Below are 144,179 nucleotides of genomic sequence, written 5' to 3'. Positions count from 1 at the left end.
CTATGGTGTTTAAGCCCCGCCTGTTTTGGCGCGAAACAGTCCGCCATAAAAACAGGTGCACAGACACCATTTCCTCAGAATTTCTTCCTTCAAGACAGCAATCATCTCTTGTCTAGAAGCCTTCTACCTTCGCCGTCGATATACATGAGTCAGCGGGCGGAATCTTCGCGGGAAAACTTTCCGCTCCCCTGCAGTGTTCCAGCAAACATCACACCGCCTCGCCGACTGACGCTTCACTGGTGAATGGGCCACAGCATCCTGATTCCCCGCAGTGCTTCGGCAGGGTTTGTGTATCCTTACAAAGCAATTGTATATTGTGTATTGTATACTGTGTGATATAAATATAAATATATATTAATTTATATATTTATATATCTAAAAGAGTCACTTATGTGTTCGCGTCTTTTTAAAGATGTCGTTCCGTAAGTGTTCCTTGTGCGAGAGGCACATCCCACCGTCAGATCAGCATGAGAGCTGCGTTTACTGTCTGGGCCGCACCTCACTGTGAGGGCATGAGTCTCAAGATGCTTCGCTCGTGAATCACCCTTGTTCTGAGGGATGATTCATCCTCAGTTGCCCTCCCACCCGCCTCTTCTCTGATACCCGAGGATTCACACGAGGAGGCATGGCGGGGCCGTGAGGTCGAGCAGGATGACTTTGAAGTGGTCCTTGTGGCGGCATACACCCCACGAGCCCCTCAATCTCTCCGAATCGCATGTTTTCCGATACGCTATGTGCGAGACGAGCTCCGGCCTTCTGAAAGAGCGGGCGGCCTCGTCTCGTGCAGCGGTTCTGACACTGGGGATAATAATAACAATGTCATTATGTCTCTCGCTGCATCAGGCGAGTGGTCAGTGGATGAGGCTGCCGCCCCTCCCCCCAGCGAGGGTGAGGAACGTGCACGCGTCAATGACAGGGAGATGTGCCACGTCCTTACAAGGGCGGTCGAAGAGCTTCACCTTGAGTGGTCTCCCCCAGAGGAACCTGAACAGTCTCGCCTTGATGAATGATTCCGGCAGTCCGGACACCTTCAAATGGCAGCATCCTGCAAATCTGCCCCAATTCATCCCCGAAGTTCATAACGAACTATCCAAATCCTGGTGCATGACCTTATATGGCGCGCTCGCGCAGTGACGCCTTCCTCTTTAATGTGGATCATGGGGAAGAAAACGGTTATTAAAGCGGCACACCTCTGCCCAGCGAGTAACAGGGCATGGAAGTCACGCCACATACATCCTTCCAAACCGTGTCGACAAACGTCTGCACTGGCGGGAAAAGCATACTCAGCAGCAGAACAAGCTGGTTCAGCACTCCACACAATGGCGGTGCGCCAGGTATTTCAAGCCAAGCTCCTCAGGCAAATGGACGAGCACGGCTTCGATCCAGAGATATTCAAAGAGCTCTGCACCGCAACAGATTTAACGCTGCATACCACGAAAGTCACTGCGCAGGCCATCGGCAAGTCCATGGTCAACCTGGCAGTTCTGGATCGACGTATATGGCTGACCCTCACAGAAATGAGTGATAAGGAAAAAGCCACTCTTTTGGATGCTCCAGTGTCTCCAGCCGGCCTCTTTGGCAGCTCTGTGAATAAGTTTGCTGAGCATTACGTTGCGATTCAGCAGCAGTCACAGGCTATGAGGCACTTTATGCCCAAACGGAGTATGTCACAGCCAGTTTGCCCTTGCTCTGTTTCGAGCCAGCGCCCGACTAAAAGCCCCATTCCTGCTGCCTCACCGGCACCTGCGTATCAGCACGCGCAGCAAAAGCGCTCCTGATGGGAACAACCCTTTGAAGCAGAAAGCAGAGCCTGCGGTTCCCTCCGGGTCTGCTCCAAAAAAGGCTTGATTGGAGACACAAAACACTGTTCCCCATCTCCCCACTATTGTTTGTCGGGAAAGGAATATTGTTATTCACAATATTGTTCAAAATGTTGTTTCTGTGTCTTGCACTCAAATAAATGCAATAAAAAAAATGCAATAAGTGCAAAAAAGAATACAGCATTCGTTGCAAATGCACGAGATGCTCACACATTCTCAATAAAGAGCCCCTTTTTCCTGTTCAAAGCACACACATGAGCGTCGCATCATATCATATAGTGAGCAAACCAAATTGCCCTCTGCGCGGATGCATGGCGAGCCCTAACGGGTATTTCAGAATGGGTGCAAAAATGATCTAACATGGTTATACGATCCAATTTTGCACACTGGCCACCCTGTTTCAACGGCGTTCTGTCTTCCACAGTTTCGTCCGAAGATGCACCAGTGTTACGAGCCGAAATACAGTCTCATCATGAAATACACGACAGAGATTGTGCCAAATTGTCAAGCACAAAAAGGGTTTTACAGCCGTTATTTTCTTGTTCCAAAGAAAGACGGCGGGCTTTGGCCAATCCTGGATCTGAGACATTTAAATCACGCACTCATAAAGCACCCATTCAAAATGATTATTCAGAAACGGATCTTATCGCATATACACCCACACGATTGGTTTGCTTCGATAGATCTGAAGGATGCGCACTTTCATGTCTAAATTGTACGACATCACAGGATGTTTTTGAGATTCGTGTTCGAGGGAACAGCGTATCAATTCAAAGTCCTGCCCTTTGGACTGTCTCTGGCTCCTCGCACATTCACAAAGTGCATTGATGCGGTTCTCACCCCTCTGAGACTGAGCGGCGTACGCATCTTGAACTACCTTGACGATTGGCTGTTACTGGCGCAATCAGAGGCTTTGTTATGCCAGCACAGAGACTTACTGCTTCAGCCATTCTACATTGTCCATCTCAGTTCAAACTGGGGAGAACACTTCCTCTGAAACTGTTTCAGAAAGCATTGGGATTTATGGCGGCGGCATTCCATTAGGTCTCTTACACATGAGACCTCTTCAGTGCTGGCTGAAGCGCCAAGGGCGCATGCGCATCACTATATCCAGCCGCTGTATAGTTGCTTTAGCACCACAGACAGCTCCTGCATTTTACCAACGAGGTGTCGCACTGGGGCAAGTTGTCATGCAGCGCCTAAAGCAATCGGTTGTATTTATAGCCTTAAAGGCTTTTCAATCAGAAATATAAAACTGTCATGTCCTGGTTCACTCAGACAACATGACAGTTGTGGCATATATAAACCGCCAAGGCGGAATTCAGGAGACTTCACCCTCAAACTGTATTGAGGATTTGGGAAATATCGGGCAAAGCAGAAATCAATCTGTTTGCCTCAGTGGAGAATACCCACTGTCCCCTCTGGTACTCGAAGTCCCAAGTTGTCAGGCGGAAAGTGGTGACCACGGATGGGCGGTGTGTGATGGACGCCCGACTTTCGGCACCTGGACAGGTGTGAGGAGGGCGTGGCACATCAACTGCTTAGAGCTATCGGCTGTAATTCTAGCCTTAAAGGCTTTCAGTCAGAAATAGCGAGCTGTCATGTCCTGGTCTGCTCAGACAGCATGACAGTTGTGGAATATATAAACAGCCAAGGCGCAATTCATTCACCGCCACTGTTGAGATACCGGGCGAATGGAGACTTCATCCTACTTCATGTACTGAGGATTTAGGAAATATTCGGCAAAGCAGAAATTGATCTATTTCCCTCAGTGGAGAATGCCCACTGTCAACTCTGTTATTCGAAGTCCCAAGCCCCGCTGGGAATGGATGCAATGGCACACAAACGCAAATATACATTTCCCCCGGTATGCCTTATTCACTCTGTCATATGCAAAGTCCGAGAAGACAAGGAAACGGTTCTATTAGTTGCGCCGAAATGGCCCAACCAACCATGGTTTCTGGAAATGATGGAGATGCTGTATAGCTTTTTACAGGCCAGAGCACCGTCCATGAGACGCCTCTACACACTAAAATGGAAGGTGTTCACTGATTTGTGTCTCTTACATGGCAAGGACCCAGTAAACTGCCCCATACATGAAATTCTAATATTTCTTCAAGAGCGATTAGACGTAGGACTCACCCTGTCAATGCTCAAAGTGCATGTGGCAACTATATCTGCGTAGCATGCACATGAAGCCGGCGCCTCTATAGGCAAGCATGATTTAATCATAAAGTTCCTTAAAGGAGCAAGACGATTAAACCCAACTCGGCCGGCTACAGTCCCAACTTGGGACTTAACTTTAGTCCTAAAAGCTCTTGCAGGGCTCCCCTCGAGCCTTTGGACTCTGTAGAACTGCGCATGCTCTCCATTAAGACCGCACTACTGCTGGCTATGGCCTCAGTAAAACGGGTCTGTGACCTGCATTTACTATCAGTCTACAATTCATGTCTGGAGTTTGGCCCCGGTCTTTCAAGAGCCACTGTCAAACCCAGGAAAGGCTATGTACCCAAGGTCCTAACCACGCCCATCAAAGCGCAGGTGGTTCACCTTCAGGCCTTCTTCCCTCCTCCTATTAATTCGGATGAGGAACAATCATTGCAATGTTATGCCCTGTACGGGCACTACATGCATATGTTGAGCATACTTGCCTGTTCAGACTGTCTGATCAGCTCTTTATATGCTATGGAGGACGCACAAAAGGAAACAAAGGCTCTCTCACTGGATTGTCGATGCAATTACTCTGGCTTATGAGTCGCAGGGTAAGACTTGCCCAATTAGCGTTAAAGCACACTCAACTAGAGGCATGGCCTCCTCATGGGCATGGACGAATGGTGTGTCCTTACAAGACATGTGTTTTGCAGCAGGATGGTCCTCTCAAAACACATTCGCAAGGTTTTACAACCTAGACGTAACGTTTCTTTTTTCACAAGTCCTCTCTGTTTAGAGCACTTGTTATTCATTAGCCAAATATGTATATATATATATATATATATATATATATATATATATATATATATATATATATATATATATATATATATATATATATACTTATGCCCTTCCCTTTAAGAATGGGCTCCACATCATTTGCACAACCGCCTGCATCAGGCCGTTATAATTTACCATAAAGATGCAAGCTCTTTCATTATAAATATACACCCTTCCCGACTGGGTTCATAAGGAGTTAATTCATACTATATGACTAGTTCATATATTCATTATGAGTGCTCTCCTCCTGGCCATCATGAGGATCACTCACTGCGGCATGCTCATGTCGGTCGCCATCCCACAAGACTGCACCGTCATGTTTCTTCTCTGGGAAGTTATGTCGTGTAGTGCGGCATGATGGGATTCTGTTCCCCATATGCGTAACTACGCAATGTCAAGTGTACTGAGTCGTAAGGGAACGTCTTGGTTACGTACGTAACCTCGGTTCCCTGAGATGAAGGGAATGAGACATTGCGAACGCTAGCCGCACTACAAGACTCAGAGTTCTTGAGGTACGAGCGATGCGCTCCTTGTTCTCAGTCAAAAAATGGTGGAATGGTGTCTGTGCGCCTGTTATTATAGCGGACAGTTTCACGGCAAAACAGGCAGGGCTCAAACACCATAGCCAATATTAGAATATTGGCATTATTGTAGAGAGGTTTCAACTAGGTCATGTATGAAGGCACTCCCCATATGCGTAACTACGCAATGTCTTGTTCCCTTCATCTCAGAGAACCGAGGTTACATACGTAACCGAGACGTTCTACACACAAAAGTGTTTTATGAGTGAAACCCCGGATTATTTTTTAGTTAAAAACTCTCATCATAGCAATATCTTACCTTCTGTTCTCTCTCTCTCTCTCTTCGAAAACTTGCATTACCTTCAGTGGTGTAACTTTCATGTGAACACTAGGAAGGACAAATCAACCCATCGCTAAACTCTGACATATCTGCCAGTGTTTTCAGAAAACCGCCGTCTTTTCGCAGTTGAGAGAGAGCTCACGTGCTCATGGTTGCCAGACTGTGTGTCTAAAGTGTCACCCTGCAGAATATTTCCTAACTGTTCAAATGACAAGATTTGATAGGGTGATTTCACCTATAGAAATCTGGCAACATTACACATGTCGAAATCTAATTCTGACCGGCAAATCACCGTTATTTAAAGTCTGTTATTTATCAAACTTAGAAAATTAAATATTTTACTTGCATTATTAGTTCTAAGTAATACATGACACAATTAATCTAAATGGGATGGTAAGGGGGGACAGTGGTTTTACAAGGGGGATGATTTTTTGTTATTTCTTGCAACAAGGGGGATGCCATCCCCTCACATCCACCCTCAACCCGAGCTATGCTTATGAGGACTCTCCGTAGACATAATGATTTTTATACTGTATGAACTATAGATTCTATCCCCTAACCCTACCCCTAAACCTAACCCTCACAAAAAACTTTCTGCATTTTTACATTTTCAAAAAAAAAAAAAAAAAACATAATTTAGTATGTTTTTTAAGTGATTTGAATTATGGGGACACTAGAAATGTACTCATAAACCACATTTATAGCACAATACCCTTGTAATTACCAGTTTGTAACCTAAAAAAAGTCCTCATTAACCACTTAAACCTGACCACACATACACACACACACACACACACACAGACACTCACACACACACACACATGTTGGTGCAGCTATCATTATGAGGACTCTCCATAGACATAATGATTTTTGTACTGTACAAACTATAGATTCTATCCCCTAACCCTAACCCAACCCCTAAACCTAACTCTCTCAAAAAACTTTATGCATTTTTACATTTTCAATAAAACATCGTTTAGTATATTTTTTAAGCGATTTTAATTATGGACACACACACACACACACACACACACACAGACACACACACACACACACACACACACACAGACCCACACACACAGACTCACACACACACGCACGCACGCACACACACCTGAGCATTTTAATGGTTCTGTTGTAGGCTATTACACAACACAGAGCAAATAATAAGAGCAGAGCAGAGTTTATATTATCTTTTCATTTATTTAGTCACCAAATGATGATAAACATTCTCTTAACAAAAACAAACAAACAAACAAAAAAGGAATTAAATAAATAAACTTCTAAACTTCACATAAATTCTTAAAAACTATAATACAATATTTTTAATATATGTTTAATTTGTACAAAATAAGAGCCAGAGCACAGTAAGAAAACATGATTTGATTTTAAACACAGAAACCAGTGGAAAGAGAGTCACACAGAGTCAAAAAGAGTATTTTTGATGCATAACTTTCATAGACTGTCTTAATTTATTTCTCGTTTTATAGTTCATAGTAGAATTGAGCAACCTCATAGTTTCCCTGTATCATAATGTAATACAGTATAAGCTATTTAGAGTGACACTCCAGTTATAAAAACAGTCAAATAATAAATCAACAGGAGGTGGTCTATATGTGTGGGAGTATTAACTGACACAAAATGCTGCCACAACACCTAAGCAGAGGAATGATGTTGAAACAGGGAGATGTTTGATGGAGTAAGATGCACTTGATCTTTTGGAATAATTGTAGACACCATTTCAATCCTATCTGCTTTACTCCAGGGGCAAAAGCAAAGAGCTTGGGAGTGAAGTATGAGAGGTAGTTATGGAAACCACTCTCTTTCTCTCTCTCTCTCTCTCTCTCTATATATATATATATATGTATATATATATATATATATATATATATATATATATATATATATATATATATATATATATATATCACACACACACAGACACACACACACACACACACACACGGCTGAGCACTGTATAGCACCCAGGAGAAATTGTGTATTTACTAAACCTGGTATTGAAATGTCACTGAACCATCAGTTCAGCCTATAATCTTTCTTAGAAATACAGGATAAAACAGGGTAATAAAAAAGAGGTCAGATTTTAATGTCAACTTGATTTCTGAACAAAATGAGTGTTGCTTGCCCATGCAAAAGTCACCTCAATGATACTAGGGTGATGTGGGTTGCCAGAGAATTGCTAGGTGGCTCTGGATGGTTACTAAGCATTTGCTTACTTAGAGGCTGTCCCAAATCAAGAGAGCCCACCTCTAGGTCTCTATGATATTCTGGTCTCTAGATAGGAGGGCTGCATTCAGTTTGCAATAATGATGCATCACTTCAGCATCAATTTGGAGATTAAAAACAACACACTGAATTTCACTCAAGCTGCTGTCAATAGAAAATTGAGGGATGGAGGGGGGAGTTTAAGTAATATGTGATGAGAATTTAACAAGTTACTGAGGCCCACTTAAGACAAAGAATATACATTTCTTATGGTTCAGTTACTGATGAAATGAAACAAAATCTAATAACTTCATTAGGAACATCACAAGGTCAGATGTCTGATGAGTTGGCAGCTCTAGGCAATATGATAAATAATGCTACATTTCATTTGTTTGTCCTTCCATGTTATTTGCTGCCCTCGTTTATTAAAAACATGGATTTGCTTGATGCGGTTAAAGTGCTCATAGTTCAGTGTTAGATTTTAACTGAAGAAAAAATATTAATGTTGAGCAACATATCACAGATTGTCATCACAGTTCAGTCAATGATATTGAAGGGGGTTGAGACAAAGAGAAAATATAAGAGACAGAGCAGGTTTCAATGCATGAACACACAACATGGAAATCCAAAGACAGATTTTCACAAACAGACAGATATCATCTTGATTTGATGAGTGTCAGCACAGTGTAATCACCCTGAATAGGGCTGTGGGTGGGACCCCACGTTTGTTGAAAAGTACAGCTGTGCTTGTTCCCAGCATGAGAAGCTGGTGTCCCTACCAGGCTTCTTAACTAGCTTAATCAGCAAGCCTGCCTTGGTCTAACAGAATGTTGGTTGACCAGCACTTTTTGCTGGTGTACAACATGGCTGATGCAACAGACAGACCAGAACCAAACCTGCATAAACCCGCTTGAACCAGCCAGGAGATTATTACTGGTTCAAACTGGTCTTTTCATTAGGGAATGCTGGTTGGTGTCTAGATTGTAGTGCCTCTAGTAATATTCAAGTAATTTACAAGGGGTATTGTGTTTATCCGGGAACCCAGCTCTGTTTGTTGTGGTTCTGCTGCGTACCTGTGAATCCAAAGCCCATGCCCATTCCCTGTGCCAATGAGGAGTCAAAATTGCAGTCATTCTCCCCTCCTGAGTCTAGAATGCCATGGAGGAGGATGGACTCCATGTCACAATCCAGGCTTCTGTGAAACATGTCCATTTCAGGGTCAGCTGGCAGCCACTCATGAGGATAGAGCTGATGGGGTTGTTGGTACTGGTACCCTTCCCCTGCCCCCTGAGATTGATGGTATGGTCCTTCAGGCATACTGTGCTGATGTGGACTGGAGTAAATGTTGAGGAGGGGGAGTGGATACGGGGCTGTTTCAAGGTGGCAGGTGTCCTGTAGGATTTCCTGCATGCCTGCAAGGTTTTGGGGTAGCATGGTGGATGCTGAGAGATGTGCTTGGGCTTGAGGGCTGTATAGGTAAGGGGATTTATGAATGTATGACTGCATGTGTCCATCACTGGGTTGAGAATGCACTGCTGCATGGTGATGGTCTTGGCTCAATCTTTGAATGATGTTGTGGCTGTGAGATGGTTTGGAGGAAGAGTCAGGAGCAGGAGCATTATTGTGACCATGCTGACTACTGCTGGATCTTGCCCTATTGCCTTGAGCAACCATCATGGAGTGGACCACATTCTCCTTCCCCAGTATCTTGTCCTTGACATTGAACTGGGGTCCTCTGGTCAGCAGACTCTGCAAGGTACTGGAGCTCGTGTAGGCCTGCATACTACCAGAGAAGCATGTGCTCTCCTCAAAAGTCTGCATGGAGGGATGAGGGAGAAGCATGCCCACACTTGGCTGGCCATAAGCTGAGTCGCAGCTGGAGCCCTGGCTTTTTGAATCACTGTTGTAGTGGTAAGAAGGGTGTTGATGGCCCATTGGCTGGTGCTGTTGGTAGGTAATGGTCGCCCTGAGATCTGCATTGCAGTGGGATGCAGGTGAGTGGGCACTAGAGGGACTGGGGTAGAGGTGTGGAGACGTGGAGCAAGATAACCTTACCTCCTCAGGCTCTCCCAGTTCCACCTCAGCTAGGATGGGTGACAGGCAACCACTAAGAGTTGAAGCTGAAGAGCTGGCATGTGAATGGAGATCCTTCCAGGTGTGAAAGTCCTCCCTAACCACTGGCCCACCAGTCCCAGACATTGTAGTGGGACTACAATGCTCTGGAGAGCTACAGAATCCCACCGGTGGCTCTGCAACCTGCTTGGCTTTCCCAGGATTCCTCTTACGGCTCACTCGCCTTTTGCTCTTTAAGTACTTGGTGCTGTTGTCCATGGAGATGGCTCGGCGGCGGGGGGCTTTTCCCAACTTGCCTCCCTCAGGATTAAGCATCCACCAGGAACTCTTGCCCGTTCCCTCATTCTGCACACGGATGAAGCGTGTGTGCAGGGACAGATTGTGACGGATGGAGTTCTAGAATTAAGAGAGGAAAAGGAAATGAACTCAGTGTTAGAACAGTATTCTTATGGTAGGAAGACCATTCATTAAAAATCTTGACCTCAACTCGATTGAGATGCTTTGGCATGACCTCGAGAGCACTTCATATCAGACATCCCAAGAATATTGCTAAATTGAAAGAATTTTGTCAAAAGGAATGGTGCAAAATTCCTCCTGACTGTTGTGCAGGTCTGATCAGCAATTACACGAAACATTTGGTAGAGGTTATGGCTGCCAAAAGAGGGGTAAACCAATTATTTAATCCAAGGGTTCACATGCTTTTTCTGCCCTGCACTGTGAATGTTTCAATAAAGACATGAACAGTAGATAAAAACATAATTTAAGTAAATTAAGGCAAATTACTGTGTTCAATGAACCATAGGAATAAAGGCAACAAATCCGATTTCCCATGAGTGTATTGGAAAGAAGTGGAAACCCAGACACTATGGGACAGCATCTGGTGTAATCGCCAACACTGGGCAGCAGCGTTGCTACAAGTATTTGCTTAACTACAGTATTTTTCTCAGTAGCATGGCAGGTTGCTGTTTTTAAAAGCTTTTCAATAGCTAAGCTAATTTATTGATTAACTGATTGATTTATTTAGGTAGCATAGTCAAACACTGCACCGTTACATTTTCCTTGACAATATTTTAGCAATCAAGTCCTGTACAGTATTCTCTGTTATCTCTTTAGAATCAGAATTAGCAATGTTCAATTCGAGAAGGAACTACTCTTTTGAGGAGCTTCTTTTCAATAAATCGGTCACACTGGTTAGCAAAATGGACTGAATCAGTTCGCAAACTGGACTGAATCAGCTGAACAACTAACTTGCTCACTGAATCAGTTGGAGCAGTTTCTCACTCAGTAAAACTGTAATAGGTTGATACTAGGAATGTAAATTTTCAGAAATGTTCATAATCGATTGTCATGAAAATTAACAATCAATTAATAAATGTATCATTAATAATACCTCAAAGAGCATGTGGAGGACTTGAAATAATATGTGCATGTAGCCTATTGTTTAAATATCATTTAAATAAATATGCTTAAGGAATACGAGTATTGGTATCTGTGAATACAGCACAAAACATAGCGCTACTCTGGTGATGTTATGATGGTATATCTACATGCTCTCCCAGGAAGTGGCATCTCAGGCTCATTATTTCTGCTGGGGCACAAACAATCACTTAAACCCACATGCCAGGGGTTGCGTTAACAGAAAATTCTCAGTCATGTCATTTACCTTGATGGATAATTCCAAATGCTGTCCGTAATTTTGACAGATAAAAAAGAAGCAAGAAAATCAGTTTAACCTAGTGCATCAGTTTTGACTTAACCCTCTCTCAGACACACACTCCCTCTGTGTGTGTGTGTGCCCTGTTTATTCCCTGGTATTAAGATGCATTAAGATGCGTACTAACAGTCACCATCGCCATTTACACCTGGTAATATGCATCTCTTTTGACCAGTTGTGTTCGGATTTCAAGTAGGGGGTCTCTGACTTCATGACTGCACACATCAATCATTACGTCAGTGTGTTAATGCTTGATAATAAAGCGCAAAAATATATAATAACAAAAAGAAAGCACCAAATAAGCAGTGCATCATTTCTGCCAATTATACATGCATTTAATAGAAGTGCAAACATTGCGTTTAGAGCAGAATTCTCTTTTTTTTAGAGTTATAAATGTATTAAATGAGCTTCACAGATGTATGTGCTTTTCATCTGTGACACTTTATGTTGATATCAGGAACACTGACAAAAGTTCTGTGATCTTTTGCATGTACAGTTTGTATGAGCTTTAAAAAAAAAAATTGAAAGGTAGAACTTTCACCCTAGAACTCAAGCATGAGTTAAAATATATCATATAGGCCTATCTACTGTCATGTATATATAATGGATGCTAAGCCCTGATTGTAGCCCTAGTACTTATAAAATGAAAACAAGTATGATGGATAAAAATAGATCATAACAGAAATTTTACAACTCAGTCTGTTAGAGTGACAGATAAAGATTTTTTTCTAGTGCAACCTCTGAACATGTTGCCTCACACAAACATCCCTAACAATTTCATCTCAGCACAAAACACCACTAAAACGTGAACATCCACATCAAAAAGCTCAAGTTGCCATTAAGGCAAATAATCAAAAACTATGCACATTATTTCACTTACTCGCATGAACAGTATTACAAAACTATTTAAAACAAAAGACTCTCAATATTTTGCAGTTATTGTAATCTAATACAAACCAATGCATCAACAACACCTCAAAGCAATGGCATACAATTAATTGAAAGGGTGTGTGGTGCGCTTTAACCCTTTTATGCTTGGATGGACCCATGAGAAAAAAACTACGGTCTTGACAAACACAAAATCGGTATCGTTTGAAAGATTAGAAGATCAACTTTACAATGCATGTAGACATTATGACCAAAACTGAACAATTACTTTGAAATTTGCAAGCAAATCAGAAGTGTTCCATTTTGATAATTTTTTTTTTAAATCACTGTACATACAGTATTATTGCAATTAGTAAAAATATCAAACTGATCACATAGCCATGTGTCATATGTTGTTGGAAAGCTCTCAAAGAGTAGAATACAACCAGCCTATTTCTTTTACTCACAGACAAAAATATAGCGAGTAATAGCTAAGTATATTTCTTTGACAATTATATTGGTGTTGCTTATATGCCGCATTTTCGCTTATAACTTTACGAAAAATAAATGGAACATAAAATATAAAATACCATTATTTACATTATTTAGAGGAGGTGATTATCTTTCAAACAAGCCTACACACAAGGTAATCGGATGCATAGATTATGAGCTAATTTACACAAAGCACAACATTACAAATGGCCACAATGAGATGGCGCAATGTAAATGACACAAACTCGATGCAGACTCATTGAGTTAAAAGGCACTCATTCTGTGAAATCTCATTACTAAAATCATGTCTGCGTGCTATGCAAACCTTTAGTCATTGTTGTATTTGCATGTGTAATAAGTTTTTTTATGTACAAAGGACTCTAGTTTGACCGCACTGCTCTCACGCAGTGTTTATTTACCTGTCTGTATTTGCTCTTGATCTTCAACGATATCTGTTTAGTGCTTACCCTGTTGTTTCGCCTGTTACCTCTTCTTCAGTTTGTGAAGCTTCTCTTCAGTGTGATATCACCTGTACCATTGATCTCATTGTGTAAACCCTGAAAATCCAGTGAATCTCAGTAAAGCTCTCGCACTTGGTTTCACTAACTACAACTTGTGTGGCTTGAATTCCTGACAGTCATATAGCCTATATATTTCTGCTAAAGAAAAAGCACAAGTAGATAACGCAACGGCATTGCTCCAAAATAAAGGATGGTTATTTACTGCAGTAACGGGTTTTTAAAAAAAATTATTATTATTTGGAAATGATTTTTATTTTATTTTATATTGTTTTGAAATTGTTTTGGAATGTTTTGGTTTGTGAACGGCGCTTGGTCTGTGGTCTGTGCAAGTTTCTCTTGTATACAATGACATGCTTCCTGCCTCCTCCTCCACATGACGCGTGACCTTACCAATGAGCTTACATCACCCTCTCATGAGCGCGCGTCACAGAGATGTACGGAAGTGAACATTTGTATTTAAAAACTATATAAGTATTGTTTTGTTCTAAAAATAATCAATCTTTTGGGTTCAGAAGAACTTTATTTTTCGACTGGAGTCATGTGGATTATTTTGATGCACCCTAAATATGCATTTTGGACCGTCAAAAAAATGGAGTACATTCACTTGCATTGTTTAAAGGAGGAGGCCTGAAATGAAATCCTAAAAATCTTAAATTATGTTTCGATGAAGAAAGAAACTCAGATACATCTTGGATGGCCTGAGGGTGAGTAAATTATCAGCAAATTTTCATTTTTGGGTGAACTATTTCTTTGAAAAATGGTGGTTAAAAGTCAGTTATGACATATGCTGAATGTTCATTAAGAATAAATGGATGCAGAGGTGAATCTCAGACATCATTCAATGTCTCTTTTGGATGTTTTACTGTATATTTTGTATACTTTCTTACAGTCCACCATTTTCCTGTCCAGTAGGGAAGAGCCACTTGGTAAGCTAACTGACACTGACACTGTGCCTGGTCCTGTGAGACAAGTTAAGAGAAGCTGAGTCAAAGACTATAAAGCCAACATCTCCACTTTCTGCTGCTCAACTAAAAAACTTCCAGAGACTTTTAATTAACCACAAACTCCAGTCAGCTCACGCTCCAGCCTGACGACACAAATGAACAAATCACTTCCACTTTTGCAAAGAAAATTTACATTTGGACATTTCAGAGGCTCAGCTAGAGCACTCATTAGACACTAAAATAAAAAATTAATAGTTCTATTGGCCTTCCATAATCACATTTACACCTCCTCACCAGAGTCTTCTCTAATAATGAATTTAAATCCTTCAAAAATGCTTTGACAAGTTTAGTTTCTGACGTCTTAGCTTTACTGTCCAGGACAAAACAACTGTACATTAACCATTATCACATCCAAAGTTGAAGAGCTGCAGTGGGTGCCTAAGACAGAATATTTGGTAAACTTAGATGTCGGTACTGCCAACACCCCAATTACTCGTGCTTCCTCACTTTTGTCGATGATGTGAGGGCAGATTGCAGGTAACAAACATGTTTAGGTTGCCTTTCTTCTTCCATTTAGGTAGGTTGCCATAGCTAAGTCAGTTGGATTTCCCATGGTTTACTACCAGAGCTAACTTCTACAGTTTTGTTTACTGATGCATCTTTGTTTCTGCTCCTCCACCCTTCACTCTAGGGAATGTGTCCCAAAGGTACACACAAGCACCATGAGACTCATCATGACACCATTTGCCTTCCATCTGTTTGCTCAAACTACACCCAACCTGCTTGTTTGTATATGCTGGAACCCATTACATTGACCTGTTCACTAGCCATCTCCACCATAGTCCACCTTCTGACTAAACAGCCTTTGACCTTACCATTTCAATCATGTACAGACCATGTTCCACCCTGGACACGTTCATTTTAATTGAGACGATATCTTAAGAGCTATACACTTACTCTGTTGAGCATTAATTTCACCTGGTTGGCCAGAAGAGGACTACTCCTCAAGTCATGACTTTTTCCATGGTTTCTTTCACACATTTTTTTCTTGCTACTGGGCCTCATTCATGAAAGTAAATTTGAGTAAATTTCAAGTAATTTACTTGTAAAATGGAGCTTCATGAAAATTTTCCTCAGGATTTACGAACGCTTCGTATCCCCCAGATTTGTTAGTAAAAACATGTGTATGTTAGTGTATTCCAAACACATAAATAGAACGTGTGTGCACGTTCATTCAAAATTATCATAATCCACACCCATGAAAATGCCATATTAGGAAGGCTTCAGACTCACTAGTAAATGAGAATAGGAAGCTTTTAACATATATGCGAGCAGTAATCATTTATTTTTTATTTTTTATGGAGTGCATTCACACCATAAAATATTGATTTAGCAAACACTCGCATGTTCTTTCTAAAAAGAAAGTGAGGAACTTACTGACATTGTATGCTTTTGCTGTCATTAAAGGTTCTTTTATTAATTAAACAGTCCAAGATGCTTAATAAAAATAGTTTGACATTAAGTTTTAGTGTAAAAATGTTAAGTTCATGCCGATAGGAGGATTTCCACCACCATTATCCTTCTCTGGCTCAGTTGAGCACATCGCTAGCATCATTGGAGAAACTTCTCAAGTAAATCAAGACTGCAACAGTAATATTCTTCCCTTGCAACTGGAAGAATCTTCAAAGAAATTGATAGAATGCCTGAAAAATGACTTTGACCGAAACGCTGTAAGCTATGACAGCTTTTTCTATTTTTTTTCTGTTGTATTGTGTGTGCACCTGCCAGCTATATGTGTTTATAGCTTAAAGAGCTATAATTGATGATATATTGATGCTTATACAAAATGAGTGAAACCTAAATTATAGAGTTCAAACTCTCCAACCAGTCATTTTAGGGCATTAATTTTGTTTTTAGAGAAATTCTTTCCACAAACCTTTTGCCCCATGCAAAGCAATTCTGCTGGAAAAACTATACACAATTTATGAAGCAGAATTGGGAAACTCTATACTTTGAAGAAATAAATGCAAACACCAAAGAAATGCTGTAAATTAAAGGAATGTTCCGGGTTCAATACAAGTTGAGCTCAATCGACAGCATTTGTGGCATAATATTAATTATCGTCATTCCTTTTCTTTAAAAAAAGCACAAATCTGTGTTACAGTGAGACACTTAAAAATGGAAGTGAATGAGACCAATTTTTGAATGTTAAAATACTCACAGTTTCAAAAGTATAGACACAAGACATAAAGGATATGTGAGTAAATATGATTTTAGTGTGATAAAATCACTCACAACCTTTTCTGTGTAAAGTTGTAGCCAGTTTTACAACTTCAATACCATGACGATGTAATGTCAAACACTTAAACCCTAAAACGACTGTAAAAATGACTATTTAAACAACTTTACAGCTCAAATAATACACACGTTTCAACAGAAGAATTAATGCAAGTGCTTTTATAAAATTATAATCTTCACATTTCTGCCTTTATACTCTCCAGAAATTGACCCCATTAAAAAAGATTTCTGTTTTTTTAAAGAAAAGGAGGAACAAGTCGAAATAAACTTTTGTGGTAATCAACATTATGCCACTAAGGCTACGTTCACACCATAGCTTAACGTGGCCCAGATCTGATTTTCTGCTCAAATCTGATTATTTTGTAAGGTTGTTCACACAACATTTTAAATGTAGCCCATATCAGACACACGTATGAACAGCCGACACTCTTAAACTGACCCGCATGCGTATAACAAAGACATAAAAAAAAATGAACTTATTAAAGTTGTTATTAGCAGTTATTATTATTATTTTTTAACCCGAATAGGACACTTAATGACTATCTAAAGAAATCTCAGCAGGTGATGGAAGACCGGATGGATAAAGTCATTTGAAATGAAGTCATTTGCAGTCGTATGGTGGAATTTAATTACCACTGAAGCGAGACCTCGTAAAATCGATAATTTAAGTGCGCAATTGAGGAATGTTCAGTTAGATTGATGTAAAAAATCACATTAAATCTGACCTGGCTGTTCAGACTGAAGACACATTGGAAAACTTCAAATACGTATCCGATTTATTTCCACATATGAAAGTGGCCCAGATCGGATTTGAAAATGTCAGATTTAAAGTGCTTTGGGCTGTTCACACTGTCATCTTATTAACAGGTCTGTGTCACATGTGAGTGAAAATATCTGATTTGGGCCATATTCAGCTGTGGTGTGAACATAGCCAAATGATGTTGATTGAGCTTAACTTGTATTGAACCGGAACATTCCTTTAAGTATATGGTTAAAACATTTTTGCCTTAATCTATGTTATTTTTTAAGGTTAATTTCACTCATTTAATTATTAGTTATTTTTTCATTACTTGTTTAATTTCACTTCTATCTAAATGTTATCATGGCAGTTTGTCTGAAAGAACACAAAACATTTGGATGTCTTATGCATGATTTACATGTGGTCGGTAGCAGGTAGAGGTGTAAATCGCAAGTTTTCATCACGATACATTATATCGATTCTCTTAGACAGTGATCCGATGTTTGCCGACAGCTCAAAGTCTGCTGCGATGTGATTTCAATTCGATTCAGGGGCCTGCGATCGATATTACGATATTATGTGCCTATTTTACACAATTAATTACATTTATCATCTCATAAATGCAACCAAAAGTAATTTGAATATTTTATTGAGCTCTCTGAAAAGTTCAAATCCAGTATCTATCCACATTGGGAGATCCAGAACAAAATAAGGTACTTCAGTTGTTGAATAAAATAATACAGAAAAATAAATCATATAAAAAATAAAGTCACACACATGTGATCATCAGTCGTTTGAGCTCATTGCCTTGTGGCAATCTGTCATCCCTACAACCATCAAGAAAGTCTTTTGATCCAAAATACTTACATACCCATGACAGGATTCATGGGTATGAGGACAGGATTCAAATTCTTGGGCCCAGTACAAAACGTATTCAGTGGGCCCCCTCCAGTTGTCTGAAGGGGGGGTGATGCGGTGGCGCAACTTCAGGCTTCAATCATTCCGCGCACATCCTTGTGGCCATATGAGAAGCATATTTAGTGCTTATAAAGCAAGATAAATATCATATGTTTGCTGCATCACCTGACATAAATGCATACGGACGTGGCTGGCAAAAGAACTTCAAAATAAAGGTGTGTCATAAAAATATATATATACATTGATGTTTACGAGTTGAATCGATACATCGATCCAGATTGATGGATCGTTACACCCCTAGTAGCAGGTGTACATATTTTTCGTACCAATTAATGTTTTGAACATACAAAAACTTCCATGAATCAGAGAATATATGTCAGAACGGCTTTACGAAGGATTAATACAAAAATTAGTTCTGCTCGTGTTTCATGAATGAGGGCCATTGTCACCATGTGCTCGCTCACTGAAGGTTTTAATCATGCATCTTGTAAAGCTTTGAGACAATCTGTGTTTTTTTATTTGAAGCTCAGCTTGTCATTAGATAATTTTTTTGTTTGTCTTTACCAATTGTCACAGATTGCTACAGAACCATTTTTACAACAAAACATGTACAGGTCAGAAGAAACATATGACAAATATATGGCATGGCATGGCACAATGTTCTGAACTGCCCCACTGGTTGGCAAAGCAGAAAATAGGTGTAAGACAGCAAGTGTGGGTGGCAAATGATGCACCATTGCCACAAATAAATTACTGACCACAGAAAAATATTGTTGAGATTAGAAGTCAGCCAATATTGGATTTTGCAGATACTGATAAATAGGGTAGTGGGAAAAGCTGATAACTGATTAATCAGTCAATAGCTTTTAAAATCAATTTTATTAAATGTGTGTTTTTTTTATTATTATTATTATTTAACTTCGCTGCCACATGGGTAAAAAACTCTTTGGGGAAGTATCGGCATTAATTTCTGCTGATAATGATAGTTTCAAAAGTAGCTTTTGGCACCGATTAATCGGCAAAACCAATGGTAAACCTCTAGTTGAGATATGTGGACTTTAGTAATAATATGGCTGTGAAAAGCGGGGAGTGCCATGTCAAAAAAGATGATAAACAAATGTGGTTTAGATCAGTGTTTAAATTGTGTACATAATGCACACAATACAACCACATGAAGCCCACAAACCTTGTAAAATCCCTTCTCAGAATTGCATGGATCCATAATGGCATTAACACACCTAAGACAAGAAAACCTTTCCTGGTTCAGAGTCTGTTTAAATTGTAATGGAAGAGCCGGATGATTCTTGGCAGGCTGTGTGTTGATTGTGAATGGATTGTGTTTCTCGCAGGAACTGTGGCGAGTAAGAGGCTGCAAGTGGGTGTGGGTGCTAGCCAGCGTGGTGTAGACAGTTATAAATAGTTTTACCAGATTAGCCGAGCATCTGAGAGGCAGATAGGAGATCAGAAAATCCAGAGCCCTGTGCCAGTTTGGCTCGACCTTATTTGCAGAACAGACGTGGGTTAGTCCTGGGATCCCCCTTTCAACGGCCCACCCAAAATCTGCTCAGAACACGTCACAATCCTGTCATGAGAATCTCTCCGGAAAAAGGTCTCCAGATATCTCCACTCATCCAGGGGCGGAACTAGGGGGTGGCCACCAAAGCCTGGCCACCCCATTGGCCACCCCTCTCGCAATTGCCATTTTGGTCATTTTTTGTTTTGGGCACAATTTCGTTTACTAGAGGTGGAACCATCTCTGTACAACCGCAACACACAGGAGACTTAACATGTGCGCACACCAAGGTCGCCGCACCTCTCCGTCCCAGGTGTCACTGTATCCACTCCCCTCCATTTTTGTATCCACGCGGCTCCGCTTTACAATAAATAAATAAATAAATCATAAAAAAAAGCCTAAATTGCAAAAAAAAAAATTTCTATATATATATATATATATATATATATATATATATATATATATATATATATATATTTTTTTTTTTTTTTTTTTTTTTTCATTTATTTTTATTTTTTTTTTATTATAGTTTCAGTACCAAAAGTGTATGGCGTCATTAGAGACCCTAAGCATGTAATAGTTTTTTTCACTTCCATAAATTATACTTTAATGATTATTACATATCTGTAAAAGTTTACTATCACAGGACATCTATTTATTTGTTTATTACAAAATAAATTAGTACTATATTCATACAAATAAATACTATATCACATTGATTTTCTGTGCAACAATTGTGAATTATCAGTATTACTTATGTATGTACACATACATAATATACATACTATTTCTTACTTAAGGTGGCGATAATGTTTCAGTGATTGACTTGATTTACATTTGACATTGCTATTTGATGAAGAAACAACATGGAAGTAAACTATAGCAAGTTCAACACATGAGCAGTATGATATGACTATTGTTTTTTTGGGTGTACTACAGAAATTATGGAAGTTGTGTGTCTATTTAGACTCAACAAGTGCCTGAGAAAATACTTATGTGTAACTTATCTGTAGCTTCTGTATAGCTTATGTGTATTTTATGTGTTATGTGTAGCTCAATATGTGTTTGACAGCCATTTGCATCTCAAGTAATTTCAGTGTATTAAAGTAATGAATCCTGTTCTAGATTTGTCCTGATTTGTTGCATTTTCTCTTTGATATCTGAAAATAAAACATCAAAATATATCAAATATGTCTTGAAAGTCTTTTGAAAATTTGACACTATCTGGGCATTTTGTAGATCCATTTTTTTATAGATAAACGTGCCGGGTCTCTAAAGACCCGAATATGTAAGAGTGTTTGGTGAAATTCCCATGCATTTAAGGGTTAAACATATTTAATTAATCTTTTTTATACAATAAAATCAACCAATGAATTCCATAAATTCAATATTCTATTAAACTCAAATGATTCGTAAACTTTTGAACGTCTCTGAAGTTTATCATACGTAAAAGGGATGCTGCCAATACATTAATATTGTAAATTTCAGTGCCTACAACATACAAAAATGTATGTGTACAAGAACCAAACTTTATGTAGAAATACGTGCAAATACTGTACCTATAAAATACTAATAAGATCACATTGTATGCTCCCTATCAGAGACTGTTTTTCTACATAGGTGGAGGTGGATTTGATTAAATTGCAACCCTCATTCCCTTTACATACAAAAGGAGACAAGAAACAATAAGACAAATGGAGGCGGCATTTTGCATAATCTCATTCACAGCAATAAAAATCTAATTTCCTGTATGCTAAAGGTCACTGCACATCTCTAATCACAATTTAATACATTCACTGTTCAATTAATTCCACAATAAAAAAAAAAAAAAAATTAAAAAAAATGAGATGCATGTTCGGCATGCAAAATTGACAGAATCATCTTTTAAATTGTTCTCCAGAATGTGATATTGCTGAATTTAAACATGTAGACATCCATTTGTAGACATGCCAACATTGTCATGTATGTGCTGTACTCTGTATATCAGTGCAAAAATCCTTGCATGTTGTGCACATACTGTAACCATGTTCATGATGACAAAGTCAGAGCTTTTAAATTCAGCTGCCCATAAATAAATCAAGCTCATATGCTTTCAAGGCCATATTCAGGCCTGGACACACATGTATGACATGCCCCAGTCACGCTATGTTGAGTAGTAACTTATACACACACATTTGCCCACTTGGCACACTGGGCACATTGTACTAAGCGACCAGTTGCTAAGGAGACCCATGGGAAAGCGAGGACTCTTGTTGCCATAGCAGCCATTTTTTACTCTCAACCAGCTTCCCTTTCCCATGGAGGTGGCACGGGTGAGTTTAGTGGGGGGGAGGGGCTGGGATTTACTCAAGAAAACAGCGAGAGATAGGGATTGCCAAAAACAATGGAATCTGGATAGATCACTAAACAATTACTAAACTAGATAGAGAAAAGAACAGATTTTGAAACACACTGTTCATTAAATACAGACAACAATGTGTCAGAGTCACCTCATTAAAAGTGCTGTAATAGATATTTATAATAGATGGTTAGAAAGAAAGAGATCATTTTAATGTTGTACATTAACAGGTCCAGTTGTGTCAGGGATCGGCAAATGCCTCAAATATGGGGCTGACAAAATTTATTATAAGGCTCTTTAATAAACGATTAATGATTCTTTTTTTTTTCTTTGTTGCATATAACTATCTCCGTTCCAGAACCTAGTGAGCTTTCACTGCACTGTGGCCTGATTTTAACTTTTCTTTCTATTATTATATCTCTTTTTGTTGTTGTACTTTAACAAGCTTGTAAATGTAGTTGGTTATGTAATGCAAACATTAAAATGTATCACCTTATAAGCCATGTGTTATAGTAAAAGTGTTTAGATGTCATAAGATAGAATTGTGTGAGGAACAGGGTGAAAAGTGTTTATGAACAAATAATCTGTAATTTTCCTCATGATTTGTGAGAGAGTGAATAAAAAAGTAATTGTTGTTGTAGCGCCTCTAGTGTTAATTTCACCAGGTAATTGCCGCATTGCATACAATGAGCCATGTAAAATAATTTCACAAAAATGTAGGTATAGTAACGTGATTTTATGAGACCAGGTTGCTGATTTCAGGAGTAAAGAATGGATATGAAGAATCGGGTGAGGATCGCCCCTTCTGAAGACCAATGTTTAGAAAACAATCCCGCAAGCCATTTCCAGAAACAAAAGACCCCAATTAAGTCACATTGAGTTAAATCTGATAGTGAACTTGTACAAGGGAGAATCAGTAAGAAACAGAGAGAGTTGGGAGTGTTGGGGGAGTGAGTAGGGAAAGACTGAGAGCAGAGGCTTTCAGAGATGGAGGACAGAAAGAGATGCATTCAGCTCTGAAATCCTGGACACAAGATACTGAAATATTAATGTGTACTCCAGCTCAGACAGCTGAGTCCAATGTCTGGAGTAAAAGCTCTAATGAGATACTGCTTGAGTGGCTGATGGATGTCTCGAGCTGGAGGTGATTTAAGTGGTTCACTGAGATATCACTGAAATACAGTAGTGGCCAAAAAATATTGGCACCCTTGGTAAATATGAGTGAAGAAGGCTGTGAAAAAAAATCTGCATTGTTTATCCTTTTGATCTTTCATTCAAAAAATTCTAAATCCTTTAATTGATGTAAAACAATTGAAACAGGGGAAATATCTCATTATTAAATACATATTTTTCTCCAAAATGTATTGGCCATCACAGCTCTGAGTCTTCTCTTATAATGCCTAATGAGGTTGGAGAACACATGGCAAGGGATCTGAGACAATTCCTCCATACAGAATCTCTCCAGAACTTCAAATTCAGAGGTCCATGTTGGTGTGACTCTCCTCTTCAGTTCACCCCACAAATTTTCTATGGGGTTCAGGTCAGGGGACTGGGATGGCCATGGCAGAACCTTGATTTTGTGGTCAGTGAACCATTTTTATGTTGATTCTGATGTGTGTTTGTTTCATCTGACCATAAATCCCGGTCCCATTTGAAGTTCCAGTAGTGTCTGGCAAACTGAGGACACTTGAATTTGTTGTTGGATGAGAACAACTTGTGGTGATGTAGGTGATGTCTGATATATTTTTTGAGACTTTCTGACCCCAAGACCCAATTAATTTCTGCAATTCTCCAGCTGTGATCCTTGGAGATTCTTTGGCCACTTGAACTATCCTCCTCACTGTGCGTGGAGACAATATAGACACGCGTCCTTTTCTAGACCTGCCCCGCTCTCTTTCTCAGTGGGACCCTGGAACTGCCAGTCAGCTGTGAACAAAGCTGACTTCATTCCAGCCTTTGCCACGCAGTCCACCCTCAGCATCCTGGCACTGACAGAAACATGGATACGCCCACAGGATACAGCAACACCTGCTGCTCTCTCCAACAACTTCTCCTTCTCTCACACCCCTCGACACACCGGTAGGGGTGGAATTTTTTACCACACTCTTCACTATGTAACAATACTAGTTTTGAATTCCATGTTAATACTACAATGCAACCCACAAAAATACATGTTGTTGCCATCTATCACCCTCCAGGTCAGCTGACAAACTTTCTTGAGGAGTTGGATGTCCTGCTGTCCTCCTTCCTGGAGGATGGTAGGCCACTTGTGGATTTTGGTGATTTCAACATACACCAAGACAAGCCCCAGGCCACTGAACTTAATGCTCTTCTGGCCTCATTCGACTTGGAAAGACTAAGCACTACAGCAACTCACAAATCGGGCAACCAGCTGGACCTCATTTTTACACGTAACTGTACCAACTCAAATATTCTTTTTACTCATTTACATGTCTCTGATCACTACTTTGTTCAATTCAACATGACTCTTCCATCTACATTAAAACAGACTCCACCTTTGGTTTCCTTTCGCCGTAACCTCCGTTCTCTTTCACAGTCACGCTTTTCCACTGCTGTCTCTATCTTCCCACACATAATGTATTTTCCACCCTGGATGTAAACACTGCCACAGACACACTAAGCTCTACTTTAAAAACCTGTCTAGACAGCATCTGTCCTCTCTCCTCTAGGCCAGCACGTACTACACCACCCAGCCCCTAGCTCACTGACGTCCTTCGTGAACACCGGACTGACCTGAGGGCAGCTGAGAGGAGATGGCGGAAATCTAAAGATCCAGCAGATCTAGGTAAGTATCAATCTGAAAAAAACTTCCTATTACCAGAACAAGATCAACAGCACTACAGACACTCGCAGCTTGTTTAGAACATTCAACACACTTCTCTGCCCTCCCCCTCCACCACCAGACACATCACTGACAGCAGATGTCTTCGCCACATTTTTTACTAATAAGGTTACAACCATCAGCAATACATTCTCAGCACCACACCCTGTCAAACACCTGTCTCCTGTATGCAACTCTTCTGTCTCTATGTTCTCTCCTCTGACTGACACTGAGGTCTCTGAACTCCTCCTCTCCAACCACCCCACCACCTGTTCCCTTGACCCCATTCCTTCTCACCTTCTCCAGGCCATTTCTCTGTCCATCCTACCTGCACTCACACACATAATTAACACATCTCTACTTACAGGCACTTTTCCCACTACATTTAAGCAGGTTCAAGTAACCCCACTGCTGAAGAAACCCGCACTTAATCCCACACAAATAGAACACTACAGACCAGTCTCTCTCATCCCATTCATGGCAAAAAGACTTGAAAGGGCAGTTTTCAATCAAATCTCTGCCTATCTCTCACAGAACATGCTGCTGGATGACAATCAGTCAGGCTTCAAAAGTGGACACTCCACTGAGACTTCCCTGCTGTCTGTCACTGAGTCCCTGAGATGGGCGAAAGCTGAATCCAGATCATCCGTCCTGATTCTGCTGGACCTTTCTGCAGCCTTTGAGACAGTCAACCATCAGATCTTACTCTCTACCCTCTCCTCACTGGGCATCACAGGAACTGTGCTTGACAGGTTTAATTCCTATCTCTCAGGTAGGTCCTTCAAGTTAGCCTGGAGAGGTGAGGTATCCAAGCCACATCAGCTACTTACTGGGGTACCTCAGGGATCAGTGCTTGGGCCACTTCTCTTCTCTATATACACAACATCACTGGGACCCATCATTCAGGCACATGGTTTCTCTTACCACTGCTACGCTGATGACACGCAACTCTACTTGTCTTTCTAGCCCAACGACACCACAGTGACTGCTCAAATTTCTACCTGCCTGGCGGACATCTCAGCCTGGATGAAGGAGCACCACCTGCAACTCAACCCAGCCAAGACTGAACTCCTTGTCTTTCCAGCCAACCCTGCTGTTGAACACAACATCACCATGCAGCTGGGTGCAACTACAGTAACGCCTTCCAAATCAGTCAGAAATCTAGGGGTAACCATCGACAACAGACTAGATTTCACAGACCACATCTCAAAGACTGCAAGATCATGTAGATTTACACTCTACAATATCAGGAAGATAAGACCCTTCCTCTCTGAACATGCCACACAACTGCTTGTCCAGTCACTTGTCACAAATAGACCCCTGCAAATGATCCAGAATGCAGCAGCACGTCTGGTCTTTAATGAACCTAAGAGAGCACATGTTACACCATTCCTTGTCTCCACTGACTGCCGGTTGATGCACGTATCAAATTCAAGGCTCTGATGCTGGCATACAGAACAGTCACTGGGTCTGCTCCAGCATATCTAAAATCATTTATGCAGAGCTACGCACCCACTAGAAGCCTGCGGTCAGCTAAGGAACGTCGCCTTGTTGTACCTACACAAAGAGGCACCAAAACACTTTCCCGGACTTTCAGCTTCATCGTACCACATTGGTGGAACGACCTTCCCAACTCCATCCGTGAAGCTGACTCACTCTCTGTCTTCAAAAAACGACTAAAAACACATATTTTCCACGAGCACTTAACCAGTCATTAAAAAAATAAAATAAAAATAAATAAAATAAAAAAAAATTCCTGTTGCACTTTATTCTGTTTTGAATACTATTATGATTCAAGTGAAACTTTGTAATACAGCACTTTTCATACCACTGTCTCCTTAAGATGATTCGCTTATGTTTTCCTCTTTTGTAAGTCACTTTGGATAAAAGCGTCTGCCAAATGAATAAATGTAAATGTAAAATGTAAATGTAGACCGATTCTTAAGATCTCCAGTTGATTGGAACTTGTGCTTTGGCTAATTCCTTATAGCCACTTCCTATTTTGTGAAGCTCAACAACCTTTTGCTGCACATCAGAACTATATTCTTTAGTCTAACCCACTGTGATTGATGATTAAGGGAATTTGACCTGTGTGTTACCTCATATTTATACCCCTGTGAAACAGGAAGTCATAGCTGAACAATTTAATGTTCCTTGTCACCCGGGTGTACTAAAATGTTTTAAATATGAATGGGAATATACTTCAAATATATTTTACTCATAAGAATTTCTAAAGGTGCCAATAATTGTGGCCAACATGTTTTGGAGAAAAATATTTATTTAATAATGAGATATTTCCTCTGTTTCAATTGTTTTACTTCAATTAAAGGTTAGATTTTTGTGCATTTTTTTGATCAAAAGATCAAAAGGATAAACAATGCAGATTTTTTCACAGCCTTCTTTGCTCGTTTTTACCAAGGGTGCCAATATTTTTGGCAACAACTGTAGGTGTTGTGAGAAATCACAGGAAGGGCATGTGACTGAAGTTATCAAAATGGCAGAAGTAAGCAAAACAGCTGAAACTTCTTACAGCACCTTTAATGCAAAACATTCAAATGACAAAGAACAGGGACAATGACTTCAAAGTGTACATTTCAGGGTTGGGCAAAATTCAGAATTTTAGAATTGGCTTGCTTTGAATTCATGAGTTGAAATTTGAATTTAATTGGCCACACCCCTAAGAAAATGTAATTGGAATAAAAAATAAATAAATAAATAAAGTGAATATTGTAATACATAATTTGCATGGAGATGCATTACTTAAGTTCTTAAAAGTTGTTAGTGCCCCCCACCAAAAAAAAAAAAAAAAAAAAAAAAAAACAATAATCAGGACTTCAGTTTTTGACAGTGCAATGTTTTTGGAAATACCCCATATCTTAAGTGTATGATAACATATTTCATGTTAAAATGAAAAGTCGAATTAATTTATACATACGGTATATATATATATATATATATATATATATATATATATATATATATATATATATATATATATATATATATATATATATTAATTCCTTAAATTCAAATTTGACTGAATCTAGAACAAATATGATTAAAAAAGAAAATGGCAGAGATAAAGGGCATCTAATCAAAAAATGATTTTCAAGACAAGTATTTTTGTCTTGTTTTCCAGTTAAAATATCTAAACATTCTTAAAACAGGATTTATTTACTTGACAAGCAAACTGGCATAAGATTTTAAGTCTTGTTTTGAGAGAAATCTAATCAAATTTATTGTGATTTATGCTTAAAACAAGAAAAATCTGTTTGCCAATGGGGTAAAAAAAAAAAAAGAAAAAGAAAAAAAACTTAATTCAAAGGAAAAACAAGTTTATTTTGCTTAAACCATTGGCAGATTTTTTTTTCCTTGTTTTAAGTCTAAAGTTCACTAAATTTTGTCAGATTTATCCTAAAACAATATTTAATATCTTATCCCATTTTGCTTGACAAGTAAATAAATCATGTTTTAAGAATGTTTAGATAGCAGGGGCCTAGATAGCTCAGCGAGTATTGACGCTGACTACCACCCCTGGAGTCATGAAGTCGAATCCAGGGCGTGCTGAGTGACTCCAGCCAGGTCTCCTAAACAACCAAATTGGCCTGATTGCTAGGCAGGGTAGAGTCACACGAGGTAACCTCCTCGTGGTCACTATAATGTGTGGTTCTCACAATCGGTGGGGCGCGTGGTGAGTTGTGCATGGATGCCACGGAGAATAGTGTGGGCCTCCACGTGCGCTACGTCTCCGCGGTAATGCGCTCAACGACCGTTACTGACACTCCTGTCTACAAGAGCGATCTCATCATGGTGATCTTCACCTATGCCTAGACCTGCCCTGACTATAAGTACGCCATTCATGGGTTTACATCCCCTAAAAGTGTAAACGCTTAGCCTCCCATGAACTATCAAAAAAATGTATGTTTATATTTTGAGTGGTCCTCTCAGCTCTACCCATCCCTTTCTAGCTTAACCTATAGCATGAGTTTGGGACATGGCTACTTGTTCAGCCGGGGGAATATGAACATCCATGTTAGACATGAACACAGGAAAATAAATTTTGCTTCGCCAAAATTTGAAGACTTGCTAAAAGACACAGGACAGAGAACGGAGTAAAACGAGAGTGAGCATTGACACTGAATTTACAAGGGGCAGGACTTTAAGGAATTTTTGGGGTTCGATGGAGATGTCAAACTTGTGTAGTTGCTTCTCGACAGGTAAGCTACATTCAAGGTATTGCCACACATGTTAGCTAATTACTTTCGAGCTCCAGATAAATTGGCACGATACTCGGAATATGTATCATTACGCTTACTAGTTACCAGAAGAACTATAGTGTAGTAAGCTATAGTGGTCTTGTTTATTACAACGTTTATCACCTTTTATTAAGTATGACCTATTTTTTCATAGGATATCAGAGAGGGTGAAAGGGCATGATAATTCTAAGGGGTTTTAGCAAAGGTTGTTTGAAAACATACTTTATTTTTGTAATTTCGTTTGGTGCCACTAGTAGCACAGAAATTACATATTTCACCTTTAAGTATGCAAAGGACAGGGCCTTTGGAACATGAAGTGTATGTGAACAGCTGAATGAGCCAATACAGAAACCAGTTCAGCACTGCTTTCCCAGGAATCATAATGAGGCTGGACCTTGGATAACCCCACCAGTCTGAACAGTGTGTCAGCTCACTAGCAGTCACTGTGAGTGGTATGAGATACAGCCCTGTCCCAGAGATCCATCACCACAGACTGCTCATAACCCAGCCACAGTCACTGTTCAGACTTTTAAATTAATCTGTGGCCACTTTAGTATGCTCTCCAATCACTACCCCAACCCACACTTTTATACATATCAACAGACCAATAGCGATGAAATTGTTGGAGGTTGCCAAGTTGCTGTATGGTTGCTTGCTAGCAGGCGATCCTACTCACCTACAGTATCCAGTTTTATCAGGCAACAGATTGCCTGAGCTTCACTGTTAGTCTGCATTCTCATTGGTAGTCGCTGCTCAACTTTGTTGCATCACCAATGGTCATTGTCTCTCCCATTGCTTCCAAGTGCCACATCTCAATGAAAAGGAATGACTTCCTGTTGCTTCATTGCTGCAAATCATTTAGTGTGAACGGTCCTTAAGCAAACCACAGATTGACTTCCTGAGGAGTGTCAACTTCCGGCTCTATCAACAGAGTAAGTTTGCCGTCGGACTACCTGTCTGACAAATGGCAGATGGATGCAGTGTTTGAGAAATTTGTTTGGAAACAGTCATTATATTTGCAGTTCCATTTAGATTTCTACAAGTGCCGCAAATATTACACAATTCACCTTTAAAGACATGAGTGTGAATGAGTGTGAAAGATTACATTTCACCAAATTGGACAATGACTTGTGATTTGTCTGACTGATTAACATCTTATGAAAGTCAAGAGGCACGAAAATGAGTTTTATCAGTTTGTCTCTGAGAGGTTTTTAGTTTTTTTTATACTACCTCTGACAGGTTCATGAAGATTTGGAGGCTGTTTCAAGTGTGTGTGGAGTTGAGAATTACATACACACATGAGGGGGAGTTAGCGTGCTGTCACTGACAGACTGCCTGATCAGAACAGACTGCCTGCAATTAAGATGAAACCTGCACTTCCTTCATAATAAGCCACGTCTGAATTATTAACAGGAGCTGTTCCCTCAGGACGCAGTCTCCCACTGAGCTCATTAGCACACGCGCGCACGCACACGCGCACACACACACACACTGTGCACACTAATACTCAGATGAGACTAGACACATAGTATAAAGAACCACCAAATACAAGACAAGTAAACATGTAGACAAGTATACATTAAAAATGTGTACATAGATTCATGGGTATGAAAGTGCACTGCAAAAAAATTATTTTTGTCTGATCTTTAAAACAAGAAAAAAATCCTTGAGAAGTACTAAGATATTTAGTCTTTTTTTTTTTTTTTTTTTAGAGAAATCATACAAAATTTGGTGGGGTTTCTGCTTAAAACAAGAAAAAAAATAAGCTTGTTTTTGCTTTATATATAGTCATTGTCTATATTTATAATAATTTTTTCCTTACCTCATTAGCTCATTGTTTTTACTTGTGATAAGCATAAACATTACAACATTCTGTTAGATTTCTTTGAAAACAGGACAAAATATCACAATAAGAAAATTATTTCTTTGCTAAGGTTCTGCTGTACCCGTGATAACTTTCTGACCTTCAAAATGGACATTCAGTGAAAAACAAACAAGGGTGTCACTTATGTTTCTGACACTCTCTTTCCTCATCACATATGGTTCATTAATTCACTATGACTCATAAGCAGGTCTCTGTGGGCATGTGTTAACCACTGGTCAACAGGTTGAGAGGGAATTTAGTCAGAAGACAGGCTCACTGGTTATAATATCTGCCTCAGTAAAGTTTTGGGAGGCATAATGCTCTGTTGGGTGTTGTCAATTAATGCCTTTAGTTGTCTCACAGGACTCAAAGCATAATAGGTGAGCCAAAGAATGTTTAAAATGTCAAATGTAAAAAAAACAAATGGGCCTCTGGATACTAGGGATGTGCACGGATAGTCGTTACTTGGTTTAATGTTCAATGTGCCTGTATTTGAACACTAAAATCACTTTTTGGTTATTCTACACATGCAATTCAGGTCTCCAAACTGTTTGGGTCAGTGTTTCATGTTTAGGGTGAGAGGGACTGTTTAAATGTGTTTTTGCGTGTAAACATGCTCTGAATGGACATCTTTTACCGTTGGTATTCACATATCTTCATTCCAAGAAGATCAAACAAGTTAAAAAGTGATGTCTCTGGACTAGAAAGTGTTATACTAACACATCATCAGCTTATAAAGAAATTTTGCTCTGCATCATTTATAAATATCCCATTTATTTTCTTGTCTTGTCTGATTGCCTGGGCAAGAGGCTCTATGAAAATTGCAAACAATAAGGTGGAAAAGGGGACACCTCTGCTGAGTCCCCCTTTCTAGTGTTATCCTTTTTGTAAGGCATCCATTTATTTGAATTCTAGCCATAGGATTGAAATATAAAGACCGAATAATATTGACGGGCTTTTCTGAAAATCCAAACCTCTCAAGAATCTGAAATAAATATTCCCAATTCACACAATCGAATGCCTGTTCTGCATCTAAACTTACTAAGGTGGCTTTAGTGTGCTCTTTTTTAAAAATTTGCTGTATTATGTGAAGTATTCATCAAATATTGTCTTTAAATTAGTTTTAACAATATGTAAAAATATATGTAGGTAAATATTTCTTTTTTTTATCACTGTATTGTGGAAAAACTGGAAAACATGCATTAATTATCTTTAACTAGATTTTTATTTCATTAAACATTTTGAATGTACTTGGCTACAATGGCTGATAAAATGAATTTAAAATTATGATTTAAAATCAATTTTATGTAATATTTTAAGAAAACATTTTCTAAATGGGGCACCGGGTTGGTTGCTTGGGGCCTCAGAAATCGTCAGAAAATCATAATATTGGAGGACTCACTTCTTCTTATTTTCCATTTGATCAGTCCATAGACAAATCAGTTTACCCATAAACTGAAGACCAACTGTATACCTCTTCGGAGCACAGGTCAACGGAACATACCCTAATCCGATACTGGCGAATGCCTCTGGAAACTCTGTAACTTTTCCTGTATACGGTCATGTTTGCTTCTGCCCGCTCTCTGCCACTGGGTGTGTTGCGTTAATCTTTCTTCACACGGGGACCGATCCAATGTTTCAATTGATTCCACTGCATATCCTCTCTTGTTCAAATCCTTCGCCACTTCGGTCACATTGTCATAAAGCTGAGGGCCTGAGTCCTAATGGATTTGCATCTTGGTAGGGTAGGGAGTCTGGAATTGAATTTTGTCCTCCTTAAGGATTTTTTAATTTCCTTGTATTCTTTGAGCTTTGCGTTTACTTCCACAGGATAGTCAAGTGCAAAGAAAATGGGTCTGCCATGCCAACTGCGAGACCAGTTCTTTAGTACTGTACTGCAAGAAGTTGACTATGACAGATCTCGGTGTGGCATTATTTTGAGGTTTGGGTCCCAGTGACCTGTGTGCTCTCTGGATTTGTAGATCCAAGCTGTCATCCAGTGCGAACTCCATCTTTAAGAGAGCGTTGATGAATTTGAGCATGGATTCACCCTCCGCTCCCTCTCTGATACCGTAAATACGAATGTTATTTCGCTGTGAACGGCCTTCGAGATCCATGATTTTACTGTGGGCTACCTTTTGCTGTTTCAAGACGTGAAGTAACGCATCCTTCAATTCCAGCATGTCCTTGCTAAGAGCTTGCACTGCACACAAAGTTTCGACGCCATGCTCTTTCTCAGGTAGAGTCATCAGCCATTTTTTAGACTCCTCATGTTTCATTAATCCTTTCTTTGGTTTCACCCCACTAATTTTCCAACCATATCACATTATTTAGACAAAGATTACTTGAACTTTTGAGGGCTTTTACACTAAATGACCAGGAGCAATAGTTCTTTGCTGCCATCTCACGCCTCGTGCAACCGGAAGTCCTCAAGAACTTACATTTTTATAAACACATCTCGAGACTCCTGCATTCTGTTTAATTTGTTTGTGTGTTTTTTTTTTAGTGCAGGTGTCACAAAGATTCTACGTTCTAAAGAAGTTCAAATTGAATGTTACATTGTTACACATGTTTCCACATTTATTTTTCACCCCCGGCAAAGTTTCAGCGCTTTCTTTATTCCAGACTCCTGACGAATAACTGAATAACTGTTTGTGAACCCTCACGGTTATCTGAATAGTACAAACTGTTACCGTGCACAACCCTACTGTGCACAACCCACCCTAAGGGATGCATTTAAAATAGACATACACAAACATGTACTATGAATCAGTCAATACCTGGGATGCAATCTCCCATACTTAAATCTACCTCAAATATAAAATGACTCAGTGTTTCTGTCCTTAAAGTGCCTATAGACTGAGCCTGCATACTATGAATGCAGTTCACAATACCTTTATGATCTGCCTTTAGAAAAAGACACTAACAATAACCCTAAGACATATACACCACTGCTCCAACCACTGAAACAAGAAAGATGCTGGTGGCAGATTCACATGTCAAGATCATTCCCAGGGAAGCTCATGCAGGAGAAATCGATGGCACAAAGTGAAGACAAACCTGCAAGAGACTTTCAGCAGGTCAGTGATCCAAAACATGCAGATAAAGTCACAGTTGAGTGTTTTATATTCAACAGACTCAGCGCAAAGTTACTCAGTCAAAGTCTAGACCTCAATCGAGTTAAATCTATTCACAAACAGTCTCCATCCACAAACAGTCTCCATCCACCTGAACAAGCCTGAGAAATTTTGTCAAGATGACTGGAAAACAATCCCAGTGTGACAGCAGGAATTACTACACATAGTCCTGCCACCTATTAACTTGTAGGATGAATAATTTGGCATTTATTTATGAAAGTTAAATTACTGTAAATTAAAGAGTAAATCAAAGCTATACATCATTATAAAAATAAAAATAAAATAAAAAATCAGTTAAATGTCTGCTTTCAGAATACCCAGTATACAGTATTTCCTTTTAATGAATTAAAAAAAATTCTATTAAACACCGTTGGTTTTGTTGGAGTGGAATGATACATGGTAGTGCACATGCTTTTACATAATATGTGGCAATGTTCATGTGGTCTCCTATATATTCCTGGCTACTCTCACACTATTGGTAAAGTTAGGCTACTATTAAAAAAAAAAAAAAAAAAAAAAAACTTTTGGTGGAGGCACTTTTGTTTTTAGCACCCCAGAAAAGAACTGCTTTCAATAGGCGCATCATTCAAATTTTTCTAGATCCACCAAATGGGGATTATTTGTTTGTCTATTTGAGCAGCAGCATGCGACACATGCTTGATGCAGCATGTCTTGCATTTGGTCTTATTGTGCAGCAGCATAACTCAGTATGTCTGTGTATTTTCTAGCAGTAGCGAGTCTCCATACTTGCTCTGCAGCAAGCAGCAGCGTAGCAGATCTAGTCTGCCAAGACCAATATCCTATCAATATGTCATACCCATAATAACATGCTGAAGTTTTCAAAGAGTTGTCATGTCTTAACTATTGATATATAAAAAAATAAATAATAAAAAGAAACGCATTCCGTAGTTTCGTACCATGAGTAAAGGACATTATATTAAAGGCATTGTGTTTTATAATTCTTTTTTCACCCAAGCATAGAGAATTGATGAGTAAATAAAGAACTGATCTTTGGTCTTATGAAGTTAATCAGACTCATTGAATCAGTATTACATTTACACTATCATTCACAAACATGCTGTTAGGAGCAGAGCATGTGCCAGTCTACCATTTTGCCCTTTGAGATATCTCAAGTAAATATCAGATGGTATAAATTTGAAAGTAAAATAGATAAAAAAAAAATTAATTAAAAAAATGTTCAGCTCATTTTTGACCTTTTATACATAAACTGTTGTTTTAATCAATTTACCAACTAACATACATAATCAGATGCCATATATATTTATAATTTTTCTTTCATGCATGGTAGCCCAGGTGAGTTTTAATCACTGTCTGAAACGGTATGAATTCCAGAGGAGACTGACGCCATAAAGCCTACTCTCATTAGTAAACTGACCAATCAAAATGGATATTTAAATGACACAACGTCATCTGCTTCCATCCGAAATGCGGACAAAAAAAGCAAAACGGAGGCAAAATGAAATTTGCCTCCTCCTGTATTCATAAAAAATAATTATCAGAGGTAATCATTGAAGCCAATCACCTTTCGGTATCAGATTATTGTGTCATAAAGCCTGCTTGATGTTAACGTGACAGGTAAAGTGAAACTTTCAAACAGGGATGGGCAGTATTTCAGGTACATGTATTTGAAATATGTATTTGAAATACAAAATACTGTTTTTCCTAGAAAACCAATTGATAAACAATGCTGCAATGCTAGCATTTGTGCTGCAGGTGTACGGTTATTAAAAGAGAGTATTATACCATGTTTTATACACCTGTTTCAGCAGGCGTTTCTAAACAAGTTTTAATATCATGTAATGTAGGAACTTTGACTCACTCATTTGTTGATATTACTTAATAAAAGTGAATGTTTATAACTTTGTATATCTCAGAGACTATATATCTCCCCTGGTGCCGACATGTTTGTGTGACTTCTCGCACCTGCATCTCGAAATCGGATGCCACCTTCAAGTGCAGAGGAAGCTCATACCTCCAAGTTGGGCATTCGTTACAACGACATGTAATGCATTCATGTGGGAAACAAAATATGGAAGAAGCCAAACTTAAACAATCACCCAATGTACGATGGCAAAAGCCCTTTTTCTGTTGTACCGGTGAATAAACATTAGTGAATAAAACTGCATCACTTATAAACGACATATATAATTTATTAATGCATGGTATCTAACATATTTATTAATTAATTTGCTTAAAACAAACCATGAAGGGTGAGTCATTGGTTGACTGTCATATATATAACAAATTAATATTATTGAAATTACAGAAGTTAAAATAATTTTGGAAAATCATTGCTTTTCATCATCTTTCATATCGAAATTCCCCTTCCAACGTCCCAACTCAGAAACTCGTGTATCATCTAGAATTCTGAGTTTTCCACTCGTTAATGCGACTTCGCGGGGTCATTCATGTGCACGTAATTACGATATTATATTATATAGGGAACATGTGTTGAAACTTTCCACATAAGTTTCCCAGTTGGAATTCCTATTTGAAGTGGCATTTCATTGCACTTTTTCTAGTTGGAAGTAGGAAAATCTGACTTTCCGAGTTGAATGGAACGCAGCATATGATAAGGTGAGAATGTGATGGTCAATTCTACTTGTTGCAAAAAAAACAATAATTGCTGGCAACTGTTATTTAATTTCCATTAAAATATTAAGGTTGCTATGATACTTCTCGCCAGCCAATGCAATGCATTGGAAACAGTGAGGAAATCAAAACTAGTCAGCAGCCAGCTAGGGAGCTAGTCTATTGTTAGCTAGATCACTAGCTAGCAAGTTAAAATGGAACATCATTCAGATTTGCCTTCAGTTAACATGAAGGAATAAAAGAGCACTGACAAGGGGAAAATAGTGTTAGCATTAGCACTGGACATTAGCGCTAACTAGTCAGTCTTGCAAGCTAATTGGTTGTTGGTGTTAGCAACTGCTTGTGTATATACTAGCTAGTCAAGTGTGTAAAACATTACTCCTTGCTAGATAGCAAGAAAAGTATCCACTGTTTTACACATGATTTATTTAATAGGGTTCGCCACAAGTAATAGGAGACTGCAGTGTAACCTGGACAGAAATATGTATAGAAATGGCTGCTATTTGGCATTTTGCACTACATAAGTTTGTAATAATGTACCTATTTATATATAATTGTCTTTAATTGATTGAAGAGGTAGGTGGAATGAAAGCAAATATTTCTAAGCAGTTGTACACCAAAATGTTCTTTGCATTAAGAATAGGTCCATGAAATGAAAATTATTGGCGGATCTAAAAACACGTGAAAGACTGAACGACAGGATCATATATAAATTCGACTCAGTGAAGCAGTCGAGGATGGAGTTCCTCTACACAGGGGCAGATTTAGACATAGGCATCTTGCCGGGGGTGGCATGGAGCGCCTTATTGGCTTGATCTTTCAATACTGATTTACATATTTGCCTCCCTGGAAAATATCCTCACGGACCGCCACTGGTTCATTCTGTCATGCTTTCTCTCTCTCTCTTCCCTGCTCCATTAAAGACCTTAAAGACATGTTATAAATAACACTCTAGTCACTTCACATTACAGTCTGAATGACTGCCTGACACCAGCGCTGACCCACCACACAATCCCCTGCCAGCACATTACCAGCCATCACACACACGCATGCAAACACAGGTTAAATAGTGTGTGTTGCCACCGTATGAAATCGTGAGGGAAGGCAGCCATACTTAAATGGCCAAGTTATAACCAGGATGATGTACAGTCAGTCGGTCATTGTTGCAAAATAAACATTTACTTTGTAATAATGACCAACTAAATGTACATTATCCCTTACATAGCTGTGACAAAGTTCTGTAACTCTCTCTGAAGGAGGAAGCAGGAGCCGGATAACAATCCGTCTCTTTATTTTTTACAATACTTTGCAGTATCACACACTGTTTGCTTTTCAGCAACACACACCCCAGACTCTACTGCTTGTTTCTCTCTCTCTACAGATGTCGCTTGGCCATGCCCACATCACCACAATAGCGCTCTTGTTTTTAGATGTTTTAGAAGAGTTTCTTGTCCAGAAAATCACAGTATACTCATGGTGGCATAGTGACTCGCCTCAATCCGGGTGGTCGGAGGACCAATCTCAGTTGCCTCCGCGACCGCCAATCCGCGCATCTTATCACGTGGCTTGTTGAGCATTACCGCGGAGACGTAGCGTGTGTGGAGGCTTCACACTATTCTCCACAGCATCCACACACAACTCACCACGCGTCCCACCGAGAGGGAGAACCACACATTATAGTGACCACGAGGAGGTTACCCCATGTGACTCTACCCTCCCTAGCAACCGGGCCAATTTGGTTGCTTAGGAGGCCTGGCTGGAGTCACTCATTTAGACACCGGCCACACTGCAGTTGGAGGCGTTTAGAGGAGCATTTAAAATATGAGGATGCACATGACTACTTGTAAAACCTTAACTAATGTGACATTAAAATGAGTTATCAATGGCTTCATGTCTCAATCTATGAGTAGAATTCACACAAGATCAGTAAAAGATGATGATTTAAAGTAATATATACTGTATGCTGTAGATAATGTGTAATTTATCATGTTTACATTCTGCATTCATGGCACCAATGCGCTAACACACTATACACAGCACCAACTACACTCTGTTATTGTATTTTATGATGACTTTGACACTACCGCAAAGATGGGTGTATAAAAGAGTGGTAATGGGGAGAATACAGACAAAAGAATGATGATAGGTACATCTTACTTTGGGCAGATGTGTGAATAGCTTTCGGCTGCAGACACCACTGAAACAAACTTGCCATCACACCCATTTGTTCTTCGATTTATGAAGTGTGCAGGGGCCTTAAGACAGCATTTTACATTCTTCTTATATATATTAATTTGGGTTTTAGGATGACAATACCTCATCTTTTCACCAGACATGTCCGTTTAATGCATTTAAAACATTAATTTAATTAATATACATTAATATACCTGTTTGCATTTCTGTGACAGATGTAATAATACACATATACACTGTGACAGATGTATAATTTGTCAACATTATTACAATTTTTGGACAGTAGACTATATAGCAAATGTGAACGAATGTAAGCAAAGGGAGGCATGACATTAACAAGTCAATGAACAAGGAAGAAATATAGACATTATTTTGAATTCGTTGAGCAGAAGAAAAAGCATTTCCATGAAGTGTTTTAGAAAATAACTTAAAAGTAATTATTAATGTGATTACCTTTTTTAAGTAACTTACCTAACACTGTTCCTGACCTTAAAAAAGCACGCGTCCTGGATTTCTAAATTGCCCTGAATGCTTTGTTTTCATATTAAAGTGCTTTTTACAGTTGTCATACATTGTGTATCTGATACTGCACATCACTTTTCCTTTTAACCATCTTTTCATGGCTTCTCTGTATCTCTCCCCGCACAAGAATATGCCTACTTTCTTACTATACAGTATGCCAAAAGCATTATGTCAAATGAGCAGGGTGTCAGAATCCTCAGTTTTCATAAAAAATGTATTTAAGTGAAAAATTCCTGGATAAGCTATTGCATCCAATGTGATTCTGAAGTGTGCATTCCCTGGACATTTTACTAGCCCATAATATCACAAAAGCTGAACAGCCATCAAAATTAAAACAATGAATAACAATAAGATGTCAGAGAATTGCGAGTCAGGTGTCTCTTTTTAACTGTAAGTGCTATATGTACCAAGAAACATGTTCCTTGTGGTTAAATTGAACTTGTTTAACGGAACCAGAGTAAATAATTTTTACAGCTGTTGTTACTACGTCATACTTTTGAGTCACGGGACAATGCCCATATTCCCATATGAAGTATGTCCAAGAATGTATTACTACTCAACTGCATACCTAAATACTTTATTTAACAGCCAAGAGGTAGGTTCTACTCTGACTGAACACAAATTCAGACACGGCTCCTCTCTCTCTGCACACGCACACTGTGTGTGTGTGTGTGTGTGTGTACGAGAGAGAGAAAGCTGAAATGGTCAAAACATGTCATCGTTTTGTGAATAAACTGTTTCCATGACCTTAATGCGTTATTTGACTTATGCAAAACTCCACCTCTGTCTAGCGCATACACTTTTAAGTGAATTTTGAGAGTTTATGTTAGGGATGTCCCGATACCATTTTTTTTGGAAACTGAGTACAGCGTGTTTATTGTGTTTTAGCGACTGTTACTCAAAATACATCATCAAAAAGTCATTTTTAGCTGTTACAAAACTAACAAATATTACGTTTTATATTTATTTATTTTTTTGTTTTATTTTTTCTGAATACCATATTTTACAGTTTAACCCTCAATGACCTGTTGCCAACAACACGGCCGTTAATCCCAGGCAAAACCTGTGTTGTAGCTTCAAAGAACGAGAAGGCAGCAAATCCAAAAACCTTGCTGCTTCCCCTCTCCATCATCACCTTGCAACTTATGACAAGTCCAAAAAATGAAAACAGTCTGAGAAGCTGCTCAGTGTCCAAGCTGTATGGCAGATTGGACACATAGGCTAAACGTCAAGTCGTCATTTTTATTTGTATAGAGCTTTTCACAACAAACATTGTTTCAAAGCAGCTTTACAGAAAATGAAACTGTTATATCTATAAAGTCTTAGAGTCATCATTGTGTAATTGTAAATTGTGCATAAAAACAAATAATTCAACAGTTAAATAATAATTGTATTTAGAACCCCACTGAGCAAGCCGAAGGCAACTGTGGCAGGGAACACAAAACTCCATAAGATGTTGGTTAATGGAGAAAAATAACTTTGGGAGAAACCAGGCTCACTGTGGGGGCCAGTTCCCCTCTGACTTAACAGTATAAATATAATGCCAATATTAGTTATTTATGTGCAGTGCAGGTCATGGTTTAAAATGAGTTTACTAAAGTAAGTGTTAAGGGTCAGTGTTTAAACTAAGATTTTGTATGAACTGTAAGATTTATGACTGATGTCTTTGAAGTTCATCCTGAATTAACTGCAGAAGTTCACATAGATGCATTGTCCTTTGTTAGTTGGCTGATGAAGGGTTTTTTGGCAATTAATTGATAGTCTATGTATTCCATTTCAAGAGTGTAGTCCATCAATAAACAAAGGTGATGCAGGCAGAGATCAATGAGGTGCATCGCAGTTCAACCGGCAGCTGATTTCAATGAGGTCCATCCTAAGTCCAAGGTTCAGACAGTGGCATATGAAGTATCTACTGTCTTACAGTTGGAGTTGGCATTAGTTCATCCTTTGAAGTCCATCATAAAAGACTGAAGTGATGTCTTGCTAGCACGGGCTGTAGTTTATCATCATCACTCAGCGACACGTAGCAGTGGAGTCCGACACCAAGCAGGAATGGCGCTGGATCTGGCCAGTTCTGGTAACCTTGGGATATGAATCCTGAGGTTGAGACAGGGAAACAAATAGAATAATATTAGCGTAGATGCCATTCAATTTATTGCAGAGTTATAGATTATGAGAAATGTTTCTGAGAAATGTTTCTGGTTCCGGCATACCTAACTAAAGCAGCCTAATTGTGAGTTGAAGGATAAATTAGGTGTATGCCTGGCTAAATAGATGAGTCTTTAGTCTAGACTTAAACTGAGTGAGTGTGTCTGCATCCCAAACAGTGTTAGGGAGACTATTCCATAGTTTTGGAGCCAAATAAGAAAAAGATCTCCCTCCTTTTGTGGATTTTGATATTCTAGGAACTATTAACAGGCCAGTATTTTGTGGTTGTAAAGAACACGATGGAATATAGCATGGTAGAAGGTCACTTAAGTACTGTAGAGCTAGACCATTCAAGCTTTGTATGTAGTTAACAGAATATTAAAATTAATACTAAATTTAACAGGTAGCCAATGTAACGAGGATAAAATTGGGCTAATATGACCATATTTCTTGGTTCTAGTCAGCAATCTGGCCACTGCATTTTGAACTAATTGAATTTTATTTATTGAACTTGCAGTACATCCTTCCAGTAATGCATTACAATAATCTAGTCTTGAGGTCATGAACGCATGAATTAGTTTTTCGACATCAGCAACAGAGAGCATGTGTCGTAACTTAGCAATTTTTCTGAGGTGGAAGAATTCTGTTCTACAAACATTGTAAATTTGATTTTCAAAGGACAGATTGGTATCAAATATAATACCTAAGTTCTTCGCTGTAGAAGACGATGTAAGAGTACATCCATCGAGAGTGAAATTATATTTTAGCGGCTTATTTTTAGAGGTTTTTGGTCCAATAATTAGTACCTCTGTTTTGTCGGAATTGAGTAGAAGGAAATTTCTGTCCATTCAGTCTCTGATTTCATTGATACACTCTGCTAATTTGGAGAATTGTGAAAATTTCATCGGGTTTCAAAGAAATATAAAGTTGGGTATCGTCAACATAACAGTGGAAACTTATTCCACGATTCCTGATAATATCTCCTAGGGGAAGCATATATAAGGAGAAAGGCCTTAAACTGATCCCTGTGGCACTCCATACTTAACTTTTGTTTGATTTGACAATTCCTCGTTTACACAGACAAAGTGGTAGCAGTCTGATAAATAGGATCTGAACCATGCTAATGCAAGTCCACTAATGCCAACATAATTCTCCAGCCTATTCAAGAGAATGTCATGATCTATGGTGTCAAAAACAGCACTAAGATCTAAAAGTACTAGAAGAGAAATGCAGCCACGATCAGATGATAAGAGCAAGTCATTTGTAACTCTGATAAGTGCAGTCTCTGTACTGTGATGGGGCCTAAATCCTGACAAAATTGTTCATATATACCATTTCTCTGTAGAAATGAACATAGTTGGGAGGACACTACCTTTTCTAGTATTTACATCATAAATGGGAGATTTGAAATCGGTCTATAATTAGTCAGTTCACCAGGATCAAGTTGTGGCTTCTTAATAAGCGGTTTGATAACTGCCATTTCAAAGTTTCTTGGGACATGTCCTAAGGATAGTGAGGAGTTACTAATATTAAGAAGAGGTTCTGAGAATACCTCTTTTAAGAGCTTAGTTGGTATTGGATCTAACATACATGTTGTGGCTTTTGATTTTTTGATAAGTTTTGTTAGCTCTTCGTGACCTATGACAGCGAAGGATTGAAGTTGTTCATAAGGAAAATTATGAGACACTGTTTTCTAAAGGTGCTGTGACAGTTGATTGCATAATTCCAGTTGCAATTCTATTTTATCAGTAAAGAAATTCATGAAGGCATTACTTTTGTGCTGCGGTGGAATATCTGGTTCAGTCGAGGCTTTATTCCTAACCAATTTAGCCACAGTACTGAATAAACACCTAGGATTGTTGTGGTTATTTTCTATATATTTTAGTGCCTGTCTGTAGCTACAGACACTATCCTTCCATGTCCCACGAAATACCTCTAATTTTGTATTCTTCCACTTGCGCTCCATTTTCCAAACTGCTCTCTTGAGAGCATGAGTGTGATCATTGTACCATGGTGTGGGGCTTTTTTCTTTAATTTTCTTTCATCGAAGGGGGCGACAGTATAAAGAGTGCTAGAGAAGACTGTATTTATATTTTCTTTTATTACATCAAGTTCTTCTAGACTTTTTGGCTTACTGAGTATGTGAGAAAATTCTGGAAGATTATTAGTGAAGCTGTCTTTAGTGGTCGAAAGAATAGTTCTACCAGAACTTGCGTGGTGTAGACTGAGTGACATTCACTGATCGCAGCAAACAAGAGATGAGGTAATGATCTGAGATGTCATCGCTCTGCGGTAGAATTTCTATAGTATCAACATCAACTCCATATTACAGAATTAAATCTAGCGTATGATTATAGCAATGAGTTGGTCCTGTCACATTTTTTCTGACTGCAAGAGAGCTGTAGCTCTGTAGCAAGGGCAAAAGTTTTTTATAAAAAATATTTATTTTTGTATAAAAAGATATTTTATTTATATCTGACAGTGTCACATTAAGCAGTATTACTTCAAAAGACTTAAACTTATATCCTGTCCTCTGAGTATCAACAAAAACTTCACTGTAAATTGTAGCAACACATCCTCCTCGACCCTTCAGACGAGGCTTATGTTTATAACAATAATCTGGGGGAGTAGGTTCATTTAATCTAATACTGTATATTCATCCGGTTTAAGTCAGGTTTCAGTCAAACAGAGCACATCCAAAATATGATCTGTAATAATTTCATTTACAATTAGTGCTTTGTTTGAAAGAGATCTTATGTTTAGTAGCCCTAGCTTTATATGATATTTATTTTAATTTTTTTAGTTTTTTTCAAGTTTGACCTTAATCAAATTTTGATTCAATTATTTAGTGAGGGGTTTGTGTTTGGTAGTTCAGGGAACAGACACAGTCTCTATATGATATCTAGGTGATACAGTCTCTATGTGTTGTAGTTTATGTTACCTGTGTGACGTCTCAAGGCAGCTAGCAGACGTTTGGATTAACCAGTTTGTCTGCTTCCTGACCTGGGCCCCATTTAGTTAAACACTATCACTGTTAAGACTATGAGCCAAATTACTAGAGAGGAGAGCGACACCTTCCCTGGAAGGATGGAATTCGTCTCTCTTTAGCAGGTCAGGTCTACCCCAAAAACTCTATCAATTGTCTATAAATCCTATGCTATTCTCCGGACACCACTCAGACATCCAGCCATTCAGTGACACTAATCTACTATAAACCTCATCACCATAACAAGCAGGAGGGGGCCAGAGCATATTACAGTGTCTGACATCATTTTGCAAGTTCACACACCTCTTTAACATTATCTTTAGTGATCTCCGACTGGCGAAGCCAGACATCGTTAATGCTGACATGAATAACAATTTTAGAAAATCTTTGTTTAGCATTAGCCAGCACTTGTAAATTTGATCTGATGTTTGATCTGATGTCAGATGCCCAAGCCCATGAAATGCAATTATTAATAGTGGCTGGAGTCTCTATTTCCATGTTCCTTACAGTAGAATCACCTATTACTAAGGCTCTTTCAACATGATTCCCAGTGGATGCATCACTGATTGTGGAGAATTGATTGGAAACCCTAAAAGAAACAGGAGAGTGGTGTCACTCTGCTGAGCGAGTATGCCGCCGAGACGTCACCCAAACGCCCTGCTGCGGGGGCTCTACAGCCGGAACCAAATTGTGTATGTGTTGCTCGCTGTACTCCCCGCATCCAAAACAGTATCGACCTGCTTCTCTCTCACTGACCTCCACTAGCGTTCGGATGCGTGTCTCTAACTCATTAACCTTCTCCGTCAGCCTGACTAATTCCTTACATTTATCACATGTGAATCCCTCACTGCTGACGGAAAAACTATAGTAAACATGTGGCATACAATGCAGGAAGAAATAACATGAGCAGATGTCATGACTTACCGCAATTGTTTGTTGTTGTTATGGTTGTTCTTGAGCGGCGAGGGTTTGAGATCGATGTGGTTTGATTTAGTTCCTGATCAGTAGATGATTGAGATTGATGCAATAATCCATGTAAAACACAGAGGAGAAAAGGAATCCACGCAGTCGAGACGCGAGATGTAGATAAGCGGAAAAAAGAAAAGAAAAAGAGAGAATACAGTAGAAAAGCGGAAAAAACCAAAGCACGCGGTAAAATGGCAAAGAATAAAACAATGAACATACAAGAATAAGCAATGCTAAGCAGGCTAGCAAGCTTCAAACACAGACTTGTGCAGCGTCCCGGCAGCAACCGGAACAGGAATCATTTGTCTCGGTTTCAGTGCTTCAGTAAACGCAGGAAAACAGCTCTTGTGGTCTTTCTTACCAACCTTTCTTTTAGCCTGACAATCCTCATAGCTCTTGAAATGGCATATGGACACTAGCTCATCATTCAGCATCATGCCATCCAGTTTTTTGATGGCCCTCTTGGCAGCCTCAAAGGTAGTATAGTGGACAAATCCATAGCACTTAGACCCATTCTTGTCGCCAATGACTGCAGGACAGGAGGTCCCTGAAGACATAGAATAAGTCATAAAGGGCTATGCTGTCAATGTCATCTGCCAGACCCCTTATATAGATGATGCCGATTCCACTTCTCCACAAAGTGGAATCGGGCTGGGCCCACAGCAGTCTCATGGGCTGAAACATCATCATAGCCAGTGCATGCTCAACATTGGCATGGTGTACGAAGTTGACATATCCGTACCCCGGAGAGCATTTGGTCACTCTGTCTCTGCAAAGCCGCACAGAGCAGATGGGACCAAAAAGATGAAGCATGTCTTCGGTCACCTCTGGCCGGAGGTCTCCCACAAAGAAAGATCGGGTCTGGTCTGTTGGTTGACAAGAACTACCTCCAGAATGCTGTTGACAGGACGAGGCCATTGTACTGTAGCTGTCCATGTACAAAGATGTGCATCATCACCAAAACACGATTAGGGTGCTACACATGATGCTATACAGTAAAACCATAAATCCCTTCAGCTCATGGAAAATAAGTTTCCAGTACTGTGTAGTGGGTATTATTGTGCTCATTATTATGTTCAGTACAAACCGTAATTGCTATTAACAAGATATGCAAAATATATTTAGCATTTTTTTTAAAGACCCTTTTACCACCTGATTAAATAAAATTAAAACTCTATGTCCATTCTGAAACAAACAAACACAATCTCAAAATAAATCATGTATCACTGATTTTTTATATATTTATTTAATAATAAACATGCATATTGTAGTTATATTACATCATTTTAAACTTGGTTTAAGAATAACAACAATATCTACCTTAATTACTCTAAATTATTAAAAATGAATGTAAAATGCCATGCAGGGACATCCATGAACACTTGATGGTTTAAAGAAGTTTTAGATTGTATGTTATATTTTTGTCATATAACACTAAATTGTTATAAAAAAATAATGCACACCCGAGATGTCCACTGCACATCGTGGCCGCATTACATCGGGGTCAGCTTTATTTTTCAATAATTAAACGATTTGTTTTCATTTATTTCCTAAATAATCCATCTCGTTCACTACAGTCACAAAATTCCGGCCTGTTGATACTACCTAGAATATCAAAATCCACAAAAGTAGGCAGACCCTTTTCCCATTTGGCCCCAAAATTCTGGAATAGCTTTCTTAGTTTTGTTCGAGACTCAGACACACTTTCTCATTTTAAGTGTAGACTAAAGAGCCAGGCATACATCTCATAATACATGCTGCATTAGTCAGGTCTGCTGGAACCTAAAACGCTTCTTATATTCTATAACTCTGCTTTAAAATTAAGTGAGTAGCATCTACGCTAATATTATTCCTTTTGTTTCCCTGTCTATCCTGAGGTTACCAGTGCCTGCCAGATCAAGCTTCGGTCCAGCCTGATGTTCGACTACCACCTAGGCCTATTGCGATTATTAAATAATCGTCTGATTGCGGTTATTTGATCTAACTGTAGTGATTTGAGATAACCGTGATTATTGTGCATTCAATCACAATTTACTGTCCAAAAAAGGGAATTAACGGCATGTTTGAGCGTCTCATTTAGTTTAATTCCGACCGTCTCACTGAGCTGCACCATTTCTGAACCGGACTTGAAGACGTGATGCACACGCCACCTGCGGAGGTTCGCACCAAACTCCCACAAAAATATAGAATCTCAAAGGTCTTCCTTCATGTGAAATAAGGGCTCGTGGGTTTAATCGGAGAGCCTTAAAGTAATGTGTGAAAGTGAAGAATTTTGTATAGAAATATTTTACTACTGCATACTTAATATAATATAATATAATATACTATAATATCAGATCAGGTTGGCTGGGTTTCAACAACAACAGACTAAAGACTAGACAAGACTAAAGTTGACTAAAAAGATAACAGATATTTTAAGAATTTGAAATATTTTTATATTTGAAATATAATTTTTAATGTCATTCATAAGTTTTTAAAGCCTTAAAGAAAACATATAAAAGTTAAATATGAATAAATGACTTCTTAAGGTTTATGAAGCAACAAAAGCATGACAATTTGTATGACAATTAATCATCATAATCGTGAAAGCCCTAAAACGGACAATTAATAGTCATAATTGCCACAAACATTGAGAGCCCTGAAACAGACAATTAATCGTCATAATTGCAGTTATTTGTTTGACAATTAATCGTTAGCCAGATTTCATAATCTTGAAAGCCCTACTCCCACCACTAGATGTTGCTAAGCGATGACTACTAACTGCAGGCTGTGCCAGCCAGACAGCGAGGGGTGCTTCGATGATTACTGTCTGCTTCACTTCAGATGATTATGATGGACTTTACAGTGGATGAACTGCTGCCAACTCCAGCCAAACAACAAGGGATTCTTCACTGGCCACTGCCTGCCCCTCGGACTTCGGATGGACTTCACTGAAATAAACTGCTTCCAGCTAGACTCCAATGCACACCTCACTGACAACTGCCTGCATCATCTCGATCTTAGGATGGATTCCACAGAGATCAAACTGCTATCAACCCCAATCCAACGAACAGCAAGTAACACTTTCATTGACCACTGCTTGCTTCACTTCTCTTAAAATTAAATACATAGACAATAAATTACTGCCAATTAAAGTCTTTACCAGCCAAACAGCGATGCCTGCTGCATCTACCAACACTTCCACAGTCCATTCAGGATGGACATTTAAAGACAATTAATAATTATTATAATTACAGTTTAATCAATATCCTTCAGATATAAACATTGCCCACCAAATATCTACTCAGTTTACTCAATTAATACATGACTTAATAGGGTCTGCTCAGTGGGGACTATAATACATTGCATTACAACATGATTTTCTGTAAAGCTGCTTTGAAACGATGTGCATGGTAAAAAACATTGGTAACCTATGTTGTTGCCTTAAAATGTAACGTCATAGAAAATGGATGAAAACCTGTGACACATTTATTAACATTACAAACCTGTACTTAAAGTTCAGTATGATTTAATGGTCATCAGGCTTTATTATATTATATATGCTGTGAATGAGCATGACGAACTGACAAGTGTTTTTGCTGAGGACTTAGGTTACTTGTACTAGTAAATTGGCACAGCACTCGGAGTAGCACAATTCTTTTGACATCAACGTGACAAGAAAAGTAACAACACAAGTGAGTCAAGACAGTAATGAATATAAACAATAGCTGACTGTAGAAAAATGACATAATCCCTCCTTTTCATCTCACTAATAATCTATTTTTTCTGCATTGTGACATAAATCACGAATTAGGGCATTTTATGGTTTTGAAGTATGAATGAGTATATTTATTTAGCATTTATAACCTTTATAAATTTGGCAAAAATAGAATGAAATTAGCTAATTATGCATGTTGCTATAACTGCATATAAAGGATTTATAATGCATTTGTAATTGACTCATTAGTCATTAATGAACCCTTTTATAAACCCTTAACAAAGGGAACACTAATTTAAAGTGTTACCCAAACTTTTCACAAGCCTAAACCCCAACTGTAATTGTTTCAGATGGTAGGATATGTATTTTGAGCAGTGGCACATTTGTTCACGTGTCATTTAGGACTGAGGTTAGAAGTATGACAAAGTGAAAAATCACCTTCCTTATAGGACATGTCTGAACGGGCTCCATACCACGTCAGCAGGATAGTTGCGGTTTTAGGGTGATGATGTTGTTTTACTAAAATAATACACCTAATTCCCCTTCAGACGCACCCTTGAACTGCTCATGACATGCTTACAGAGAGGCCCTGAACAATTTGAGCTGAACAATTTTCTTTAACAATTCAAGTGGCAAACCACAATACTGACACTTCAGTGTGTCCTTTGTCTACAGTCAAACTGTGCATTTTGTTATATGTAGGATTTGTGGTTCTTGTCTACCTGTTTCATATACTGAATGCACTATAAGTCACTTTAGATAAATGCAGGAATGTAAATGTTGTTCACTCCAAAATTAATAAAACTTTATATTAATGTTCCTTTTTTAAGGTTTTCATAAAGGGGTTCATTTATGACAAATAAGCCATTTTCAAATGCATTATTAATCACTGATATGCAGTTATAACATCATGAATAAAAATGGAGACTATGCAATACTTGCCAATTAGTAAGCCATTTTATCACGTTTTAAAATCTTAATAAGACTTATTCAACATTAATAACCTATAAATTATGAAAATGTACCTTAATGTGTAATGCACACATATGAAGTATTTATTCAGGAGTTGCCAATATTAGAAACCTATGCACATAAAGTTCAGTATGGTTTAATGGTCATCAGGCTTTTTATTATGCTACATTTTTTGACTATTTGTCTTTATTATATGCTATAATAGTCTATTTGTGCTGCACTGTGACATGCATCATGAATTAGGGCATTTTAATGTGTCATATTAATATAAGTATGAATAAGTGTGTTAATTAAGCATTTAAAACATAAAAATTCTTACTATTTGGCAAGTATTGCATGGAAGTCACCCTTTATATTCATATTATTATAAATGCTGTATAACTTTTAAGTAACTCTCTAAAGTAACTTTTTCAGCTGTGTAAAGTTATGTTCAACAAGTGTGATGTTCAGACTGAAAAGAAGTAACTAAGGTGCAACCTACATGGAATGAATCAAGAGTGTATTTGCTGAATGAAGAGTAAAGAAGGCAGTTGGATATAGAGAGAGTCTGAAAACATGGTTGAGTTTCCTACTTAGTTAATGCATCTAGCAGGAGTGCTGTGACATCAACCTCTTACTGTAAAAATTAACGAATCATTACATGTTTACTGCAAATATGAATTCTACCTATTCATTTCTCATACACCTTTTCATCTCATAAATCACCTGATCTCCCTTGTCAGCTCAAAAACAAGATTAAATCTGGTTTCTGGAATTAATTAGAGGCTCAGTACTATAAGAAAGTGTAAATGAAGATGTGAATAGAATCATATGGTAAAAACACATAATGCAGTCTCCACCCATAGCCTACAGCCCTACACTGTATGTGCACTATGAGTGAAAATATCCAGTATTACCCTAATATAGGTTTTTACCTTGTCTAACTTAATGTAGTCAGGTTGATTCAGTCACATTAATTCATTTTGTGATTGTGGTTATGACGCGTTACCTTCCAGCCGGCAGAGCTGTTGCTGTCTCCTTTATCTTTGAAATAGGGCACATATCGGACCATCCAGTCGTAGATCTGTGACAGGGTGAGTCTTTTGTCGGGTGTGCTCTCGATGGCGCGGGTGATGAGCTCCGCGTAAGACTGGTTTCCCCACGCGTTCCGCCGGGACGAGCTCTTGGTTTTACGCAGCGCAGCTCCGGTGAAGCCGTGAAATCCTTCTGCATCCAACATGCACGATGATGATGGAACATGATCCGACTCCACTTTACAGATGCTCAGATCGAGCGACAGATCCGCGCTCAGCTCACACGAGGAGTCTGGCCAGCTGCACGAGCTAGGTCTGCTCTCCATATCCACCTGATGAGCCTCCGCTTCATCCTCCTCCATCATCATCATCATCATCTTAAACTGATGGCCGGTGAATGTCGTCAGGTGATGTCGCGTTGTCAGGAGGAGGAGAGCGGATGCAGCAGTCGAGCGCGCATCATGTTGAAGTGTGATTGCAGTAATAATGGACGCGTGTGTTCAGACAGCGGCTCATCTTCATTCCCAGTCTGAATTTAAATCAGTATGACCGTAAAGCGCATGATAGCAGCATAAAGCAGAGCTGAAGCAGCAACAGATAACAGACCTCACTGCACCAGGGGCGCCAGAAAACTTCATATTGCACGAGACAAGTCCTGATACATGTTTGAATAAGTCACCCCCATCCCCTTCCCAAATGCAATCCGTCCAAAGGACAACACTATTCTATTCTATTCTATACACATTTTCTGATCCTATTCTATTCTACTATTTTCCATTCTATAGAAATTTTCTAAAGAATTTATCTGATTCTATCTTGACAAAATCGATGTTCTCAGCAAAGTGTGTCTAAAGGTCAACATTATCTATTCTATCCTATTCTATAAACCTTTTCTCATTCTATTCTATTCTGTTCTGTAGAATTGATCTGATTCTGTCATGATACATGTTTCAATGTCCCAAACAAATCTTATTATAAAACCAAGCCTATAGTTCACAGACATCTCACAACAAAGTTTAAAAGGATAGTTCACCCAAAAGTGAAAATTCTAAGATGTGTATGACCTTCTTTTTCTGCAGAACACAAATGAAGATTTTTAGAAGAATATTTTAGCTCTGTAGGTCCATTCAATGCAAGTGAATGGTGATCAGGCCTTTGAAGTTCAAAAAAGGAGATAAAGTCAGCATAAAAGTAATCCATAAACCTGAGGGTGAGTAAATGATGAGAGAACTTTAATTTTGGGTGAACTATTCCTTTAATTTTATTATACTGGTCAGCATTTTATTTGGTACCAGAAGGCCGTTTTTGGATGGTGGCGCAATCTACTGTGTTAAAAATCAGAGGTAACTGTGAAAGCTGTTGGTTCAAATCCCACCAAGGGTTGATTCATGAACTATCACCAATGAATCCTCAAAGACACTGAACCTTTTTTTTTATTTATTTATTTTTATTATTATTAGTTTTCCTATTTAAAATTCCAAACATAATGGTGTTCACCCAAGAACACTGGACAGCTTTGTCTAACATTAAACATCAGACATGCATACAGGCACGACACAATGAGACATTCCAAGAGTGACATAATTCACCACAATCCAAATCCACAAAATATCCACAGGATACAAACATGAAGACTTTGCTTTGTCTACACCCAACACACCCACTGTTTCAGCACATTCACATTCACGTTACACAATACACCCACAGAGAACCAGATAATGTGACCTCACACTCATTATATAATACATGCTAAACATAAGAGTATACCAGTGTGCTAGCATGTCATATGCAACCTAGTGTTCCACATATAGACTCAGGACTCAGCCCTACACCTCTAATACCTTTATAACATACGAAAAAATTATGTTAAATTTACCATTAAAAATACGGAACACATTTCAGGCTTTAAGGGATGTAATTTTGATGCCTGTATGCTTTACGTTTCGGTACCGTTTATATTATTAAATGATATAAACTTGATATACTAACCTTAAGTCTGATTTTCACCTAACATGTATTGTTAAACACTGTAGTAATAACAAAAGGCCGCATGATGTCTCAAAGTTCATCAAAAGTGGCCCTTCCAGGAGCTAAAATTAATACACATGCAAAATCATTGAAGACAAAAAGTCAATGGAAAGTTCACACCATGATAGTAAAATGTGTGTGTGTGTGCAGGTATATCAGCATTATAAGGACATCCCAAGTGTCACCATAATTCAAACAACTTAACTAAACAATGTTTTAATAACATTTTAAAAATGCAGAAAGGATTGTGTGAGGGTTAGGGGAGAGAAAATATCAGTAGATGAGTAAAACAACCATTAGAAGTCAAAAGAAAGCGAGAGCACTACCTATACAATACATTATTCCTCAGAAATTAGTGTGCATGTGATGATATTGTTTATCGTTTCTATGGCTGAAATGGTTTGCGTCAGTTAGCTCTTTAGCTGGCAGTTGCAGGTGTGCGTGTGGAGGTCATGCAGAGCTCACGTTCTAATCAGTATTACTGATACTGAAGTGTATGTGAGCATGTCGTTTGTAAATTGCCAACCACAACATAAGCTCATAATATTAATTAATACTAATTATCTGGATATTAATCTGGGTACACAGATCTTATACATGCACAAAAGTCTGACGAATAGTTTGACACATTGACACATGCCTCCACATTTTTAAATATGAAATATACACTGATATTTCAAATTTGTGTTTGGGTATCTGCATCATTAATTACATTTTTATGAATGAGTGCACACTAAAACTTTTAATTAAGCTGCTTGTTAAACAGGCTGACTTTTTTTTTTTTTTGTCATTAATGCAAATCAATATTCTAAAAATGATTTAAAAGCCTCCTTTCTGGTTTCCTTATCTGCTGAAATCTTTTACATAAAGTTTTCCTTTAAGCCTTATTTTATATGATAAAAATGTCCCTTCATGTGAAAACATATTCAAATTTAACATTTACTGTATATACATTAAATGTATACATAAAGTAGAATGTTTTTTATTATTTTTTTAAGGAATTTTTATCATGTTGGCACATGATATGGGTGAATGCCATTGATGAACTGTACTCTAAAGTAAGCTGTCAAAGGTGACATTAGTGCTTTACAAGAAAAATAAGCTCAATGCAGGAACAACTTTCTTATTTTGAGTTTAGGAGAAAGTACATGGCTCAAACATAAAGCATATGCACATTGTCTTCTGAATAATACAGACAAGTGAATATGTGGCTAACTGCCTGGACAAGAGCATTGAGAAGGTGCTCGATATTTAGCTAATGAAAGGACTACACATGAAGATTCCATATTTAGAAATCAAACATGATGTGGTGTTATTAATACATATGACAACAGTACAAAACAGGATTTTACCACAAGTAAGGGGCATTCTTAAGCACAACTCGCTACATGAGTTGGAATTTGGAAAGAAATGGAGTAAAAGAGCCATCTAGTGGTGAAACAGAAGACAGGTTCTCACCCAATCAGTTTTGGGTGAAAACGGACCAAAATGTAACACAATTTTCACTATAAATCTAGACATCTGCAGTATCCTTGGCAAACGAGGCAAAGGAGGCAACAAAGGCTATCCTGCCTGGTCCAAACCAACAGAAGGTCTACTGTGGCACAAGTCACAGAAAATTTTAATGATGGTTACAGAAAGAATATGTCACAACACAGTGCACCGCATCCTGCTGCGTATGGGGCTGTGTAGCCGTAGACCGGTCAGGGTGCTCAGATGACCCCTATCCACCGTCAAAGTGCCTACAATGGGCATGCGAGCATCAGAACGTTTCTTTTACATTACGTGGACGGCCGTGTACATGTGCACTGTTCACCTCAGGAAGTGATGGCACCAGGATGCACTTTGGGAAGACGACAAGCCATTGGAGGGAGTGTGATGCTCTGGGCAATTTTCTGCAGGGAAACCCTTGGTCCGCCAATTCATGTGGACATCAATTTGACACGTGCCACCTACCTAAACATAGTTGCAGACCAGGTACACCCCTTCATGGCAATGGTATGGCAGTGGCCTCTTTCAGCAGGATAATGCACCCTGCCACACTGGACACATTGTTTAGGAATGGTTTGAGGAACATGATGAAGGGTTCAAGGTGCTGCCCTGGCCTCTAAATTCCCCAGATCTCAATCCGATTGTGCATCTGTGGGATGTGCTGGACCAACAACTCTGACTCAGCATATTAAGCATGTTTTGGCTCATCAGTGTAAGTTACATTTTGGTCTGTTCTCACCCAAAACCGACTGGATCGCTACAGAAGACATGGATTAAACCACTGGATTGTGGATTACTTTTATGCTGCCTTTAGGTGCTTTAAAGTTTTGGTCACCATTAACTTGCATTGTGGGGGGGGGGGGGGCGTATTCGTAAAGCTGTTTGAAAACAATGTTTATTTTTGTCATTATGTTCGGTGGCGCAGAAATTACACAATTCAGCTTCAAAATATTGAAAATATTAATTTCGAGAAAATAAGCATTTTATCCATCACAAGTAGGCCTATAACAATTAAACTAAAAATATTACAAACAACATTTGAGGTCTAACTTCACACTAAAACAACCCCCCTTAAATCAAAAATCTCTAATGTAATCAAGTCTCTGAATCTACATGAGTCTCTTGGGGTCAATCTTCTCCAGGTGCACCAGAGGTTTTAGCTGCTCTGCGAAGCTCCTCATGTCTTCAGAGACAGTGTCTTGTCCTGCAGGTGCCAGCACACTCAGCTCAACCAGATACGACAGAGACAGTGGCTCCGTGTTCTCCTTGTTTCCCGGCACCAGCACACGTGACAATTTGCTCACCACCACCTTCATGGCACCCTTGCAGAACACCTGGCCGTTAGCCACAAACTCGTGGTCCATGCGGAAGCCCATCTCGTTGAAGAATTTCGGCAAGCTGTGCAAGGCGGCCACGTCCACGCAGTTGCGCACCAGGGTGTGACGGCTCTTGTCACCCACCTCAGGCTAGCCCAGGTAGCGCAGGTGCCAGGGTGCGAAGCCAGGGTGGAGAAGCGAGCGGCGGGCACACAGGAGGAACGTGTTGCCCTGTTGACCCTTCAGTAGATACACCAGCTCATAATCAGCAAAGCTCTCAGGCTCCATGTTACCACCAAACCGATGTAAGAGACTCTCCAGAGGCTGGTCCAGTACACTGCCTGTAACAAATAGAAAAAATAAATCAACAAAATAAACATCAGAAATAGAGTTACAATCAGATGTCTGAGGGTTACTGACAAATAAGGATGTCTGAGATGATAAAAAGGAGAACTCTTTTAAAAAAAACAAGTTTGAAACACATGTGCCAAGTTCTTAAAAATTTAATCTTTGTATTCATGTTGGTGTTATACATTTTTGAAAAAAAGTGATGTAATGACTAATGAAACTCATTGCCATGACTCATGACAATGTCAAGTGGTTTAACTATTGAGTTAAATGCATTCAGTAATCTTTTTATGTTGTCTTGGACTTACACTGACACCTAGCAGCTTGGATGCAGCATCATTTAAAACAATAGTTTTCAGCTTCAGATGCCATTGTAAAAATGCACTATTCACAGTCAGCCAAGATTACTTTAATCAATGAGTGAAAGTGTCAAATAACAAGACGGTTACTGAGATTAAGCGAGTAGTATTCAGCTGGTCATGTGATTCTAACATGGCAGCCCCCATGTGTGGACCCTCTCCATGTAGAATAAAACAGCTTTTAAAGGTTACTGATATGACTTGAGTCTTCATTTCATGTGAGTGCACATGACTTTATACATGTTTCAAAATAACAATTCATTTCTTTAGAAGTAAAACAATTACTGAGTGCACCTTTAAATCTACTAAAATATTTTGAACCTACAGTAGATTTGAGTGTCCAAAAAGTATTCAAGCACATTTTCAAGGTATTTTTTTTACACAAATATCAAGTGTTTTATTTTTGCCTTGTCATAAAATTTTTTTCAATATATCTAGTATTAAAAAAAAAATATTAATTCATTTTTGTTATTAAAAAATATATAATAAATGCAATTCACTCACAAATATATCATTGAAAATACTATTGCAAATTGCCCCAAAGCAGATTAAAGTTTATGATGTTCTCCTAAATTATATAAAAACAACAGGGTTGATTAACAGAATTTAGAGTGGTATATTGGTGTGTGTATATAGATATGTGTATACATGCATGTACTCTGATCAGCCACAACATTAAAACCATCCGACTAATATCGTGTAGGTCCCCCTTGTGCTGCCAAAACAGCTCTGACCCGTCGAGGTATGGACTCCACAAGACCTCTAAAGGTGTCCTGTGTTATTTGGCACCAAGACGTTAGCAGCAGATCCTTCAGGTCCTGTAAGTTGCAAGGTGGGGCCTCCATGGATCGGACTTGTTGCTCCAGCACATCCCATAGATGCTCAATCAGATTGAGATCTGGGGAATTTGGAGGCCAAGTCAACACCTTGAACTCTTTGTCATGTTCCTCAAACAATTCCAATTTTTGCAGTGTGGCAGGGCGAATTATCCTGCTGAAAGAGGCCACTGCCATCAGGGAATACTGTTGCCATGAAGGGGTGCATGTGGTCTGTAACAATCTTTGGGTAGGTGGCACTTGTCTAAGTAACATCCACATGAATGCCAGGACCCAAGGTTTCCCAGCAGAACATTGCCCAGAACATCACTCTGCCTCCCCCGGCCTGCCTTCTTCCCATGGTGCATCCTGCTGCCACACTCAAGAGTTGACTGTTCACTTGCTGCCTAATATATCCCCCCTTGACAGGTGCCATTGTAACAAGATAATAAATGTTATTCACCTGTCAGTGGTTTTAATGTTGTGGCTGATCAGTGTATATCTTCCCTCTTTTTCAAGTCTTCACAATCCAGATCAATAGGTGGCGTAAACGCACCTTTTGTTGGTTTGCCAACCGCCATAAAACAGGGAAGTAGTAGTAGTAGTAGACCCTCATGACTAGTCATTACGGTCTAAACTTTAAAGGGACCTGCCTGTTTTTATTTTATCTGAATTATTTTACAGCTGGGCATAACTTGAAAAATTACAGTCGCTATGACTTTATTTCCATTTTCCATGACCGTGATGATACTTGATAACCTTATTCAAGGAATGTACTTATATATATATATATATATTTCGCAAAGAAATGCTACTCCAAGATAGTTCAAAGAACACCATGGTAATAATGTGGCACATGTCAAAAAAAAACAAAAAAAAATTACCATGCCGAAAAAGGGGGAAAAAAAGGTATTACCTTCAGCACATAATACATTTTTAAGAGTTAGAAGTTAGAATGCACAGAAGCTATTAGGCAGAAATATCCATAACAGATTGAGGTTTCAATGGTAAATTGATAGGAGTTTACCTTGCAGCAGATACTCCATCATATTGATGGTTCCACCCGTGACGGGCATCACAGTGACTGGCGGAGCCTCCATCACCGATATCTCTCTTATCAAACTATACAACTGATCAAGCTGTTGATAAAAATGAACTACAAAAGTAGCGCAGAAACGGTAAGAGTCTTACTGCAAAAGACAGTCTGTCAATATAAGAAAGATTGGATGGAATAATTGCAAAAAACATAATTTACTTGAAGTGAAAGGCAAAACTCAGATTAACGCAGCGGCTAAATTGTAACCGATGTGTAGACTGAGCATGCGCAGTTGCCATGGAAGATACCGCACATGCGCAGTGTTTCTTCTCTTGCTCAATGAATGGTTGCAGTGTGACCATAGCGTCATCTACTGGACTGCTGTGATCGCACAATCTGTTTCATATTTAGCTGTATAGACATTTAACACTTGTGTAAATATGACACAAACAAACTGAAAGGATATGAACATTTGAATAAATTAGCATACACCTGAGTTATACATGGTTCAACATAAAAAGAGTTAGACCCTGTATGCTGTAGTGTAAACTAGCACAACTTCCACCATCCTACTGTTTTCCTAATACAGATGCAATAAAGTGCTCATAAATGAATCGTTTTATTGAACAGGCTCTTTTCATGAACTTGTTTAAACTTGATCTGTATGATGTGTAATAAATAAGAGTTCAAAACCCAATTCAAATTCAAACCCAATGTATGCAATGAATTCAAGACTTTTGTTATTTGTTATTTTGTATATTGTTATTTACTTCAGAAAATATCCTCTGGTACAAAATCTTTTAGAGCATTCTATCAAATAAGAATCAGAATGAGGTTTATTGCCAAATATGCTTACATGTACAAGGAATTTGTCTTGGTGATAGAAGCTTCCAGTGCACAAACAATACAACAACAAGACAGAGATAATAAAAAAACAGAATAAAAATAAAAAGTGAATAGAAAATATAAGTATATATAGAATATATACACAATAATAAAATAATAATATATATACATATATATATATATATATATATATATATATATATATATATATATATATATATATATATATATATATATATATATACGTATGTACAAATACTAATCTGTTATACAGATGCAAGGGAATGTATGGCAGAAGAGGTTGGATATGTTAAATAAATATAATTGACTAGACTGTATATTGCACATAGTTATTGCTCAATGGGGCAATTTAACTGTTCATGAGATGGATAGCCTGAGGGAAAAAACTGTTCTTGTGCCTGACAGTTCTGGTGCTCAAAGCTCTGAAGCGTCGGCCAGAAGGCAACAGTTCAAAAAGGTAATGGGCAGGGTGAGTGGGGGGGCAGGGGGAAACCAATAATCCTCTCAGCAGTCCGAACTGTCCTTTGTAGTCTTCTGATGTCTGATTTCGTAGCTGAACCAAACCAGACAGTAATTGAAGTGCAGAGGACAGATTCAGTGACTGCTGAGTAGAACTGTATCAGCAGCGCCTGTGCCAGGTTGAATTTCCTCAGTTGGTGAAGGATGTACAACCTCTGCTGGGCCTTTTTCCACAATGGTTCACAACTGTTTTGAGCGTGTTCAGCTCCAGGTTGTTTTGACTGCACCAGACAGCCAGCTGTTCAACCTCCCTTCTGTATGCAGACTCATCGTTATCTCGGATGAGGCCGATGACAGTGGTGTCATCTGCAAACTTCAGGAGCTTGACAGAGGGGTCATTGGAGATGCAGTCATTGTTGTAGAGGGAGAAGAGTAGTGGGGAGAGCACACAGCCCTGGGGGGCACCAGTGCTGATTGTACAGGTGCTGGAAGTGAGTTTCCCCTGTCTCACAAGTTGCTGCCTGTCCGTCAGAAAGCTGGTAATCCACTGACAGATAGACATGGGAACAGAGAGTGTGTGTGTGTAATGTATTTTTATTGAATTTCATGTGCATGGCACTGGACGTTTTCTCTGGGACTTGTATTATGAAAGTTAATAGACCTTTTGGACTTTTATTTTGAAGGTTATTGCCAACATAAGGCTGCATGTCATCGCTGGGTGTTGAAGATGAGCTTAACTGTAATGTTCGCTGTCGACGCTTAATTAATGTAATTTGTTCATCTGTTTTCTCTCTGTTGTTCATGTTCAGATGCAGGAGGTGATGTGATCTGTAGGACAGGGATATTTTTTTTTATCGCTTCAAGGGTGTTAGTACGCGTCTAATGTTGTGCTATCAGTGTTAGCTTTATTTACATACATGATCACGTTTACAGCTTCAGAATTATTAGTAAATATCACAAATACTGTATCGGTGAGTTTAATCTTTCGGTGTAAAGATTACGTTTGTCAGTGTTCTTCTGTTTTTCCATAGATAGATGAAATACTGACAGCAGAGCATTAGCAGAGAGACTAAATTAGCATCTTTGATTTCATACGAATCTGATGATTGTTGTAGAATTGATTATGTTTATAAACACTATTATTGGTGCAGTCAGTCCTTTAGAAGGTGTGATTGTATTACATAGAGCTCTTGAAGAGATATGAACGAGTTACTCTGCTACTTATATTTGTGTTTATGGTTCATGTCAGTTCATTTCCTGTTTACTATAGTACTGTGTCAGTTAGTCTCTCTCTCTGTGTTGTGTGGTGTTATATTAGACTCTTTGTCAGGTTTATTTAAGTGTATGACAAGGCATCTTGATATCCTTATATTATGAGATTCCAGTGGTTTTAACTCAGTGCCCGCTCTTATGTGTCCTGAACCGATCAATAACTGAAGACATTATATGTGTCACCTGGAGAAAGAAGATCATGGCAGATGACAAGGATGTCCTCCGAGATGTTTGGTTTGGAAGAATACCAGCCTGTTTTACAATGTCTCCAGAGGAGAGCACGGAGAGAGAAGCAGAACCATACTATGTAAGTTAAGACAATGTACACTTTCTTTCTGCTGTATAATGGTTAATTTGATATTACCTGACCTGTTCTCTTCTCCTCCATCAGCTCCTCCTCCCGCGGGTCAGCTACCTGACGCTAGTCACTGATAAAGTCAAGAAACATTTTCTCAAAGTCATAAAGGCAGAAGATGTGGAGGAGATGTGGTTTGAATATGAAGGAACGCCACTCAAATGGTGCGTTGTGTTGATAGTATGCTGCTGATATGTCTGCTGCATGCTTCGTACAGTGAAAGTTGTTAAAAATATGGTGTGTTAAAAATCTCAGATTTTTGATCAAAACTTTAAAACGTTGATGCAGAGTTTTCTGTTGGTTTTTCAAGGTTAAAATATTTTTTCTAAAGGTGCAAGCCTATTGACAACATTTTTTTGTTATAAATAAATTAATAAACCCAAAAATGTATAATTCAATATAATCAACACATTTGACACATAAAGTAATTTTTATTTGTATAGTGCTTTTCACAACACACATCGATTCAAAGCAGCTTTACAGAAAATCATGCTTTAACAGAAAATGAAACTGTAATATCTATAATGTCTTAGTGATCATTGTGTAGTTTGATTAAATATGATTGTAAATTGTGTAAATAAAATAATTAAATAGTAATTGTATTTAGAACCCCAGTGAGCAAGCTGAAGGCGACTGTGGCAAGGAACACAAAACTCCATAAGATGTTGGTTAATGGAGAAAAATTACCTTGGGAGAAACCAGACTCACTGTGGGGGCCAGTTCTCCTCTGACTAAATGAATATAATGCCAATATTAGTTATTTGTGTGCAGTGCAGGTCATGGTTTAAAATGAGTTTACTAAAGTAAGTGTTAAGGGCCAGTGTTTAAACTAAGATTTTTTATGAACTGTAAGATTAATGACTAATGTCTTTGCAGTTCATCCTGGAAGTTCACATAGATGCATTGTCCTTTGTTATTTGGCCAATGAAAGCTTTTGTTGGCAAATAATTGAAAGTCTATGAATTCTATTTTAAGAGTGTAGTCCATCATTAGACCAAGGTGATGCAGGCAGAGATCAGTGAGGTGCATCGCAGTTCAACCAGCAGGTCATTTCAGTGAGGTCTATGCTAAGTCCAAGGTTCAGGCAGTGGCATATGAAGTATCCCATGTCTTATGGTTGGAGTTGGCATCAGTTCATCCCCTGAAGTCATAATTTCATAAAAGCAGTATTTCTGAGGTAGAAGAATGCTGTTCTACAGACATTGGAAATTTGATTTTCAAAGGACAGATTGGTATAAAATATAACACCTAAGTTTTTCACTGCAGAAGACGATGTAACTACATCCATCGAGAGTCAAATTATATTTTAGCTGCTTATTTTTAGAGGTTTTTGGTCCGATAATTAGTTCCTTAGTATCGGAATTGAGAAGAAGGTAATTTCTCGCCATCCAATCTTTGATTTCATTGATACATTCTGCTAATTTGGAGAATTGTGAAATTTCGTCAGGTTTCAAAGAAATGTAAAGTTGGGGATCGTCGGCATAACAGTGGAAACGTATTCCACAATTCCTGATAATATCTCCCAGGGAAGGCTTATATAAGGAGAAAATCAGAGGCCCTAAAACTGATCCCTGTGGCACTCCATACTTAACTTTTGTTTGATTTGACAATTCATCGTTTACACAGACAGAGTGGTAGTGGTCTGCTAAATAGGACCTAAACCATGCTAATGCAAGTCCACAAATGACAACATAATTCTCCAGCCTATTCAAGAGAATGTAATAATCTATGGTGTCGAAGGCAGCACTAAGATATAAAAGCACTAGAAGGAAATGCAGCCGCGATCAGGTGATAAGAGCAAGTCATTTGTAACTCTGATAAGTGCAGTCTCTGTGTTGTGTTGGGGCCTAAATCCGAATGAAATTAATGCGCTCTTAAGTCCGCGTGGTGACATAGTGACTCACCTCAATCCAGGTGACGGAGGACGAATCTCAGTTGCCGCCGCATCTGAGACCGTCAGTCCACACATCTTATCATGTGGCTTGTTGAGCGTGGTACCATGGAGACCTAGTGCATGTGGAGGCTTCACGCTATTCTCCGCGGCATCCACGTACAACTTGCCACGCACCCCACCGAGAGTGAGAACCACGCATTATAGCGACCACGAGGAGGTTACCCCATGTGACTCTACCCTCCCTATCAATCGGGCAAATTTGGTTGCTTAGGAGACCTGGCTGGAGTCACTCAGCATGCCCTGGATTCGAACTCGCGACTCCAGGGGTGGTAGTCATGTTGTGGCTTTTGATGTTTTGATAAGTTTTGTTAGCTCTTCATGACCTATGACAGCGAAGGATTGAAGTTGCTCTTGAGGAAAATTATGAGAGACTGTTTTCTGTGGTTCTGTGACAGAGGATTGCATAATTCCAATTTTATTTTTGATTATTTCAATGTTATCAGTAAATAAATTCATGAAGGCATTACTATTGTGCTGCGACGGAATATCTGGTTCTGTTGAGGCTTTATTACTAACCAATTTTGCCACAGTACTGAATAAACACCTAGGATTGTTGTGGTTATTTTCTATGAGTTTGCTAAAATATGCTGACCTGGCAACTTTTAGTGCCTGTCTGTAGCTACAGACACTATCCTTCCATGCACCACGAAATACCTCTAATTTTGTATTCTTCCACTTGCGCTCCATTTTCCGTGCTGCTCTCTTGAGAGCATGAATGTGATCATTGTACCATGGTGCAGGGCTTTTTTCTTTAATTTTCTTTAATTGAAGGGGGGCGACACTATCAAGAGTGTTAGAGAAGACTGTATTTATATTTTCTGATATTCAAGTTCTTCTAGACTTTTTGGCTTACCGAGTATGTGAGACAATTCTGGAAGATTATTAGTGAAGCTATCTTTAGTGGTCGAAATAATAGTTTTACCTGAACGATAGCGTGGTGTAGACTGAGTGACATTCACTGATCGCAACACACAAGAGATGAGGTAATGATCTGAGATGTCATCGCTCTTTGCAGAATTTCTATAGTATCAACATAAACTCCATATTACAGAATTAAATCTAGCATATGATTATAGCGATGAGTTGGTCCTATCACATTTTGTCTGACTCCAAGAGAGTTGAGACTATCGATGAATGCTAATCTCAGTGTCATTTTCATTATCTATGTGAATGTTGAAGTGACCAATATATATCTATATACTGCAGCAAGGGCAAAAGACGACAGATAATTTTTTATTGTATCTGACAGTTCATATTAAGCATAATTAGTTCAAAAGTCTTAAACTTATATCCTGTCCTCTGAGTAACACCAAAAACTTCACTGTAAATTGTAGCAACACCTCCTCCTCGACCTTTCAGATGGGGCTCATGTTTATAACAATAACCTGGGGGAGTAGATTCATTTAAATTAATATATTCATCCGGTTTAAGACAGGTTTCAGTCAAACAGAGCGCATCCAAACAGTGATCTGTAATAATTTCATTTACAATTAGTGCTTTGGTTGAAAGAGATCTAATGTTTAGTTGCCGTACCTTTTTATGATGTTTATCTTAATTTTTTTTTTGTTATTTTCAAGTTTTACTTTAATCAGATTTTTTCTAAATGATTTAGGGAGTGGTTTGTGTTTGATCAGCCACAACATTAAAACCACCTGCCTAATATTGTGTAGGTCCCTCTTGTGCCACCAAAACAGTGCCAACCCACATCTCAGCATAGCATTCTGAGATGATATTCTCACCAATATTATACAGAGCAGTTATCTGAGTTACCGTAGACTTTCTGTGGACGGAAACGCCTTGTTGATGAGAGAAGTCAACAGACTATATATGTGTGTGTGTATATATATATATACTAACCATGTTTTTTGGCAGAATGATTATGATTTTTATTACCATGGTTTTGGTTTTCCTGTATTATTACAATGGTTTTACCACAAATATCATGGTTAAAATTTGTTCACTGTAGAAACACCATGGTAAATTCTGTGGTCAATACAGTTTTACTACAAATACCACAGTGTAACTATGGTTTCCGTAGTAAAACCATGGTTAATTTTCATAAGGGATGGATAAAGCTATTGTGAGGGAACGCAAAACTATTTTAGAAAATAAACTCCCTCCTTGTCCTCGGAAGGGACTTCATATCACTCTGTCACAGAGACTGGTAGTAGGGACATTTTATGCATGCTATTCCAAAAATCACTTGAATCACCTTTAATTATATAGTAATTTATATATTTTTTTTTTTTTTTCATTTCTAAAACTTTTGCACACTCAAATCATGGTAGCTGTATGTCTGCATGTCTGTTGTGGATAAATAGTGGTGTCCAGTTCTAGCTTTATGGTTTCATTATTCCACAAGGTGGCAGGAAAGATCAAGGCTTATACTGCACATGAGAACTTGCATTCACCTGGAGAGCTGTTTTTATTTCTGCTGTATATTGAGCTGTGAGGATGTGGCCTCAGCCAACCCAGAAAAACATCTTGTAAAGCCTTGTGTATCACTGTGTAGACTATACATTTTCTTTGACAGTTCTCTTCATTGTTTTTAAGGCACTACCCAATTGGTGTGTTGTTTGACCTCCATGCTTCAAACACAGCTCTCCCCTGGAATGTCACCGTGCACTTCAAGGTGTGTGGACCGCTTCATTCATTTATCATTCATCATTTACTTCTTAATATGTCACAGTAGTAATTGGTTTTGTTTTGTAGAACTTCCCAGATCAAGATTTACTTCACTGTCCGTCAAACTCTGTGATAGAAGCACATTTCATGTCGTGTATTAAAGAAGCAGATGCACTTAAACACAAGAGTCAGGTCATAAACGATATGCAGAAGAAAGATCATAAGCAGCTGTGGATGGGCCTGCAAAACGGTAAGAACTACCTTCATGTTCCCCTGTGTAATTTACACTTTACCTGCACTCTTTACACTTGTGGTTCTCAACTGGTTTTGCTTCATGACCCCAGAATTTACTTCAGACATCAAGTGTCGAACCAACACTGTACCAGTATGTACCATGTACATTAAAAAGCCTTCATCGCATGGCTGTATAAAAAGTTAAAAAGCTTTGTAAAAAGGATGCTATGGTTATTTAGCTTCTTTGGACTAATTTGACCATTTATCACCTTAATCTTATACCCTACTTTTGCAGCACTCTCTTTGTTGGATTTCTTTTTTTTTTTACCAACATATTGTCCCTAAATTGTCCTTAAAGGAATATTCTGTGTTCAATACAAGTTAAGCTCAATCGACAGTATTTGTGGCATAATGTTGATTGCCACAAAAAAAAAAAATTAAAAAAATAAATAAAAAAAATCAACATGTTCCTCCTTTCCTTTAAAAAAAGCAAAAATTGAGGTTACAGTGAAGCACTTACGATGGAAGTGAATGGGGCCAATTTTTGGAGGTTTTAAAGGCAGCAATGTGAAGCTTATAATTTTATAAAAGCACTTAGATTAATTATTGTGTATTATTTGAGCTGTAAAGTTGTTTAAATGTAAAGTTTACAGTCGTTTTTCGGTTTGTTGACATTACATCATCATGGCAAGTTGTAAAATTGGCCACAACTTTACACAGAAAAGGTTAGTACATGATTTTATCACATTAAAATCATGTTTACACGCATTTGTTCACGTCATAATACTTTTGAAACGGTGAGTATTTTAACATTTACAGATTGGCCCCATTGACTTCAGTTGTAAGTGCCTCACTGAAAACAAGATTTTTGCTTTTTTTAAAGAAAAGAGGAGCAAGTCATAATGATTTTTTGTGGTAATCAACATTATGCCTCAAATGCAGTTGATTGAGCTTAACTTGTATGGAACCCGGAACATTCCTTTAAAATGAAACATTGAAATTTTAATTATAACTACCGTGAACTGCAATAGCTAAAAGTAATAATACAACAGGCTGAACTGGAAAATGTAAAAATGTAAAACGGCAAAAAAGTGTTATTTACCATTCTAACACATGGAACAAACATTTGACCAAATATCGTTTTAGTTACTGTGACCAACTTATTTGTGCCAAAATACATTAGAATTTGTTTGTCATCAACTAAATATATTGCACACGTTTTCTCCTCCCCTGAAATTTTGTAAGCCTATTTATTGTTTTATACAAAAATGCACAATTATATGGTTAATTGAATTTTGTATTTGCATACAGCATTTTTTTCCCTTGTTGTCCCTATCAGAACATACCTGCGACCCACCAGTGTTGAAACATAGCTTTATATGCATTATCTGAACTCTAGATGTTAGTTTTAAATAGGGCTGGGTATTGATACAAATTTCCTAATTTTATTTGATTCGTTTCCAATTCACAAGCTCTCGATTTGATTCCGATTTTGAGTAAATTAGATTTGATTCCGATTCATTTGGGTTTGTCATTTGAAAGATTTCTCTCTCAGCTAATGTTAGTAATTATACAGGGGACCTTCTAACTTGGAACATAATGACATTTTTAAAAAAAAATTTCAAATAAATTGAGAATCACAATTTTTTGTTTTTGTTTTTTGCTTAGAATAAAGATCATGATTCTCATGATTCTGAAGAAAAAATGCTTATTTTAGTGATTTACAAAACCTGGACAAAAGTGTACTAAACAAAGAAACATGTAATTTACTAGAGGTTCTGAAAAGATTTTCTCTGCTTCAATCTATGCAAAAATACAATAAAGTTGTAAATTAAATATATAAATGTAAAATGTCATAAGTCCAAAAGAGGACGCAACAAATACATTATAAAACAAAGAGCACCTTGTTATTAATGCAATATATATAAATAAATAAAATAATTAATTAAAAATACTAATATTAATTCTGTTAAAAAGTGCATAAAAATAAATGAAACTATTTAGCCTGTTTCTCACATGCTAAGTTAAAAGCAATTCGAGTGATAAAAAGCTTCATTAACAGTTCTATATTAACTTAGTTTTGCACTGGTAGGCAAAAATGCAATGAAACACTGTTATTTTACAAATTAAAAACAAACAAACAATTTTTTTTTTTTTTTAAATTAAAACAATGAGTTTAAGTTTTTCAAGTTCAAAGTAATTTAGTGCAAAATGAAACTACTTTAATATTTGACAGTCTTTACTGTGTGATTTATTAGATACAGTTGTGCTCAAAGGTTTGTATACCCTGGCAGAAATGGTGAAATTTTGGCATTGATTTAGAAAAGATGACTGATCATGCAAAAAAAAAAACAACTGTCTTTTATTTAAGGAGAGTGATCATATGAAGCCATTTATTATCACATAGTTGTTTGGCTCCTTTTTAAATCATAATGGTAACAGAAATCACCCAAATGGCCCTGATCAAAAGTTTACATACCCTTGAATGTTTGGCCTTGTTACAGATACACAAGGTCACACACACAGGTTTAAATGGCAATTATAGGTTAATTTCCCACACCTGTGGCTTTTTAAATTGCAATTAGTGTCTGTGTATAAATAGTCAATGAGTTTGTTAGCTCTCATGTGGATGCATGGTACAAGATACTGAACCATGGGGAGCAGAAAAGAACTGTCAAAAGACCTGCGTAACAAGGTAATGGAACTTTATAAAGATGGAAAAGGATATCAAAAGATATCCAAAGCCTTGAAAATGCCAGTCAGTACTGTTCAATCACTTATTAAGAAGTGGACAATTCGGGGATCTCTTGATACCAAGCCAAGGTCAGGTAGACCAAGAAAGATTTCAGCCACAACTGCCAGAAGAATTGTTTGGGATACAAAGAAAAACCCACAGGTAACCTGAAGAGAAATACAGGCTGCTCTGGAAAAAGACTGTGTGCTTGTTTCAAGGAACACAGTACGACGATACCTGAACAAAAATGAGCTGCATGGTCGATTTGCCAGAAAGAAGCCTTTACTGTACCAATGCCACAAAAAAGCCTGGTTACAATATGCCCGACAACACCTTGACACGCCTCACAGCTTCTGGCACACTGTAATTTGGAGTGACGAGACCAAAATAGAGCTTTAAGGTCACAACCATAAGCGCTATGTTTGGAGAGGGGTCAACAAGGCCTATAGTGAAAAGAATACCATCCCCACTGAAGCATGGTGGTGGCTCACTGATGTTTTGGGGATGTGTGAGCTCTAAAGGCATGGGGAATCTTGTGAAAATTGATGGCAAGATGAATGCAGCATGTTATCAGAAAATACTGGCAGACAATTTGCTTTCTTCTGCACAAAAGCTGCGCATGGGACGCTCTTGGACTTTCCAGCATGACAATGACCCTAAGCACAAGGCCAAGTTGACCCTCCAGTGGTTACAGCAGAAAAAGATGAAGGTTCTGGAGTGGCCATCACCGTCTCCTGACCTTAATATCATCGAGCCACTCTGGGGAGATCTCAAACGTGCGGTTCATGCAAGACGACCGAAGACTTTGCATGACCTGGAGGCATTTTGCCAAGACGAATGGGCAGCTATACCACCTGCAAGAATTTGGGGCCTCATAGACAATTATAAACTAAAGGGAGCAATTCATTTATTTCTTTGTTGCCATGTTTTGTTTAATGATTGTGCCATTCTGTTATAACCTACAGTTGAATATGAATCCCATAAAAAATAAAAGAAATGTGTTTTGCCTGCTCACTCATGTTTTCTTTAAAAAATGGTACATATATTACCAATTCTCCAAGGGTATGCAAACTTTTGAGCACAACTGTATACATTAATACTGATTTGATTAAGTAAGAATGCCTAAATGCATATAACAGACAGCATGCAGCTTATATACATTTAGACACACACAGATCTAACATTTTGAAGAATTTGTCCCATCTGCTTATACATGTATGTTTTATGATCAACAAATCCTGGTGTGATCAGAGGAACGTACATTCTATCAAGTCTTTCTGCTCTCCTGATCTGGAATTTCTCATGCTTCTGTGTCGACCATTCTGGCTACCGAGGGAATTCACAGCGGCCATTATCACTGCTGTGTACATCCCACCCCCCCCCACAAGCAGACACAGACCGGGCACTCAAGGAACTGTATGGGATTATAAGCAAGCAGAAAACCGCACACCCTGAGGCCACGTTCATTGTGACCGGGGACTTTAATAAAGCCAGTTTCAAATCAGTCGCACCAAAATACCACCAACACATTAGTTTTAACACACGAGGGGACCGGGTTTTGGACCATTGCTACTCTCCCTTCTGGGACGGCTACAAATCCCTCCCCCGCCCACCATTTGGCAAATCGGACCACTCTTCCATTCTGCTTCTGCCCGCTTACAGGCAGAAACTGAAACAGGAAGCACCCGCCCTCAGAACAGTCCAGTGCTGGTCGGACCAATCAGACTTTACGCTACAAGACTGTTTTGATCACGCGGACTGGGAGATGTTCCGGTCCACCTCTGATGACGACATCGAGCTTTACGCTGATAGCGTAACATGTTTCATTAGAAAGTGCATAGAGGACGTTGTTCCGACCAGAACAATACGGATCTACCCGAACCAGAAACCTTGGATTAATAGCGATGATCACGCGGCACTTGAACGCGGAGGAGCATAAACAAGCCAGTTATGCCCTCTGAAAAATCAGAACAGCAAAACATCAGTACAGGAACAAGATTGAAGGACAGTTCAACACCACCAACTCTAGAAGCATGTGGCAGGGAATTAATATCATCACGGACTTTAAAGGGAATAAAAACTCCGCCGCGAACACCGCTGCCTCTCTCCCGGATGAGCTAAATACTTCTTATGCTCGTTTCGAGGGAAATAACACCGCCCTCGCCGAAGCTACAGAGTTAGTTCACTCTCTGTCTCTGTAGCGGATGTAACCCGATCCTTCCGACGGGTGAATATCCGCAAAGCCGCGGGTCCAGACAGCATTCCGGGCCGCGTCATCAGAGCATGCGCGAACCAACTGGCTGGTGTTTTTACGGACATTTTCAACCTTTCCCTCTTTTTGTCTGTAGTCCCCACATGCTTTAAAGCATCTACCATTGTGCCTGTTCCAAAGCAATCCAAAATCACTTGCTTAAATGACTGGCGTCCTGTTGCTCTGAGCCCCATTATCAGCAAATGCTTTGAGAGACTAATCAGAGATTACATCTGCTCTGTGCTGCCTCCATCACTAGACCCATTGCAGTTTGCTTACTGCAACAACCGCTCCACTGATGATGCCATTGCATCTACAATACACACTGCTCTCTCCCACCTGGTAAAAAAGAACACTTATGTGAGAATGTTGTTTGTAGACTACAGCTCAGCATTCAACACCATAGTGCCCTCCAAGCTTGATGTGAAACTCTGGGCTCTGGGCTTAAACAGCTCACTGTGCAGCTGGATCCTGGACTTCCTGTCAAGCAGACGCCAGGTGGTTAAAATGGGCAGCAACATCTCCTCATCACTGACCCTCAACACTGGAGCCCTGCAGGGCTGTGTTCTTAGCCCACTCCTGTATTCCCTGTACACACATGACTGTGTGGCAACACACAGCTCCAATGCCATCATTAAGTTTGCTGATGATATGACGATGGTAGGTCTGATCACTGACAATGATGAAACAGCCTACAGAGAGGAGGTGCACACTCTGACACACTGATGTAAGGAGCACAACCTCTCCCTCAATGTCAGTAAGACAAAGGAGCTTGTGGTAGACTTCAGGAGAAGAGATAGAGAACACAGTCCCATCACCATCAATGGAGCACCAGTGGAGAGAGTCAGCAGATTCAAGTTCCTGGGTGTCCACATCACTGAGGAACTCACATGGTCCATCCACACTGAAGCCGTTGTGAAGAAGGCTCATCAGCACCTCTTCTTCCTGAGACGGCTGAGGAAGTTTGGAATCAACCGCCACATCCTCACACGGTTCTACACCAGCACTGTAGAGAACATCCTGACTGGCTGCATCTCTGCCTGGTACGGCAATAGCACCGCCCACAACCGCAAAGCCCTGCAAAGGGTGGTGCGAACTGCCAGACACATCATCGGAGGTGAGCTTCCCTCCCTGCAGGACATATATACCAGGCGTTGTGTGAAAAAGCTCGGAGGATCATCAAAGACTCCAGCCACCCGAGCCATGGGCTGTTCGCAGCATCAGGACCCGCACCAGCCGACTTCATGACAGCTTCTTCCCCCAAGCAATCAGACTTTTGACCTCTTGATCTCCCACGATCAAAATACATCAGCACTGCACTTTATTACTCTTATATCTCACACCAGACTGTCATAAATTATATTATTATTATATTTTCTCTTAACAACACACTGGCAACTTACTATCAACCGACAGCCTGAATGTCAATACAGTACAATACAGCCTACTGCACATTTTATATATACTATATGTACTTTTTTATTGTATAATGTGTATTCTGTATTGTGTGTATTGTATACTTTACATTGTATGTTATTATTTGTATATTGTGTTGTGTGTAATTATGTGTATATTAAATTTTAAATTGTGTTGTGTACAGTGCATCCGGAAAATTTTCACAGCGCTTCACTTTTTCCACATTTTGTTATGTTACAGCCTTATTCCAAAATGGATTAAATTCATTATTTTCCTCAAAATTCTACAAACAATACCCCATAATGACAACGTGAAAGAAGTTTGTTTGAAATCTTTGCAAATTTATTAAAAATAAAAACGAAAAAAATCACATGTACATAAGTATTAACAGCCTTTGCTCAATACTTTGTTGAAGCACCTTTGGCACCAATTACAGCATCAAGTCTTTTTGAGTATGATGCTACAAGCTTGGCACACATATTTTTGGGCAGTTTCTCCCATAGTTTGCAGGACCTCTCAAGCTCCATCAGGTTGGATGGGGAGCGTCGGTGCACAGCCATTTTCAGATCTCTCCAGAGATGTTCAATCGGGTTCAAGTCTGGGCTCTGGCTGGGCCACTCAAGGACATTCACAGAGTTGTCCCATAGCCACTCCTTTGTTATCTTGGCTGTGTGCTTAGGGTCGTTGTCCTGTTGGAAGATGAACCTTCACCCCAGTTTGAGGTCCAGAGCGCTCTGGAGCAGGTTTGCATCAAGGATGTCTCTGTACATTGCGGCATTCATTTTTCCCTCGATCCTGACTTGTCTCCCAGTTCCTGCCGCTGAAAAACATCCCCACAGCATGTGCATTTAAAGATTGCCTTTTGGCAAACTCCAGGCATGCTGTCATGTGCCTTTTACTGAGGAGTGGCTTCCGTCTGGCCACTCTACCATACAGGCCTGATTGGTGGAGTGCTGCAGAGATGGTTGTTCTTCTGGAAGGTTCTCCTCTCTCCACAGAGAAATGCTGGAGCTCTGTCAGAGTGACCACTGGGTTCTTGGTCACCTCCCTGACTAAGGCCCTTCTCCCCCGATCGCTCAGTTTGGCCAGGCGGCCAGCTCTAGGAAGAGTCCTGGTGGTTCCAAACTTCTTCCATTTACGGATTATGGAGGCCACTGTGCTCATTGGGAACTTCAATGCTGCAGAAATTTTTCTGTACCCTTCCCCAGATCTGTGCCTCGATACAACCCTGTCTTGGAGGTCTACAGACAATTCCTTGGACTTCATGGCTTGGTTTGTGCTCTGACATGCACTGTTAACTGTGGGACCTTATATAGACAGGTGTGTGCCTTTCCAAATCATGTCCAATCAACTGAATTTACCACAGGTGGACACCAATCAAGTTGTAGAAACATCTCAATGATGATCAGTGGAAACAGGATGCACCTGAGCTCAATTTTGAGTGTCATGGCAAAGGCTGTGAATACTTATGTACATGTGATTTTTTTTTTTTTTTAATTTATTTATTTATTTTTTTTATATAAATTTGCAAAGATTTCAAACAAACTTCTTTCACGTTGTCATTATGGGGTATTGTTTGTAGAATTTTGAGGAAAATAATGAATTTAATCCATTTTGGAATAAGGCTGTAACATAACAAAATGTGGAAAAAGTGAAGCGCTGTGAATACTTTCCAGATGCACTGTAAATCTGATGTTTATTGTAAATTGGTATATGTCTCATCACTGTCACGACTACTATGTTGCTCGGAACTGCACCCAAGAATTTCACACACTGTTACACTTGTGTATATGGTTGTATACACAACTATAATAAAAGTGATTTGATTTGATTTGATTTGATTACATTAACGGCTGTGTTTGCTTTAATATCTTTTCTAGACAGCGCAGATTTGATCCCGATCTTTTAATGATTAATCGTGCAGCTCTAGATTTTCACCATTTTGGTCACATTTTAGCTTTTTATATGATGTCTTGAAATTGCATATATTATATTGCATATAGCATTTTTTTTTGTTATGTTTTTTGTTTATATAATTTATACTATTTACTAGGGATGGGACGATATATCAAATTTCGATATATCATGAACCAAAAAAAATTACGAACCATAATGTGGCATAACTTTATTTCAAAATTTGCAACTTTGTTTTCTGTCCATGTGATCATAAATTAAATGACCCATCAAACATAATCTCTTACCCCTACTGCGTTTTTTCTACATTGTTTACAGGGTTCACACAAGATCCTTAAAGTGCTTGAATTTAGCTTTTAGAACTTTAAGAACTGGAATTCCTGGTAAATTGTCTTATTTTGATGAAAAGTGCTTGATATTAAAGCAGATCATTTCCTCCGTGTAATGTGTGTCCATTAAAGATGAGGCGACTCCACTTTCATTGGATAATGTGTCTTAATATCCTTTCTGTTCCTTACAGTAAGATAAAGTTAAAATAAATATTAATTTTAACCTCACGTAGCATGGATGCGCTAAAGATTCTCGTTAATGTTCGCTGAACCAGAACACTGTGAGCCACTCCTTGAACTCTTAAAGTGACAGTAACTTTTTTTTAGATTTTCTTATACAAATGAATGTAAACTCAATGTTATTACTTATAACTTGTTTGAAACATTATTTCAAAGAGTGATGCTCATATCATTATTATATAATATATACACAATTTAATGATATAATATTAATTAATGTAATGTATAATTTTTGGATTTTAGTTGTATTTAGTTACATTTTGATTATAATAATGATGACAAGCAAATTATTAAAATATAAATTTTTTTTCAGGACAGGTTCTGTTCAGTTCTATTGCTTGTTCTGCACCAGATCAGCCTGAATGTAGCCCACTATTTTTGAAAGCTTATTTGTTTGTGATATTTTCTTATAAAGAAAGGTATATGAGTAACTACAAGGACTGTTTAAACTTCAAGCTTTCATATTGTGTATTGAAGAATTTGATGAGAAATTATGAGCAATTTTCTGTATTTTGTCATTTAAGTGTTATAATATCGAATCGAGATTTTATCGAATCGTTAACCTCATATCATATATCAAAGCGAATCGTGAGATAACCATATTGTCTCATCCCTACTATTTACAAGTATTTACACTGATATTTAGAACAAGTGATAAAATGATGCAGTCTCTTTTATTTTTTTCTTATTCCCCTTTTCTCCCAACTTGGAATGCCCAATTGCTACTATTTGCTAGGTCCTCGTGGTGGCGCGGTTACTCACCTCATTCCGGGTGGTGGAGGACAAGTCTCAGTTGCCTCCGCTTCTGAGACAGTCAATCCGTGCATCTTATCACGTGGCTTGCTGTGCCTGACACCGCGGAGACTCGCAGCACGGGAGGCTCATGCTAATCTCCGCAATCCATGCACAACTTACCACGCGCCCCATTGAGAGCGAGAACCCCTAATCGTGACCACAAGGAGGTTACCCCATGTGACCCTACCCTCCCTAGCAAACGGGCCAATTTGTTTGCTTAGAAGACCTTGCTGGAGTCATTCAGCACACCCTGGATTCGAACTCGCGACTCCAGGGGTGGTGGTCAAAAATGGTGCTGTCTAGTGTCAGTGTTTTGGTTGAGCGCATATTAGCAAGAGTGGAGTTGAATTACTTCTGCCCTATGTGTGATTAGAATGAAACATTTCCTTTTTTCGTTGTTGTTGATCAAAAACTAACAGTAATAAAAGAAAGACTATTCAAAGAGACTATGACAAATGGATTGTGTGGATCTCTTCTTTGGACACATTACACGGAATGAATCAAACCAAATTTTTACTCTCAACACGCAGTGAAAGGATCATCCTAAACTTCTTCACCACTATATTACTCGATCACTGCTGAGTGAAATCTGAACATTTACCAGTCAATAGCTAATCACTGTCATTTTTAATGACATTCACATAGTATGAAATTTGGTTGTGTTTGCGAGTGATTAACTCACATTGGAGAGTAAAAGATTGATCTTGGGATTTTATCGATATTCAAATGAAGATTGCATTTAATTGGAAAATCAATATTTTTTTACCCTGCCCTAGTTTTAAACATGATAACAACAGTACCTTTAAAATCATCTGTTCGTGTGTGTAATAGTAAAGGCAGAATTAGTGTGTGAGTTGAGTGGTTTCAGTAGTTAATTTGAAGGTGAAAACATGACGCTCTGGAGATGAACTGAGAGAGGTGTGAGTTTCAGAAGTCAGCCTGTTTTGGTGGTAAAACAGCTGTCCTCTGCTCTGATTAGAGTCTGAGAGAAGAGAAAGGAACATTTTCTAAGCAGATCTAGATTTTCAGCTGCACATGTGAGAGTGCAGCCAGTGTAACTGAACATACACACGAGTTAACTTGCAGCTCTCATGCCTGTCACTTTTTTTCTCTGCCTGACTTCATCAAGTTTTTATTTTACTCACCATTATAGCTTTGACATGTTTATATCAAAGAGATTTATGGTTTATGGGACATTCATTCTGAGCTCTGATACACAGTCTGCCTCAAGTTCCATTAAGTCAATATGAAATAATGTTCACAACCAATTTTATGAAGATTATTGCTGTGTTTGAAGTAGAATACTACCTGCTATTGCTGTAGTATATAGTAAGCATTCTGTGCACAGTATATCCATTTTCTGTACACCGGTGTGAAAATGTGCAGTACTGTATACAACAGAGCACACTGTTTGGAATGATGTATTCCGCAATGCAATGCACGGGTATTTTTTAATTAGCTCTTTCTTGACTCACTATTTGATTGGACTGGTGTAAGACATATACATTTTACACAAAATTGGATAAAAAAAAAGGCCAAATCGCCACTTTATTTCCAAGATAATAACTGGAAGCCTTTAACATGACAATAATCTGGAATAGTGCTGTTTGAAACATTTAGCGTGTAACGATGCCTACTGTTTCACAAGCTATTTTGGTAAGAAAGTAAATGGGGTGAATTTTCATTTCATGTTGACTGTATCTCTGACAGATCTGCAGTACTGTGCTTCATTTTTAAAAGAGAATCAACATGAATGCCGAGTTACTGTCACTGAGTCAAATTCTTTCTTTCATCAGATAAGTTTGACCAGTTCTGGGCCATGAATCGTAAACTCATGGAGTATCCCACAGAAGAGGGAGGCTTCCGCTATATTCCCTTTAGAATATATCAGGTATTTCATCATTTATTTACCTTTATACACATACTCAGTAAAGAATGAACTGTATACTATAGATCACAAGCATCTTGTCAAAATAAATTAGGGTTCCCGCAGGTCCTTAAAAAGTCTTAGTGTCTTAAATTCAGTTTTTTTTTATTTAAGGGCATTAAAAAGTCTTACATTTATTTAATGGTATAAAAAAAAGTCTTAATTGTCATTTGTGGTGGTCTTACATTTGGGGACGGAAACGCCATTTCAAAAGGCTACGATTTAATTAAATGTGTGTGCTTTAAAGTGAAGACACTCATAATACAATGTTTCCAACAGTTTCAGAGCCATTCTCAATCAATGAGTTCCGGACGTTTTTGACAAGCAATCGCTGATGACGTACTATTGATTATGACAATGTTTACTTTAAAGCATTTAGATTGTACTATGTTGTAGATGGTTTAAAGAGCACCTATTATGGTTTTTCAAATATTACCTTTCATGTAGTGTGTTATATAGCTGTTTGTGAATGTAAAAAAGTCTGCAAAGTTTCAAAAATCAAAGTGCACGAAATATGGAGTTATTGACTCCCAAAAGAAAGAACCGATTCCGAACACCTGAAACGAGTCGTTAGTAATTCCAGACTTACTTCCTGTACTAACCTATGTAATTTGACAAAAAACCCGCCTCTGTTCTGTTTACATGTATAGCCAGTGCAGCCTGTTAGCCTCTGCTAACTGTTATTGTCAAACTACATATAAACTTACCACTGAGAAACATCCTGTTCTCGTCGTGCTTGCGATGGTGGTTCGGGTTGATCTTCCGATGTATCACTATCGGACTCTGGCTCAAATTGTCAAGGTAAAGCAGACATTTTTTCAGACGGAGCTGAAACTCGGATATGATAGTGGGCGTTTCCTTTCGGACACGCGCTGTAAGCGGTAGACCAATCACAACAGACTGGGACTTCTGACCAATCAGAGCAGAGTAAGCTCTCTGAAAGGAGGAGTTTAGAATGAATCCTTTATATCGGATCATTGAACGAGTCGTTTGAGACACTGGGAAAAAAAGGTAATGCTGCAATTTAATTTATGAGCAAATTAAAGTGTTTTTTGACAATGGATGCAAGTAAATCTATTGTATGAGACCTTTAAAACAAAATTAGTCACGTTTAAAAATCATAATAGGTGCACTTTAAGAGTGCATATTATATTTCCCTTATCTGTCTGAATGTGCAGTTGGAAGCAGTGAAGCACAGACATTTCAAAATAAGAGTCCCCGGTGTATTTCGGCTTGTTCAAAGTTAAAAGTCACGCTTTATGCATTTTTTTTTTTTCATTTTTTTTCATTTTTTTTTCTGATTATTATTGGTATTTTGGTTACACAATCAACTGCATCTGGGATTTTATTTAATTTGGACTCTTGTAGCTTCTGTCTGGGCCTTCCCAGACAGAGCTCAAAGGGCATTGTTAATTGATGATGTAATACTTACTAATTGACTGGGCAATATCCAGTTGTCTTAGTAGCCTTAGTATTATTAAATTACAACTTATTCAAAGATATTTGAATATTCAAAGACTATTTTAATGAATAGTTTGAATATTTGGCTAAATATTTGAATCTTTGAATTTACAGTTTGAATATATGAGTTGACAGTTTTAGTATTTTAATTGGCAGTTTAAATATTTGAATTACTAGTTTGAATATTTAAGTACAGGTATTTGAAATGAACATTTTAACATTGTTTCTGAATATTTGAACTGAACTTGAACTGAAATTGGTAACACCAAATTCAAGGTTTGGTGTTACCAATTTAACCTTTACTATCACCTGATGTGGCCACTAAAAATGTGTGAGATTCTGCAGCAGCAGTGGCAAGGATGGACACCAAGGCTAACCGTTATATCAGGAAGTGGCTAGGCCTTCCACGTTGTCTCTCAAATGTAACATTGTTTAAAAAAATGCTTTACAACTGCCTCTAAAATCACTAATTCTGGGCTACAAGCAGGAAAAGACCAGCCTTGTTTTGGAGCTACGGGAATCGACAGACCAGGCAGTGAGGGCAGGTCAAGTTCAAGTCTGAACAGGCAGAACTTGGAAGGCAGACTAGGTCGTAAACCAGACAGTTTCAAGACTGAAGCATAAAGAGATTGTTGGAAGAACACAGTCAGGAAGAACAGGCCTTGGTTGGGGGGTGGCTCCCAAACTGTGGTCAGCAGCCTCCCAAAACAGAGGAAAGCAATGGTAGTTACAGAAGTAACTAGGATGGAATAGGAAGGGTATAAGGTTAGGGCAGTCAGCCAGCAGCAGCAAGGGTGCTGGACCATATGGGAGGGGATATCTGATAGAGTGTTAGGATGAGCTGACCTGTGGAAGGTACCCCAGACCAGGCTAAGTTTTCTAATAAGATCCACCTACGATAACATACCAAGCCCTGGGAATTTGTATCTGTGGTATGGCAAAGATGAGAGTTGCCCCCTCTGTGATGCCCCAAGAGCAAACTTGCAGCACATATTGGTTGGGTGCAAGACTGCCCTGGTACAAGAGGCAGGGTGTTGATTTTGTTAAAAAGGGAGGTGCTGCACAAGGCACAGTATGGAGGGAAGCCAGATCAAGCTTGGCGCCTGGAAGTGATTGGTCAATGGTGGTCGACCTTGGCCAGCAGCTAAAACTTCCTACCGAGGTTGCCATTAACTCCTTGAGGCCGAATGTAGTCTTCAGCTTGGAAAATAGTAATGATTGAGATTACTGTTCCATGGGAAGAGGGTCTGGAGCCTATAAGAGGAAGAAGCTAAAATATGCTGATCTAGCCGCAGAGTGCAGGGAAAATGGATGGAGGACTGCCACCAACCTGTGGAGGTTGGGTGCCAAGGATTTATGGGAACATCAATGCAGCACCTATTTAGAGAGATTGGCATCGCAGGAGCAGCTTTAAAAAAGTCTTTGAAGGAATTGGCAGAGGAAGCTGAGAAAGGGAGTTTCTGGCTATGGTTAAGAAGGAAGGACAAAAAGTGGGGGGTTCAGAAGTAGGAAACTGAGGAATAGGGCAACTGGGTGATATGTGGTGGGGGCTTGTGCTGAGGTAGTATGCCATACGGAACCGGTGGCAATGAGTACGCATCTCGGTGCCAGTTGGCCAATGGGCTGGCGCGTTTGGTCGTGTCGAGGTATTATGACAAGGTATTTGAACCCTGGTTGCAAGTAATTTGTGATGGATAGATGTCTGGATGGGAAGACAAGGATGAGATCCGGTGTCCAGCTGCGGGGGTAGCAGGGAGACGTCCCTGACCGCTGCCCCACCACCAGGAGATGTTTTGGGATTAATGGGGCAAAACATTGAAGATAGGTGGCTCCCGGCTGATGACCCAGCAGCTGGGCTGAAGGCACTGGTGGAGGTGCGGCAGGCAATAATGCCTGGCAGGTTATTACAGCTACCTGTGCATCTGTTTATCTAAATAATTAAATTGATGGTTTGAATATTTGTCTGAATATTTAAATGTAAAATTGTATGTAAAAGTAAAAAAAAAAAAAACAACATTATATCTGATTTGCCAGTTTGAATATTTGAATTTAGATTTTTCTAAATATTCAAAACTCAAATATTTCAAATGTGTAAATATAAAAAATAAAATTTCACATTTCAGATATTCTAATATTTACATTTGCCAGTTCAAATATACAGACAAACTTGTCTTAATGTTTAAATTGCCAGCTTGAATGTTGGAATATTTGAATTGCCAGTATGAATATGTGTAAATATTTGAATTCACTGTTGTAATATTTGTCTGTATATTGTTTAAATATTTAAATATTTAAATTGACAGTTTGTGTATTTTGTCTGGATTTTTTTTAAAGTTAGCCTTTGAATATTTAAAATTTAAATTCAGAGTTTGAATATTTGAATTGGCAGTTTAACATTTTTATTTGATAGTTTGAGTATATAAGTATTTGAATAACAGTTCGAATATTTGTCTGAATATTCATATTGACAGTTTAAAATTTGTAATTGCCAGTTTGTATATTTCAGGTGAGAGTTTTAATATTTTTCTAAAAATATTGAAAAAATAAGGAATTTCCAGTTTAAATATTTGTTTAAAGGTTTGAATTTCTAATATGAATATACCATATTTGACCATATTTTTAATACACTGCCTGGCCAAAAAAGAAAAAAGGCGCTGTTTGGATTTAAATAAGCAGATATTGAAGAGCCTATGATTGGATCATTATTTCAGTGATTCGTATGTTTCAGCTGGCATCAATTCTTTTAACCCTAACTGATGCAGTGTGTAGCTTCTCATTTCTTAAACAACCATGTCGGAAGACGTATCCGTGGTCGTGGAAAAGATGTCACTGTGTTTCAGAAGGGGCAAAATATTGGCCTGCATCAAGCAAAGAAAACAACTAAGGAGATTGCTGAAATCACTGGAATTGGGTTAAAACTGTTCAACGCATTATTAAAACCTGGAAGGATATTGATGAACCGTCAGCTTCACGGAAGAAATATGGTCGGAAAAAAATCTTGAATGATCGTGATCGGAGATAAATAAAACGCTTGAAGTCACATCTTAAAAAATCGACAGTAGAACTCACGGCTATGTTTAATAGTGAAAGTAAGAGCATTTCCACATGCACAGTGCGACGAGAACTTACAGGATTGGGACTAAACAGCTGTGAGACCACAAGAAAGCCACTTGTTAGTGGGGCTAATTGGAAAAAACTACCTCAGTTTGCTAGGGAGCATAACGATTGGACTGTGGAGCAATGGAAAAAGGTCATGTGGTCTGATTAGTCCAGATTTACCCCATTCCAAAGCGATGAACCCATCATGCATTGTGCCCACTGTACAAGCCTCTGGAGGCAGTGTTATGATCTGGGGTTGCTTCAGTTGGTCAGGTCTAGGCTCAGCAACGTTATGCTGCAATAAAATGAAGTCAGCTGACTACCTGAATGTACTGAATGACAGGTTATCCCATCAATGGATTTTTTCTTCCCTGACAGCACAGGCATATTCCAGGATGACAATGCCAAGATTCATCGGGTTCAAATTGTGAAAGAGTGGTTCAGGGAGCATGAGGAATCATTTTCATACATGAATTGGTCACCACAGAGTCCTGACCTTAACCCCATTGAAAGTCTTTGGGATGTGCTGGAGAAGACTTTACGGAGTGGTTCGACTCTCCTGTCATCAATACAAGATCTCGGCCAAATATTAATGCAACTCTGGATGGAAATAAACGTGATGTTGCATAAGGTTGTTAAAACAATGCCATGATGAATGCACGCCGTAATCAAAGCTAAAGGCGGTCCAATGAAATATTAGAGTATGCAACTTCTTTTTTTTTTTTGGCCAGGCAGTGTATTATAAATATTATATTTATAATACAGTTTTAATATTTGTCTGAATAATTGAATTAGCAGTTTGAATATTGGATTGATATTTAGATGAATTTTAGAAATCACAGTTTTATGTTTGAATTGACAGTTTAATATTTATTGAAATATTTGATTCGAAAGTTTGGTGTATTTGTTTTGATTCACAGTTGCTACTCATCTACTTTTTTTTTTTTCTTGCATCTTTGTCTACATTTTAGAAGAGAAAAAAAAAAAAACAGCTAGATAATACCTGTATTAAGACCAGACTCAGGGATATTGCCTGTGCTTATTGCTGAAAGAACCTACAATTATCTACATCCAGTAAAGAGCAGAGTCAGTCTGTGATCATAAGCTGAGACATGAGAGCATCTCTTCTCTGGCCTCTTGCTTTTGGTGAAAGGCTAATGATGTCTGTCCTGTGGTTCATGTGCTGCTCTGCCAGCTAGTGTGTCAGGGGAGATGAAAAGAAAGTGTCGGCACCCACACTTCTCATCAGGATCAGGGGCCTTTTGGATAATGCTGGCCTTAATAATTCAGGCTGCCATTTAAAAATGCAACAAAGTAGCTGTTACTTCTTACACTCTCTCCTCTGTCACTCCAGAGATAATCCTGGAGCGAGTGAGCGGTGAGTCAGTTTTTCTGGTAACCCGATCGTGACTGTAGCATCCTGAGACACCTTCTCTTCCTGAGACCTGACGGTGTTGGTGTCAGCTGCTCTACCTGAGCCGTTGTGTCACCAGCTTCCTTTTCACAGCACCAAAATTGACTCCTGTTGTTTGTAAGGCAGCTGTTTGTCACCATGGGTCCAGATCTTAAAGAACGATATCCTTTGTCACTGACCGCATGCAAGTTGTGTGTGAAAACTGGATCCTGTCCAGCATTCGACACCTCGCCTGCTTGCTCAAGGCCGAAGGAAAGACTATGCCGCCACTGCCGGCTGTTAATCCACTCAATATCTCATTTAGCAACTAGTGTGTCTTTAAAACCAACTAGTGTGACTGTAAAACAGCTATATTATTGTTACTTTATGGATATAGTTATCGTTAGCCTATTTCCATGAAGTGAAAATTAAAAATTTGTTGTGATGTGACATAGTTACTAAGATATTTTGGTAAAATGTTTGGTTGTTTCAAAAAAGGAAATAGAGTGTCAGAGGAATGAGAGGTCAGAGGAAAAGTGCATTCACTACTGAGTGTAGGTGGTCAGTAGGGGTTGCACAGACTAGTAAACTAGTCGACTACAACTAACGTAGTAGACACTCTCCGCCTGGAATCGACTAGTTCAGTGTCTCTCTAATCAACAATACAATGCATCAATGTATCAACGACAATCTTGCACATCTGTATTGCACATGCGCATAGCATTGTATCAACAATGATAATGTTCAGAACATTCCATAGGCTACTCGGATAAAGGTGACACAAATGCTACAGTAACCTGCAATATAAGCAAATTGGCCTTCAGATGTAATCGAAATATTAGTGTTATGCTGACTTGGATGCTGTTTGCTTCTTCAAGAACACGATTCGGTGACAGTTAAGAAAAGCGGTGGTGTGATGGTGGAATTATGTCACGACTAGTCAAAATGGGCTCGACAAGTCAACTATTAAAAATCAGTAGTCGTGCAACCCCTAGTGGTCAGTATTAGGGTAGGGCATGTCTGATTCACAGGACTTTGCTGGTGGTGGTTTCTGCTTGTTTATCTCAGTGTCTTACAACAGCATTTCTACCTTGTGTTATACTGTACATCCTCAACACCCGTTCCTGTTTCTTCTTTGTAAACAACTTGATAAACATTACTTCTTAAAGGAAAGAAGGGAGTCCATTTTGTTCAACATATTTAATATGCACACAACTCTGTTGTGGTCCGATCAAGGTGTATTTATGCTGGACAAAGTCGAGCTTCAATCGCAGTCATCTTAGTCTGTTTGGCCGACTTTGTAAAAATCGGACTGGTATGATTTCAGTCAGACTATAAAGTGTTTACATAACATTTTAAAAAGACGAAGTCCGACTGAAATCGAACTTTTAAAATGCATGTAAATGTACTGACTGTGACTGCACTGTGACGGTCTGGTTTCTGTCTCACTTTAGACAATGAGTGACAGACCATTCATCCAGAAGCTTTTCCGCCCTGTTTCTTCTGAGGGCCACCCGCTCACACTGGGAGACCTGCTGAAGGAGCTGTTTCCTGCTGCCATATGTGTGGAGGGTAAGCTGTGACCCACAATCACACCTGAAAGAAATTATTTGATGAGGAAGCAGACTTATCTCTCACAGGAGGTAGAAATCAAAGATCAGAGGAAAAGACATCTTGTACATCTAAAGATTAACAGGAGAGGAGAAAAGGGGGGTAAAAAAGCGATCAGGGTTGCATGAATGAAATCCAAAGCCAAAACAGGGCAGTCTGGGTTTGTCCTGAGAGGAAGTAGATAAGCAGACAATAGCAGTGACAAACGGAGCACCTGCATGATAGAGTACATCTGTGCCGCTTTCAGCCTGACTCAAGACCTGCCTGCTTTGTCTGATCAGCCTGGTGGTATGCTTCAAGAGAAAGTGGCACTTTGTCCTCCTTTTGTTTGTTATTATTCTGCCTATTCCAGATCTGTGAGATGTGCTTTGATAAAGCAGGAGAGCAAAGTTTATTCATATAACTTGAAACAACTTCCACTTAATATTGGCCATCTTACTATATCGGCGGCCGATGTATTATTAGCAGATAACCGGGAAAATCCAAATATTATTATCGTGCAGATAATAGAATTACCGCCGATAATTTGTAACAGTTTATTTGCTTGCGGCTGAGAATCTCTGACTGCCTGCGGCGTCTTTCATTCAGGCAGAGACTCGGGCAGCCTCAAAGACACACGTACGCACACACAGCATGTCTTTGTGAGTGAGAGCCAAGCTCATGTCACTCTTTGAGGATTATTTCAACATCTCTGCACCATGTTACATTGTTTTGGGCCTGGTTTTAGTCATCTGCTGTTAGTAACGACATGCCATTTCCCATATTGTTTGCTTCATGAGCAAAACATGCATATATGTTACTTGGGGGTGATCATTTTCGCATATTACTTCATGAAACATAAACAGAATGTGGAAATTGCACATCGTGACTTGCAGCACGGCATTGTGATTAAAACGTGTCCGAACACAACCTAACACGGTTCATAGATCTTGAAAAAAGTTTCGGAAAAAGTGACTTGAGATGGCTAGTTTGTGAGTGAAACGAATGTGCTTGTATTTTGTGAGTTGAGACTTTTAGAATGTTATGAGTCTATTATTAGATCTGTATGATGTTACGTATTCCCATTATGGCTGTTGTGTTCGCATTTCATGTTATACAGTGGAACTGTTACAGATGAGCATTGTAACAAGCGTCTGTGAATGAGACACGCATAAGCACACATACATGAATAACACACACAACCACCACTGCACACACAGACTGGCTGCTATCATAAATATTACACCATGTATACAGAGATTACGATTTGTATTGTGTGTTTTGTTGTTTAATGTTTGTTACATGCTGTTTATAACCTCATTTTGGCTTAATGCATTATTACAGTTGTTTTAATTTCATTATTCTCTCTGTTTGCGAGTCTTTAGGATTACCATAAACACTCATATAAATGGGCACCATACAGTTTATGCAAGTGTATTGTCATTTATTTGTCATTCAAATTAGCATACATTTGTTTTATAGGCACATTTTGGGTTCATGTTACATCAGCCAAACCTTAAATAGCAGCAAGTCCAAATTCCAAGCTTTTAAATGACAAACTTTTTTCAAATGAGAAGCTTTTAATGAATTAGTGAGAAGTTACAGGTTAAAGGATTAAAAATGTAAACTTTTTTTAAAAATATCAGTTATCAGTATCGGCCACAATGAGCTGTGAATTATCGTTTATTGGTATCGGCCCAGAAATTCCATATCGGTGCATCCCTAGAATTAAACATTTGAATAGTTGTCTGACTATTTAAATTTGAGAGTTTGAATATTTTGTCTGAAGATTTGAATTGAAAGTTGTAATATTTGAACTCGCAGTTTAAATATGTGAATTCACAGTTTGAATATACTGTATAAGCATTTACAGTTTTAATAGCTGATTGGCTAGTTTGAATATTTAAGCATTTGAATGACAGTTTAAACATTTGTCTGAGTGTTTAAATTGCCAGATCATTTTTTTTAATTTTTTTTTATATTTGTTTGAATATCTAAAATGACAGTTAAACAAAACCTGGGAAATATATTTTTACTGTCTCAGGATGGTCTCAAATGATCTGTGCCTATGAGAGTGTTGGCTTGATCAATGATTTTGCAATGAAACATGCGGTTAGTGACTTTGGATTCCATAATGTCTTATTTTATGAGCAGATGAGTTTTTCTGTTTATGGAAAGTTCATGTAAAGGCTTTGATGGTGTTATAATGTCACAGATGACTTACGGTGGCAATAAAATGGGGATTTCCACAAATAAAAATACAAAACAAATCCATCCAAGAATGCTTTACCCAGACTTTTGTAACATCAACATCATATTGTGGCCGTCTAAACATCTCAGACACCCAGTGGAATCTGTCTGCTGTGTTTTTGGCCCTTTTTCTTGAAAAACGGAAACTGCTAAGTTGTTCGGTATCTCCTACGCTTTTCACGATAAGATAAAGATGTTATATATATCGAAACGGCAGTAAGCCATACTCTAAAATTTCCCCATGTTGAGCTTTAGAAGTCGTCAGAATAGTGAGAGGTTTTATAGTGAATAAGAAGGTGTGTGTGGTGGTATTATTTCAAATAAATGAATTGCACAGAAAACCCCCACCTGTCAGCCCTTTATGTCAACCCACGCCATGAGGGGGGAAACCTCTTGCCCACCCACCTCCACCACCACCAGCAGCATGTCTCACTTCTCATCTCTGTGTGAGCTCACTCTCAGTGGTCGTCTTACACTGTGAAAGTGGGAAAAAGTGGTCAGTGACTCAATTATGATTAGAACTAGGGTTTTTTATATAATAATTTGTGTTTGAATCTGTTTTGCAGATTGTGTTGATTTGTAAGATATAGAGGCATGCTTGTATTCTGCATGTTTCTAATCTTACCTGAAACTTAGAAAAGAGCACTTAGACAAACATTTGTGTCGCATTAAACTAGGGTTGCCCAAACACAGTTTTAACGTTGTAAAACGTACTACTACATTGATGTAATTGAGAAAAATTTTACTCTCTCTCGTAAATCTGGTGCAACCATTTGAATTTAAAATGTAGAATTACTAAAAAGATTTGCTTTCTTGAGCAAGAACAGTAAATATAGAGCAATTTTAAGATTTATGTAGAGGACAGTAACAAAATGTATTTTTGCCATCATTTGTTTGTTACTACACACAAAACTATTTCTATTTTATAAGGTAGTGCAGTGTTTCATACAGAATTCAGCTTCTGCAGCGTGGAAAATAATAAAGTCAGCAAAAAAAGAAACGTCCTTTCACTTTCAGCTGCTTCTATGTTCAGTAAACTTAACATGTGTAAGTATTTGTATGAACACAAAAAGATTCAACAAAGACATAAACTTAACAAGTTTCACAGACACGTGACTAACAGAAATGGAATAATGTGTCCCTGAACAAAGGGGGGGTCAAAATCAAAGTAACAGTCAGTATCTGGTGTGGCCACCAGCTGCATTAAGTACTGCAGTGCATCTCCTCCTCATGGACTGCACCAGATTTGCCAGTTCTTGCAGTGAGATGTTACCCCACTCTTCCACCAAGGCACTTGCAAGTTCCTGGACATTTCTGGGAGGAATGGCCCTAGCCCTCACCCTCTGATCCAACAGGTCCCAGACGTGCTCAATGGGATTGAGATCCGGGCTCTTCGCTGGCCATGGCAGAACACTGACATTCCTGTCTTGCAGGAAATCACTCACAGAACGAGCAGTATGGCTGGTGGCATTGTCATGCTGGAGGGTCATGTCAGGATGAGCCTGCAGGAAGGGTACACATGAGGGAGGAGGATGTCTTCCCTGTAACGCACAGCGTTGAGATTGCCTGCAATGACAACAAGCTCAGTCTGATGATGCTGTGACACACCGGCCGAGGCCATGACGGACCCTCCACCTCCAAATCAATACACCAGAGTACAGGCCTCGGTGTAACGCTCATTCCTTAGACGATAAACGCGAGTCCGACCATCACCCCTGGTGAGACAAAACCGCGACTCGTCAGTGAAGAGCACTTTTTGCCGGTCCTGTCTGGTCCAGCGAAGGTGGGTTTGTGCCCATAGGCGACGCTGTTCCCGGTGATGTCTGGTAAGGACCTGCCTTACAACAGGCCTACAAGCCCTCAGTCCAGACTCTCCCAGCCTATTGCAGACAGTCTGAGCACTGATGGAGGGATTGTGTGTTCCTGGTGTAACTCGGGCAGTTGTTGTTGCCATCCTGTACCTGTCCTGCAGGTGTGATATTCGGATGTACCGATCCTATGCAGGTGTTGTTACAAGGGATCTGCCACTGCGTAGATGATCAGCTGTCCTTCCTGTCTCCCTGTAGCACTGGCGTCTCACAGTACGGACATTGCAATTTATTGCCCTGGCCACATCCACAGTCCTCATGCCTCCATGCAGCATGCCTAAGGCACGTTCACGCAGATGAGCAGGGACCCTGGGCATCTTTCTTTTGGTGTTTTTCAGAGTCAGTAGAAAGGACTCTTTAGTGTCCTAAGTTTTTATAACTGTGACTTTAATTGCCTACCATCTGTAAACTGTTTGTGTCTTAACGACCGTTCCACAGGTGCATGTTCATTCATTGTTTATGGTTCATTGAACAAGCATGGAAAACATTGTTTAAACCCTTTAAAATAAAGATCTGTATCTTTAAAATACAGTGTCCTGAAAAAGGGACGTTTCTTTTTTTGCTGAGTTTAGTTAATATTCTTTATTATTATTAAGAAATTACAGAAATATATTACAATCATATAATAATAATAATAATAATAATAAAACCACAATTATTATTATTATTATTAGTAGTATAATTAGTGATATGTAATACTAATGTAAATAGTGTAATGTAATTGAATAATTTAAATAATAATATGTGTAATAAGTAATATGTCTGTAATTATTTTATAACTTGTAAGCAGCATTGCTATACGGTTCACTTTAGTGGGACTCTCGACCCTTTATTTTGGCAGATTATTAGCTAATCAATTCTGAACTAATAAACAACTGTCTAATCAAATTAATTCAAAGAACATTAATTAAATGAAAAACTATCACAATTACTTTTCAACATACCAATGACTCCAGGCTGCAACTAATGATTATTTTGATAATCGATTAATCTGATAAAGAAGCCACATTTGAATTCCTCTAATGATAGTACGTTATACATTATGTATTAAAATAGGTTTAAAATATAAATGTTACAATATATTATATACATTTCGCAATTAATCACATAATTTTTTGTAGTTAATCGCGATTAATCACATATTTTAAAAGTGCTGAAATTTGGCACTATACAGTACTGTGCAATGGTTTTAGGCACTTGTGAAAAATGTTGCATAGTGCAAAATACTTCTTTTCTTGTCAAAATTAATTTATTTCCATCTTATCAATATGTAGCAATATAATGCTTTATTAACATTTTCCAAACAAAGCGTTCAACAATATAAAGGCAATGCACTAAAATAGAACCAATTCAAGAAACATTAAACGTTTTCCAAAGTCTTAAGTGGGAGTTTGAAAAAACTAGTCCCCACATAGGTTGCATATTAATTGCAATAGGCATTAAATCCCTTAAGCTTTCATCCTCCACAATATTAATCTGTCGGTAGAATGTGGCTATCCGCTTTGTTACAACAATCGTGAAGCTGCGTTCATGATTCGCGTCAGGGCGTCAACGCCAGCAGCGTGCGCTGCTTTGAACTCACCATGAAAAACACTTACAAACAAAAATGTCTCATTCTGTGTTTTGATGATAGTTAAGATTTGGTGTGCTACTGTGATAATTAAAACATGCCTTACATAGGATGAAAAATATTTTACTTATATCACAAGTCCCATCTGGGCTTGTTTTGTACATCAAATAGTGTTAAGATTTCTTTATCATTTAATCACTGACAGGGAAGTGCTTTCGGAGATTCTTTTATTTACTGAGATAACAACTCTATCATAGGAGAGAGTGTAACCAGTGGTTGACCAATATATTGCCAAGGCCGATAAATCGGAGGATATTCTGACTTTTTTAATTATCTGCTGATAAATTTTCCCGTTTGGCCGATTTTATTTTGTTTATTTTATTTTTCTTGAGTGTGCCAAAAGTCACCTGCTTGCATGTGAAGTGAGTGAGACATGTAAACGACCAGTCAAGGTTCGTTTTGTTGTTACGTGCCATTGTGTTACTACAATAATAGACCGGTGTGTAACACAGTATAATTTAAATGGTCCGCATATCAGAGCCGCGGCAGACGTGTTTGAGCTCATAATGTTAAAGTGCTCGCCTGTTTCATTCTTCCTCTCTCTCCTCAACAGTTCCCTGTAACTTTTAACTGTCTTGGCTAATGATAAAAAGGCAAATATCAATAAAACTTCTATTATATACGTCTGCAAATATGTGCATATCTCGTTTAAACAGATGTAATAAACCAACCTCACACAACTCAGCAGATCCAGAGTCCTGTGCAGCGTTCATTTATTTACCTTAAAGCATATATTCTATCAGCCTCTCCTCAACATTTCCTTGTAACTTTTCTAATGATAAAATTATTAAACAAATATTAATAAAACTTGTATTATATACCTTCTGCAAATATGCAGATATCTCATTTAAAAAGATGTCATTCACGAACCTCACGAAAATCCAGCATTTTCTTCCCATCGAGCGCTCATCTAATATCTTCCTCTGAAGCACGTATTCTATCAGCCAGAATCAAAAGCTTCAGGATCAAAAGTTCCTCTGATTCACAAATCATGATGGTCACTCCTTAACAATCCAAGCAGACGATCCAGGCTGTTTAAACTGTCAGGAGATTGAGACTCCTGCTGGATCTGCATGAGCGCATGAGTGCAACTTCAAGGCCGCATCCAAAACCAGGAAAATGCTGCCTCCGGAGGCTGTATACGGAGGTACGATTGAAAATAAGGTGCTTTTCAAACTGTTCAGAGACCAGTTTGCTTAAGAGTTCCATTAATTCAAAACAGCTGTCAGTTAAGTCATTAACTAGTTAATTAGGCAGCAAGATAGCAAGTCAGCTGCCTATGTTTTCGGATGCAGCCCAAGGTAAAAGTGCTTCACATGTGCTATAAGTAAATGTCTTGCACTGTATGTACGATTGGTTTGATTCTGTAATTTTTTCAGATTCGTGTTGCTAACGTGGACATGCCATCCATTGTTGCTGGACTTCTGTGTGTACTGTTATTTCCTTCTTCATAATATATTAACAGTTTCTACATGTGCAAATAAATGACTAAAATTTGATGACTAACAGAAATCTGAAGAAACTGCTATCTACCGTTTAAAATACAATATTCTTTTTTTGTTTTGTGTGAAATTGAGTAAATATAGTGCTTATTATTATTATTATTATTATTTAGCAATTTTATGTTTGTTATTTACTATATTGTGTGATATATCAGCATTGTATCGGCCATCCTGCTCTCTGGATATCGGCATCGGCCATTAAAAACCCCATATCGGTCGACCACTAAGCGTAACGGTCAACTAGCGTGTAAAGAGTGTATTCTGCTCATAGAATGTTTATGGGACTGCTGCGTTATGCTGTTTTATGCTAAGCTCGTAGGCTCTACTTGGTAGAAGGGCTCTGGCACTGTGGCATGTCTGTCAGTGTAATGACTCTGGGTGGACACATTACAAAGGTTTCAGTGTTTATGCTGTATTAACGGTAAATGCGTTAATCGCGATTAAGAAAAAATTGTGCGTTAAAGTTTTTTTTAATTAATCGCATGTTTTAACGCGTTAATTCTGACAGCTCTAAATAATATAAAATAAATATTAACACAGGTAAGACCATGAATGGCTCCTCATTACTCTGGTTTGGTCAATGTAGCTAGTCTAAAAAAATAAAAAATAAATAAAAACGAATTAAATATTATTATAGCATTTGTTATGGAAAATAATAGCCTAAACACTTTTAGAAACACCACGGTTGTAATAAGATGAAGTCTAATAGAGTCCTCCAGAGATATTATTTAATATGAAACTATTCAAAAACATTTCTGGTGTAGTTTACCATGATACATTTTAGTAGCCTAAGTGTGGAAATGTGTAGCAATATACAAAGCCTAGTAATTTATGTTGGTGCATTGTAGGGCGGCAACTAATGATTATTTTGATAATCGACTAATCTAATGATTATAAGAACGATTATTCGACTATTCGGGCGATTATTGCAACGATTAATCATTAGCTTAACCAACTATTCAGCTTGTGCCTCAACTTAAAAGGTTGTATTAAATGTGCATACTAACAATAAAGAGGACAAAATCATCTTTTAAAAATACCTCTAAATGACATTCACTGAATTAAAGGGAAAAAAAATACTTTTTAAGTTTAATTCAGTAAAGAAATTCACTGCAAAAAATCCTATTGTTATCAAGTGTTTTTGTCTAGTTTTCCATTTAAAATGATCTAAAAATCCTTAAAACAAGATACATTTACTTGAGAAGCAGCATGTAAGATATTTAGACTTTGAATATAATTATTTTTTGTATACAAGTGTATTTTTTTCACTTGGTTATACTTCTGCGAGTGCAGTAAAGACAAAATATACTTATATTCAAGATCTATTCCCTAAAAAGCAAGTCTAAATATCTTATATGCTGCTTCTCAAGTAAATGTATCTTGTTTTAAGGACTTTTTGATCATTTTAAATGGAAAACTCCTAAAGTAAATGCACGTAAGGAGTTTTAGATATTTATATTGGAAAATAAACCAAAAAAGACAAATCTAAAATGTTTTTTTTTTTTTTTTGCATTGTATAATAGGCTAAGCCCTCTCACCTTTTTGTTCGCTTGGTTTCAATTTATCTTTTAACTCACAAAAAACAAACTCTCTCTTCTTAATGGAGCTCGAATTGGTGATTTTCTTCACGGTAAGATACACACCGTGACATATGATTCATTATGCCATCACGTTGTAATCTAACTGCAGCAAGCGCACACGAGGGATGAGCGTCTCCGCGCGAGACAGTGTATCAGCCGGGAGATGTTTGAAACTCTCTTGCGCTGTTTTTTTACACGACTCATATAACCGCACAGAGAAATGCCAATTTTGTAGATTGTGTTTATTTATACAACCCTCTTCCCTGTTATTTTAACTTTAATAATGGATGCATTAAAGATATAACTCCGCGGTGTTTCCTTTTTAGACGCTCTGACAGGCTCTGGTTTGCTCAAGCGGAACGCCAGGTATGGCTCTGCTTTATTTCACGACGACACTGCTTCTATATTTATTTATTTTGTATTTTTGTATTATATTGCCCTCATACTTTGTGATCTGCATCACCTTAATCTGTTTGGAATGTTTGGAGTGTGACTGGACTGTGAGCTGTTCTTTCTTCCTCTCCTCAATCAAGTGTGAGCTGAAGTGCTTCTCTCCTGCGTCATCATTAGCATTTCAAATGATCTCATGTTGCATTAAATGAGATCAAACGACTATTCGACAATGGATATTTTTGTAGACAAATTTTTATTGTCGACGTTGTCGGTAATGTCGACTAATCATTTCAGCCCTAGTGCATTGAAGGCTCCAATTGTGTCTTTTTTTCTCATCAGAGCACCTAAAATTAATCCGTCAAATTCACAAGTGACATAAGTTTTGTGGACAGGATAGGGCAGAGCAGATCACTTGCGTGAGTTTTTCTACGGTGGATCACATGACATGCATGTAAAACCAGTGAAGCACAGTTTCAGAGGTGAAACATATTTAGCTGAATATCTCATGTCTCTACCATTTTTCAATTTAGTCAAGAAACAACATAACTTTTCCCTCTGATTTAAACCAACAATAAAACTCTGCCAGATGTCTGCCATCTTGGATTATGGTGTAAATATTTTTTTTTCTTTTACAAATCTCGTCCAGTTGTCAATTTTTCTCAGATGATCTTCAGACTAAGCCGCACAAAAATTTTCAAAGCCTTTTGATTTATGCAACTGTTACCGAATTACGCTGTAATGAAGTTAATGAGGTCGACATAAAACAGGAAGTGAGGCTGTATCTCGGAAGCGCTTTGTCCTATCGAAGTGAAGCTTAACATGCTTTATTAGGGTGACTCCAGTCAGGCTTCCTAAGCAACCAATTGGCCCGGTTGCTAGGGTGGGTAGAGTCATGTTGGGTTAACCTCCTTGTGGTTGCTCTAATGTGGTTCTCGCTCTCGGTGGGGCACGTGGTGAATTGTGCGTGGATGCCGCGGAGAATAGCATGAGCCTCCACACCAGCTACGAGGCAACTGAGATTCATCCTACCCCACCCGGATTAAGGCGAGTCACTATGCCACCACAAGGACCTAGAACGCATTAGGAATTGGGCGTGCCAAATTGGGGAGAAAAGGGGAGAAAAATGCTTTATTAGGAACATGATCTGAGGGTACATGCAAAGTTTGGTGACAGTGGTACCTATGGGCCAAACATTTTCAAAAATGGTTATCTTTGCCTGTAACTTCTGAACAGTTTGTCCTTAAATTATGAGGATTTCATAGGTCATGAGGATTTCAACGATACCAATTTGTACGATATCGGCCAATCTCCGCCATTTCAAATTTTATTACAAAGTAATGTAACTTTTGAATGCTTTGTTGGATTTAAAAGAAAATTGCATCTTTGACATCATGTCCTGAGAGTACCTGAGCAGAAATAAATAAAACATTATTCAAAACCTACATAAACAACAGCAGTGTCTCAGCAACAGTTTTGTGTGCTGACTCTCAGCTTGGTATGTCTCTTTAGCACCTATCAAACTTGTGGCAGTGTGGTGCAGAGGTAAGTGTGCCAACCTGTGTGCTGTGGAGTTCTAATGGACACTGGTTCGATCCCTGCTTGGGGCAACTTACTAATAAGATTTTGCAATGTACAGTATGTCATATCCACTGCGGGATGCATGCTGTCCTTTGAAGAAATGTGCTCTTTTAATTGAATTAAGTTTAAAGGTGCAGTTTCCAAGCCAGGACACTAATCTTATATTTTTCCCCATCCATCCTCTATCAAATTATATGCCCTGCTTACTTTAACAAACTCATACCAATGAAATCAGTTGAAACGTCCTTCAGCCATGTCAACTGAGTGGCATAGTGTGTAAAGCAATAGGCCACTACACCAAAGGATGTCAACTAAAGTGTGCTACTTTTTGGTAAATCATCTAGAACAGCAATAAAATGTCTATATACATTTTCCAGACTACTCATTGTGTTTATTCAGGTCTCTTCTATAATTTTACGTTGACAGTATGTCACAAAAAAACAACTTTTTAAGCCCAAGAGCTATTTAAATGTCAAAAGTCCCCCTCCGTGTCATCATTGCTGTGTTCAGGTAAAATGAGCCATATGTTCAGCTAAAATGGGCCAGTGAATCTGTATTGCAAAACCATCAGTCTAAACAAAGAAATGTGCTCTTTTAATTTAATTAAGATTTAAAATGCAGTTTGCACACCAGGGCATTAATCTTATGTTTTTCCCATCCAATCCTTTAGCGCCACCATCTGCTCATTTTTTCTTTTTTTTTTTCTTTTGAACCCTCCTATCTAGAAACAAAAATATTTTTTACTATATACACTGATGACCCAAAACGTTATGACCACCTGCCTAATATGCTGTTGGTCCTCTGCGTGCCACCAAAACAGCACCGACCCGCCGAGGCATGGACTCTACAAGACCCTTGAAGGTGTCCTGTGGTATCTGGCACCAAGACATTAGCAGCCGATCCTTCAAGTCCTGTAAGTTGTGAGGTGGAGCTGCCGTGGATTGGACTTGTTGGTCCAGCACATCCCACAGATGCTCAATCGGATTGAGATCTGGGGAATTTGGAGGCCAGGGCAACATCTTGAACTCTTCATCATGTTCCTCAAACCATTCCCGAACAATGTGTGCTGTGTGGCAGGGCGCATTATCCTGCTGAAAGAGGCCACTGCATTTAGGGAATACCATTGCCATGAAGGGGTGTACCTGGTCTGCAACAATGTTTAGGTACAGTACACCGCATAAATGAGTACATCCCAACAGATTTCTCAGAAAATCATCTGTCTCTTTTTAGAATGAATACTTTCTATGGGATCCTATAAAATAAAATATTCCAGCAACTATTGGTTGCAAATGAAACAAAAAAGAAAATTAGAATTTTTTGAACCAAAATGATTTAAGACCATGGTGCAAAAATGAGTACACCTCAATGAAAGTTTTAGGAATAAAACTTGATAAAATGCTAATTAATGGGAATTCAACAACAGATGAGTCTAATCAATCATCACACAGATTGCTGCCAGATGGTATTTAACCTGTTAAATCCCCTCCCATTCAATACTGACAATAATGGTGCCACATGGAATCTCTAGAATTTACTCCGAATGGTGCCAAAAACAAAACGCATCCAGTGAGTGGCAATTCTGCAGACGGAAACGCCTTGTTGATGAAAGAGGTCAGCAGAGAATGGCCAGACTGGTTTGAACTGACAAAGTCTATGGTAACTCAGACAACCACTCTGTACAATTGTGGTGAGAAGAATATCATCTCAGAATGCTATTCTGAGATGTGGGTTGGCGCTGTTTTGGTGGCACGAGGGGGACCTTCACAATATTAGGCAGGTGGTTTTAATGTTGTGGCTGATCGGTGTGTGTGTGTGTATGTATGTGTGTGTGTGTATATATATATATATATATATATATATATATATATATATATATATAAGTTTGCATACCCTTGGAGAATTGGTAATATATGTACCATTTTTAAAGAAAACATGAGTGAGCAGGCAAAACACATTTCTTTTATTTCTTATGGGATTCATATTCAGCTGTAGGTTATAACAGAATGGCACAATCATTAAACAAAACATGGCAAAAAAGAAATAAATGAAATGACCCCTGTTCAAAAGTCTGCATACCCTTAGTTCTTAATATTGTGTATTGCCCCCTTTAGCATCAATGACAGCGTGCAGTCTTTTGTAATAGTTGTCAATGAGGCCCCAAATTCTTGCTGGTGGTATAGCTGCCCATTCGTCTTGGCAAAATGCCTCCAGGTCATGCAAAGTCTTTGGTCGTCTTGCATGAACCGCACGTTTGAGATCTCCCCAGAGTGGCTCGATGATATTAAGGTCAGGAGACTGTGATGGCCACTCCAGAACCTTCACCTTTTTCTGCTGTAACCACTGGAGGGTCAACTTGGCCTTGTGCTTAGGGTGGTTGTCATGCTGGAAAGTCCAAGAGCGTCCCATGCGCAGCTTTCGTGCAGAAGGCATTCATCTTGCCATCAATTTTCACAAGATTCCCCGTGCTTTTAGAGCTCACACACCCCCAAAACATCAGTGAGCCACCACCATGCTTCACAGTGGGGATGGTATTATTTTCACTATAGGTCTTGTTGACCCCTCTCCAAACATAGCGCTTATGGTTGTGACCTTAAAGCTCTATTTTGGTCTCGTCACTCCAAATTACAGTGTGCCAGAAGCTGTGAGGCGCGTCAAGGTGTTGTCGGGCATATTGTAACCAGGCTTTTTTGTGGAATTGGCACAGTAAAGGCTTCTTTCTGGCAACTCGACCATGCAGCTCATTTTTGTTCAAGTATCGTCATATTGTGCTCCTTGAAACAACCACACCGTCTTTTTCCAGAGCAGCCTGTATTTCTCCTGAGGTTACCTGTGGGTTTTTCTTTGTATCCCGAACAATTCTTCTGGCAGTTGTGGCTGAAATCTTTCTTGGTCTACCTGACCTTGGCTTGGTATCAAAAGATCCCCAAATTTTCCACTTCTTAATAAGTGATTGAACAGTACTGACTGGCATTTTCAAGGCTTTGGATATCTTTTGATATCCTTTTCCATCTTTATAAAGTTCCATTACCTTGTTACGCAGGTCTTTTGACAGTTCTTTTCTGCTCAGTATCTAGCTTGCTCAGTGCATCCACGTGAGAGCTAACAAACTCATTGACTATTTATACACAGACACTAATTGCAATTTAAAAGCCACAGGTGTGGGAAATTAACCTTTAATTGCCATTTAAACCTGTGTGTGTCACCTTGTGTATCTGTAACAAGGCCAAACATTCAAGGGCATGTAAACTTTTGATCAGGGCCATTTGGGTGATTTCTGTTATCATTATGATTTAAAAAGGAGCCAGATAACTATGTGATAATAAATGGCTTCATATGATCACTATTCTTAAATAAAATAAAGTTTTTTTGCATGATCAGGCATATTTTCAAAATCAATGCCAAAATTTCACAATTTCTGCCATAGTATGCAAACTTTTGAGCACAACTGTGTATGTGTGTGTGTGTGTGTGAATATATATATATATATATATATATATATATATATATATATATATATATACATACATACATATATATACATATATATACATACATACATATATATACATACATATATATATATATATATACACACATACATACATATATATACAGTGGCATACAAAAGTTTGGGCACCCCTGATCAAAATTTCTGTTGCTGTGAATAGCTAAGTGAGCAAAAGATGGCCTGATTTCCAAAAGACTTAAAGTTAAAGAAGACACATTTCTTTAATATTTTAAGCAATTTTACTTGTTTATATTCATCTTTTACAGTTTCAAAATAACAAAAAAGGAAAAGGGCCTGAAGCAAAAGTTTGGGCACCCTACATGGTCAGTACTTAGTAACACCCCCTGGCAAGTATCACAGCTTGTAAATGCTTTTTGTAGCCAGCTAAGTGTCTTTCAGTTTTTGTTTGGGGGATTGTTGCCCATTCTTCCTTGCAACAGGCTTCTAGTTCTGTGAGATTCTTGGGCCGTCTTGCATGCACTGCTCTTTTGAGGTCTATCCACAGATTCGATGATGTTTAGGTCAGGGGACTGTGAGGGCCATGGCAAAACCTTCAGCTTGCACCTCTTGAGGTAGTCCATTGTGGAATTTGAGGTGTGTTTAGGATCATTATCCTGTTGTAGAAGCAATCCTCTTTTCATCTTCAGCTTTTTTACAGATGGTGTGATGTTTGCTTCCAGAATTTGCTGGTATTTATTTTAATCCATTCTTTCCTCTACCAGTGAAATGTTCCCCTGTGCCACTGGCATCAACACAAGCCCAAAGCATGATCGATCCACCCCCGTGCTTAACAGTTGGATAGGTGTTCTTTTCATGAAAATCTGCACCCTTTTTTCTCCAAACATACCTTTGCTCATTGCGGCCAAAAAGTTATATTTTAACTTCATCAGTCCGCAGGACTTGTTTCCAAAATGCATCAGGTTTGTTTAGATGTTCATTTGCAAACTTCTGATGCTGAAATTTGTGGTGAGGATGCAGGAAAGGTTTTCTTCTCATGACTCTTCCATGAAGGTCATATTTGTGCAGGTGTCTCTGTATAGTAGAACAGTGCACCACTACTCCAGAGTCTGCTAAATCTTCCTTAAGGTCTTTTGCAGTCAAACAGGGGTTTTGATTTACCTTTCTAGCAATCCAACGAGGAGTTCTCTCTGAAAGTTTTCTTGGTCTTCCGGACCTCAACTTGAACTGCACCGTTCCTGTTAACTGCCATTTCTTAATTACATTAAGAACTGAGGAAACAGCTACCTGAAAACGCTTTGCTATCTTCTTATAGCCTTCTCCTGCTTTGTGGGCATCAATTATTTTCATTTTCAGAGTGCTAGGCAGCTACTTAGAGGAGCCTTTGGCTGCTGATTGTTGGGACAAGATTTGAGGAGTCAGAGTATGTATAAAGCTTTGAAATTTGCATCACCTGGCCTTTCCAAACGATGATTGTGAACAAGCCATAGTCCTAACAATCTAATTAAGGTCTGAGACCTTGGTAAAAGTTATCTGAGAGCTCAAATCTCTTGGGGTGCCCAAACTTTTGCATGGTGCTCCTTCCCTTTTTTCACTCTAAAATTGTACAAAATAAAAATAATACACTAATATTGCTTAAAATGTTGAAAAGGATGTTTCATCTTTAACTTTATGCCTTTTGGAGATCAGTTCATCTTCTTCTCACTTAACTATTCACAGCAACAGAAATTTTGACCAGGGGTGCCCAAACTTTTGCTTGCCACTGTGTGTGTGTGTGTGTGTATTTATATATATATAGATAGATAGATAGATAGATAGATATTATTCATTATTTAATCATTATATATTGAATTATTGTTATTTAAAGGGGCTTTCTCAACCAATATTTATATATGCAAATAATTCAATGAATTAATCGGCACACCATGTAACTAATTCGATAAAAAAAAATGTAATCGATTGACAGCCCTAATAATTACTGAAAACTTTTACAGTGTTACAGACTAAATATAAAGAGAGAGACATTTAGGTCTTTAAAATTTGCCACCAAAAATCTATTTGAAAATATCTGAACACCAATAAATGTCTACTTATGCAAGATGCCATTTAAATCCCATTTAGATACAGGTTCACTTCTCAACAGGCTTTATCAATGAGTATAAATGCCAAGAATTTTACTGGTCACAGATATCAATCATTCTGCACTTCATCAGAAATTGTTATAGTGCTCAGTTTGTTTGGATATAGTAATAATCATGTAGCACATAGTAGAATATGTGATAACTTTAGGATTGAGAAACTATGTATTTTCAACTATCATTACCAACTCTGAATGGAGTTGGCCTTTTTACACAGTAAGATAAATACTCCAGAACAGCAGAGGTCCAGAGCCGACCCGTGATGTGGGCGTTCCTCATAACTGCCAGAAGAAAGCGACTTCTTTACAACTACTGAACGAGTTTGTGATTTTTGAATTCCCCTTGTATCATACTGAGAGTGACACTGGGGACGCACCCACCTTACAACCTGACAGGCTTCATGGGGGCAGATACACACACTGATAACTTCAAGGAATGAGTTACCTCCTCCTGCTCAGTACATCGTTACTTTGTGTTGGCGTCAGTCCTCTCTGTCAGTTTGCTTTTGTCCAGTTTGACTGTTAAATGTTGTAATTATTAAGCTCTGAGCTCCATTGAGGTTTTTAGATATCATAAAACACTTTAATATAGTTATGCTTAACTTAAATTCAGTTTAAACAGCCTTTTAAACTGTTCTCCTGTTATTACGTGGACGTCTTGTTCATGAACGTGTGTGTATGCTTGTGTTTGAATTGAATGGTCAGTGTGGTTAGTCATCCACCCGATGTGATCGCTGCTCCTGTGTTCTTGGAATTTGTAGGAGTCGAGTACACATGGGTTGAATTGTTTCCAGTTGAACAAAAGACCAACTTATCCGAAGAACTAATCAACTTCCAAAATCGCTTGTTCAATCAACACCTTCTAAAAGGCTTGTTTGTTTCCTGTTAAGATTGTTTTATTTTAAGAGTTATAAAGAGCCTATTTTTCATCAGTTCCATGGTTCATGGAAACGTTCTGCATTCAAGGTTTTTTTTTTTGTTTTTTTTTTTTATGAAAACCAACCACCACTACCAAACTGTGGGACATAATCTGTTATACAAGCACCAAAACTTATACATTTCAGTGGGTATTATCAAAAAGATATATGCAAAGATAAATATAGTCTAGTCAGCTATACAGTGGAATGGCTGTAATATGATTAGTATGATGATTTTATTGTAAAATACGTAAAAAAAAAAAAAAACTATAAACAAATTGTGACATGTTCTGCTATCAAGCCTAAATAATTTTCCCCAACCATTACTTTAGTTAAAAGGTTGATTCACAGATGTAAAAGGCTGTACACGAAATCTAAATACAAATAATGATTAAAATTACGACTGCTGCAATTAATTTATTGTGAAAAGTGTGAATGATTGCATTCTGTTGAGCCCTACTCCTATTTCTACTGTAAATTCTTTTAATCAAAATTGATAATTGCAATTACAGTATCAAGAGAAATAATAATCTATTATTTGTCACAATCATGCAACCTTAACAGTTAAAAAAATATTCAATTTAAAGGAATATTCCGGGTTCAAACAATAGTTCACACAGTGACATTGGGACGTTCAAGAGAAAACTTGTTTATCTAAAAAAACGTCCTCCACAGCCATAGTGACAACAGAACAAAAAAACAACTGCACACAAAACAGAGAACAGAACTTACAAAACATCTCTGAAGAGTTTGTAGTTGAAGAATTGATGCATTTCTATGCCCTGACGTATTTTTTTGAAAGTTTTTGGACTGGTGTCAGTTCACAGGGGACGGAGTTACTTACGCGATGCCAAAAATAGAAAACAAGTGATTGATAGAATGTAACTCATCACTGCTGGTTAGGACAAAAGCTCTGATTAACATTGAAAAGATACCTTATATCATGTGTCGTTTGCCGTCAGGTCACGACACGGTGTGACTGTGGCTGCCTGTAGCCTCCTCTATGTTTCTGTTTGATTTCCGAGTACTCCATTTTAAAAAAATAAGGCTGGGCATAGAAATGCATGAATTCTTTGACTAAAAACTCTTCAGACATGTTTCATAAGTTCTGTTCTCTGTTTTGTGTGCAGCTGTGTTGTGTTCTGTTGTCACTATCACTGTGGCAGACCTGTTTTAGACAAACCTGTTTTTGAACGCCCCAGTGTCACGAGGGGACTGCATGAACTGTTGCTCTCGTGCCCTATCATGATCGCGCACAGGAGATCAATAGTCAGTGAACATTTTCACTAAATAATACATTAGATTTTGGGTTGCTTCTCACCAAACCTTATCGTATGCTTTCATAACAATCACGAGTCTCATGGAATAATTTTTTACACTTCTGAATTATACTTTTGTTTCCTTTTGAAGCTTGAAGAGGTGGTCATCATAAACTGCCATTGTATGACATCACTGAGCACACTTTTTTTTTTTTTTTTACAATTTCTTGCTTTTTGTTAAAGTCATACACCAATCAGCCACAACATTAAGACCACCTGCCTAATATTGTGTAGATCCCCCTCGTGCGGCAAAAACAGCGCCAACCCGCATCTCAGAATAGCATTCTGAAATTATATTCTTCTCACCACAATTGTACAGAGCAGTTATCTGAGTTACCGTAGACTTTGTAATTCGGAGTAAATTCTAGAGCAGGAATCGGCAACCTTTTTGACATGGAGTGCCATTTTTTTATTTTCCTAGTTAATGGCTGTGCTGACGTCCACCCCAACTCCCCGCCAAAAAAATATGGGCGAATTCAAATAGTAAGTGATCGTCCCTATGCCCTACTCGCTACAAAGGACAAAGCTCTTGATGTGGGCTCTCTAAAAAAGCATGGCATTGCAATTTGATTGTAGCCATCACAAAAAAATCTTTTGTAGAAGGGCCTTTTGTGAAAAAATAAACATTCTTACTTTTGTTTGTAACGACTCTTCAAGTGACGTCCCCTTCCCGAAGTGCCCTTCAAGGGCGCAAAAATGCCGTTTGGAAAACATCCCAGCTCTGGAAAAAATTAAGAGACCGCTCCAAATGTTCAGTTTCTCTGGATTTACTGTTTATAGGTATGTGTTTGATTAAAATGAAATTTTTTTGTTTTATTCTATAAACTACTGACAAATTTCTCCAAAATTCCAAATAAAAGTTGTCATTGAGAGCATTTATTTGCAGAAAATGACAACTGGTCAAAATAACCAAACAGATGTCGTGTTTTCAGACCTCAAATAAAGAAAACAAGTTCATATTAATTTTTAAACAACACAATACTAATGTTTTAACTTAAGAAGAGTTCAGAGATCAATATTTGGTGGAATAACCCTGATTTTCAATCCCAGCTTTCATGTGTCTTTGCACGCTTTCCACCAGTCTTTCACATTGCTGACTTTATGCCACTCCTGGCACGAAGATTCAAGCAGGAATTCCTCAGACACTGGAATGGAATATCACGCGCCGTTTTGCGGCCCTCTTCAGCCTGTCTTGACCCGTTCAGCTTATCGCAGCCCGTTCGCCCCGTTTCTCGGCCGGCCCACCGGGAAAAGTTCCGGTCCTCCCTATGTACAGTCTGCCCCTGTGTAGAGATACTAATTTAAGAAGCATTTGGAGTGGTCTCTTAATTTTTTCCAGAGCTGTGTGTGCGTGTATCTATATATATATATATATATATATGTATGTGTGTGCATGTATGTGATTTTCCGAAGATTGAGTCCACTTATGAAAATGTTTCTATTTTGCATTTTTCTAATTTAATCATTTATTTTTATTTTTTTTTATTACAAATGATATTATCAGCATAACAGTTTGAGTGAAAAACCCCATGATTATGATATAATCATGATCCTGCATATGAATTTTCACAGAGCATCTTAAATGCTTTAATGAAAGAAAACCTGTCCTTTTGTAGGCTACTAAATGAGTTACAGTTAATGTCACAAATTTGCTTATTTGATTACTGATCACAAAATTTTGCACAATCCTAAATATTTCTTATATTATGTCATACTAGATTTTCAAAATCGCACAGAGGGGTAATTACTAGCACGCTATCAACAGCGAGAGAGGAGCAGGCTATTTTACTTGTATGAAGTTTTTTGCACCTGCATTCCAATCTACATCTTGATGTAATCCTTCCTCATGATCACGCAGCGTGTTTTTATCGGAGACTAAACACTATTAAAGTGCGAGGTGACTCGCGCTGCGTGCAAACCATTCACAAGCCAATCAACTATTTAGCCATTTTCTGTGAATCACACCTACAAAATCCTAAAGTTTTATCTACAGGTTTAATTTATATTTTGAGTAGACTCAGATTTTTATGTTTTCTCTTTTAATCTTTTAATGTAATTTTGAGTGTGACTGGTTAAAGGAGGGTGAATCTGTTGCTGGGTTGGAAATCTCAAGGATTAATAGTGGTGTTTTCCTTATTACATCACGTGTTGTTCTGAAAGCATTAAGAAACAAATGAAACACGGAATGTAGGCTATCATCCGCGCAGCCTGACCGAAGCGAAGCGGGCGCATTTACTCGCAAGATTAAGCGAACGTGAAGCGCTGCCGGCCTGTGATGTGCGAATGGCTTGCACCCGCTGCACGAGTCTGTTGGGTACACTGCAGTCTCGTCACATTTTAACTTTTTGTTTAATCTCCCATTCAACTCATGAAAACACGCTGCATGATCATGAGGAAGGATTACATCAAGATTTAGATTGGAATGCATGTGTGGAATTTCATTTAAATAAAATAGTCTACTCCTCTCTCTCTGTTGCTGGCATGCCAGTGATTACCCCTCTGCGTGCCAATGCTGGCACGCGTGCCATAGGTTGCCGACCCCTGTTCTAGAGACTGCTGTGTGTGAAAATCCCAGGAGATTAGCAGTTACAGAAATACTCAAACCAGCCCATCGGGCACCAACAATCATCCATATGATTATCTAATCAGCCAATTGTGTGGCAGCTGTGCAGTGCATAAAATCATGCAAATACGGGTCTGAAGCTTCAGTTAATTTTCACATCAACCATCAAATGGGGAAAAAGTTTAATCTCAGTGATTTGGACTGTGGCATGATTGTTGGTGCCAGATGGGCTGGTTTGAGTATTTCTGTAACTGCTGATCTCCTGGGATTTTCACACACAACAGTCTCTAGAATTTACTCCAAATATGGTGCCAAAAAAAAAAAAAAAACATCCAGTGAGCGGCAGTTCTGTGGATGGAAATGACAGAGAATGGCCAGACTGGTTTGAACTGACAAAGTCTACGGTAACTCAGATAACCGCTCTGTACAATTGTGGTGAGAAGAATATCACCTCAGAATGCTATTCTCTGATGCGGGTTGCCACTGTTTTGGCTGCACGAGGGGGACCTTCACAATATTAGGCAGGTGGTTTTAATGTTGTGGCTGAATGGTGTATAGGGTTTTAACAACACAGGGGTGAGTGAACAATGATTGAATTTTAATTTTTGGGTGAACTATCCATTTAAATATTGTAATTGCGATTGTTCATTTCTATTAAAAGAATTTACATTAAAATACTTATTTTGTGTGGGCCAGGTGCTGCCATATTCTTTATGTAGGCTATACATCAAAACAGCTTTCATATTTTAATTGCATGCAAAACAAAAAGTGTTATTCATATTTTGAATAAATTGTACACTGTATAAGTTACATAGTGACCATTACTGATATACCTTTAGACTAATTTAGATTAGTCAGATTTGCCTCTGCATTCATGCACAGAACAGCTCAAAAATATGTTGTAAAACATTTTGGCACAATGGGAGTACATCTGATGGAATGATGGAATTGTCACTTTTCACAATTATATAATTGCGACAGCAGTAATAGTAATATTATTTTTTGGATTAATTGTGCAGCCCTAGTGTTAACATGATATTAGTGTGATAAAATCACTTACTTAGCTTTTCTGTGTAAAGTTATAGCCCATTTTAGAACTTTGTCGCCATGACGATTTAATGTCAGCAAATCCTAAAACGACTGTAAACATGACTATTTAAAATGTTAAAGCTCAAATAATGCACTAGTTTTAACAGAAGAATTAATGTAAGTGCTTTTATAAAATTATAATTTTCACATTTCTGTATTTAAACCTCCAAAAATTGGCCTCATTCACATTCATTGTAAGTGCCTCACTGTAAATTTGATTTTGGCTATTTTTAAAAGAAAAGAACGGATGAGTCAAAATGATTATTATTTCCGGAATATTTTTTAAAGTTGTATATGAATACTTTAAAAGTTGTTTGAGGGAAAATAAGCACTTGCTTTTATTGACTTCACTAGCTGGTATAAAGGGATATAAACGCATGTCAAAAAGTCATGTGACTTTGCTTTAACAAGCCATGTGAATACATAATTCGTTCAGAAAATATAATCAACATCATGACATTGCATCTGAGATGTTGCTCTGGTTATTCTGAAATCCCAAAACCTGTCATCAAAATGATACTGTGTACTATTTTTCCCAGAACTTTGTGACACACTTTCACACCCAGACATAAGACATCTGCCGCTGAACGCTAGCAAACATGAAGCTAGTTCACTCTTAATCGCAAGAAATTCATTACATTTGCTAAAAGAGCCACAGTGGCATCAACTTCCAATTGCATTTCTATTTTATGCCAATTTCCCCAGAAGTGATGATTTCGTTTTCTTAAACACATGGGAAGGAAATGATTCTTTATTCACGCATACTTTATTTTGTGCATAAATTACATTTATATCTTAGATGGAAACATGACTAGTGACAGATATGCCTAATGAAAGCACAATTGATGCATGAATCTTGTTAAAGATAATGAAGCTGGCAAAGGGAAAGCTGAGGTCATGCCTTTTTGACCACTCATTTAATAAACAAAAGAATGCATTATGTGAAGTTCCTTCTTGCACCCACATTATCTGTTTCCCAAACCTCTCCAGCCCTGAGCTAAAACTCATCACACTCATGATTAATGGAGTAAGTTAACTGAACATAATGAATTGCGTATGTTTGAGAGAGAGAAAGGGAGAGAGAGCATTTATTGTGCTGTCCATATCTAACTTTTCTTCCTCTGAAATTGATCAGTGATGGAAGATATTCAATGTTGTGTATCTGAAAGTCTTTCTCTTAAGGGCAGAGCAGCTATTGTGTGCTTGTTTATTTGCTAATGATCCGGCAGGTCATGATATAGTTCAGTTGTGTGAGAAGGTCAAGCAGCGCACATGCTGATGCCTGAATCATCGTTTGCTGTCAAACTGAAACTGCATTAGCCATTTAACCTCAACAGGTCAACAGGGTAATGTTACTGCCTCTAGCGTTTCCTTTAATTTTCCAGTCGTGTGCAGCTATGTTGTGTGAACTTGGTCAATTTCTTCTGAGCAGGAGATGAAGTGTTGGAGAATGGCAGCAATGATCATGCTGTTTTCCTCTGACAAAAGAACATCTCATGAGATCTACTTGTCATTTTACAACATTTCATGCAATTAATTATTTTAAATCATGTGGCCTGACTGGACTCTAACAAAAAAATAAAAAAATAATTTAGGTTACACGTTATATTAGTGTCATTTATAACTAATTACTTTTTTTTGTTTGTTTTAAAAAAGCATTTGATGCAATGTAATTATTGTGAACGTATGTGTTCGTACTCTAACAAGATACACATTTGCTGCCACCAAGATTGGGGTATGGTTATGTGGAGGGTCAACAGATTAATTGCATATATATTATAGGCAGGTACTTTAATGTAAGTACAGTGTAACAATATGTATTAATACAAAGTATATTTGAATTAAATGCTTAAAGTTTTTTAGTGTAAGTAGTTAAAGCCACCTAATATAAAGTGGGACCTAAATTAATGAATCTGAATATACTGTATATTTGAATATACTTGGAATTTATTTATTTTTTTGTAAGAAAAGTAGTTAAAGACACCTAATGTAAAGTGTTAAACATTTTGCATTACTTAAAATGCGCATTAAGTTGACGGAAATGACTACGTTTTGGCCATTCATGCATGTGTTATGAGTGCGATAGCTTGATGTGAATGAAAGGTCCAACCTTGGCACACAATTCTTTGTGCATAGCCCTTTGCATTCAGAAGTGTTTAACGTACAGTTGGTCTTTAAAATGGGTCCTCACAATCCGCAAGAACAGTTTTGAGTGCGGGCATTCCCAGGTATGCGGAGGCTGGCGGCTTGTGGGCATCGCATACATTTTAGCCCTCATTATATCAGATATTACACTTATTCTGCAATGTCACCTGACAGGATTTAATAAAATGAGGTACAATTGCTCAAATTCTGCAAATAAAACTCTCCAAGCAAGGAGATAATTTACAGTTGAAGTCAGAAGTTTACATACACTTAGGTTGAAGTCATTAAAACTCATTTTTTAACCACTCCACAGATTTCATATTAGCAAACTATAGTTTTGGCAAGTCGTTTAGGACATCTACTTTGTGCATGACACAAGTAACTTTTCCAACAATTATTTACAGAGTGATTGTTTTACTTTTAATTGACTAAATCACAATTCCAGTGGGTCAGAAGTTTACATACACTAAGTTAACTGTGCCTTTAAGCAGCCTGGAAAATTCCAGAAAATGATGTGAAGCCTTTAGACAATTAGCTTCTGATAAGAGGTGAACTGAATTGGAGGTGTACCTGAGGATGTATTTTAAGTCCTTCAAACTCAGTGCCACTTTGCTTGTCATCATGGGAATCAAAAGACCTCAGAAAAAAAAATTGTGGACCTCCACAAGTCCGGTTCAATCTTGGGAGCAATTTCCAAATGCCTAAAGGTACCACGTTCAACTGTACATACAATAGTGTGCAAGTATAAACACCATGGGACCATGCAGCCATCATACCACTCAGGAAGGAGACACATTCTGTCTCCTAGAGATGAAAGTAGTTTGGTGCGAAAAGTGCAAATCAATCCCAGAATAACAGCAAAGAACCTTGTGAAGATGCTGGAGGAAACTGGTAGACAAGTATCTATATCCACAGTAAAAACGAGTCCTATAATGGCATAACCTGAAAGGCTGCTCAGCAAGGAAGAAGCCACTGCTCCAAAACCACCATAAAAAAGCCAGACTACAGTTTGCAAATGCACATGGGCACAAAGATCTTACATCTTAGAAATGTCCTCTGGTCTAATGAAACAAAAATGTAACTGTTTGGCCATAATGACCATCGTTACATTTGGAGGAAAAAGGGTGAGACTTGCAAGCCGAAGAACACCATCCTAACCATGAAGCATGGGGCTGGCAGCATCATGTTGTGGGGGTGCTTTGCTGCAGGAGGGACTGGCACACTTCACAAATAGATGGCATCACGAGGAAGGAAAATTATGTGGATATATTGAAGCAACATCTCAAGACATCAGCCAGGAAGTTAAAGCTCGGTCACAAATGGTCTTCCTAATGGACAATGACCCCAAGCATACCTCCAAAGTTCTGGCAAAATTGATAAAGGACAACAAAGTCAAGGTATTGGAGTGGCCATCACAAAGCCCTGACCTCTCAATCCGATAGAAAATTTGTGGGCAGAACTGAAAAAGCATGTGCGAGCAAGAAGGCCTACAAACCTGACTCAGTTACACCAGTTCTGTCTGGAGGAATGGGCAAAAATTCCAGCAACTTATTGTGAGAAGCTTATGGCTAGCCAAAACGTTTGACCCAAGTTAAACAATTTAAAGGCAATGCTACCAAATACTAACAAAGTGTATGTAAACTTCTTACCCACTGGAAATGTGATGAATGATTTATTTCAGCTTTTATTTCTTTCTCTCTACTATTATTCTGACATTTCACATTCTTAAAATAAAGTAGTGATCCTAACTGACCTAAGACAGGGAATGTTTTCTACGATTAAATGTCATTAATTGTGAAAAACTGAGTTTAAATGCATTTGGCTAAGGTGTATGTAAACTTCTGACTTCAACTGTAGCTGCTCCATCATGACAAGGTAGCTCCCTCAAGATAATGCGCATGACATAGTGGATGAAAACATGCAACAATTTGTATTTTCTTTATTTGAATGTTTAGAAATGCGGTTAAAAAATGCAAAACATTTCCCCATGGAAATGTGATGGAACCCCAGCTACAGCTGTTCTGTTTGGAACTATCATCTTAGCTAGCAGCTAGCTAATGGCAACGAGCCTTCCATGACAGCAGGTCTGCCTGCTAATACTTCCTAACAGGCTGATTTAGCTAGTTGTGCATATAACTTTGCCAAACTGTTCGCATTTTTAGATGTAGAACATACGCTAAATATTGAAAATTACTAAAAAGTTTATCATCAATGTTTATTTTTCTTTTTTCTTTTTTCTGTTAAATATCAATATTGTTTTATTGCCCAGCCCTACTTTAAAGCTAGAACTGCACATGTATGACAAAAATAATAATAGGTGATTATTTCCCTTGATATTGTAGTCATGATTATGAATTTTGATTAGTAGTATTTACATCAACATTTTATGTGGGGCTTATGCCATATTCTTTATGGACATATCTAAAACAAGCTGAGAACTGTGTTCCTGAATTACTTTATTGAAATGGTCAACTTTACATTAGTCTTACATTTAGTCATTTAGCAGTGTAGTTCTTCACCAGGAATTCTGCTTTTAAACAAAATGTAAAATGTGCAACTAACAGAATCAAAACAAACTGTTATTCAAACAATGCAACAAACCCAGAATTCTCCCATTACAATCAACTAAGAAATCTACACTGCCAAATACAGCACAACAGTCTGGTTCCGGAAATCCTATTCATTTTCTCGACAGGTAAATTGATTATTAATGATAACTTATAAACCTTTAAAAAGATGGACCTACAGTGAGCTCCAAGGTTGTTCATCGATTGTATATGCTTCTGCTAAAGCCATCAGTCTGTGCTATTCCAACCTAATTTTTTATTTATTTTTTATATTGTGTTTAAAATCGGAATTCCTGGTGAAGAACTACACTACTACAGAGAATCACCGCCCACTCCCATGACGCACTGTGACTGACGCTATTGAGTCAATCTACCTACACTCTCAAACTACTTAAATATATGTAAATATCTGAATATTTTGCAATTAAATAAAAATATATTGTTTCTGTGCTTACAAGAAACCACTTTAAATCAACAGTAATATTTTTTCATTTTTATCTCGATTATCTAATTCGCAATGCTTCATGGGGACTGTAATTTATTCCCTCGTTAAAGAGGTTTTAAAGTTCACAGTCTTGTACCTTTGTCATTTTGTCCAATTTTTAAATAGTTTTTGCTGGTTGGTTTGATTCATGGTTTACATTAGAACTACATTAGATGTAAAAAATACTTCCGGAATCAAGACGAATGAAGAAGTAGGAGGGCACTGTTGCGCTCTATAGAAATTAAGTCAACACAGGAAAGACACTGGCCATTTGTTGGGGTCTTTAAAACTTGTGCCATTTGTCAAATTTGCAACTGCGTTCATGCGCACAATGCACATATCAATTAATCATTTTCAAATCAGTTGTAACAATGCTCTAATTAGAAACCTTTAATGCAAGAGTAGATTTAAATGGAATCCTGTCACTTTTATGATTAATTGTGCAGCCCCAGCGACAATAGCACATACAAACACTTCAACAGAATGCACTTATTTGTCCTTGTCTATGAACATATTAAAATCTTAATATGCTTTGAATCAAACCACTCCAAATCAGTGTGACTCTGTCTTGTAGCCACAAGCTTTCACATGTGGCCATCTTCTAAACAATACAAAAGGAAAGTAGAAGCTTTTTAGTGACATAAATGACTTCTGATCACCAACCGTGTCCTCTTTCTCTTTCTTTAACACTCAGACGAGCCAAAGAAATACCAGGTCATGATTCACGGCATTGAACCCCTGCTCGAGACGCCCATCCAGTGGTTAAGTGAACACTTGAGCCACCCAGACAACTTCCTCCACATCAGCATCATCCAAGCACCTACTGACTAATCTCAGAAGATCCTTTGGATTGGTGATGGAGAATTCCGGATGAAAGATCTGCAGAGACGTTCTGTTGGCACTCCCTTCCTCCCTGTTCTCTCATTCTCATCCTGATGTGGCCTTATCGAGTGGAGGTCATCCAACAACACAGTCCTGTGCTCTTCATGTGAAGGAATCACTTTTACATTTACTCTGTAGATTTGGAGCGCTCCGATGGGCGTCCTGTGTACTTGCTGCCTTGAAATTCTCACATACATACATTTGCACAAGCTTGATGTGATTGTAGACCCACATTAACTCCTTCACACGCCCGTTCCCACCCTCTAATTAGTGAGTAACATATGCTTAGACTCTCAGATCTCTGTTAATTATTAGTAGGAATCTTTTTTGGTGTTTAATGAGCCTACTAAATGGTTGTACGTACTCGTTGACTGCCATGGGGCTTGATTATTAACACGGTTTATGGAGGCAGTCAGGGGGCAGATGAGGTCATAAATCAGGAAAGAGGATGACTTTGGGATTTTAGGGATGTGTATCGGTAACATCATATAGACACACGATGTATTTGATGTGTCAGAGTGTCTGGTTTTGGCTTTCTTGTAGGGGATCACAGAGCATTATGATGGGACTAGCTGATTACTCATAGTCCCAGTCAAACATGTTTGTGTGATAGTGGTATAGAGCACAAATGAAAGCCATCGTTTCCAGACACCATTAAGGGTAATGGATTTCACTGTTTCTGATATATATATATATATATATATATATATATATATATATATATTTTTTTTTTCCATCTATTTAGAGAGTCACAGTTTTCGTTCATTTAGAGCCAAAACTTGATCTTTGAAATGGATGTTCATTGCATAGTCAGTCCGACGCCATACAAACATCACATATCACCTTACAGTATTTTTTATTTTTTTTATATTTACGACCTGTAGGCAGATGGTCTGTCTGTGTTTAGTGTGTTTGGAGGGGATGTGGGGGCTGAACATCAGTGCTGCAGACGAAACGCAGCTGAGAGTGATTATTCGTTTAGAGGAATCAGTGAGTGTTTTGCCCCAGAACTGAGACAGCGGGGAAAACCGCAGGGCTTACGCCACCACCAGGACACTTCTCGGCAGACTGTTCCTCAAACAATGCTGTTTGTGTACAAACTCTCAGATGTTTATATCGTTCGCTATATGACTCTGAACAACTTACAGAAATAAAGATCCTGCAGAAACTGGTCACTCCTAATAACACGGTTAAATGAATAATAATGTGTTCAAATGTGCATTTTCTTGCTTCTTTTCATGCAGTGATTACTTTTCTGTGTTTGCTTGAATGACTTAAAATGCATTTAATTAAAACACTATTTTATAGCTATGTAGTGCTTGTGTTTCTTTCTGTCAAGTGTGTGTTCATTAATTGATATCAAAGCTCTCTGATATCTCATCAATCATGTCAGAGAAATGCCTACAAACAAAAGGCTGTGTTTAGAATGGATAACTAGCATACTGCACTGTATAAATTGTAAATTGCCTACTGTTTTGTGAAACCCTATGCAACATGCAATGATAAACATTTCTAAAACTGAATAAAATAAAATCATGTTAAATTTATGGGAAAGAAAATTGGAAGCTCTGATTGCTATAAAATTGCAGTGGCGATGTTTCTGGCATTGTGGGATATTATATTTTGTTCCCTGGGGCAAAAATGCCCTTGAAATTCAAAATGTGGGGGCAAACAATTTTGCCCCTGAAATGAATTACTCTGTTTTTATTTGTAACATCAGATATGTTTCCATTCTAGATCTACTCTATTCTTGGCCTAGTTATATAGTTTGTGATAATATGAATTGATGTTAATGTTATTAGTATGAAGCAATAAATTGTAAATTATCAAAATTATTCAGATATTATTCAGTTATAAATGTATGTTAATGAATTGATTAAATCGAAGTGTTTGACATGAAAGGGTGAATCAAGGCATATTTTGATATGGTTAGAAAAAAAATTCACTCATTAAGGGAACAAATGCCAATGAAAATCAATTCCAGGGAGCAAACAACTTTGCCCCTTGAAGGAAAAGATATTTTCTAACACTGACTTTGGTTTCTGTATATTTTAGTTTACTACAACATAATATAATTGAACAATATTAACATTAGATCTACTGGAACTACAAAAATCTGCTTTGCACTTTTTAAATAGAGAAATGGCCAACAAACATGTGTTTACAGTGCACACTGTCACATAAAACCTTTTTTTTTTTTTAACCATAATTTCAACAATATTTTACTTTTTGTTAAACACAATATATTATTTTCATTGTTAACCTTAAAGTAAATCATACGTTTTGCTTTAATATATATATATATATATATATATATACACACACACACACACTAGCAGCCAAAAGTTTGGAATAATGTACAGATTTTGTTCTTATGGAAAGAAATTGGTACTTTTATTCACCAAAGTGGCATTTAACTGATCACAGTGTATAGTCAGGACATTAATAACATGAAAAACTACTATTACAACAAAATCAGAACTTCTTAAACTACTTCAAAGAGTTCTCATCAAAAAATCTCCACGTGCAGCAATGACAGCTTTACAGATCCTTGACATTCTAGCTGTCAGTTTGTCTAGATACTCAGGTGACATTTCACCCCACACTTCCTGTAGCACTTGCCATAGATGTGGCTGTCTTGTCGGGCACTTCGCACGCACCTTACAGTCTAGATGATCCCACAAAAACTCAATGGGGTTAAGATCCATAACACTCTTTTCCAATTATCTGTTGTCCAATGTCTGTGTTTCTTTGCCCACTCTAACCTTTTCTTTTTGTTTTTCTGTTTCAAAAGTGGCTTTTTCTTTACAATTCTTCCCATAAGGCCTGCACCCCTGAGTCTTCTCTTTACTGTTGTACATGAAACTGGTGTTGAGCGGGTAGAATTCAATGAAGCTGTCAGCTGAGGACATGTGAGGCATCTATTTCTCAAACTAGAGACTCTGATGTACTTATCCTCTTGTTTAGCTGTACATCTGGTCTTCCACATCTCTCTCTGTCCTTGTTAGAGTCAGTTGTCCTTTGTCTTTGAAGACTGTAGTGTACACCTTTAAATTAAATCTTCAGTTTTCTGGCAATTTCAAGCATTGTATAGCCTTCATTCCTCAAAACAATGATTGACTGATGAGTTTCTAGAGAAAGCTGTTTCTTTTTTGCCATTTTTGACCTAATATTGACCTTAAGACACGCCAGTCTATTGCATACTGTGGCAACTCAAAAACAAACACAAAGACAATGTTAAGCTTCAATTAATGAACTAAATAGCTTTCAACTGTGTTTGATATAATGGCAAGTGATTTTCTAGTACCAAATGATCAGTTTATCATGATTACTCAAGGATAAGATGTTGGAGTGATGGCTGCTGTCTAGATTTGATCAAAAATGTCTTTTTTCTAATAGTGATGGTGCTGTTTTTTACATCAGTAATGTCCTGACTATAGTTTGTGATCAGTTGAATGCCACTTTTGTGAATTAAAGTACCGATTTCCTTCCGAAACAGCAAAATCTCTACATTATTCCAAACTTTTGGCCGCCAGTGTATATATATTGTTTACAATATATTACCATAAAATTACATGTCTTGTTAAATCGAATTAATTTTTCCCTGTATAATGTAAGGTTATCTGTTACCATTTTTATTTATTTATTTAAATTAAATAGATGCATCACTTTTGTCATATGTTAAATTTAGCAAGTGGAGTCCTCCCTGGACATTAAATAAAAAATAAAAAAAGAGATTTAAAAATGATATCAAATGAGGTGTGTAATTTCTGCTCTAATTGCAACAATGTTGTCAAACAGATTTCATGAACACTCCCCTCATCTGCCAGTGGTCAGAAAACAGTTAGTACTGCCCCAATCTTGGGCCATAGCTTGTGCCAACATTGCTGTGTCGGGCAGTGTAAATTTTCACACAGTTTTTTATTTTAGTCATAATTTTGACTTTAAATTTAGTCAATATTTTATCATGTCTTATTCATTTACTTTGACTAAAACAAATATCAGTTTTATTGACAATAATGTGCAAAATGGCAAAACGTGTATCAAATTGTAACAGACAAATGTTAACCGAACATTCAAATATTTAGAAAAATGTATAAATTACTTACAACTATTTAAACATGTATTAAAAATATTAATGATTAAAAAGTTTAATATTTAAGATTAAACAACATTAGAAATGTGTTGTGAAAAACTGAGCACCTGAAATGACAGCATTTAATGAATATACTGAAGTATTAGCTACTTTTAAAAGTCACTCTTTTGTGAGTTCCTTAGACAGTTTAGACAGTTTAGGACATTGTGTTTAGTGTAGCGTGTTTTTAAGAAACGGTGTACTCACAGCACAAGTTATGCATTCTGACTAGTTCAAGTTCACTTGTTCATTGGCTTTATTGTCTGTGCAGATGTACATTTTAATAAAAGTGGTCACGCTTTATATCAGGTGTCTTTAACATGAAAATATTATAAGTATTTACTGTGTAACAACATGTTCTGCAAAATTCTCTTATGATTTACATTTGCTGCTACTGAGGTTGAGATACGGGCAGGTTTAGGAGTAGGGTTAGGGGTTAGAATGAGGTTTTAGGGTAAGGGATAGGTTAGGTTTAGGATTAGGGTTAAGTTAACAGTGTAACTACAGATGTAATTAAATGCAGGCACTTTAAATGTAAGTACAATGCAACAACATGTATGTACATAAGTACATTGTATACATTGTATCAAATGCTTAAGTGCATATTATTTAAAGACACCTAATATAGTTTTTGTGGATATAGCTGATTAATGTCACATATACTGTATATAGGATATGTTTGAGGGAGGTAATCAACCTGTTAGTAAAGTTAATTGTTCATGTGTTCAGCTCAAGCAGGGAAATCCACAGAATACAATGACTGGATGATTTCAATGAATTCTTTCTAGATTTTTCTTTCTTTTAAAATAATGAATAAAAAACAGTGTTAGTGCATTGTTTTTCTTGCAGTAACATTTTGTTCTCGACGCATTGGTTTAATTCAATTATCTTTCTTGTCTCGTCTTCGATACCATTGACAAAATAAATAAAATAAAAAACACTAGTTTTTTCAGGCACGGGAAGAGGGCTGAGGGGCCGGTCTCTCCTGTGTGGTGGAGTGGACATCAAAGTGATGGCAAACACTCTTCATGTGTTCATTAAATAAAGAGCTATCCTCAGCCTGCTCTGATTCCAGTAAAGCCCTCACTAAAAGATCAGAGGAGTAACTCTCCTCTTCCTCTGTCATCACACATTTGTTCTGATGCATGCTGTAAGCGCACTCAATTTCTTCATTTCCTCCATTTCTTGCATTCCTCCCTTGGAACTAGGTGAAGACATGGCCATTTTAAACAGCAAACACTCTTTGAAGTTAATTTAATGAGGAAGAGCTCAGGGTTCACATCTCCTTTGGCTTTGTCGTGTGTGTTTTTCACCCAGTTTTACAGACTTTATCCACATTACTCTTGTGTCATCCACTCCCCGACGCTTGCTGATTGGGATATAAAAGTAAAACGTGAAGGCCATAACTCAGCCGAGGCCTGTTAAGTTATATAAGGTGTCAGAAGACAACTTTCCCCTCTGTCTGATCGCAATGGCCCTCTTGTACCCTAGTACACCTGGAACTGAGAGGCGGTTGGTGGATCGTTTTGAGGAACAAACAACAAAACTCTCTCTTCTCCCGCATGAGCTGCCCTCTAATTTTCCTCAGACCCCCCCTCACCCTCTCGTGCAGATAGAGCCAACCTGTCATTAACCTTGGCCTCTAATGGACAGGTGCTGAGGGACCCTGAGGTGCTGTGATCATTTAGGTGACCCCCCCATCCCCCCATTTCTATTTCCATTTCTTTTTTTCACTTTTCACCTTTCTTCAAACATCTGTAAATGAGCATTGGCTGTACTTCAGACAGACAGGATGTGTTGAACTATGTATTTACAGCAGGCCTGATGTGTGGTTCAGGTCCACACTGGTTGTGTAAAGAGATGCATGGTAATTTGTTGTATTAATGACTTTTCTTAAAATGTTGTTGACATATGAAAAGAAAATTTGACTATAGATACCTCTTTTCCTGTCAAAATGCATTTATTTCCTTTTTTAGGGAAAAAACAAAACAAAGAAATGTGTAATACTAATGTTTTATTTACATTTTTCAAACAAAGCATTCCACAGTATAAAGACAGAAATACCATAAAATAGCACCAATTTAAGTAACATTAATTGTTTTTAAATGAATAAGTGGGAGGTTGACTAATTGAAAGAACTTGTCACAGTCCTGTCACTCTGTCAGTCTGGGTGGCATCATCGTTCATCGTCTTTGTGTGAGCGCACAGGTCCGGTTGTGATTTCCCGCCATGCGCTCTACGTTCTGTCTTGTTTCATGTCTGAAGCATGGTGTCTGGATCCTGGCTTCCTGTCTGATTCAGTTTCAGTCTGTGTTGGGATCCGAACACTCATGCTCCATGTTCTGTCTGACTTTGTTTGAGCGCACGGCTTCGGGTTTGTATTTCTCTGCCGTGTGCCCTTCAGTCAGTCTTGTGTCTCATGTCCAGAGCATGGTGCCTGGATCCTGGCCCTTCTGTCTGGTTCGGTTTCGGGATCTGGACACTCATGTTCTATGTCTTGTCTTAGCGTGAGTGCATTGCGCTTATCATCTTTGCGGCATGCACTCGCGTCAATAATCTATGTCTGTCTCTCGTGACTGCGGACGCATGTTGCGCTCGCTTTGCACTGCGCTGCGTGCCTGGGTCCCGAGCTGTCTTTACGTTGATGTTCGGTCACTTCGGTCTAAGTTGTCGGGTGTGTGTGTGGCTGAACTCTCGCACAGGTGTCCTGTCTCGTTTTGTCGCCTGTTGCGTGTATCGCGTGACGTTTGCCTCGTGATGTATGCTCAGGCTTTCTTTAGTGTGGGAATGCGTGGCATCGCTTTGTTTGCCGTTGCTACGCATTCTCTCATCTGTTCTGTCGGTTGGCATGAGCGATATTGCCTTATTGTCTTGGCGACATGCGCTCATGCCATTCGGGTGTTTTGTTGTCTTGTGAGAGCATGTGGCTTTGTTTTGTTTCTGTATTGCTGCATGTCTCTCTGTCTTGCGTCATACCCCGCCTCCTTGTTTGCCCATTATTATTTTATTAATCACACCTGCCCTGTCTTGTTAACCTGTTGATTTCTCTCCCTATTTTAGTCTCCTCGTGTGCTGTCCAGTTCGTCTTGTGTATTCAGTCGGTCTTGTTTGTTCCAGTCGGTCTTGTGTTTTGGTCGGTCCTGTTATTCAGTTCCCGGTTCTTTCCCCCATCCCTGCTCGGTCCAGTTGGTCCTGTGTCTTGTCTTCTCCAGCCTGGATTATATTAGTCTCCTATGGGGTTGTTATTTTTGTTTTCCCCCTTGTGGGAGTTTTGGTTTGTTTTGCCCTTTTTGTTATATTAATAAATCCTTCGTTTTTTAAACTCTGCGTTTTTGTCCTGAGCCTCATTCTCTGCTTCATGACATAAGTAGTCCACATAGGTTTATTTATTGCATTGGTCATTAAATCTCTTTAACCCTTATCCTCCACAATATCCTCCACTATCCACTTTGCTACTTAAATTGTGAGGCTGCATTTACATGATTCACGCCAATTTGAACTCCACATGAAAAGTGTCTTGTTTTGATTTTAGCGCCTGCACTGTCCATGTAATGATACTTCATTTGAATTGTCCGGTAAGACGGAAGTGCACCGCGATGCCAAGGAAACGCTGATGCGTCACTCCAGCAGGTCATGTAAATGTGGCTTATCACAAGTCCCATCTGGGTTTGTTTTGTACAAAACAAAATTAAGGTTAAGAGGTCCTTTCTCCATTACTTGATCATTGACAGGTGTGTGTGCGTCAGTGTAATGACCCCTGACACATTGCAGAGGTTTCGCCCTATTCCAACCAGTTTTTACAACTCACACAGAGATAAATAAAATGTCAGGATCTAATGTCAAATTGGTAAATGCGTTAATCGTGTTAAAGAAAAATGTAATTGTAATTAAATTAATCACATGCATTAATGCGTTAATTTCGTCAGCTCTAGGATTTTTTCAATCTTGAAGTATACTTTGCAACCAGAAAAAAGGTAAATGTGCTTGTCATGCTTTTTCTTCCTTGAGGTTCACTTATAATGTTGTTAAAGTTTTTTTTTTTACTGTTTTTTGCACAAAAACAGTCATAATGTAGTATTACAATGACATTTTTTACCCTGTCATTGGCCCACTGTCTGAAACACTCGGTTTATGAGTACTTCAGCTTTAAGACACGCCCACTGTTATTATTGGCTAACATCTTTGCGGAACAAACACTCCCTCGCCATTACACGTGTGGAACTGTTATTTTTTTTTCCAAGAATGAAAGAATGAAAATGGGCAAGCGATTGACAAAATCATCTAAAAGCACTCTGTCCAGGCAATCATTGAAAGCTAGTCCCCTAATCATTGGTAGATATAATTGACTGGCACACAATCAAATTACAGCAGTTGTTCGACTGAAATAACAAAAGAAAAATGAAAAAGGTTGGCACATTATTGCTCCCCAGTACTTATATTATTAGGCATACAAGATTTGGTGATGATAACATAATGCTGTATAAACATTGAAAATAGTCCAGACTAACACATGCTGTGAATGTGAAGGTGTAAATAAATCTTTATCCAGCTGTAGGGAGAGTTATAAGGGACGGTCGGCCCTGTCTCGTCTCACCACTTCAATATGCATTCCGTTTGGGATATACAGGATTGTTCACAGTGTGGGGTCCAAATGCATTCATTGCGGCCAAAATAGAGTATGTCCTGGCTAAAATGAGACAGCTGACAAGTGTATACTTCACCATTGTCTTTCGTTGTGCTCAGCGCTACGCGTTCTTCTTACATAATAATATAATTTAGTCTCAAATCAATATTTTATGAGCAAAACATTTTTTCTTTGGTAAGCATGTAATAAACATGATTCGCTCTGCGTTGGAGTTGTCACTGGGGCCGATTTTAAAACGAGTAGTGTTTGCAGGGTGGAAACAATAAATGCTCTTTTTGGGCTGGAAAGAAAGTTTTGAGTTCTGAAACTTACAGTTTTAAAGTACAATGATGTTAAAAAAAAAAAGGAAAATTTGATTCCTCATGACATGAACCCTTTAAGGGATGCCTTTAGCCTCATCGTACCCTATTCATATTGATGCATTTTCAACATGGATATTATTTCACTTTTGAACAATCACAGATTTTTACAATCCTACATAATAATACAGGATCACCATGTCTGATTTTTTTTTTCTAACTTGTTTCTGTAACCATGTACCCTAAATGATTCAGACATCGGCATACAGCAGGAAATGAAGAAAGCTAATTATCATCCATAATCCACATGCTCACATGGGGCCTATAAATATACAATTTGGGAAGAGCTGAAAGGAATTCCTTGTGCTGTAGTCACTGTTCTCAGAACTGGATAAGGAAGAGGACACACATGAGCCAGAACCACACACTGTATTACCACATCTGCTAAACAATAAAAATACATAGAAACATCTCATTTTCCAATCATTTTCAGAACACTTTATCCTTTCTTTTAAATAGTACATATCACTGGTTTTCTTTTGAAGCAAACTTATTTAAAGCAAAGGTCACATCATCAGTGTGGTTCTGTCACATTGTCTTATGAAATAATTTTTTTTTAAATTGACCTCTCACTTCTGAGCACCATAAACTTTCTAGTCTGTGTGGTTACAGCTAGTCTTACACACATGATTCTTGACATTGATAATGATGGTACATTGGTTTTCATAAACAGTACTGTGATTTGACATGAATGGAAACAGGATCACAAGTGAAAAACAATGCTAAACGCAAATAATAATATGCAATAACGGCATAGTTCAGATTGCTAAATACATAGGTTAATCAGCTTTTAAAAGGGAGGAGAAAACACTTCCCATTTCTTATGTTGTTTATGCTTAAATGTGTGCGTCCAATCAAACTACAGTATTTTGGCGTATTTTAACGCATAGAGTTTTTTAATCTAGCCAAATTAGACAGGTGCCAACATGGACAGGTTGTGTGACATGTCCTCATCCTCAAAAACCATGAACAAAACTATGCAAGTTAAATAAAAAATACAGTCCAGACTATGTTAAATACAGTTTACATTTGGTACTGTGTGGTCGCCACTTGGATGTCTAATGTAAAATCTGGTTCCTGAAGCAAAACTGTTTTTTTGTGTGTGTACGAGTACTGTAGAAAATGTAGGGAGTTACTGTGAGATGTATTTAAGGTTTTAATGTCCTGGGCCATGATTTTAATTGGCTGGTATTCATATGTATTTCATTATTAAAGTGATGTAAGCAGTATTTATATCATGTGATGTATTTATAGGCCTGTTGTGGTGTTATTGCTAACAGTGTGATGACTTGTGCAGTGTGGAATTTGACACTTTGGATTTAGTGACTGCTTCTTTTTATCATCTACCTAGTCATGGATCTATTTATCGGAAGTGCAAATAAAGCATCTTATAATGGTGGGGTTGCCGTCAATGACAGTCTTTACAGTCCCATTAGAGTGGTTTGAGTATTTTGTTGTATTCTGGAGTTGTAGCAGTGATTTTTTTTAATTTAGTTTTTTTATTATTATTATTTTATTTTTTTAGAGTATTTAATTGTTTTTGTGATAATATTTAATGTATTCTTTTAATTAGGCCTAATCTTTCAATTGCAAAAAATATGCCATAATGACTACTCTGAGGTTAAAAATAACTGATCTGATAGTTTGTAAATATTTTGTAAAGAAAAACATTTTCTAGACACAAAGGTTGAACTCTTTGGCCTGAATGCAAGCAAGTGCAGTGCCTGGCAACAACAAGGTAAAGCTCAATACCTGTCTTAAAGTTGTGGTGAGTGTGAAAATATTGAATAATGTGTTACGTATGGAACTGCCACCAAATAATGAACAAAGACAGCACACATTTGACAAAAATACATTTGATCAGTGAAGATTTATATTATAATTTACATTTTTTCAAGCTGTACTTAAATAGCTACGTAAACCAGTATGTAAACAAAGACAGTCTTTTTCTTTCATTTAAAGCTGAAGATGGGGGTAGACTTTGGTCAAACTTTAGGACAGAAAGTGTATGAGATGCTACAGCCTCACAGCACATGTTGCTGATACATTGTCCCACTATATCGCTGGACAAAATCTTATTACATACAACAACAAAAAAAAAGTACAAACAGAACAAATAAAACAGTGCATACACAGGCCAGGGTGATGAGTATCCACAAACATCAATGCAGGCCTGCAGAGCAGATGTACACTGCATCTGCACACATCTCTCTGTGTAATTCAAAAAGTCTGAAAACATACAAGAGAAATCACTTTGGTAACCAGCTTCACACTCTCATTTCTTTATCATTTTGGTATCAGTAACGTGCCACGTATAAGTAAGACAATGCAGTGTCAGTGTCAATCGCACAGCCAGTGTGTGACAGCCAGACTTTTAACTGCCATTCTTTGGACCACATGTAGACCTGCACATTGGGACATTTGGTTTCCTTTTCAAGTAGCAAAACAAATATCACATATGCCTCTGACACCACACACACACACACACACACACACACAAATGTTGGTGCAGCTATCCTTATGAGGACTCTCCATAGACATAATTATTTTTTCTGCATGAACTATAGATTCTATCCCCTAACCCTAACCCTACCCCTAAACCTAACCCTCACAAAAAACTTTCTGCATTTTTACATTTTCAATAAAACATCGTTTAGTATGTTTTTTAAGTGATTTGAATTATGGGGACACTAGAAATGTCCTCATAAACCACATTTATAGCATAATACCCTTGTAATTACCAGTTTGTAACCTAAAAAATGTCCTCGTAAACCACCCAAACCTATACACACACACACACACACATACCACACACAGACTCACACACACACACACACACACACACACACACACACACACGTTGGTGCGACTATCCTCATGAGGACTCTCCATAGACATAATGATTTTTATACTGTATGAACTATAGATTCTATCCCCTAACCCTAAACCTAACCCACACAAAAAATGTTTTGCATTTTTACATTTTCAATAAAACATCGTTTAGTATGTTTTTTTAAGCGATTTGAATTATAGGGACACTAGAAATGTCCTCATACACCACATTTATAGCATAATACCCTTGTAATTACCAGTTTGGAACCTAAAAAATTTCCTCGTAAACCACCCAACCCCGCCCACACACACACACACACACACACACTGAGGTAACAGTTGTTGGTAATATATAATATGCCCTTTTGTATTCATTTTATTTTGTGTAGAGCTCAAAGAGAATAAATGTTACGTAAAACATGTACACATAGATATGTAACCTCTGACTTCTCTTCCCCCATTTAGGAGTAAATAAAAAAGTTTTCAACAAAATGTCTACCTCTGAGCTCAGCCCACATTAAAAATAAACTTGAATGTGGTAAACTCTTTGCAGTGACACATGAAATCACAGTCAACTGGGACACTATCTACAGTTAGAAACTATCCACAAAAGAATGGCAGTATAGTAGGAAAAATATATAAAAATGACAATGAATCAACCAGTCATTGTAAACATTATTTTCATATATTGCTTTAGAAGGATGGTGTGTGAACAATAAATTAAATAGATTACGTAACAAACTGAAGTGAACACAAAGAAGAGTAAATAATATTAAGAAAAACAACAATATTAATAAAAGAATATGATTGTCTTTATCATTTGTGTAGGACATACTGGACCACTGATAAATGGGATCAATGTCTGTTAGCCCTGAGTACTTCAAGTCCCTGAACATAAAGGCCAAAGCCTGATTCCTTTGAGAAGAATTATATACACTTGTGGCTGTCCACAATCTGGCTTAGAAAACTAGTCAGGTAAACTGTAAGCTGTAGTTGGTTAGGTTTCCATAGCCTCTTCTGTCTCCTTTTTAACCTTGATGGGTAGAAGCGGGAGCGGGCTGCTACAATGCACCTTGATGACAGAGGCCTCACTACCATATTCGCTTAGACGGTACACAGACAATGGAGGTGGTGGGGGGTGGAGGTCTCTTCCAGTGCTACCTTTGTGGTAAGAAGCCTTAAAATCCATCTCCTGCCAAAGTAGCCCAATTATCTGCTTCTCCACGATGCTATCCACGTCAAATCCCTCCATTTCTTCTAGCCTGTCGGCATTATCGCTGATGTCGAAGCGCTCTATCTCCTCGTTGACGCGGTTGAGTTCGTCCAAGCTGCAGCTGGGAGAAGGTGAGGCCGCTAGGCAGTAGCCTTTGACGTGGAGCTGCAGGCTGCTGAGGTGGATGTAGTTGCGGTGACAATGCGGGCACTGGTGCGGACGTTCTCGCGTGTGCAGGCGTTTGTGCAGCTTGAGATGGACAAACTGAGTAAACTTGGCTGGGCAGATCTTGCACTGATAGGGCTTTTCACCGGAGTGGAGTCGCAAATGGGTTTTCAAGTTGCTGGTGCTACTGAAGCGCTTATGACACACCTGTGAAGTGACAGCAGAGCTTTAGGATCTGAATAGGAAACGTATGGATCTTCACAGATAAGTTCTAGACTGCATATTACGAAAGGGATGTTGCTGACCTGGCATTCGTGGGGTTTCTCTCCTGTGTGGACCAAATAGTGTTTCTGCAGGTGTGCAAGCTGGGTGAAACCTTTATTGCAGGTCTGACACTTAAAGGGCCGCTCTCCACTATGGACACGCAGGTGCACCTGAAAATAAAGACAGGTAAGCTAGGAACTACTTGCTGTACAGATGTGTGGAACATGCATTGTATGACAAGGGAAAAAGAAAAGGTTCTGTTCCATACCTTGAGATTGGACAGTTGACCAAAGGTCTTGCTGCAGACATTGCACTCATATTTGATCTTCCCATTCTGCTTTTTCAATGGGTAATCTAAGCTTTTGTAGCCTGTGGAGCCCCTTTTCATCTTGCTGAGGTTGATGGCCTCTTCCTCTGAGCGAGTGATACCAAAAAGAGCTGAGGTAGGCTTAGTAGGAAGACAACCTGTTGAGGCTGCAGAACCAGCTGTTGGGGAGCCACCAGCAGAAGCGTAGGGGTGCCCATGTTCATGAAGTTGTTTGTCTTTCAGAGAAGTGGCCACAGAAAATGCACTGGTGGCCGCTGGGAGCAGGATGTCCCTGGGAGCTGGAGAGTCAGGTAGCAGAAATTGCCGGCTACCCTCAGATGGAAGCATGCCAGGGGGGAAGGGTACATGTGGGGGTACTAAGCTGCTGTAAAAGGGGTACATGTGTGGGAATATACCCCCCAAGGAAGGTGGCCCAGCTAAACTACTAACAGGGTAGTGGGGCATGAGGTAGCGTGAGTAGTGTGGGTTGGAGTAGAATGACATCGAGCCTGCTGGTGAGTAGCCAGGGTAGTGACCCAGGCCACGACTGTAGAGTGCTGGAGAGAAAGAGATCAGGGTGTCTCTTTGCTCAAGGGATACTGGTGTAGGACTGCTTTCTGGACTGCTCACAGGACTGCTGTGCCCTGAGGGGCTGGGAGTTGCCGAACACTGTCTGTGAGAGCGGGTAGGGAGGCTGAATGCTGTGCTACTCTTCAAGAAGTCCTCATTGAGAGGGAGACGAAGTGGGTAGAGAGCACTGGGGTAAAGAGGTCGGTCTGGGCTGTTGGGGCAGCAGGGACGTGTGGGAATTGGTCTGCTGGGTTCTTGTAGGACGTCCTTCAAAATCTCAGAAACACTGTGTTCTCTTTTAACTGAGTTCTTAACTTCAGTTGCTTGATGCTTGGCTTCAATCAGGCTCTTCTCTGTTAATATTCAATAAAACAACACATCAGTGATTTCTTCATTCCCTTACTCTAATTTTCACAGGTCTTTCTGTTTGTGATTTGTTTTACTCATATTCCTTGTCAAGGAGCACAAATACATCCAATTCCAATGATTTTTACTTTGAAGTACATAGCAGTCCTTTGTCCCTAAGCACATAGTTCTCCTCAAACCAAGTTTCAACAAAGAACCCCTGTGGTTCAATTAGTGTGACAGTTTGACAAATTATCTTGTGTTAAGGTTTACAGACAGGATGTGAGGCCTGACAGCCGCCCCGGTCAGGGTGGGATGGATGCACTGATACTATCTAATGGGGTTCACTGAGTGGGTGTGGGGGGACTAATGGTGTCCTGCTAATAGGACCTTACAAATCGCTAGATCTCTCCCCCCTAGAGCCCACAAAGACCTTGGAGGGATTTTATTTAGTGATGGATCTCAAAGAAGTTCTCAAACATCTACACAGCCTTAAACCTAAAAGCTTTCACAGAACTCACTTCAAATAATTCAGATGAGGACTCAAATGCGCACTGTGCACTGCAAATTCATGTTATGAAGCATACAGTACATGGAGAATTATGTTTCTCGTGTTTGGGACTAAGGGCTAAATTTACCCATTATTCAACATAACCCCCTCCCTCCCACCCACCCACCCACCCACCCACATTTGATGAAAGATGGAGAGCTAATTAGAAAATGACTTTCCCATATATCTTGCATTCTACACTGTTAATCTCCTAAAAAAGGATGTAATCAATTAAATAACTTCCTGCTTCCTGTTCACTGAATGTTCACAGGGTTAATTGTGTAAAATTCAAGTGTGAATACGAGTGTGCGCATGATAAGTATCCCTCAAAGATCCATACACTTTACTCCCCTATACTTCTGTCCCGGCAGCTACGTGTAAACACACCAAGAGGTTATCAGTTTTCCCCTCCCACCTCTCTTCCACAGATAGTACCAGCTCTGTTCCTCCCCAGAGAGCTTGCCAAAAACAAACAGCCAGTGATCACACAGATATCAGTCTGTCAGCAGAGCCCTTCCACCAGGAAGTTCAACAAGTCAATGGAGATATTCTTTCTTTCTTCTTCTTTTTTTTTTTTTTGGTTCTTACTAGCATCTTCTCTCACTTAAAGTGTCAAACAAATGAGGAAGTTCCTGAAAAAATCTCCGATACATTCTGAAGCAGCATAATAAAGGAATGAAGGGACTCAAGATATACAGTATGTTGGCTGAAGTGTGCTGTCATATTACCGGATAAGGGGCCAGTGAAAGTTCCTACCTAAGCTTTTCTAAATAAGTCCCATGTGGGAGGTTGTTTCAGTCATATCAGCCCATTCTATTAGATCAAGTCATACACTTGGTTTCTTTCTAGCTGCTGCTATTCTGCTTTGAGACACAGGGGCTACGCGCCCTTTCTTTGGTTGTAGGTAAAGGGACTAAAGTCACGAGTCAGTAGGTGTAATTACAGACTCTGTGTGTGTGTGTGTGTGTGTGTGTGTGTGTGTGTGTGTGTGTGTGTACAGGTTTGGGTGGTTTACGAGGAAATATTTTTAGGTTACAAACTGGTAATTACAAGGGTATTATGCTATAAATGTGGTTTATGAGGACATTTCTAGATTCCCCATAAATCAAATCACTTAAAAAACATACTATACGATGTTTTATTTTTTTTGAAAATGTTAAAATGCAGAAAGTTTTTTAGTGAGGGTTAGGTTTAGGGGTGGGGTTAGGGTTAGGGGATAGAATCTATAGTTCATACAGTATAAAAATCATTATGTCTATGGAGAGTCCTCACAAGGATAGCCGCACCAACATGTGTGTGTGTGTGTGTGTGTGTGTGTGTGTGTGTATGTGTGTTGAGCTCAAGGGGTCGGCTGCATCCAGTGGCCCCAGGGCATGTGCATGACACTAGGGAGAGGAGTCATACTGGCTGGCCTGTTCACCTACCTTTAATCTCCCCTTCTCCTCTGTATCAATCTTTCCCTCTGTCTCGTCACTTTAGCTTTGAGACTTTTATTGCAGGTTTAGTATGTTTGGCAAAACAAACCTTTGCCTATGCTTTCATGTTTAAAGAGCATCCTCAACTGTAACAGTGGAAACCTATTCTTTGTAATTAGTCTGAACAAAAACAGGAAGAGTGGCTTAAAGAATTCCGATCTTAGCAGAGATGAAAGAGAAGAGGCTGTTGTGTTTGCACAATGCTTACTAGGTCTATCTCCAGTGGGCATGTTTTTCCTTGACTTAAACTGAGATATGAATAAATAGGAAATCTGTCCAGGTCTGTGACATCCACACATAGAGAGACATCAAATATGTATATTTCTGTGAACTTACTGAGTTTCTGAATCATAATCTCTCCTGAGGCAGGGTAGTTGAGACGGTGGGCAAATTCAGGGCAGTACCACACCAGCAGCTCCTGATTTGCAGGAATGGCCTTCACTGTGTAGAAATAGATGTTCATGCCATTTTGGCAGGCAGCAAGGTTCTGTTCCTGCTGGGAGTGAGCTGGATTAACATAACGCATCCAGTTGCTCTTCTCTTCATCCAGACCATCCACAAAATGATGGAACTCTCTATTTGAGTATATCTAGAAAAAAATAAAGAAGATTTCTTTATTACAATGTTCTTTTCTCTAGTCCTTCACTGTGGCTCTTATGTCTCAGATGAGTCCCATGTTTAATTCTAAGTTCTCTGATGCAGTCTGAAGTGTTGTCTGAGGTTTGGTAGGGGACGCCTGTCTTAGTGAGTTGTTTACACTACGCTCGCAAGTTCCAGGAACAGTTTCAAGACATCACAAACAAGGTTTCCCTCAGAAACATCAATAAACATGCTTCCTCTACTGCTTTAACTCTTACCAATGACTCTGCAATCACCTGTCCGGCAGTGTATGGTAAGAGACTGATGGAAAGAATGATGTCAATGCTGCTTTTAATTGGTAAAGACCAGAATTGTTCCACTTGGGGATCTTTTATTTGGCAGCAATATGGGAGTGACATAAAATAAGCTAACACAAAACCAGATCGGACTGACTCTGTACTTTCTCCATGACGACAGCTGTAGACGACAGCTGGGGTGAGAGTGAGAGAATGCATCCTTTTTATGGTAGTGACACATGTGATTCCTTATGTGATACTTTTCTTTAGTCAAACACTCTGACTTGTATATTCTGAGCAGCAGAACTGCAGAGTCATTCAGCACTTCCTGCTGTACACGTTCAGAGCACTGCACAGTCAAATACAGATGACGCTACACGGAACGAATCGCTGGGCTCTCAGTCATTCAGCACCCGTGCAGCAATACAGTTCCCAAAACAGCAGATTTTTACTCAGCAGTTTCTGAGGGTAAACTCACATAACCATCTATCCCATGATGTCAAACAGGAAGTCTGTCAGTGGAACAGGAAGTGACCTAGTATTATTATTTTTTTTTTATTATTTTTTTTTTTTTTCATTTTCTTGTCTGCTCCCTCTTTATAGAAACTTTTGAAACAAAATAACTCACCCGCCAGAAGTACTTTCTGTTAGCATCTTTGGGGACGTCTTCAGCAGTGTAACTTTCTCCCACTAGGGGGCCAAAGCGAGTGCCTTTGGGGATGTATTCTCTGCTTACTACACCAATAACCTGGTTAAAAAAGTGGAACAACAGGTGGTTAATCAGGTTTACAGCTGAGAGGTTTGCTATTTTTCATCTAATGTTCAGAATTAGGTGGATAGATATAATGTTGTTAATTTGAATTTGTATTAGTAAGTGCCTGAGAGAGAACTGCATGTTAGTTAGCCAGATGTGCACACTTGAAAGACATGGAGCCATGCCTCTATTCACCCATCACCTCTCCCGACAGCCACAGGAAGACAAATGTCATCAAGGTCGTACCCTAAAGCTGAGAGAGACTGCTCATTTGTCTTGCCTCACTTCTCATTAACCGCATAGACACTCCTGAAGTTATTGGCAAATATCAAATCATATAGGTGCTTTCTTTAAGATAAACGCTAATAAAGCCTTTTTTTTTTTTTTTTTTTTTTTTTTTTTTTGCATTTCTGTGCTGATTTTGGCAGAATGGTCTGACTTCACCCCAAAATATCCCCTTTGCCTTACTGTAATAAACATCCCTCAGCGCAAACTCTCACAAAGAGCAATTACAAGAACTTATTAAGCACTTTCTATCAATGCTCTCTCATCACCATAATCTTCCTCTGCAAGCACATGACTTCACTCACTCTCTTCCTGTTTGAACCTCAGGTGCTTCTTGAAGAAAGAGGCTGAACTCTTTATCACCTCATAAATACGTGATCATAAAGGGGGCTCTCTTTTTTTCTCACAGGAAGAGATAAGACAGACAGAGCGACTGATGAGAAAATCTATAAACCTGTTCCCATTGATCTAGAAACACTTTCAAAATAAGAGAGGCTAATCCTATTCAAAGCGCTGACCGTCATTAGCGCAGGAAAGGTGGAAAGTAGTGTGTTTGTGGATTGTCATGGACACAGACACGGCAGTCTGCTGCAGATAAAACGCTTGTGATAGATGGCAAAGTGCTCGCCTCTCAACTTTTGCACTCTGGTGCTTGAGGAGCTTGTCATGTGGCACTCTGATGTATGGATGTTTGCATTAGCCGAATAACAATGTGACTAGAGCTTATTAAACACACTCACACAAAGAGAGACAGACAGAGACCTTTTTTCAAGAAAACAAGTTTAAAAAGCTCAGTTGACAGCGTAGATAAAGATTAATAACATTTGAGTGATGAGTAGGTGCAGCTTTATGGAGACACTGTTTAAACATAAATTACAACCAACTCTCTCTTTTAAAGTTGTGTGTAAACAAGCGTATTTCAGTTTGATAATCTCATACTTGAAGTCCACTTTTGAGACCACTTTTATTAGCAGATTGCATATAGTTGTAACTTGCAAGTGGCACATTCAAAAAGCATGCCTTCAGGCAACGCATGCCGTACCTCTTTGGAGTCTGGCGGGTGTTTAAATGCCAGGTTTGTGGGTAAAGACGCCTCAGCCCGGGTGAGAGACACGCTCTCTGGGGGACCCTCCCAGGTGTAGTCCTTCACAATGTACATGCATTTCTCCTCGAATTCGGCCTCCGTCCATTTTGTCATGTCTACATCTTCTATGTCCATCTTGAGCTCCTCATTGTCAGTGGTGTAGGTTGCTCCCTCAGTAGTCAACATGGCCGAGCTGTGATCAGAGGCAGCCTGAAAAAAGAAAATAAATTAGAGTTAGACGTGTTGACTAATCAGATGGTGTGTGAAAACTAGGAGAATAAACATGATCAGTTTTTGTCATTGCAAACTATATTAGCATAGTGCAATTTGACAATTTGAGTACAAAGTTGAGTTGGTATGACAAAAACCTGACGATCCTTGTTATTCTAGCAAGATGAACATGAGATAATGAGAATGTTCTTCTTGTGTGCTTCAATGGAAGCAAAAAAAAAAAAAAAATCTGACGTTTCATGCAAAGGAGTTAACTTGCTTAATGTCACAAATTTACTTATTTGATTAGTGACTTATAAATAGTGGAGAATCTTAGATAATTCTTCTTTTCACATCATGATATATCTTTGTTTACATGTTTTTCTTTCTTCAAAATCTTAATTTCTATTTTGTGTGTGTGTTATTAACAGGTTTAGATTAGATTTTGAACTTTCAAAGTGGACAATGTGAACTCCCCCATTTACAAAAATTCCCCATTTCAAAACATAGAACTATAAATTACAAAGAATATAATACCTATGAAAATCTTTGCCTAAATGATTCCTTCAGAAAACATTAAAAAATAGAGAAAAAATCTCTCTCTACATAGAGCAGTTGAAGTGCTCTTTAAAGTAAATAAATGACAACAGCCATCCCGACCTGTTCATAAGGTCAGGACAGATAACATTCTCTCTCTCTCTCTTCTCATTGCCCTCTATCTCTCGTAGCTCTTCCCCTCTCCCTGTTTTCTCCCCTGAGTGGAACATATTCACAAACAGAGGAAAACAGAGGAAGGAAGTTCCATCTGCATCTGAATGTAGCTAAAATTGGAATCAGAGTGGCAGAGTAACGGAACCATCAATCCATCCCAGAGAATATATGTGTGAGTTTGGGTATGTGTGTGTGTGTGTGTGTGTGTGTGTGTGTGTATGTGTGTGTGTGTGTGTGTGTGAGAGAGAGAGCGAGAGATAAAAACAAAAGGGGATAAACTTTTTCCATTTGGAGTTACAGTAACATAACCAAACTTCAAACATACATAAAGCATAACTTGCAGGCGAGCTATCAGATCCAAAAAGTTTCTGCTCAGAGAATGTTCTACAAAACCACATAAACTGATTAAGCGTATTAATAGTTTCTAGATAAATAAGGAGACGTAACCATCTTTCTTCTGTTGGTTCTTATAACTAGAAATCTTAAACATTTGTTCACTGAATGAATACAATTTCAGACCATTTATTAAAAATTAAATTCTTGAATTTAGAGTCAATTGCCACTAAACATACAGAAAGAAAAACGCAACCTGTTCGGACCCCAAACTAACCTACTCTGTGAGTATTATTATCTTAGAGCAGTTAAATTGATAGAAAGGTTTAGTTTCAGATTCAATAAAGAAACACAAATACACTGTATATACAAATATACAAATATACACAAATATATCTGTTTGTTTCATATTAATACAAAATAGAATATCTTATTTTATTAACTATTAAGCACACTGAATAAATTATTATTTTTTGTCACAGCAGACTGTATATTAAAACTCATTTTAATAAAACTAATTTATAAAATAAACTAATAACTAAACTAAAAAATTAAATATTCTTGAAAGAAAAAAAAACAACAAACTATTTTTTATTTAAAAAGACAACTGCAAACTATATATTTTAAATAAATAAAAATCAAGCAAAAGTTTTGTGTTTTTTATTAGCAATAATTGTGTGCGTAGGACAGCTGTAGGACCAAAACTCATTCTGAAACTGAAAAACTAAACATTAACAAACATGGAAATCAGAAGAGTCATGTATACCCAATATATAAAGGAAATATAACCCTATTTAATGTGTCTGTTTGGAAAATGTTTTTACACAACTTCTAAACAAAATCATCATTTGAAACCAAATGTATAGATTCTTCAGTCCATTTCTAATTTTTTTAAACTAAGGAAAATAAATCTAAATATCAATTTGAATACAAATAATATGAATTAGAAAGCACCAATTAAACTGTTATTCCTTTCAACAGCAAACCACTACAACACTTTTAATTAATGACCACTTTTGTAAATATTCAATTTAACATAATTAAATAAAATATTTAGGATATTTAAGAATCAATAAAATTCCAGAAATTCCAGTATGGCAAAGTAAAAAGATTTGACATTTTTGACAGAAAAAAAAAGTAACATCACAGAAACAGCTCACAGCGCAAAATGCAGAGAAGTGTGTCTTACCAGGAGTTTCTGGTCCCAGCCACACATAGAAGCTGTGTGTGTTCTCTCCCCTGAGTTTGTGTGTGTGTGTGTATGGGACAGGTGCAGTTCACAGTTCTCCTGCCCCACTGCTAGTCCATATGGTAAGTGATTCTCCTGCGAGTGCCTGAGACTGAGTGACTGCCTGAGCATGTTTGCCTGACTTGTTGAAGGCAGTTTGGCCCCACTGCCCCTCCCACTTTTGTGTCACTAACTCCGCCCTCACAAGACAATGACCTAACAATTACTCCACTGCTACCTCTTTCAGTGTTGCTCTGTCACACACACAAGCACACACACATTCTGAGACACAATATTAGAATTCAAATACAGCAGAATTTGAAACTATCTCTGTTGTACACTTTTTTGTGTGTGCATTTTTATGCATTTTTTTAGCTTTTATTGATTAAAATTATCTACTTCCACAAAATCATTGTTAAAAAAATATACTCGGTTTTCCCTTTCCAGAGTTATTTTTAATTCTTATCACAGAAACCCACATGTAATTTGTGTGCTACATTTTACTACTATAACCTTTTACATAAGACTAACAATAACAGTAAACTAACAGAAACAGTAAACTATCAGTGACCGGACCTCCCAGACTGTCCACAGTGTTCTGGAAAGGGCAGATTTCCAGATGAGAAAGAGTGCAATTTCCAGGATGGTTGGAAGTTGTTTAGAACACAAAGCCCTAACACAAAGAATAAAGCAACCAAAAACAGTCCTTGGATCATTGAGATATGCAAGACCGTGCTATTTTGACACAAAGCCCCAGAGGTGAGGTCTTGTTTGAAGAGGAAAGTGAACATGTTGATGTGTCTTCCCCTTGCTTACTCTATTCCTGTGAAGGAAGGACGTCCTGTGACGGTGACTCAATGAGTAGTGCTGTTTACTAAGAGCAGACTGACGTCTCTTTTCCTTCTTCTTACCCCCCTTCATGGCCCTTTCTGCCCCACCTGCAATCTCTGGTGAATTTTTCAACCCAAACAGCGCTTCTACAGACTCATACAAACATCACTGCAGAGGAAGAGCCTTACTTAACTTTGCATGTTTAACCAGCTTAAAAATCTAAGAATCATCTCAATATACAAGAATACAAAAATGTTGGCTAAAGAAATTGAATAATGAGAAAAGTGTAAACAAATCTGGTTAGTCATTCCATATTTATTTTTGAAATACAAATAACTGATGTACACTCACTGAGCACTTTATTAGGAACACCTGTATACCTACCTATCCATACAATTATCTAATCTGCCAATCATGTGGCAGCAGTGCACTGCATAAAATCATGCATATATGGGTCAAGAGCTTCAGTTAAGGTCAACCATCAGAATGGGGGAAAATGTGATCTCTGTGATTTCTACCGTGGCATGATTGTTGGTGCCAGATGGGCTGGTTTGGGTATTTCTGTTGAAAATTTAAAGCTGACAGAAAGGCTACGGTAACTCAGATAACCATTCTGTACAATTGGAACGAGCAGAATAGCATCTCAGAATGCACAACACGACAAACGTTGAGGTGGTTGGGCTACAACAGCAGAAGACCACATCGGGCACTTTATTAGGATTATAGTACTTCTAATAAAGTGCTAAGTGTATGTCAATATATATATATATGTATGTATAACCTGTATTATGCTTCCATCGTCTCATTCAACACCCCAAAGTTTTCTTTCTTCCATGGTACACAAGAGTGTTTTTCCTATTAAAATTATGGTTAAGTTTATTATTTGGGTAAGAGGTTACACTTAATGGTTAGGTTTAGGTTTGGGTTCAGGTTAAACTTGGGAAAAATCATGATAACATTGTTTGTTGGTTTGTTTATTTTTCTTAATGGAAGTAGTGAGCCAACTCATATGCTGTTTAAGTGTCACAATCAAACTGACACTGCAACAACCAATAGCTTGAGTTTGAGAGAGGACTACTTGTTGGAAGACAAGGGGGGTGTTCGGAAAGACCTGTTTGAAACAATCATTAATTTTGCATTATAATTCCATTTGGAGATTCTAGTGGTGCAGAAATGACACTCTTCAGTTGTAATGTGAAAATAAAGAAGTAAAAATGAAAAGCAAAGGATTTTCACCTATCCCTCAGCACACATACAACAAAACACCCATGACACACACATAGAAAGACACTCTCACACACCTGAAATGAGCTGGTGACAAAGAGCTGACCACATCAGTCACAGCGTACTATTTCCTGGCAGAAGATTGTTCTAGCCCCAAGGGCTGCCCAGAACCCACTCAAAAACCCACCCCAATCTGGTCCACAGCTGCTTACACTGAAACCAGCCAAATAAGACGACCAGGAAGGACCTGCACCAAAACAATGAAGTTCACCTATAAACAAACAGCTGGAATTAGGAGCTGCGAGCAAATTAGATATGAGAGAAGACAGTTTGTCTGGGCCAAGGCCATCACTGCTGAGATCCACTTTAAGAGCCTTAAAGCCCATAAAAGGGCTGAACCCTCCGGGGCTTGATCAGTCACCTTCTATTTCTCTGGAGAAGTCGAGGCCAGGGGGCAGGGAGAACTCTCTCCATGCTGAAGTCAAATTCAAATGGACCTTTTTACTGTCTATATAAAGGGTTTAATGTTGCCTGAAAGAAAACCAGCAAAACAATAGTGGGCAGACGAACATCAGCTGCACTGTTGGTTTTACAAAAATCTCATAACATGCCCATACCACAGAGGAAAAGAGGAGAAGATATAGGGGTGTTTCTTCAAGTCCCGGCCATTTCATGTCCTAGGTGTTGACTTTCATCAGAATGAACTTATTTGAACTTTTTTCTTTTTATATATGTGGATTTTTTTAAAACTGAATTGGAACTTTTAACCAGGCCATCATGATTTATTTTTGGTACTTTTCAAATGCCTTTTATATATAGATTTGAATGTTTTAGACCCAGACTTTCAATATTAAACTCTGAAAATCCATTATAAAAATCCTAATTATTATATGTTTAAAACTATGATAATTTTAGAAGAAAAAGCTAAATAAACATAAACCATTTCAACATTTATTGTGTGAAAATGTTTTCTATAGTTTTATGAAAATTAGGGCTTTTATTGTGCAACATTTGTGGTGTAATTTCCACCAAACCAAACCATTTTTACCCTTATATATTTTTTTCTAATAATTTTATGTGTGTACTTGTTAACAAAGTAAAAAAAATTAATAAAAAAAAGTGTTTGTGAAGAGCATGCTCGAGATGAAATATGTTACAAGTGATTTTTGAAGAAAACAAAGACAATTCTAGGTAAATATCAGTTCTGAGCAGAATATTTTTAGTTTGCAAGCCAAATTATTTGTCAAATAAAATTTAATTGTGTGTTTAGGATATATAAAATGTTATCTATGTTCTTAGTCCTAGCAAGACAATGAATTCAAAATGTTATTTCAAAAACTTTAAAAATGCCATTTCCACCACAGAATTCTATTAAACACAATAGAGGATTTGAGATGTGCTGGAAAAAAATGACACTGTGGTGGAAATCTCCTGTGATGCATGTACATATATTGTTGGACAATGTTAGTAGACCAAAAATAAATAAATAAATACAATAAAATAAAACAGTGAGAGTGTGAATAACGTTTTAACTTAGACTTTACTTTCTGGAAATCCACAGTGCTAAAAGTGCCCTGGTTGAAGAAACATTAATAAATGAGACAAGTGCAAAAGTTTGAAATTAGTAATGACAAATGATCCTTTACAGTTCCACCCATTATCCTTACAGTTTTAAACATTGCATTATACTAACTTATTGAATAACTGGATCATTAAATCTGTTCAATGGATATGTGAGGATGGGCTCCCCCAGCTGAGTTCAGTTTCTCTCTCTTTTTTTTTTTTCATCTCTCCACTAACTAACATCTTATGATTTTGTTTTTCTTGCCACAGTCATCTTTGGGTTACTTTAAGACATTAAGGCATGCTTTACTGTAAAGCTGCTTAGTAAAAAGCACTATACAAACGAAAATGACGACACATTTCAAATTTGTGCAATGTAATTGTTTACATCACTGTAACCCTTTAAGCTGTTAACAAAGAGCTTGTGGACAACCACATCCAATTTACTGCCAACTTGGAGTCTTTCACAGCCCTAGCCTCATATGTGAATACAGGTTATGTGCAATTGTATCTAATTTCCTCCTCTTAACCAAGCAACTCTAAACCAAACCCCTCCTTTTCAAAACAGTATGTTATCTTCTTTAAAATCGCCACACAGGTCCCTCTAAAGCTGGTGAGAGTGCCCTTTACACTGAGCTGCTGTCTATGCTTGATACTACAGGGAGATAAAAAGAAGGGTGGTGGACTTATGGGGACAAATCGTGTCCTCAAACTATAGCTAAATCTGACAACTATGGAAGTCGGATCCCTCAAGGGAATAAAAAGAAATAAATAAAAGAGATAACTGACTTTATATCTCAGAAATGTGACATTATATCATGCAATTGCAACTTGATATCTTGCATCTCTGATATATATAATCACAACTGCATGACATAAACTCTCAATTGCAAGACATAAAGTCGCAAGTGCAAGAAATAAAGTTGTGGATGCTTTTACCCCTTATTTGTTGGCTGGAAAGTGATATTTATTTGTTAATCTTTAAATGTATTTGTTATTATTCTCATATCCTCCAAATATTTTCTCCTAATATTTTCTTATTTTCTTTTCACCTATATCACCTTTTCTTTTCAAATGATATCTATATATTTGCTATCTATATATTTGCTGTTCTTTATTTGTATTTACCATATTGTATTTATGTATTTATCATTTGCATATCCTCCTTTTCTTTTTTTGTAAGTTTCCTCAAAGTAGTTTTGTCTGTGTCTTTCTTTATATGTACAAACGCAATAAAAAAAAGAAGAAAAAAATCAAGTCACAATTGCAATATATAAACTTACAATTCCGAGAAATTGCAATTAGGAGAAATAAAGTCTAAATATAAAGAGCATGAGCAACAGTTGAAATAGCAAGAGTTGCAACTTTATTACAATTAGTGGTGCACTGATTACAAAATTTGAGGCCGATATGATCTCCGATTTTTTAACACTAAGATTGTCCGATACCTTTCTTTTTTTTTTAAGTGCCCTTTGCCATGCTTTTGCACTTTTTTTTAAAAAAAAAAATGTTATGCCCCACACAGTAAAATTGCGGTAACACTTTACAAAAAGTTTCCATTTGTTAACATTATTCAACAACATTACTGTAGTTAACATGAACTAATGCACTTAATGTTAGTTACAACATACAGAATACTATAAAAAAATTTAAATCAAAAGTTGTATTAGTTAACATTAGTTAATGCACTATGAACTAAAATGAACTAACAATGAACAATTGTAATTTTATTAACTAACATTACAATTAATTAAGGCTGTAAAAATATATTGTTCATTGTTTGTTCATGATACCTAATGCATTAACCAATGTTAACGAATGGAACCTTTTTATAAAGTGTTTCCAAAATTACATTAAAATGACATTATTTGTGAATTGCTAACATGTATTTGTTTTGAAACAGATATGAATAGTTCTGTTGTCAATATCAGAAGGTCATTGTGACATACTGGTAAGCAGTAAAAACCATGAGAGCATCACACACAGCAGAGAATAAGACAAAAATAAGACAAATATTTCCATTACAAGCTCTAAAACTGCTCCAGTGAGAAATCACTCATATCTATGATTTGTTTACTGTCTTTATTATAATTATTAAGTAAATGCGTGAAGACACGGTGCCGATATGGTTCAAATGTAAATGCTGTGATTAGTGATAATGTGACCAACATTATTCTGATTTAAATTGGGATCCTCACAGAATAGTGCTGAGATGAGTGACTGATGATGCGATATTGAGAGTACCTGGAGAGCGTGCATGTGTGATTGACACCACGAGTGAGCATACTGAATGCAGTGAAGCTGAAAGTGCTCATGATTGCTCAAGCAGTCTCTCTCGCTCAACACGTCTGATTGTGACGACTCACGTTACATCACATGTACTCGCATGTTTGTATATGCATGTTTATTTGTTGTTTAATTCGTTTTTATACCTGTTTACAGGTATAATCCATGCAGCGAGTCAGAATTACTACCATAATGACTCTAGAAAATGGGCAACTTAATATTCATACACGTGTAAACAAAACGGCATATTCATCTAAATTACAGCATGTCTGAAAGTTTAAATTTGTGAATACTTAGAATTGCCAACAATTCACCCAAAGGCCACACTGTCATGCATCAAGGGCTGAGAAAACGCTCATTTATTAGAGGAGCAGTGTATGTGTGATTCCCTGTGTGCTGCAAAAAAGATTGGCCCTAAATCTTTCTGATCACAGATTTAAGACAAAGATCAGCCGATTTAGATCAGTGGCCGATCGATCGGTGCACCCCTAATTAAAATTGGTTTTATATGAAATCACAATTGCTTGATATACACTCACAATCACAAGAAATCATCCCCACAAGGATAGAAACCTGAAATCATTTACACCATGCAAATAGCTTAATAGACAAAAAAAAAATATCTTTATGAAAATGTTGGAAATGGTAAATGTTTTTGTGAGGGTTAAGCTTAAGGGTAGGCCATAGAAAATAATCTCAGTATAAAACAAAAGAATAAGAATATTTGGAAAAGAACTGAGGTTATGCTGAGCCCTGGCACCTGGAGTGAACTGTTTGAGCGTAAGGGTTTGAGCATGTGTGTGTGTGTGTGTGTGTGTGTGTGTGTCCACACATGTGCTGCAGAAAGTCTGATCTGCACATGTTCAGCACGTTCTACAGAAGACACCCCTCCCAATGCTTTTCATGTGGGCTAACGGGGCAACAGAGCTCCTAATCCCTCCGCTTCAACTCCACTTCCTCAAAACAGCTATTTGGAGATAGAACTGTCTGTCTCCTTACAACATCCACCACAGATGGTGAATAATACTGTGACCAGACACAAACTGCCTAAACTAGAACAGTTACCACCAGTGCTAAATTGATGCATTACTATTAAACTGTTTAAATGAATGATCAAGATCTAGGGGATCCATCAAGTTCCATCTAGATTAAATGAAATTATTACATATAACATGATCAGTGACAGAGATCTGACATTTCTACTATATCATCAGTGTTGGGAGGGTTACTTTTGAAATGTATTCCACTACAGATTACAGAATACATGCTATAAAATGTAATTTGTAACGTATTCCGTTATATTACTCAAGGTCAGTAACGTATTCTAAATTCTTTGGATTACTTCTTCAGCACTGGTAGATTTTTTCACTTATTTTGACTATAAAAACTCTGCCAGTACAGTAAGACAAAATACACATGTTAAAAATACATTCTCTGAAAAACCAAAATATCTTATGCAGTGTTGTTTCTAAAACAAGATTAATCAAATTGATCTTGTTTTAAGGATTTTTAGATATTTTTACAGGAAAACAATAAAAAAAAATTATCAAGAATATAATTTTTGCCCTAATATCAAAGGTCTTACTAGAAAAAAGAAATGATGATCCAACGTGAATTTTCTTGATAAAAAAATATGATTGTGCATGTAAAATGGCTAGAAATAGCATTTTAGCTTAGCGTAAAGCTGACAATTTACACAAGGTTTATTTCTATTTCTTCTGCTCCAAACTTAC

At 38.2% G+C, this 144,179-nt stretch overlaps 4 protein-coding genes across 7 annotated transcripts; 1 reads left to right on the top strand and 3 right to left on the bottom strand.

Moving 5' to 3' along the window:
- Positions 1-8,861: 8,861 nt before the first annotated feature.
- Positions 8,862-51,892, bottom strand: LOC127453880 (forkhead box protein O3-like). Its single transcript, XM_051720626.1, has 2 exons — positions 51,500-51,892; positions 8,862-10,367 (listed from the first exon to the last, which is right to left on the bottom strand). Exons 1-2 carry the CDS (start codon positions 51,890-51,892, stop codon positions 8,928-8,930), a joined length of 1,833 nt encoding a protein of 610 aa, XP_051576586.1. The 3' UTR covers positions 8,862-8,927.
- Positions 51,893-52,992: 1,100 nt separating this feature from the next.
- Positions 52,993-59,195, bottom strand: LOC127453904 (mediator of RNA polymerase II transcription subunit 18-like). Its single transcript, XM_051720669.1, has 2 exons — positions 58,909-59,195; positions 52,993-56,700 (listed from the first exon to the last, which is right to left on the bottom strand). The coding sequence occupies exons 1-2, from the start codon at positions 58,979-58,981 to the stop codon at positions 56,510-56,512; spliced, it is 264 nt and encodes an 87-aa protein (XP_051576629.1). The 5' UTR covers positions 58,982-59,195; the 3' UTR covers positions 52,993-56,509.
- Positions 59,196-60,924: 1,729 nt separating this feature from the next.
- Positions 60,925-115,513, top strand: LOC127453894 (autophagy protein 5-like). Of its 3 annotated transcripts, XM_051720653.1 has the most exons (9): positions 61,029-61,214; positions 61,683-61,822; positions 61,907-62,034; positions 66,378-66,456; positions 66,537-66,699; positions 78,159-78,253; positions 85,697-85,814; positions 113,139-113,237; positions 114,015-114,144. In XM_051720653.1, exons 2-8 carry the CDS (start codon positions 61,715-61,717, stop codon positions 113,189-113,191), a joined length of 744 nt encoding a protein of 247 aa, XP_051576613.1. In that variant the 5' UTR covers positions 61,029-61,214; positions 61,683-61,714; the 3' UTR covers positions 113,192-113,237; positions 114,015-114,144. The 3 variants fall into 3 exon arrangements, with proteins under 3 accessions (XP_051576612.1, XP_051576613.1, XP_051576611.1); XM_051720652.1 differs by lacking the exons at positions 61,029-61,214; positions 113,139-113,237 and adding an exon at positions 60,925-61,011 and having other exon boundaries at positions 114,015-115,513; XM_051720651.1 differs by lacking the exon at positions 113,139-113,237 and having other exon boundaries at positions 61,036-61,214; positions 114,015-115,513.
- Positions 115,514-125,426: 9,913 nt separating this feature from the next.
- Positions 125,427-139,589, bottom strand: LOC127453876 (PR domain zinc finger protein 1-like). Of its 2 annotated transcripts, XR_007899463.1 has the most exons (8): positions 136,504-139,589; positions 134,019-134,270; positions 132,566-132,685; positions 131,399-131,651; positions 128,084-129,045; positions 127,857-127,985; positions 126,177-127,758; positions 125,427-126,123 (listed from the first exon to the last, which is right to left on the bottom strand). XR_007899463.1 is itself a non-coding variant. In XM_051720623.1 (7 exons), exons 1-7 carry the CDS (start codon positions 136,672-136,674, stop codon positions 127,171-127,173), a joined length of 2,475 nt encoding a protein of 824 aa, XP_051576583.1. In that variant the 5' UTR covers positions 136,675-139,589; the 3' UTR covers positions 125,427-127,170. The 2 variants fall into 2 exon arrangements, 1 of the variants encoding a protein (XP_051576583.1); XM_051720623.1 differs by having other exon boundaries at positions 125,427-127,758.
- Positions 139,590-144,179: the final 4,590 nt, after the last annotated feature.

Source organism: Myxocyprinus asiaticus, chromosome 16, assembly GCF_019703515.2.
Source record: "Myxocyprinus asiaticus isolate MX2 ecotype Aquarium Trade chromosome 16, UBuf_Myxa_2, whole genome shotgun sequence".
Classification (NCBI taxonomy): Eukaryota; Metazoa; Chordata; class Actinopteri; order Cypriniformes; family Catostomidae; genus Myxocyprinus; species Myxocyprinus asiaticus.
The sequence above is the reverse complement of the archived record's forward strand: the minus strand, read 5'-3'. Positions and strand labels throughout refer to the sequence as shown.

Bases quoted from the DNA above. Each gene is read 5' to 3' on its own strand.
- LOC127453880 (XM_051720626.1), bottom strand. From the start codon at position 51,892: ATGATGATGGAGGAGGATGAAGCGGAGGCTCATCAGGTGGATATGGAG. The intron at 10,368-51,499 runs GTAACGCGTCAT...TCTTAATTCTAG, and splicing joins ACAGCTCTGCCGGCTGGAAG to AACTCCATCCGTCACAATCT.
- LOC127453904 (XM_051720669.1), bottom strand. From the start codon at position 58,981: ATGGAGGCTCCGCCAGTCACTGTGATGCCCGTCACGGGTGGAACCATC. The intron at 56,701-58,908 runs GTAAACTCCTAT...TATTTGTTACAG, and splicing joins GATGGAGTATCTGCTGCAAG to GCAGTGTACTGGACCAGCCT.
- LOC127453894 (XM_051720652.1), top strand. From the start codon at position 61,715: ATGGCAGATGACAAGGATGTCCTCCGAGATGTTTGGTTTGGAAGAATA. The intron at 66,457-66,536 runs GTGTGTGGACCG...TTTGTTTTGTAG, and splicing joins ATGTCACCGTGCACTTCAAG to AACTTCCCAGATCAAGATTT. The intron at 78,254-85,696 runs GTATTTCATCAT...GTCTCACTTTAG, and splicing joins TTCCCTTTAGAATATATCAG to ACAATGAGTGACAGACCATT.
- LOC127453876 (XM_051720623.1), bottom strand. From the start codon at position 136,674: ATGCTCAGGCAGTCACTCAGTCTCAGGCACTCGCAGGAGAATCACTTA. The intron at 134,271-136,503 runs GTAAGACACACT...TTCTTTTTTCAG, and splicing joins GCTGGGACCAGAAACTCCTG to GCTGCCTCTGATCACAGCTC. The intron at 127,759-127,856 runs GTCAGCAACATC...GTCACTTCACAG, and splicing joins AGAAACCCCACGAATGCCAG to GTGTGTCATAAGCGCTTCAG.